The sequence below is a fragment of the Spea bombifrons genome, chromosome 5 (assembly GCF_027358695.1).
Source record: "Spea bombifrons isolate aSpeBom1 chromosome 5, aSpeBom1.2.pri, whole genome shotgun sequence".
Taxonomy (NCBI): Eukaryota; Metazoa; Chordata; class Amphibia; order Anura; family Pelobatidae; genus Spea; species Spea bombifrons.
The window spans coordinates 11,752,751-11,896,929 of record NC_071091.1 but is presented as its reverse complement, the minus strand read 5'-3'; the positions used below and the strand labels follow the sequence as shown (position 1 = coordinate 11,896,929).

The window sequence follows — 144,179 nt, the reverse complement described above, 5'->3', positions numbered from 1 at the left end:
TGCAGCAGAAATACGGAACATGAATAAAGCAATCATCAACAATAATGATATGCAATCACTTGCGTTAAATGCCAGAACGGTTAAACTATTTCATGAATAATGTAGATACTTTCATGGCTTCAGTAAGCAGGAAAAAATATCAATTTTAAGCATCCATCATAAAAATCTTGTCATCTATTTCTTTCTGTTGGACAGCTAATCCCTTCATATACAAGGCTCCAATTTCCATAACTGATGAGAATATATAATTACAGGAACCCGTTCGAGAGTCTCTGGCGACGAGTAGGTCAACGAGAAATTCAGACTGTGAAATGACGACAAAGGATTCGCATGACTCCATCATTTTAGACATTTAAAAAAAATATTTCTATGACAATAAGAAATTATTTTATTTAAAGACACAGCCTTTCTTAATCCACCTCTGACAATATAGGCATTCCTTAACTCACCATATTGATCCAATTCATAAAATGTGACTCCATTTTAGCACTGATCTCAAGTGACATCATGCAGACTCGGACCATAATATTGCCTTCTTCATACTGGGAATTCTTTTTTTTTTGTTTGTTTCTTTCAATTTAAACAATATCTCCATAGCGAACTACCATGCCAATGTTGCTGCTAATTGCTGATTGCTAATAGTTGCAGCAACATAGATAGGGTATATGTGCGGTCATTTCTACGGTTAGGAACGTAATCTCATCTCAGTTGTTTGTATAGGGAAAAAATAACAGACGTTTACATGTATCAAGTCAAATTAGAGTGCCTTTTCCTGGAATTTATCCTAATGGAAGTATGAAGACAGCCTGTATTCTGTAAATAGTGGTGGAATTCTGCCACAGTGGAACGGCTGTGCGTATAAATTCAAGCGACTATTTGGAGCAAACATTGGATGTGGTCCTTCCTTTAAACGGTAAAAATTTGGTGTGTAAATTAAACTACAACTAAATTAACAACAATTACTTGAAGAATGAAACACACAGAACTTTCAACAGAACCAGGATATTTTGGTCTAATTTGTTCCAGAGTGAGAAGGAGTGTACTGGCTTCTTTCTTTCTGCTGACTACTCAGTCCGTCAAATATTATAAAAAAAAGACATGAAAAAATACAAACAGATATGTTATAGGTTCCAGGATTTGTGTCTGTAGAATAAAACTCAACAAATATCTTTTTATAATAAATTTACATTTGTATACATTATATGTGTATTGGAAAGTGAGATACGGCATAAGATAGGAAATGTAGCAGAATGATTACTTTTTAAGGTAGTCTAAATATATATATGTATCAAACAAGCAAAATTAAGAATACAAGAGAGATGTGACCAGGGGAAGAATGGAGTGTTGTACAATGTATATTTTTACTATGGTGAGATAAGGCTCCCATTTTGGAGCCAATATCGTGGTTTGACCAGAGTCTCTGGGTGAACATCTGCTTCCATGGATCTCCAAGTCAGAAGCGTGGCATTTGACCATCCTCCCTGCCTACTCCTCACCATGTCCTCTCTCACACCTCACTCTTTAAAGGCTGTCTGGGGCTAGCCTCATCCCTATATGTGGCTAGCTCACCCCTTTACGAAGCCACTCCACTGGAAGTGAGGACTGTCTGGGTATCCTATCCTGGGAAGTTTCCAGATATGCCAATATCAGCTTAGGGTGAAGGCCATTATCCCATCATGCCCCAATTTATCAATCTACCAAGGTAAACAGCATGACCACCCCCTCTTCCTACAGTGGCCACCATGATAAAGAAGTACAGTAAACCACCACCAGCTCCACATTACAAGTTTTTACCTTGAAATCAATGCATCAGTTATCAAGGTAGGAACGCGAGGGGATACACCGGTGTGGGACCCCAGACCCAGTGTAGCAGATGGGCCCCTAACAGCTGTACCCAGGGTGGGCTAGCAAAGGGCGGTAATTGCCTTGTGTGCTGCTCTGATGTAAAGATTTTGGGGCATTGTCTTAAGTATTATAGTACGCTTAACTACATACAACCAACAGAGTAACAAAAGCCTTAAGAAGAATTTACTACTTTACTGAATCCGTTCTATGCTTCCTGCACGTGTGTTTCTATACATTCCCTTGCTGTTAATGCGTTATAGATATAAGTAGGCACGCGCTCTTAGCGGCTTTATTACTGGAACACCTGGTTGGAATATCCCAGAAGACTGAATGCCACCAGCCCTTTCCTGGCTGTACCCAAAATCACATTATACATAATCCCAATGTGTCTGTGTTTAGTCGCTGATTTTCTGGTTATGAGAGTAAATTACACAGCTCACCACGTAGCACGGAACTGAATGAGTCCAGTGTGATATTGTGTTCTGGCTCTACGCAAGGTATAAATATTACTGGGAAAAATAAATACAGCTTGTAGCTTTCCTATGGTCTGCCTTATAAACATTGTTCATGTTGACTGCTTCTTCTAGATCTATTTGCTAGATCATGACTATTGAGCAAATATGTACGAGATGACATCATCAACTCCCCTGACTAGCGAAAGTCTATGGTTGTTCCAACACAAATGTTTCTTACGAGTCGCCCTGTATTGGTGTACAGCACCTTGCATTGTGGTGTTAACTTTATTTTACTTTTTCGTATTGGTGCAGCTGTTGCAAAGCTGTCTTTTTCAGGAAGTAATCACGACAAATATTTGTGTAGACCGTAATTGCGTTGCGTATGCACAACTTTTATGAAAAATATTTATACACCGCCTGCCCCGCTGTGGATACTTATGTTTACTTTAAAAATAAACATAACTTCAGATGTTCTATTGGACCAGGTATATGGCGCTGCTCTGGTCGGTTGCATGTCAACGAGATACATTTTCTTTACTAATGTTTTAGGTTGAATGACGAAAAACAACATATTTAATGAAATCCAAGTATCATTAAGGTTATTTCTTGATTTGAGGTCTGATTAAAGGAGTTGTGTTTTAGGAGTTTAACTGATTCCTTGCTGATTTGGTCCTTTGGTTGCGCATTTGATGACATTTCTGGGCAATCATCCAAAACTTTGAAGAGTTTCCACATCCAACCAAAGGAGTCTAAACCCAATGCCACCAAGTTCCAGACAGAGCTGCAGCGCAATGCCTCCTCCGTGGTCGGCCATTCAAAGTCCTGGGAGTGCTTTCTTCATGGCTCTTGGGGTCTTGATAGATACATTGCTCTTTCTGCCAAGCCCATCTCATACATAGCTCTGGTTGGGAAAAGGCGTTGATGCACATGGAATGATTCTGCCGTATTTGTATTGAAGTGGATTTGATGGCTGGAGTGTCCCTTTAATATCCCTTTCCAAAAGTATGTCAATAAATCATATTTGTTCTGGTTCCATGAAAAGGGGGCTCTTACGACAACATTTCCTGAAAGGGTAAAGAAAAAAATAATGAATGCCTACCCAAATTAGCCCCATTTGAATGGATCCAAAGTAATTGTGGTTGCCACCTCTTATTGTATTCCAAAAGTTTCGTGCCAGAGATCAAAGATCTCCCTTGTAACCAGTCCATCACGCAGTGCGACACTAGGGAGCCTGCTACCCCCTCTGGACCTGCGCCCTAGGCCTTTTTGGCCTAAGCCAGTATACATCAATGGCTGTGGTGGTCCAACAAAGGGTAGAGTCTTGAGAGTTGAAGGTGTTACCTTTTATTAGACAAACATAGAAAAATATTCTAGTGTCACTGTAAGCTTTAGGGACCCCAGAGGTATCTTACTTTTATTAAATTTTGTATCTGAAGAAGAGACCTCTGAGTTTTCATAATGTTTGACAACATCTTTCTCTCTGTTCGAGCCACAAAAAGTAGCACTTTCCATTGGAGCACACAATGAGATTTTACCCTAATTACAAAAGGTCAGCTTTCTAATATAGAGAGATATCTAACGTTTCACATGCTGCATTTTAAGCACAATTTAAACATCTGGATTAGGAAATGCTTTTTGAGTCTTTAATCATAACGCCATCAGTTTCATTATCTTGTAAATTAGTTGGCGGCGTATACTAGGGTTGCATGTAATTCCTCAAGAGAATCACGCAGCAAAACACAATGGAAGAAATCCGTTAAATCTTCTTTCATTAATTCCTCTGTAGAACCAATTTGCAGGCCTTTTTTCTGTTTTTGTTACCAAATACACAAGCTTGCGTACCCATATGATACAAATCCATCTAGTTCTGAATCACGCTAATCATCTTCCGCATAATACATCAAAAAGCCTATTATCAAATTGAAGAAACTATTCTTCTTTGCCAACTCTAAAACTCTTTTCATCATCTGCCAAAAGGAAAAGCTTCTCAAGTTTCAATGTTTTTTCTACAATTCCCCATAAATGTGTTTAAATTGATGCCATGGGGCATGTTTCGTGTTTGCCCACATTTTACTTGGACGGTTTTTCTTTTTGTGTTTCAGAGACTTGTCAATAACAAAACTGTGCTTTTTTTTAAGCAAATGGATTTCTGGTATCCCTGTATAGGACTGTCTTAATAGCCACTCCTGATTTCCTTCAGCACTATATTGAGTGGGAGATCCAAGCCAATTATAGCTGGGTGAGGTGGCTTAGTCTAAGTAGGAGTGGGCGAAACTGTCAATATTCTAAAAACAAGTGGAAAAAAGGTTTCTTAACCAAGTCTCTATGGTCATTTACGTTATAGCGTTTATGTCATATTTCAGGTCTACGTTGACCTTAGTCCTGGCTCAGCTCATGGTGGTCTAGGATCTACCTCTAATGTCAATTGAGCACAAATATGTTTTAATCATCAAACCAATATTGAAGCTTAATTTTGCTTTTTTTCTTGCCTTTTTTCTGTTCTTTTTGCACACAGAGCTATAACTAACCATAAAGAAATGGTAGGACAACCATGGCAGCTTTACATTCCTTAACATAATATTAAGGGCACGCCATCTATAATAAAAGCCATTAACAGCATAATTATACATAAACTAGGAAATACTCAACTTTAAAAAAATTAAAATTCTACCTTGCAGGACGTACCTTCAAGGAAATGTGTCTCTTATCCCACCCACATCCTGCAAAGGAGCCACATAAACCAACAAAGGCCCTAGGCAGACACTTTACTGTCTACTGAGATGAGAACGTATCAGAATGCAGAAGACAGATTTTTTAACCCCTTAATGGCAAAGCCCGTACATGTACGGGCTCAAAATGCATTGTTTTCAATGGGTGTAGGGACCGCCCATTGTCCTTAAGGGGTTAAGAATTAGACTGAAAGGGGCATTAAAGCAATCTCTGTGGGTGCCCACGGGCACTGGAGGTGCATATTCGCACTCTCCTAACACACCTCCCCAAAAAGATAGATTGATCCCTACTGTGACTTATATGATTAGGATCCTAGAACACAAAACAAAAATTCCCATAAAGTTTGGCTTTAAAAAAATGTAAGTTTATAAATTCTTTAACACTATCGTTTACTGTTTTAGATTATGAAATGGAATTTCAAATACAAAAAAGGGAAGCAAAAAGTCAATCAACCTTGACCCTGAGGAGCTTATAAAAACTTAAAGGAGAAGGCAAATGGAGTATTTTACTGTAAATCAAATCGTTCCAAGGCCTTTGATGTTTCAGGCCATGATTTTTTTTCCATAAATTGAAATTTAGGAAAATGATACACTAACTTCAAACACTTGAGACAGGCAACAAGGAAAAACAACCGGAACTTTCCTCATGAACATACTGTGCCGTTGAAGCGTTAATGATTTTAGAATGAACGTTCAAAACATTCCTGTTCATTTTAATTAATTGTATATGTGAAATGCGGCTCTCAGCTAAATGCCAATGTAAACACATACAATATATTGCCAAATAATGGTCTATACATGATAAATATTGAAATCTTTTTCTTTTGGCTCTTTGAAATGTACATTATGATGACAGATGGGAACCAGTTGGTTCATCAAGCATGACAATTTTCCAATCTTCCAACACCTTATGCTATACTGTTTTTCAGTGTTTTGCTTAAAAAAAGGCTTTGCCGGCATAAGAAGGAAGCCATATTGCTTTACACAATGCCAAGCTTTGGCTGGGGAGATGTAAAGCATGCCGCCATTGGACTGGATAAATGGAAATGTGTCCTCTGTAGTGATGAATCTGTCGGGGTCCACAGCATGCTGTCACTGGACTGGATCAATAGAAGTGTGTCCTCTTTAGTGATTTATCTGTCGGGGTCACTCACTGGAGTACCCGTTAAACACCATCCCTGAGTGGAGACGGCGGGGAATGCGAGCCAATGATGTCACGCACGGGGGCGGGGCTTCCTCTGGCGGCAGTTTTAAAAATCGCACTGAGTATCACTCAGTGCTCAGCTATTGTGCCTGTTAAGAGCTCTTCTCTGCATTTAAGATTGATTCCTGTTACAGACCCTTGGCTATTGATTATTGGATCCTGATCTTGGCAATCGTTTACCGGACTTCCCTATTTCCCGTGACCCTACCTGTGGCTACGTTTCTAGACATCGCTGCGTTTAGCGAGTCTGACCCTGCCTTCTCTACCTGAACTTGGAGTATCCTGCATACCAGGCTCCTCATCACCTATCCTTACAGAATCACACTTCACTTTCTGGAAGTTGGATGTACAAATCTGGGTTTGACGGATGCCAGGAAAACTCTACCTACATGAATGCATAGTGCCTACTGTAATGTTTAATAATGGTCTGCAACTGTTTTCAGGGTTCGGGATCGGCCCCCTTAGTTCCAGTGAAGGATAATGCTAATCCTATAGCATGCAAAGACATTTTATAGGACACCTGTCCTAGCATGCCCCTGTGCACAAAACAATATCCAAAATGACATGGTTTGATGAGCTTAGTGTGAAGGGATATTGTATGGCATACATAGATTCTTGCCCTTAACCCCAATTCACCTTTTAATCTCCTCAACTTCACTATACACAACAATGGGCAAAGCCCAATGAACTTCTGCTTTTATGGGGTGAGTTTTTGAAGTCACTTCATACAGGCTTCCCTTCAGTTGAAGCTCATTGTGATTGCCCCTTTATACTAAGAAGTAGCACAAAAAGACGAATGTAGCTCAAGTGAAAATGAAAAGGTCCAATACAGAATCCCTCGTCAAAAATAATATGCAACTGAAAGAACAAACCACATGAGCATCCATAACAAGAATAAAAAAGAAGAAATTAATACAGTAAAAAATGCTCATCCATAATCATGGAGCATACACATGAGAACACTGGCCCCAAAGATTTGGAGGGAAAAGTCATATAATCCACTTTGGAATCTCACCACAAATAAAAAAAACATGTCAAAGTCGGAGTTCTTGGTCACATTGTGTGGGGTTTAAAGTACTGTCCCATCAAATAGACACAAAATGAAATCATTATAGAATTACATCACACCCTAAACAGAATCAGACAAAAAAAGCAGAATTAAATCACAGAAAATAACAAACATTTTATTAATATTAGTAATTTCTTCGACATCAAAATAAAGTTCCCCTGCAGCCCTGTGTCGATGATGCCATTACTGGGGGGGGGATTCAAGTGTGCACCCAATTTGAGACTTTCAATTTGGCCTCTATGGGATTAACCAAGTACAAACCTTTCATGGGAGATGTGTATTTGGTTTGAAAAGCAGCTTTGCTGGGCCTTAATACCCATGTAATGTTCTTTACAGATTGATAAAATGCAGATTAATATTATTATTAGTATTAGAAATCCACTTTATGTGTGTACTGGGCTGAAACAAATGATGGTCCTAAACCCTGTTCAATCCCAGGCTGGCTTGTTGAGTGTGTTGGAATGTAAGGTCTACTTAAGCCGAATAACATTTCCACTTCACTTGAGTGTTTTGGTCCTCATAAGTGTTTGTTATGATGTGTGAGTGTAATGTGTAAGTACTTTCCTTATGGTGCTAGTGAGTCCAGCTTGGCTCAACGAATTGCAGGGCCGGCCCTACCATGGAGCAGAGTGGGGCAATTGCTCCAGGTGGCACTTTTGAAGAGGCCTTTTTTTTTGAAGCGGAAGAGAGAGAGGGGCGCCGAGTGGTTTTCGCTTACCAAGTTGTCAGTACCCGCTCGGCGTTCCTCTGTCTCCTCTGCGAGCCCTCTAGCTCGGTCTTGTTGCCGGCTTGTAATGCTGAGCGCCGGAAGATGACGTCATTTCCGGCGCTCAGCAGTAAAGCAGCACGCACCACGGCAGAGCAGGGAGACTCACCGCAGGACTGCTGCAAGGTAAGTGACATACAAAGGGGGGATAGGGTAGATAATAGGGAGGGAGAAGAAGGGTAGGTAATGACCCCTGGTGGCGGCATTTTAAACTTCGCCCCAGGCGGCATTATGTCTTGGGCCGGCCCTGATGAGCTGAGCCAAAAGTCTGGCTCTTTTTTTGCCACACCGCTGGCCAGTTTGCCCACCTCTAGTTCCTCTATGATCATTTCTTCCCACTATGTATCTCTCTCTTAATATTCCCATTTATTTGAAGTTTTGTAAATTCTGTAAACGTTTAGTGATCATAATGTATAATTATAATTTTAAACCACATATCTCTTCAAGATTTGCTCACTTTTCCAGATTTTCAGTCACACATATTTAACCGCAAGATGTACCCCACAGCAACACATCTACTTTTATTGCAAATATTTAAAAAGAAAAAAACACGGATATCAATTTGATTAAACCTAGAGCAGCAGTGCAACACCTGGTAATTGGTCGGGGCTAATTTAACAAATGACATAACGGCAAAAATATGTAACAAGAATACACTGTTTTTCTTCTGCCGGTGTGCGGATAGACCATTGACATGCAGGAATGTAGTGCCCCTTGGTGCTTTAACAATAATATACCTGCAGTTATCGAATTTGCTCATCTGTTTCGCGTTCTGAGTTCAGGAGCCCCAAGTATGTTCTCTAGTGTTAACAGATTGCAGATGGCTGTATGCAAAGTGTTATTGTTAAAATGGTTAATCTTCCTTTGTGTTTGTTGATGGAAAATTCCACCAGCCTGATGGAACACGTTGTGGATAGTATATATATTGCCGGCATTGTAGGAGGAAAAATAAATGATATGATACAGCTTATATGATACATACTATGTATTGATGTTACATAGGAGTGCTCTACATTCTGTTAGAGACTCTGTGCAGAGTGAAGGGTGGAGAATGGGTTTATTTAGAGCTTTTATGGCTTATTTTAACCAAATCTGGCATGTTACTCTACTGGGCAATAAAATAGCAACGTATGAATCCGTGTTTGGTGAATGATACTGTGGAAAGGGATTCTAGAGATTTGACTTGGTGGGGTAGTGTGAATGGCCTGGTGCTTGATTGTATTCAACGATTCCTAACTCTAGTGGTATTTTCTACTCATATTATTAAATACGTTCAATAGAAGGAACGTCACAAGAGGTAGTATGTTCAGGAGCTATTACTTACTAATAATAATGTAATATTGAATGATGTTGCAGACTAGGACAAAGGGATCTGTAAAATATGATAATGAGATCTGTAATATCTCTGTTCCATTCATTTTGACCATCAGATGGTAGGGATTCAGGGAACCCAGATCTGATGAGAACCTTAGAACCAAGTGCCTTTATACAGCTACACTAGGACTGTGCTCTAGTTTACGAGGTCATTCTGGCCATACATTCTTTATTACCAGACAACGTTTGTGTATCTGAATAACTAATCCTCCTTAATGATTCTGCTGATCATACTGATTTTTACCACCTCTTCATTTGTGTGACTATTATGTCAATGACTTTGGCATGTTACATCTTAACTGAGGTCATTCTTACTAAAGCTTTACCTGCGACCAATATTTTACTTCCTTTAACTGATAAATCTAGTTCAAACATTAACCCGACTCTCATGCAGTCCGCCACGTTAACTGGATCGTTTAGGAATAGTTACTATGAGCCAGTTCATTTTGATAGCTAAATAACAATCACATATATGCCAGCTATATCACTGTTATACTGTGATACTGACTCTCTCCTAGTTGTTATAGTCAGCCCTGTGCAGTATCTTGTTTCTTTCTTACCAAATGCATTGAAGTAAATGTTTATCGTTCATCTGTTGTACATGATGGGGGGAATAACAATGTCTGTTTTAGGCAGAGAAAATGTTGCAAATGCTTAGATCTTACGTTTTCACCCTGCCTGGGAATAATCTCCTTAAACATAAAGTATCCACTCAAGAATACAAGCCTTATCGACATGGACAAGAATAACACCATAAACGACATATCCTGCGCATGTCTGTTTCTCCATGATTGCCTTCGAATAGCCAAGCTTCTTTATTTCAACACAAAGAATAAGATCAGCATCTAGAGTCTAAGGAAACAGCACACCTAGAATGCTTCTAGCTGTTGGCAAGAAAGGTTAGAAAGCTGTTGGTTAGAAAATATCATAAATGTACCCAGTGTTTAGACTGAGAGATGTTGGTAGTTGGAGGATCTAAGAATAAGATATAGGTGGTAGGGTATTTTAAAGTTGAAAACATAGAATGCGAAGTACGAAACCCCCGGTAGGAGAAGACGGGAAAGGCATAAAGTGTTATCATCAGTGGCATCACTTTAGTCTACATCTTCTCTCTTTCTCTCGTTTGTCTTTGTAAGTCTTATAAAAACGGATGGAAGTACAAATTCCACCAAACCTCACAATATTTCACATGTTTGTACAGCCATATGACTGATCTTGATCAGAAACAGAAGGGTTTGCAGATATAAATCCACATACCTGACCTATGTACAAACCTCAAGTGAAATCCATCTGAATCGCCATATGTTGATATCTCTGCACCTGGATACGTTTCTATAATATTGTATTACTAATGCAGTGTGTTCATATTTCATTGGGGTATACTGTTTCACAAGCTGCCCAGACATTGTTAACTCTGAGACATAACAGAATAGGGTGCCCTGGCTTCTAGCTTAGTTAATTAGGCTCAATATCCATTATTTTCCAGTGTAAATCAAGGACCAATACCAGATCTCATAACTCATTGATTTTTGTATTTGAAATATCAAGGTCAGGCCATCATTTCCAACTGATCCCACCTACAAGGGAAGTCCAGAATTGATAGGGAAGATCCCATGGGGGAATATTTTTTTTTTTTACTAGGTCCAGTATCATGGACATAGTGGACGGGATGATAATTCTTACATATTGCAAATCTCGTTGTAAACAAAATGTGGGGTATAATCCGAGAGGCCAAATCAACATGGTATCCACGCTACTGTAAACAACAGTGTCGCCGGCCACACCAGTTTATGGAAAAGATAGTAGTCTTGGATGACGGCAGGACTCAGATGTTGGAATATTGGGAAACCAAATACAGACAATTTGTGTAAATCCTGGAAGTAACATGTTTATTTATGATGGCTTTCATTTATTTTTATATATTAACAAAATGATAATACATAGTGTTATTTATGCCATTTTTCTTTGTAAACAAGTTTAATTTTGGTGCATTCCCTCGATATGTTCTTTTCTGTTCTATTCCTGCACTGCAATCTGAAAAACAAAAAAAAATGGAAGTAAATAAAATAAAATATGTTGAAAATAAATTGATGGGAGTCCTCTTTTAAGGCACAAGGTTTGCTGTTCAATTACACGGTATAAAAACCCGGAGGTAACTACCAGTAAGCCTTAACTTAAGCCAGTGAAACTATCCTTTATTATCCATCGACTCCATTTTCTTTTATATATTTTTTTTGTATTTGGTTACATTTGCGCTGCATTAAAAAAAATGCCTGCGAGAGATATTTAGAGTAAAAAAGAGTCATGTTTGTTTTAGTTGGCTCCATCTGCACAACAGATTTACATGAAGCAAATAGTCTGCTAAGGATTAGGAAACAGATCTAGTCAAAAGTCTTGGATGATGCATATGGATCGTGTGCTCTCTACCACGAATCGGGTTATCTGTCACAACAACACATCAGGGTCCTTGGGATTGAGATTCAATTTAGACAATCGACGATTATAGTTTATGGAAAGTTAGCCCCAAATATGACAAAATCCTTGATAAATGTATCACTGTCTTTTCTAACTTGTCTATTTGGATATATTGGTTATTTGATTAAAAATGTTTTTTTTTTTTTTTTAACAAGATCACGTCATATTATGAACAGATGTAACATAGGAACCATGGAATAAAGGATGATAAATAACCTTATAGCTCATTTGGGGCTAACTTTCCATAAACCATAATCGTCGATTAAAAATATCCACTATATATGATTATGTCGGTGAACGTACTACATGTTCACATGCCAGGGGCTATATTTTATGGAACGGAAATTTGAAACTCCATGCATGCCGCATTCCTCCAAAAATTAATTTTGTTTGATGTTTCTAGCAATTTAGATCATCTAACAAAATCAAGAAAATAGTCAAGGCGAGTACTGTAACTGTATATACTGGCTCTTCTTGGAAATGAGCATTAGAATTAAAGAACAAATACTTTTAGAACTTTTGGTCTTGATCCCCTAAAAAATTATTCTTGATATTATTTTTTAAAGAGACGGTCTGGAGACCCAATGCTCGAGACAATTCATGTGTCCCTCTGTGAATGCCCTTCCATACCTCAATATTTTGATAACCTGGAAAGAGAGAAGGTTGTTAAAGCTTAACCCTTACAGAGTGTTGGTTTTACTACACATAGGCCGGACTAGAGGTGACCATACCTGGGAACTTCTCGGCTCCGGCTACCCGGAGCCTTCCCTTGCGGGACGCGGCCAGGACTGCCCACTGACATCAGCGGGCGGTCCCCCTTGACGCCGGCAGGTGGTCCCGCTGACAGCAGCTGGAAAAATGTCAAGACCCCGCTCCTGCGACCCAGAGGATTCGGGTCTTGACCTGGAACACCGGTGGAGCAGCGCTCACCCGGCAATCACCAGGTCAAACCCGGAGAGTTCCCAGGTATGGAGGTGACGGGTTGGCCCTAGCCTCTTTAGGCCGGCGGCCAACTGATGACATTAGTATGGCTAATGACTGGATATGTGCTGCTGCATGCTACATTTTTATGTTCACATAGCCTGCAGCTGGACATATCCAGTCGCTGGACAAATGCTGTGGCAACATCCAGGGCCGGCTACTTGGAGGGGGCGCCGGCAGCCGCGCAGCCTGCAGCCGTGAGCCGCCGGCCGCGGTCATTCATTAGAAGCACGGCCGCGGCTTGTGGTCACTGTGGGGAGGAGTGGGTGTGGGTGTGGCAAAAGGGGAGTGGTTTGTGGGGGTGGAGCCAGGGGCGGCAAAATTGTGTTTGCCTAAGGTGGCAAAAATCCCTGACAACATTGGGTGAATGTGTGGTGTGTCTGAAAGAGTCTGAGCCTAGTAACTGCCAATTGAATTGAAATAGAAACTGCTCTTTAGACTTCTCTGAGAAAGCTGGCTAGACTGCTCCTACTACCTGCTATTGAGATTGCCGTTGAGACTTATCCTGGTAACTGCTGGATACACCTACTGGTAAAATTGCTGGTGGTTACTAGTTACTGACAGACCGCTCTTAGTGTCCGCGGAGGTTTCTGGGGCATTTATTAAAAATTACATACATGGTTCTGATCACAACTAGCAAACTAGTTCTCATGCTTTTAAATGTAAACCTATTGAGGGATTTCAAATAAACATGTGTGGATAACTAATTCTGCCTTACATGGAATACAGAGTTCAATACTTTCGTTGTTTTCATTCCCTTAATATACATTTGAAATGTTAGCAGGTAAGCCAAAATTACTAATATTGATTAGTGTGTTTTATGACATATTACAACCCCCTTTAATTATTTTTTCCCACAAGGTTTGAGGTTAGATAGAATTTTCCCCTTACTGTAATTACTTTTATGTCCTGTCCTTTAGGTCCTTAGGGTACATGCGGATCCTGACCTTTGCTGTTTGTTGTTGCTTGCGACACAAACACTCCAGCCTTTGATGTCATTGATTATAGGCCAGCGGTGATAAGTCTGGGAACACAGATCCAAGCCTCCAGCATGTGAATTACAGCTGATATTGGTCATTCCGCCTTTGTCCTTTTGGAAAAAGAAATTCTCTCCAGCATTTCTTTATTGATGCTGAGCTCAGGATACATTGTGATGCCCTGGACATAGACCTATTTAATTCATGTATAACAGATTTGAATTAAAAAAAATATTATAACATTACCTTGTGAAAAGTGATCCAGAAATTCTTAGTCTAATAGTATACACATAAATGCTAATAATCATGGCGGTAATGCTAAGCGGTGCATATTTATTGAAAATTAACAATATGTATAGTTATTATTACAATTTCCCCAAAAATATATTTTAGACATAAAACTCTCTATATATCTTTGAAACTCGTTACCTCTTGTTTCTCTAAGTCAGCTTGTTATGTTACGCATGTTCTGTGTACATTGCTGCAGAATATGATGGTGGTATTTAAAACAATAAATAATAATTACAATAATAATATTAATAAGGGAACCATCAGAAGCCTGCCCAATATTTTTTCGTAATTCATTAAAAGTAAGTAATGCATACTTAATTTCTTATCTTACATTCCCATAGCTATTTGATTTTTCTTACATTAATGTTTCATGTGAGTACTAAACCTACCCATGATCCCATGACATTCTCCAACTTTGCCCTCATTGCCTGTAAGCCTCCTAGAGATCGGAACACAGCAGCAATTACTTTACAAGCCATATAGCTTGCATCATAGTTGCATATATATATATATATATATATATATATATATATATATATATATATATATATACACAAAGCCTCGTAGTGCTGAAAAGGCTACAAAATGTGGCTTTATTTTTGAAAATACGCAACTTCATGTATGGGACCATTGATGTCAGTAGAGGACAGTACTGCCCCATTTAGTCCGAAGTATGCCTTGGATAGGCAGTACTGAAGAGCTGTGAAGAATTAAGTTACTGGGCACAGAGGGCACCCATGAAAAACGTACCTACCAATAAAGCACACATTACCATGTACCACCAAAAAAAGGCGTGAGTTCTCCTATAAAATACCATTGAAACCTAAAACTGCTATAACATGGGAAAAAAATAGGGTATTTCACCCACCCTCTTTGTATGGTCTGCCTGTTCATTCTTTAAAGCTGTGTCTCTCTCTGTTTTTATTCTTTATTTTGCTTACATGTGGTTTAAATAGATTTGTTTTGTGATGTTTGACTCAAAAACATTTGTTATGCTTTACTGATCATATCGGCTTTAAATCTGTTAATTCTCCCTGGAGATTTCCATATTCTGGATAAGCATATGCAGAAAAATATCAAATTCACATGAAATGCCCACCAGTCTCTCTCACTCAACAGGTTACATTTGCACTGACGCAGTTAGCTTTTACCCTCAATAAATCATGTCGAGTCTGTACCTTGTTTTAATTGGTGTTTGTTAAAAAAAAAAAAATAATCATTCTGACCAAAACACTTGTGATAGGATACCCCGAAGCACTGAAATGCAGACCAGATGTAACAATAGTTATTACCGTCTCAACGTTATACTGATGATTACTCAAAAAATATTTACAAAAGAAAATCTAAATGTTAGACATATAGTTATAAAAAAGGGTACACGTTACACAACATTCCATTAAAGATTTATCGCTGTCTATGGCTATGTACTTCTACGTTTAATATATGTGTTTATATTGTTAACGTTCTTCAGCAGATTGTTAATTAATACCCTTTAGAAGAGTATTGTTCAAATAGAGAGAGGGTAATACTTGTCCACTCTGATGCTATTGCCCATGTTTGTTAGAGTTCCATTCCCTTTGTAAATCACTTTGTTAGAAATGATGGACTGGCACGTTCTTGCTTCCAAGAGCCAATAAAACAACATTATTGGGCAATAACTTGGTTACTTACTCCCAATTACCGAAAAAAAGTATATTTTTTATCTGTGATAGATTTTTGATTGGGAGAGTGGAGGGGAAGAATAAGAGAGGAACTGGTGCCTTTGGCCACCCATGGAATATGTGGGCTGTTTTGTGTTTTCAAGTATATTCTAAATATCTTGCTGACACATATACCGGGGCCCTCCTATTGAGGTTAAACAGGGGCTCAATTTACATTACAAAAGGAGGAACATGTTGGTTGTATGTTCATCTCTCAGTATAAAGCGGAAACAAGGAAAGCAGGAGAAACACTTATCTCAGCCAGGGCTGGTCCTTGGACATGTTCCCCGAGGCAAGAAGCTTCCCACACATGCCCTTATTACTCATTTTAGAATGCAAGTGAAGGCATATGTCTCTTGTACATGTCCCACACAACTTGTGGAGGCTTCTGTTGCACTCCTGTCAATTACCAGAACATCTTCTACAAATTAGGGGCATTTGAGAGACTGCCGTTTCCCTCCTGTTCACCTACCTTATTCCTGGCAATTCAATGTCTTATTGGTAGGTCACACAGCCAACTGCGCATTCAGCATGTAAGGTATAAGGGGACTCTAATTCAGTAGCCTATGGAGAACCCTATGGTTTGGACTTGATTTGATATTCCCAGATTTTTCCCCCTTCTGGCATATATACATCCTAAATTCATAAATACTACACGTTGTTGCAGGATATCCTAAAAATAGAAAAACATTTGATTCTTAGAGTATATGGATCAATTGATCTATTTTCTTAAATGTACAAAATTAGTGCACCAAAATGCACACTTCCCACACATTAAGATCCAACATGAATGCATGCGCTGATTTGCATGCAGTGGAATGTATTGCCTTCCATGTAAAATAGACTTCGATAAAATGAAAACCTTAAAACATTATAAACAAATGGCAAAATACCAAAATAAAGCTTTTCTTGTGTTTTCCTTTGTTATTTTCTTTCCAAAGTAAATAGTTCTGCACACCACAAAAATAAACAAAAAGTAAAAACACATGTCCAGCACGAACCTGGCATACAGTTGAAAATAATTCTACATACAGCTTAAGTAACATTCAGAACAATAAATGTTTTTTGTTTTTTTTTCTCAGTTTTGCCAAAAATATATTACCGGTAATTTTGATTTCAGTAAGATTATTTTTTCTCATTTTGATTTACCTTCTTATATAGAAGGGAAAATGTAGTAGAGTCCCGCCATGCTGGATGTCACCCACAGGTCCTAAGCTAGGGACGGCACAAAACCGAAATATATCAAGGCGCGTAATGCCCTCGAGACTGCCTGACATGTGGCGTGGGTGAAGTGTGACGTTACAGGACTCTGCTGCCTTGTAAAGTTGGCAAAGCTCATCTCAAGATGCCAAAATTCCTCCGCAATATGAATCCAGCGACAAATGCTGTCCAACGGCACAGGAAAAAATGTCAGCAACCAAAAAGCAACTTTTATAACCAAAATGGCATGAGTTAAGAATTTTAGTATAAGAAAGTGAGATGTGCTCTTTTTCGTAAATTTCTAGATTTTTTATTTTTTTATTGAAAGAATATATTAAACAAATAAAAAAAACAATAATATAAAACAGACTCATATTTGACATTTTAATTCCAGATCATTGCAATCTTACATATTGTTTTTATGGATTTTTTCTGTAGGATCACTTCTTTATTCACAGTAAAGATAGAAATAGTCATTTATATATATAACAAAAACAAACATTTCGTTTCAATTTACTATTTGAATTTGGTTATTGTTAGCTTATTAAAATATTATTTAAACAATATGCATGCTCCCCAGACGTATAATTTAAGTAAAAAAAAGTGTTTTTTATGTGTGTCATAAGGTGTATTTTCCTAATTGCTCATTTATGAAGGATATTTATACACTCTAATTGGTTTTAAACTAGGAACAACCATAATTGGCCAACAAAACAGGCCTGATTTGCCCCTATTTACTTCCTCTCACAAAAGTTGCATGAATAACTTGACCTCAACGATGACTTTGTATTCATTTATTTTTCAGCGAGCATTTTCTGAAAAACCTAAGGCATTTTTATATGATTGGTTGACTCTGGACAGAATCATGAGACAGGGTGGTTCATTTGAACTTTTTTTTAGAGGAAAAATGATAAATTTGTGGTCATGTTGTAGATTCCATAAATGCTTAAATCTTAGGCAACTGGCATGACAAAGTTATCATTCTAAGAATGTAAACCATTCATCTTACCATTAAAACAATGCTTCTATCATAGAACAGTAGAATATCATTGCACTTTATCCAATAAAACCTTACATTTATGAGAACTCTATGAAGAAACCCACAGAATAGATAAGTTGGTCCCCTGATCATGAGCGATCTGGTTGATCCTTCCACGCACGCAGTCCAGGGAAATTGATATCTTTGTCTCGTTCTGAACATCAAAGGAAGAGCGAAGGGTAACACTTGTCCATAGGCTCCCTTCAGGCATCTGACCACCAATTTGTTGGGAAATTATTCCTGGTGGGCCTTGCTCGTTTTCCCATTTATTCAGAGTAATCTTAATGACATTGCATGAATGGATTAACTTCAAATTAAAAGAAACACTAGCTGCGCCCCTTTCAGTAAACATGAATGCTTTATGAGCAAGCTGACCAGAGGTAACAAGCTGGATCAATTTATCACTGGATGAATCCTGGCGAAAGTTTAAAACCTTGTTTCTTACCGCGCCTGTAGGTAAACCCGCACTCGATACAGAAGCTGTGATAGCGGTGGAAATGGTGGAAGGGATCCAGATTAGACTCAAGGTGCTCATGCCAGAATTTTCTCCAAAATATCGTACGTTGCACTGTGCTGGAGACTGAATCTCAAAACTTATGACATCCCCGGCACTTACTTTCGCCGCACCCGATGCCGATATGGACGTGTCTCGGTAGTTGACCCCTGATTTAAAGTTCTGTAAAAGTTCCGAGTTTGTGCCATTGCGATTTATATAGGAAACCAGCGAGAAGCCCTCGCGGACACACGTAGGACCCATCGAGTAGAGAGCTTGATGGAACACAAATTTGACAACACCCATTTCCGTGAACTTAATGCTTCTTCCATCATGAGACAAACTTATCATGTATGGATCAGATACAGATATGATTTTAAAAGAAGGTCTATAATTAGTCTGGTAATGCAGTGCAGTTGACATCTGGGCACTCATGGCCACTGCACCCGTGTCATGAGATAACCAAAACAAGCTAAATGGAGTGTTCAAGTCATAAATGTGAAGGTCTTTACTTTGGTTGCAGAACTGGTTGGGGCTCTTTAGAAACACAGATAATGTTTGGCTTGGCTCTACCTCCGCCGCACAGCTGATACTCACACTTTGAAAATATTTTCCTTCTGGCTGTTCGATCCGAGAACCACTGAGCTCGTATCCTTCTTCACTGTTATTTAATTTTAGGGACAGCTGTAGAAAATTCCTGCAGTTGTGCTTTACTGCAAAATTAAGGTCTGCCCACAATAAACCATGCTGCTTGAATATTATTTTGTTCTCTTCTGGTGACAAAACTTCGCACTGTAACTTCTCTTTGATCTTTAAACTTAACCCAGGATACACTTGTGAGTTCGCCATCTTCGGGGAGGGCAGGGAAAGGCTAGCGGACCATGATTCCGTTAGCTTAGTTTCGCTGGCTGTCGTGCATACAGTGTCACTATCCGCAGTGCACTCAAAAGCAACAACTCCTTCTTCGCACTCAGAGCAAGCTTGGCATTCCTGTAGCTCCTTATTGAAAAAATACTGAGCGCCACAAAGCCCCAGTGCTGCATCCTTCTCAGCAACTCCGAGACATCTAAATCCGCCTGGTGAAAAAAAGAAACAGCTTAATACTCAATAGACAATAATTACATAATTAAAGAATGTTTTGCATTGTCCGTGATTGGGTAAACTATGCAAAATCCACTTTACTGAACGTATAGACCCCTGGCAAAGCCACTGAATGCAGTTGATGGGTCTAAAACATCTATGGTCAGATGTCCAAATGCATCTATATACTTGTGTCAAGCACATAATAACTGGATTTCATTAAATTTGGGCTCATATGTTTTTTTTTGTTTTCTTGGACAATCACCTGCTACCCAACAAGGTCTACAATATACTAAGTTGAACTAACCTACCTATATAACATTTTGGAATAGCAATTACGTCGAATTGTTTATAGAACGTTCTGATTGACTTTTCAAAGTTGACTTCACTCACACAATTCCAACGAACTTCTAAATGAATTTAGAACATGTACATTTTCCTTTTTTGTTTTTGAAGGGCTAGATACTCCCTGTACATTTATCAAAAGTTATTATACCCAATAATATACAACTGTAGTAAAAAAAATAATTTCTGACTAATTACAAAAGAGAAATTCTGAAAACCAATTAAAACACAAAATAGGGTGACTTATTTAAATTTAATTTAGTTTTAAATGAACCTAAGTAATGTACATTTTATAAACTATCTGAGCTCTAAAATTATTTTAAATGTTCATCAACTAAGTACACATTGGTGCATATCCAGTATCCACATATAGTAGAAATCATACCTGGAGTATTTAAACACTTGATCCTCTCACCACAAATACTGGGCGAATCCATACATTCATCACGATCCTTTAAAAAGAGCACATTGATCCATTTAAAGTGATTGTTCCATTCATATAAAAAGTGCAAGCCTTTTTCTCGGCTGTATTCCTGTCCAGGTTCTGAAAAGTTACCACAATTTAAGAAAGGCTCTAATTGCCTCAGGGCCCCAGCATTCTGACTGGTCAAGGAAAAAGGTACTCGGCTTTCCCCCTCATATCACGCATTATGTTTTATACAGCGTGCAGCCACAGGTATCCAGCTAGCGGCCGCACACACGGCAAGACCCAATCTCTCTCTAGAGTGGCCCTATTGGTAATCATGCAGCCCTATCAGCCGCTGGCCCAGCATGAATTTGCCCCGTGTGCCAGATGGCCAACCTGAGCCTCTCGGTGGTATGTTTTAAATTTCACCTCTGCTCTAAGATATTTGTGAAACTAAGAAACGGTGCTGTTGTAAATAAACACTAGTGAAAGTCTTTGCAAGGAGTGTCTAGGAAATGTTCTACAACGTCCTACATAATAAGACAGGGAGAGATGTAATCAAAGAAAATGTGCATGGTTGTTGTGGCAATCCTTTACTGTGCGGCAGAGCTGGACAATATAAATCACAACAATATATAATAAATAATGCATAAACTAACAATAATAATAATACTAGTGACAGGTAAGAGTTTACTTCAAAGGAGAAATGTTAGAACAAGCGGTCATAGCCTAAAACAAGAGGGCCAGGAGCAAACTCAATAGGTAATGTAAGGAAAGTAGAACAGCCTTCTGCAAGATCTGGTAGAGACTAAAGCAATGAAGGAACAGGCATGGGATAGGCATGGAGCTATCCTGAATCTTAGAAGAGACCAAGGCCTTTACATCAGGAAAAAACTAAAAGACTAGATGGCCAAATGGTTCTTATCTGCCATCAAATTCTTATAAAAATGGAGTTAGAAAATGAGGCTTTCTTCCCCACCTGGTTACTTCTACTGAAAGTAGCAAGTGTACTAAAACAGACAATGGGAGGAGCAACAGCCAATCACAGTTCTCCATACAATAAGCTGCCATTATTTACAATGCTTACCAGGCTTAATAAAATACCATCAAATATTCGACCTACCTGGCAAATCCGGTCAACATTTTCAGAGCAGTCAGACAGCTGAAAAAACCCAGGAGGACATAGAGTGCATTTTTCACACTGAGGAGGTGTCTTCTGAAAACTACAAAATTCATCACTTTCACAGTGACCACAATCCAGGACAGGTCCTCCCACATCGATCACTTTTGTATCCACATCCACTTTGTGCACAGAATAGGTTTTCTGGAGATGATTCCTAACTTGGTTCTGCATTCCTTGAAGATGGGCTTCAAAATAGTGCTGAATGTCTTCCTGTAGACTCTGGAAAGACATCTGTTTCACCGTATCGAACAGGATGCTGTATTGGACTTTAATCATATCCATTTGCTCGTACATTTTCCGCTGCTGCTCGATAATTTCTCTCTGTTGACTAACGAGTAGGTTTTGTTGCTCAGACAGTTTTTGTTGCAGTTCCGTGATTGTCTTCTGTTGATTTTTTAGTGATTCCACAAATTTCTCTTGGCCTTTTGCAAGTTGCAGTTGAAGAATCAGTGCGTCTTCTGACGGGACTTCATTTTCTCCTAAAATACAGATGGAAATAGTGTGAGGACAGTACGAGAATCATTGGGTTTTAATAACATAACTTTTCTTTTGTCTGATTGTGTCATTACAGCTCAATGGCTTAAAAAGTCAAATCAAACGTGTCCTCATTCATTAAATGTTTTGCTTCTACTTCACGACTTGTCAATGCCCACCCTTAACTATAATTCAATGAAGACTTTCAGGATTTCCACATATAAACACAGGTGGTTAATTCATTAGCTCCAGACTCAACATTAGAATTGGGAAAATATCCAAGTTGCTATTGAGCCTCCTGATTAACATTCATGGATCTTTATTACCAAAAGCAGAATCCCACCCAATGAGGTTTCAATAATCTACCTGTATATTAATGTATTGGAATGGAAAAGGATGAAATCAACATGTTTGCATGTGAAAAGTATAGCTGTTTAGAAACCAAATAAAAACCCAAGATATAGCAGTACTTTTTTAGTACTGCCAAAAAAAACCCAAATATTTACAATAAATAACTGAAAATGCTGTTGACTACATCACAGCGAAGGGCCTAATACACCATTAACATTTTTGGTCTATTTAGTAAAGAAGCTGTTTTGACACAAAAAAATGGTTCACTGATTGATTTGCCAAGAGGATGTCTATTAGTTTAAAGTTTAAATGTCAAAACTAAGTCGGATCCTTACAACAAAAACATTTCATATCCCGGAATATAATATATAGATGGTGAATGACGCGTTTATTCCTGTCTGTTGTCATATCAGGGCAAAAGGGAATAATTAAACAAGCAGTCACTTAATACTTCACATTTTGTAAACCCTCAGGGGAAGCATCTTGATACATTGAAAAATAACCTTTGAACTCATGTTGCTTTCTCTGACTGATCACGATAATGTATACCGAAGCAGAAAGCAGCCACTCAAAAACAAAAAAAAACACTCCACAACAAAAAATGAGCTCAAATAAAAAGAAGCCCACTAAAAGGTACTTATTTGAATACTCGATCAAACGTTAATTGAAACTGACATTTTATTTAAAATACCCAAGGCTGAATTCTAAGACGGTCAGATCAAGTTAGGAGTGGATTAGACCCAAGCCTACGAGCTCATTTAACCTATAGAAACAATGACGAAAAATCAGTAAATTTAAAAATCTTTACATTACATAGTTACATAGTTATATAGACTGAAAAAAGACTTGCGTCCATCAAGTTCAGCCTTTCCTATATCTGTTAATTTGTTGCTGTTGATCCAAAAGAAGGCAAAAAACCCCATGCTGAAAGGCCGGTCTTTGACCAGATGGCACCATTTTTAAAAATATTCTTAAACGCCCCATATATTTTCCATCCTAAATAGCATTTCTACTATGTCTATAGACATCTGTACACAATTACTGTGTGCTGACTTAATTTAATTCATTAACCTCAATTTGTTCTTTCCCTTGGCGTTTTTTCTAACTATTAAACTTGTGCACATGGACCAAAAAACAACTAGTTTTTGGGCCATACTTTTCTGGACAACAAATTTTCTTTCCTTCCTTATCAGCTCGGACGAAATCCAGAGGGCTTTTCCATTTAGAAAGAAGACAGAAGAGGAGCTGCAGAGAAGGCGACGGGGAGATGGAAGTGATTGGCGGAGAAGGCAGGGAGATGTTAAGAGAGAGCAGGAGAGAGTGTGAGAGTTTGAGTGAGAGAATGAGAACAAAAAAAAACAATGAAATGCAAACAAAAATGCGGGGCACTCTGCTACTTTTTCGTTTGGTTGGTTGGGGGTCCCTCCTCCTTTACGAATTAACGTAATTGGCAAATTTTAGTAAAATTTAAATTCATAATGCACAAGTCTACTTACCATAATTGTGACATTAAGGGCTGTGGAACCTTGGGATACACTCATACTCAGCAAACATTCTGAGCTCTTAGAAGGGGCAGCAAGGGAAGTAAGAGAGGGGCAGGGAGATTCCAGAAAGGTAGATCTGCCCTTAATAAAGTGTCCTAAGTCCTGCCATTAAGACCTGTCTCTCTTAGAAGAACAAGCACCTGACTGCGCCTCCCCAAATTCAGGCACCCCGCGCAGCTGCCTGGTGCTAAGAGTACTTTAGATTGATATAAACAATATATCCTCATAAATAATGGACTACAATAAGTTATACTTTCTCTGTGGGTTTCCTTTGAGTTTATTTTTGTTTCCCCATCTCTGTCATTGCTCACGCATTTAAAATTACTTCTTTCACGTCTTCTGTTAATATAACGAGGATTATTTTTTTAAATATCTCACCATTTCTCCCTCTAAACAATGGAATGATTAGTTGACATCTATGGAAAATTCCAACTGGGCGTGCTGTACGTGTTCATGATTCATGGCTTTACAGAACGTCATTGATGCCAGTTCCTAGAAAGCATTATATCACTTAACTGCTTCAAGAGGTTGACTTCCTGCATGGGTGGCCTGAGAAAAAGGCTCCCATGATTCTACAAGCTGGATTAAGTTAAGATATGTTGTCAAAAATTAGTTCAGAGCTGTAGTTCAACAACACCTTTGGCTTCCATCCCTAGCTTCCTCCACGCCACTGCTCTCTCTGCCGAGCGCCTGGGTATGATGTCATATCCCAGCGCAACACATATATCACATGGTAGAGGCTAATACAATGAGAGAATGTCAACATGCATTGGATAGGCGTATGGCTATTCTAAATGAAAGACAAGTAAATGAGTCAGTTACAAGGGAGATCTCTAATCGCCCATTTATTAAGCGATGCACTGCGGAGCCTGATTGTCAACTAGGTTCAGACCTATTTTTAAAAGGACACCCCAGCCACATATCCTTTTACTGCAGAGTGTTTTTTTAATGAAGATGTTTTTCCCCCTTGCATTTGCATGGAGGGATTTGTCAGAAGATGTAGGAGTTGAAAGCGGTGTGAGTTGTAGATTCCTGAAAGTACCTTCAATTAGTATTATTTTAAAGTAAATAATGCATTCCTCATTAGTGGCCTGTAAGGCACAGTGGAGTGTCCCATTAATTCTAATATTGAATTTTTCTATAACAAAGTATAGTGTCTAGCAGGGTAATATGTCACTGGCTCACACAGGGTGCTACTGGGTTCATTCACGGTCACAATTTATTGGCGGCACTCCTGATTGCCCCTACACACACAGTATTAACCCTATGCCTATAGACACACTATATGCAGCTGAGCATTTTATATATATATTTATATATATATTTGTTAACTAGTTAGTTCCCACCATGATACAATAAACTTAATTATACAGAAAGCAAGAAATGCAACATATGTTCAGTGGGTTACTTTCTTTTAAACGCGCTGTTTCACATATTCGGCAAAATGTTGCTTGTTTCTTGTTTTACTACATGCTGCAAACATTCCAAATCTATCACAGAATTTTTTTTTTTATCATTTTGTTTGGCTCACATTTTTTGCTGGGAATGCTTAACTGCCATGTGACACAAAGGTAGTCACTGATAGGTTGTTGCCATAGAAAACATCTTAACTTCTAGGTGTTTTGTGTGATTAAACCTTTAGAGGAAATAATAAAATGACATATGCTAATGGTTTATTTCTTAGCATTCTGCAAGATGCAATCAGTGTTTTGTCTTAGCGGCATAGCATCTTTAAATACAGTAAAGCTCTGTATGAGAGGCACTTTAAAACATCAGCATAGCTGTTTAAACATCTTATATAATAACACCACCTATGACAAGTAGTAGCAGCTAATACAAAGGCTAAAATAACCTTAATACATAAATATCTCATTCTATGTATCTGCGCCTCCCCTGGTAAACAGATTGTAAGCCATTCATGCGGGTCTGAGATAGATGTAATCAATAAATGAAATATTTCTTTGCCATATGATCAATAACCATTTAGCTACATGAAATGCGTTGGATATGCCAACACTATGCAAAGAAGATACCGTATTTGCTCGATTATAAGACGACCCTGATTATAAGACTACCCCCCAAAATCTGAATATTAACTTAGGAAAAAAAGAAAAAGCCTGAATATAAGACGACCCCAAAGGAAAAAAGTTTTACCAGTAAATGTTAATTCATGTAAACTATTTTTTTTAATAAAAGCTATGATTGAGAAAAAGATTTTTTTTGTTTTTATTTCTTGTATTTTCCAACCTGTCCCCCAGTTACGCACATCTGCCCCCAGGCTTGCCACTCCAATATGGCACTGTGGCCCATGATATGCCTTTTAACCCTCTATATGCCACTGTGCCCCATGGTATGCCTTTTGACCCCCTATGTGCCACTCTGCCTCCAGAAATGCCTTATACCCCTATATCCCATTCTGGCATTTAGGGGGTTAAAATGCATATTATGGGGCAGAGTGGCATATAGGGAGGTATAAGGCATTTCAGGAGGCAGAGTGACATTATGGGAGTTAAAAGGCATTATATAGAGCACTCTGCCTCCAGAAATGCCTTATACCCCTATATGCCACTCTGCCATTTAGGGGGTTAAAAGGCATATTATGGGGCAGAGTGGCATATAGGGAGGTATAAGGCATTTCAGGAGGCAGAGTGCGCTATTAAATCCCCCCTTAACGCCACTCCAGAAATGCCCTATGCCCCCATTTAACACACACACACACCCTATACCCCCATTTAACTAACTAACACACACACACACACACACACTCTCTCTCTCTCTCTCCCCCCCTCTCTCACCCCCCTTCCCCCGCTTTCCCCCCTCTCTTACCGGTGCTTCCAGCCGGGGCAGCGGGTTGACGTCGCCTTCTGCTGCAGCCGGAAGGATGTGTGGCTAGCAGCGGGGGTTTGTATGCGTCCGTCGCGTATACTTTCCCCGGCTGTCAGAGATCAAAGGAACTCTAATCTCTGACAGTCGGGGAAGGTCTATGCGACGGACGCAGACAACCCCCGCTGCTAGCCACACCTCCTTCCGGCTGCAGCGGACGTTGTCTACGCGGATCGCGTAGACGTCAACCCGCTGCCCCGGCAACGCAGTAGGAAGCAAGGAAGCACCGGTAAGTGTGTGTATGATGGGGGGGGGGTGAGACAGGAGGATCCAGGTCCCCTGCAGCAGTGCGGGGGATCTGGATCTTAGTCTCCTAATCAGACCTCTATTTGAGGTCTGATTAGAAGACGACCCCGATTAGAAGACGAGGGGTATTTTTCAGAGCATTTGCTCTGAAAAAAACCTCGTCTTATAATCGAGCAAATACGGTATATCCAAGACACACAGTGTCATCTGCTTACCTGGCTTGATATCACATGTGAGTTGGACCCCCAGTGGGGCACCTCCTAGTTCAGAGGTTGAGTATTGAAGGTCAGGAGCTTCTCCAATGAACTGAGCTGCCCTGTCTGTTAAACGCACTAAACCTTGGTTGTCTTTTTGTCCCTCCACTAGGGGGCAGCCTTCCCCAGTGCATGGTACCCGGGACCTAGACTTGAGACGGATCCTCAAGGGCAGTTTGCACTCTATTCCTTTGCATTCTTTGGTGCTGTTGCTGCTCATTTGTTGCTGGGCCAACCCCCATGTTTCAGTTACCCCAGCATGGTCTTCAGTGGTGGAGGCAATAGGTTGCTGTGGACCTCTTCCAGGCTGCAGGTTTCCACCACTGCTGGGCATCTGAGGCTGAGACCTAGAAGCCCTGTTTGTTTTGGCTGAACACCTGGTCCCCACACATGCTCTCTGCTGTTCCCCCTCTGGCAGGGTAGTAATACATGAAGGACCCCCTAGGCATCTCTCTGCAGGAATCTTGCTGCAAAGTATCAGGAAAAGAAGACCTCTAAGCCATGCACAGGATTCACATCTTAGCAAAACCATCTGCAAAACAGAAATAGCCAGACATAATAAGTAATGGTCTACGGGGTGGTACACCTTCACCTGCCTACGCCATACATAAACAATGAACAAATAATAAAAAGAACTGTAGTATAAACAATTAAGTCAGACATTAGTAACATAGTATTCCTCTAATCACAGCTCTGTATTATATGTTTTTTTCACATTGTACACAATACAAACAAAGTACAATCTTACTAACAAATGAAATAAAACACAAAAAGTATTTATAAAGCTAAACCCAATGACCCTTTTTCCTTAAGAATAAAAAAATATTGCAAGAAGTGCTATTGTTGGGAGTACCTTAAAGACGTGCTGAGTCAAGTCGCCTGTGCTGTTACCTATCCTTAATGACTAGTCTTCAGTTCAGGGCTCTCAGGCTATCCCAAGAAACTGACCTCCACAGAAAAGCTGAAAGCCGGAGAATGTAGAGTATAACATTCCACAGACTTCATTAGCTTCGAATTTCTTAGACCACCCCTTAACCCCCTGCTCGCCAGCTAACTTACCTTACAACATAAGATTTAAGGTTTTCTTAGAAATCCCGATCAAGAACAGAAGAAGGCACGTTGCTCGCATTTATAACTTTATTATATACTTAATGTTTGCAGTCTGAAGTTTGCGAGTGTGTGAGAATTAAGCTAAAGGTTGAATGCAGTGTGCGAAAGAGATGCCCCATGCTGTCTGCGAGTGAATGGCGGAGAATAAGGCTGAATGTTAGTGGCTAGCTAATCCAAATCCCAGTTTTAGACTAATTATCGTAGCCAAGAGGAATGCTTTTAACTTATTGTGTTGTCTGTTCTTCTATGTCTTCAGACCGTCTGTCCGAACCTCACTGAAGTTGGAAGAAACTTTTTTTTTTTTTGATAGTCCTAATGTTTAAGAGCTATAGGATTTCACGACCATTTCCTGCATTTTCATGGCGATAGGTAATTCACTTACCAAAACAAAAACAGAAGCCGCGAGTTGGTATATCTTAAAACCTCCACGTTTACGTATGTATAAATGAAAACAGGTTTATACGTAAGAGTAAAGCATTCCAGCATTTTTCGGTGTCAGCAGACAACGCCGGGAATTTCTTCTTTGTTTACCTGCGTCTGAACAAAAAAGATTCTCAAACGTTTCCAAATAAATAAAAAAAAAAAGATTTGTGTTGTAGAAATCCTACAACACTAACATTTATCAAACAAAGTCCACTTCTCAGCGTGGGGTTTCACAAACATATCGTCTTGTAGATTCCAGTCTGATGGTTTTTCCGTCTCCCGGTGTGGAAGGAAAGTACCCCTTTGATTAACAATTCCAAAGTTAGAAGATACGTGAGTAGTCTAGGGAAGGAGGTTATCCATTTGTAAGCGGTATTTGTATAAGGCTCTCTGCTCCTCTGTTTTCCTTCCTTTTCACAGATATGTGTGTCTAAGGACTTTGCGATGTCTCTTTGCCAGTCTCCTGGTGATGGGTGACTACTGCCTCTTTCTCTAGCATGGGCATGACAAAAATCTGAAGCGCTTTGCCAGGTACCTAAGGAGACCGGTAAGCATTGTTAGTATGTATCTCGAAGGCAATGCAGAAGTCTTCTTCACGGGGCTTACTTGGCTGCCATTCAAAGAGGAATGTTTTCCACTGGGAAACCAAGTCAGTCTTTGACCCACAGAGGCAAATTGTTGTGCCAACTGTCTAGTAATGCAAATCTCGTATACCCATGCATATTAAAAAAAAAAAACACTTTGGTATATAGTAGTTTCAATTATAATTTGCTCTATAGACACCCAATCTGCTGCTCCAGCCGTCAACCTTGCTTATGTCTTTATAGACAGCCCAAGGTGTGGGGACCTAAGCTATTAAGGACACTTATAATTTATAGGTTATATTTTAGCTAATACCTTGCATTACCCAGCACACCCAACCAGATTTCATAAAGACCGTAGACAGTAAAGCTGTGGGAGAGAGTATGTCGAAATCATGTAAAAGGGTGTTTTTTTTATTTAAAAACAGGTAAATGATACTTAAACACATTTATACATGGGTCACATTAGACACAAGCGAATTCACAAAACTTCAAGTTATCAGAAGCAAAATTCAGACATAGCTCATGAGCAGCGATGTGTTAAAATGGGCACGTGCTCCAGCGCCCCCAGGTTAGACGTGACTCTCGCTTTGTCATTTAAATACTTGGCAGGGACACGGTGCTTGTTGTGCTCGTAGATGGGGGTGTATGGGGTTCCATTTGTAGTCACGTGAGGTCGGTAAGGGTGGAAGCTGCATGAGTCTTTGCTTGGAAAGGCAAGGCTCAGAGTTTCTGCGTCAGGATCCCAATCCAGCAGCCTGCAGTCACAGGAGCAGAGACACTCTGTACAGGTAGGATCATGGAAGTCAGTGTGTCTGTACTTATGTTGGGATGTCTCTGTTTGAAGTAGAATGGCTGTACCTCGTAAGTGCCTGCATATCTGTTTTATATTTATGTCTATGCATATATATGCATTATGTCTTTGTGTGTCAGTGTAAATTCGTATAGCGCTATGTCTGCTTCTATGACTATAGGTAAGTATTTGTTTTATACTCAGGTGTTTGGGTACTCGATTATGTGTCATCATTTAGTTAGCTGTTGTAACCCGGTACACCTGGGAACTCTTGAGGTGTATGTGTACATTGTGTAGTCATTTGGTGGGTGGCCCCGTATAACAGTGTTGCCCAGGGACCCCCTCGATCTCAATCCACCTCTGCTTGTGATTTTCTCCCACACTCTCCAAAACACCTTAAGTTCATAAAGAAACCTATGGTGGCTGAGATGCTCGTTTTTTGAACCTTGGCCACTTGCGTTTGTTCTGCTCAATTTACTCGTCATTCTGTGATCAGGTCAATTTGTCATTTCTTTTTTATCAAGCCTTCGTTTACTCACCTCTCTTTGATTTACTGGCAATTATTAAAGCTTTCATCGCAAATGGGATGCTTGGCATATTCATTTCAAGTGCATTGTGTACACAGGTGACCCTTTCAAAGTAAAGTTAGCCACCGGCTCCGAAGAATTTCCTATTCTCAGGGGGTTTACAACAATGTTGTCTCCATTTACATATTAAAGTAACCAAAAGTTGAGGATGTTTTTAGAATATAGAAGTATACAACACTTATAATTATTATAATGACTTAGATATTTCCTCATATTTGAGGGGATGATGAAGTGGCCCGGGAACTAAGGCCAGTGGCTGTCTGATGGTAAAATTGCTACTGTCATCTGGTAATCAAGCCCAACAAAAGACCAAGAAATATGTCAGCACTAAACAAATTTGACAGAAAGCACATTATCCAGTTCAATGCGATACACTCAACAAAAGGATCTACTTAATAAACCTATGAAGGAGTTCAGAAAGAACCCAGTCACAGTGTAAGTGGTGTCTAACATCCTAATTTTGCATGATACCCCAGTGGCTGTGGAATCGAAGCTTTTGATGGCCAGGTCTTCAGATCTGACCAGCCCAACTCTGGAAGTAGGTGTGCAGAATATCCAGGGATTTCTTTTCTCAGGGAATGTAATTCATGCCGATGGAAACCTATATAAGAAATCCCACTGTGCGGACCCCCAAGTCTCAACTCACACAGCCTGATGATTTAAAGCATTTACTATATTTCCATATGAAATGGGATCTGAGCTAAAAGGGTAATTTAATAACACATGTAATAAATAGGTGTTGAGAACATTCTCCCAACTCTAGTGTTCTTGTTATATCAGTTCCAATGGGGGGTTGGACGTTTGAAAGGTGCGATGACATACACTGTGATGTGGGGGCATGGACAATGTATAAACAATAAAAAACTTGAAATGTTATTAGATTAGTAATAATTAAACTTATTTATACAACACGGACATGTCAAAATGGCAAAGAGAGGCTTAAAGACAAGGTTGTGGAGGGCAGGTGGTGGCAGAACTTGATTCCAAGTTTATTTCAATAAACCAACATTTTTGAGCAATCATCAATTCTCTCTTATCTTCTCTGTCTTTCATTCATTGTGACAACTAAAGCACCAGAAATCTAGCGTTCCACCTTCCGGGGTATTCATCACTGGCAAGTCCTATCCACATCGCACCTCATCACAAACCATAAATGTATTGTTTAAATATAGTTCTCCTGAGATGAACTTGATCACGTGCCCCTTGGCGTCTACAGTCATTACATGTATACTCTATACCGTAATCCCCAAGAAAAAGAGACAAATGTACTTTTAGATGGGTATTAAAAAATATTTTATGGGTTAATTAAGGGGGGCTTACAGAGTTAAGCCGAGGATGCCAGGGAAGTAAAACCAGCCTTAGTTTTGTTCTAATGCGAGTGATTGAAACCATGCTAAGATCAGCACGGTGCGTGTTTTTAATAATAAATATTGTGAAATCAGATCAGATTGGTTACAATTATAACTTCAAACGGGACTCTTTTTCTCTCTGATAAATAAGTCAACGTTTATGACACGAATGTTTATGAAGCGAATCCCTTGGCTCGGGCTGTGGGAACAGCAGTTACCGTTTGTGGAGAGGTTTTTTTTCTCCGTAGCTGGTAAAAGGTGGCTACACCAGATGCAGTCATTTAACGGGGTAATGGGCTGCATCTGTATTACAGCTGGTATTTGCCTGAAACCTAGCATTTTCATGCAGGAGTATCTTTTGGAGTTAAGATATCACATTTTAGTAGGGTTGTTCACGCAACAATGAGGGTCAGAGGTCAATTGGAGAGGATTTCAATTTTATTATATAGCTGTTTTTGTGACAACCTGGCAACATATAGATTAAGAGAAAACAAGAGTCAAAAACATGCCATGTGCTGTTGCCATAACAGCAGAAAAGGCCTCTACATAATTTCAAGTCTTTTTAAACTAAGAATTTTGCTTAGTGCAGAGTTTTCTCTTTTTCTCCTTCTCTTGCTCTCTTTATCTCTCTCCCTCTAGCTCTTTTTCTCCCTCCTCTGTCTTTCTCTCACTCGCTCTCATTATATCTATCTATTTATCTATCCATCTATCTATCTATCTATCCATCCATCTATCTATCTATCTATCTATCTATCTATCTATCTATCTATCTATCAATCTATCAATCTATCTATCTATCTATCTATGCATCTATCTATCTATCTATCTATCTATCTATCTATCCATCTATCTATCTATCTATCTATCTATCTATCTATCTATCCATCTATCTATCTATCTATCTATCTATCTATCTATCTATCTATCTATCCATCTATGCATCTATCTATCTATCTATCCATCTGTCTATCTATCTATCTATCTATCTATCTATCTATCTATCTATCTATCCATCTATCTATCTATCTATCTATCTATCTATCTATCTATCTATCTATCTATCCATCTATGCATCTATCTATGCATCTATCTATCTATCTATCTATCTATCTATCTATCTATCTATCTATCCATCTATCAATCAATCTATCTACCTATATACACACCTGGGAGAAGCTATCCTAACATCCTAAACTTTTTCTCAGGATCCGCATTAGTATTAGCACCTTCATAGAAGAAAAAGCAATGGTTTCCACAATCACGAGGGAATTTAAAGGAATATTATTTCCATCCATTCTCACTTTCAGTACTTAGAAGATACGAGAGCTACGGTAATCAGATGAAGTCTCAAAATGTACCGAGCAGCATTAGAAAAAAAAAAAGGTTTCCTATAGACTAAACTTTCTAGACCTCCCAGGAGGTAAATGAACTCTTCTGTACCTGGCTAAATAAACAATATGTACAGTGAGTTGATGGACATTGTTTCGAGTGTTTAAATAACTCCTAGCATCTGAATAAAGGATACACAGAAGTATTAGAAAGGATTACTTTATATTTCATTATAATTGTACACCTCCTGAAATTACTACAGGAAACCATATATCTTCTTAAGGAGAACTAAATTTGTTTATTAAAACTAACTAAAGTTTAAACTTTTTGCTTTTCAATCAATGTAATGTTTTTAAAATCCTTGGTTTAAAAGGGTATTTTAAGTCTGGGAAGTTACGATCTCTACAGAGCCTATGGTACAGAAGACTGATATTCCATTTGAGATCGATGGAACACATATGTTGTTACTGTATGATGTGATCAAATTTCAATAAATAGTTTTGGGGGGAAAACTAGATTCTCTTGGTATATTCTCACATGGGAGTGGAGGGCTTGCAGCTTTTAACCCCGGGACAAAACCTGGTCAAATGACTCCATATTCTAGCAGTCACTAATACATTTGGCTAACAAAGTTTCCAATGCAAATTTTTAGTTATGAGTTATCAGGCATATATTGTCTAAGGCTCTTGTTATTCTCAGCACCTCAATGCCCGTTTAGAAAATAATAAACATCCCCAAAAAAAGAAAGGTCTTGTAGACCACTGCCCCCCAATCATCAAGTAAAGAACATATTAATTGGAATACATGGCAGAGCCCCAGCCATTCACTTTTTCCCTCAGCGTGCCGAGATATGACATCATATTCTGTCAGCTGTATTCATGACATGGAATAAGGTCACTATGAAGAATGTGTTGTTAAGTACAGTTCTCCATGGAGTATTTGGGCTTCTTACAAAGGTCTGATCTACCCAACCGCCCCATAGAGTAGCAGATTTCCTTTACTACTGGGCATCTAGATATGACATCATATTCTAGCTCTCCACTTTTTAAGGATGCACAGTATCAGGCAGAAGAAAAAAATGGTGGCTGTGTCAACTTGGCATAATCCCCCATAGTGTTAATGGGTCTGTTGGGGAGAATTGTGATCTCTCCTTTAACCGACCATTCAGTGGAGATGCTACTGGAAGCCTGATCATCCAACAGGGGAATAGGCTCCTAGTTATGCAGTTATAGAGGGTCTGCTGCCCATACGGACCTACCTAGGACACCTTCCCTGGAATTTGCCACTGGGTTGATGGAAAATGAGACAGTCATCAGTAAAATGTGCATTCTTTCAGAGCATGATGTCTTGACTATGAAAACTGAGCTTGCAACCAATCTCTAAATACACCCTACTCCCAAGAACAATATTACAGCTCTTTATGGTTTTGATATTTTTTTATATAAGGTTTAGATAATTCCGTGTTTTCTGTTCTTAGAAAGAGACGCCACATGTTACATTGAAACAGTAGTATCCATTCCAGTAATACATTTGTTCTTAGCACAGTGGGTCTTAATCTTATAGCGACACTGCAACAGAAGCTAAACCTGTAATTAGCCATAGCTTTGAAGTGTATTATGCCTGTATACATTGTGCATAACTCATGCTGGTTCTTTTATAACGTCACTGACTGCGATGTTGCCCAAACATGTTTTATTTGACATTTCCACGTTTTTTTTTAAGTTAGCTGAAGTAGTAGCTCTGCAATGTTTCTGCAAACATAATTACATAGAATCACGGGTCTTGTTATGTTGTATTTCCTGCTACTTTCACTTAAAGTGACCATTACCACATACTCTCCTACTGGCATCTCAACACTTTGATTACGCTGTTGAGTAAAAATGTATCTGCCTTTTGACAATTGTCAGCTTGTTGCTTTCGGGTTGCCGGGTTATTACTTTAATGCCTAGGTGAGCAGTCCTTTTAAATTTCATGTGGTCCCTTTTCAAATGCATTGGGGGATTCTGCAGAAAAATTTTATTTATTTAAACTTATTACATTTTTTTATGAGTTAATAATTTATTTTTCCAGATTCCAATTTTTTTTTCCAGTTGACAGATAAAAAATTGTGAAATACATATTCTGGCCAACATTCATTTTTTGCGGGTGTGTGTGGGGGTGCCACATAAAGGATGCACCCCGGGTGCCAAATACTTTAGGTACACCACTGTGTAAGCTGACACACTACTACCACCGGACCACGTAACATGGATGCCACCTGGGCCGACCGGTACACTTTAATGGGTGTATTCACTAAAGGGACAGTTGACCGGAGAGCTGCGGGTTAAACTTCCCTATACATTATGAATACATTATGAATGTCTAACCCGAGGAAACTTCTCACGCAGGAAGGCCTTGGCTGGCCCTGTATAATATTTAGTTAAACCAGTGAGATTTCTTCGGTCTCTGCACCCATTAACAGCTCTTCTGTTGGAGAAACCTGCCAGTGTTGCCCCTTTAATGAATAGGGAGGTCAAAGCGCTAAAAACCACAACTTTCTTGGAAGGAACCTGTTTGCTCTTTCTTTTGTAACTAGACCAGGAATCTCTGGTTTTGCTTTAACAAATGAGTCCAAATATGTTCTTTTAGATTGTGTACCTGTTACATGCACATAGTCCACAAGAGGGCGCTCCTAAGCATGACCATAGTTCACATTTCCGAAGGTGACCTGTTTTTTTCTTAAAGACAACAGAAGTCACCTCTGAGTGTGAACTTTCCACGTTTGTCTGCTAGAAATATGTTCTTCAGTAGGTACCTTTTTTCTGAACAAATAAAACAGTGTTATGCAGCAGCTATACTCAGAATGTCATTGCCTGCCTCGTCGCCTTCTGTGTTATCATTGGCAGCAGATCATGTACTTTTCACTGAGTCCCTACAAGAAAAGAATATCAATGGCATGGAAATGATGTCTGCAACTGAAATGCCAATCGTTACTTAATGGCTTTTGGCCATTTTGGATATTTTCCAGAAACAGAATGGTTCACATTTTTCCGTGTTGTGCATTCGAAGATGTCTTTATTTCAGTAAATTGAAAAATATGTATTCATTTTATTTAGCTTTTTTTTTTTCAAAATCAAAACAATCTGTTTATCACTAACGCATTATTAAAATGAAAGATGGATACAAAGACCATTATAATCCAAGTATTAATGTTTTAGGTTTTTTAAAAAAAATTGAGCATAAAAAAATCTTAAAAAGGGTGCATTTCTGAGGGACGTCTATCCACACACACCTTCAGGGGACAGTTGAGGGGTGGCAAGCATCAATTGCCCCTAGGGGTCATGTGATCTTAAGCCTTTAAATCACTACTTTTTTTGCTGTATTTAAATTTTCTGCTCCTTTTATGAGTTTTTATTCATTCCCTTTGTTAAAATGTGTTTTTACAGCAGTAGGTATTTTGCATGTCAGCATTCTAAATTAGAATGCATTGCAATAATGAATGAGTAATGTTCATTAGAAATAGTTTTAACATAAACACTTAAATACTGAACATAATTACTTAGGAACTACGCAAAAAATTATATTACTGTCTTTTTATGTCATCAACCCTGCTTTTACATCAGAACAAGTTGTAACACACAACAATATTGTCAACAAAAAGGTATACAAACAGGGCCGGCCTTAGGGGTGTGCGACCTGTGCGACCGCACAGGGCGCCATGGTTGCAGGGGCGCCTGACCGGGACTTAGATTAAAGCATCGTTTTTTTTTTTGGTTTTTTTTTTAAACTTTATTTAACATCATTGATGTTAAATAAAGTTTAAAAAAAAAAACGATGCTTTAATCTAAGTCCCGGTCAGGGGCGCCGAGCGGTTGAGACATTTAAATGAGACATTTAATTAGCAAATTTGTCAATGTTAAGAAAACAATCAATTTTCATTAATGTTTTGCATTAACACATTAGTTATCCAGCATCAGGAATAAACTATTTCTTTGTTGAATAGTCATCCTCTTTTTAGCATAGATTCGGGGGCTGAAGCCCAAGTGTTTGGGTGGAAACCCCTGAATGGAGACTCTAGGAGCTGTCCACAGGAGGAATGTGAACATTTTTTTTTGCATGGAATACATGGACCTAACCGTTTTCAAAGTGTCCATACAACTTTCCCAGTCACATGTTACATTGGTGTTTGTTAATCAGAACATTATAGTTTACAATAAAAAGTACAACTTTCCATTTTCCCAGTTTCCCATTCAACTTGCCTAGTCTGCTTGTTTTTTCTGGTGTAACGACTCAAACCTTCTTAGTTTCAGGACCCATAAGCCTATCCCATGCATGCTTAAATTCCCTCACTGTATTAACCTCTACCACTTCTGTCAGTAGGCTGTTCCACTTTTTTACCACCCACTCAATAAATTTCATCAAGAGCATAACCAGAAACCACTTGTCCCCAGTGCAAAAATTGCCCCAGGCAATTTCACCAAGCAACATGTCCCACACTGTCACCTTTGTCCCCCAAACAGCTTGTGAGTACCTTCTTTTCCCCCAAACAGCATGTGAGTGCCATCTCTGACCCAAGCAGCTTATAAGTGCCCCCAAATAGCTTATCTGTGCCATCTTTGCCCCAAACAACTTGTCTGTGCCCCCAACATGCACTATGGCACACATACACCGATCTATATTTCTATCACATCTCCTCTCTTCTCTCCTTCAAAGATTCCTTAGTCTTTCCTGATAATCTTTATCCTGCAAAACATTCACCATTTTAAGAAGCCCTCCTCTGAACTTTCTCTAGAATGTCAATATCCCTTTTGGAGATGGGGTCTCCAATACTGTACACAACACCCTAGATGAGGTCTGATCATGGATCTATAAAGTGGCAGAACCATAAACACAAGGCTGCCATGCATGGTAAAGACAGCACTGTGGGGGTTCGGCTGCCATACCTAGTGGGTCCCTGTAGTTTGTTCACTGCCCACGTACAACATGAAACACATAGCATCATACCTAAGAAACTGAACAAACCACTTCCTTCCTTCCACAGCGGGAGAATGTATATGAATTCATGGGGAAGTTGCAAATGTTCAGTAAGCACTCAGAGCCTCATGGTCTCGGATTTGCAGAACCTTTAATTCACATCAGCTTCAAGAAAGAGCCAACAAACCTCAGAGGTAATAACTAATATGTTTGTCAATATATAAAATGAGGTGGTATTGCTATATTTAAGCATTAAAGCAGGTCTCTCACAAATCGTTTGGTTATCAGATTTGCTTGTGGTAAGTTGTGTTTTTATTTAACTGAAAGGGTAGTAGATAAATGGATCAGCCTACCAGCAGAAAGGCTAGAGGATAATGCAGTGATGTAATTTAAAGATTCACGCAAGAGGCTTAAAGCTATCCTGAATCGAAGACAAGGAACTGATTAAGTTCTGTGTCTTTACATCAGAAAAACGTGGCAGACTAGATGGGCCAAATGGTTCTTATCTGCCATCAGATTCTATGTTTCTGTGTTATTATGCATCGGTGGAGCACTTTATGCTTTTTTGTTGAATGTATATTCTACAAGCTTTCTTTTTCGCTATGATATTATGTTGGACGCAGCCAGTGCTATATCTGCTTTATAGAAAGTTCAGGTGTTCTACCACAGCAGTGAAAATATTACAGATATGGAATATTTCTACTTTTTAACATAAAACGTTTATAATGCATAATAGTGGCAAACTACCCTATATTGGGTATGAATAGTAAAAAAAAATGAACTTCAGATTACCCTTTTTGCACATACTCGTTCTTAAGGATCACCCCGCATATAATATCGCCCCTAGAAGCCAACAATATAGCTGTGAATCAAACAGAATAATGTTCTAATATTACGTTTTAACTGCTGATCGAATTATAATCAGACCCCAGCAATTATACAGTACACACATTTGGATAATTGTTAACAGATGATGAAATAACACAACAAGCGTAGAAGCTGATTTGCAGCATTCGGAACGAGAAGTATCTGCCTGCATACGTGAACACAGGAAGTAAATGTATTAAGATTTTTGAAAGATAATATCATTTGGGTCCGTTGTGGTTTTTATGAGCGTTAACACTTTTCTAAATAATGCCCACATTTATAGACCACATCTTGTTGTGCAGCGCTGGTGGTGCGTTTTTTTTCTTAGACAATCCAAACCTTTCCAAAAAAATGAATTCTGATTACTTTTAAAAAGAAGTAGTTCTATCTTGAAAACACAGTATGCAGAGGTGGGAAAAACATAGATTTGCAAGTTTTTCATATCTATTGCCTCAATAATTCCCGCAAAAGTGCTGACGGGCATAAAAGCGGATTAAAATAGGCCGTGTCTGCCCACTGACATCAGATGTTTCCAAAAATCTCAAGACTTTACAAGTAGACACATGACATATAGTTGATACACCCATTATGACATATCCATTAGACACAAGAGAGAGATTCCAGATTCTGTTGCCATGTTTTGGTGAACCTTACTCCAAAATAATATCAAATGTCTAATTTTGGTTAATGAAAATAAAGCAGTGTAAAGCAAAAATGAATCATAAAAATAAAGTTACATACTAAAGTTGAAAAAGGTAACTAAAGTTCAATCTACCCAAAATATCCTATAGTGAGTCGGGTGAAGACACGAAAAGGGCCAATTTACATAGAAGAGGGGGACTTTCAAAATAATCCCTGGCAAGAACTATCAAAAGCCAACATGGATTTGGGTAGAACGCAATGAGCTCCTTTCTGTTGTCTCTTTTGGTGTCCATGTCTCCATTAATCAGTGCTAAATAAACCAGGTTTTCAGGATAATATTGAAAATATTAGTCAGTGACATAATAACAAAAGTTGAAAAAAATATATATACATAATATACATAAATATATATATATATAAAATCTCCAGTCACATAGAATGTCTCAAAAAAAATAAAACTGACACATTCTATGAGACTTAAATATATTTATCTAAATGTCATGATATAAAGCCTTTAATATTCTCTATGAGACTTGCCCCCAAAATGTTTTTCCATTTTTTTATTCAAACAGCATCAAATACTATATTTTAATCATCAATACAAATTTTATATGATGTTACGATCACGATGAACAGCCACCTTTATCATAAGGATGTCCCAGACTGACACCACTAATAACACCATAAAAACATCAGCAACGTTGTTTAGAATATCGGGGTTTTAGTCATAAGGAAAATGTTTCTTTCTCAGCCTCTCCTTCCTGTGTGAAACCGAGGAAATAATTTGTAGGGTGAAAAAAGATATGATCATTTTTATTTTGTTAAGTAATCCTCATAATTCAACCCTTTCTAAGTTCTTAAGGAGGAAATGTATACCAATCTACCATTTTTCACTTATTTAACTAAATAAACCCCGATAAAGGCATATAACGTATTAATTTTGTTGTTTTTATTATTCAATATGTATATACCAAGGGAGACATCATTTTAACTTTCTATCCCTAGCATGTAATTGATTATCCCTCTCCATCGAGTTATCTCTCCCCGATTGTATAGCTGCTGCTTGTTCTTGATTGGTTCAGGCATCCTTCGTAAGCATAGAGTGAAGAAAATGGAGATAACTTAAGGACAGGATATTTATTAGATATTGGAAGGCGAACACTTAAATTAAAACCGTGAAAACATTTAGGCTGGGGTTTACTGAATTTTTCAAGCCAGACGCACCTTGATTGGTGAATTGGCCGGAGATTTGAACATGTTAACGTCCTGCAGTCATTATGTATTATGAAAGCCCAGCCCAGTGAGCTTCCCCTGCAAGAAGGGCTGGGCTGATCCGTCATAATGCATCAGGAAGTTGAAACTTCAGCTCTTCTGCAAATTCATTTAAAAAGGTCCTTCACCGAGTGTCAGCATTGCAAGAATTGGCATAGAGACTACTGCGCGGGACATAAATATCACAAAATGCCTCAGGCGTTCAAATTGGGAGACCTGTGTTATGGACAAGAGGCAGGAAGGGGCGGGGTTGTGACCCAGAAGTGGTCATAGCCACCAGCCGCCATACCTGAACAGCCACCGTGTAACCTTGGTCACCTGGGAGATCGCAAGATATCCTCAACCGGGCCATGATCCCCCTTGCCTGCAAATGTGGGGCAGTGGCCCAGCTACCCGCACAGGGGGATACTGCCTAAAAATCACGACCGTCCTGGGAACTGTTGGGAGGTGTGCAAAATATTTGCCGAAAGTCTGAGGGATGAGACGGAAAATATTAGACCACATGTTAGATAAATGGGCAGTGTTTTGCTTTAAACATCTCCTCCGGCATGAAAAATATGAAATAATATTGCCTAGGTGTGTCATGTAATATAGAATTCATATGATAAACACCTCTTGAAGGCTGATATGTAAACTATTAGGGCTCGGAACCAATGATCTAAGCAGTGATATCGCAGATTTCAGTATTAGCAGAAAACGAATGGCCTTGCAATGGTATTTTTGTAAGATATGAGTTGATTGGTATCTGTAGCGGAGTAGATAAATGCTTAAGATATATCTGCTTTACATGGAATATTTCACATACAGAAGACGCTGCAACTCTCATATCCCCTTCCGGGTTGCCAACTTCCTCTTTTCAGCAGTTAGCGACAAGTTGAGCAATGTCACCAAGTTGTCTATAACCCTGACACCACTTGGCATCGTATTCATTGTGGCAGTGACAGTGATAAAACACAAGCACATTTAACCCTTATTAAACCATAGAGAAGATAACTTAATCTTTATTTGCTAAAAACTTTACAATCTGCCCCCAAAATCGTACAAATTAAACACAATTGTGGGAGTGTCATTTTTTTTTTAATTTATTTACCAAGTGTTTTACACAGGGTATACAGTTCTTAATTAAAAATAAGGGACAACAGCAATAGGCGTGTACAGTGTAATAGGAGTTTGTCATCAACAGGTACATTCTGCTTTTTAGATGTTGGGAGACTCTCATTTTGAGGGAATTTAGGTCATTGGATGATTTGACGGGGTCTAGGAGGTTATTCCACCTGTGAGGAGGTCTGGAAGAGAACGCGCCTCGACCTGCTTCCTTTTAGAATTGAGGGGCAGCTAATAGGGGGCTGGTGAGCGAGGCTCACAGGTAGTAGGGGAGCCTTCCAGAGAAGGGGTTAACCAGCAGTCCTGAGTGTAGCTTTTTGTGTATTTTGTGTATCTTTTAACGTTTTAATGTTTTATACATATATGTGTGCATACCTATTTTATTATTATTATTATTTATTTTACAAACTGATATAGTGTTATACAAACAAATTATATTATCACGTTGTCTCTATTATTATCATTATTACTATTAATTCATTTATATAACACCCTCATATTTTGTAGCATTGTACAATATGTAAACAGAATGTAACAAGTTGTGCTTTATGATCTTGTTATCCTTGTAGCGGATTCTCCTAAGCTTACAAGATAGCTTCATCAACCAGGTTGTTTTTCCTTCTCTAATTTCCCAGAATCCACCTTATCTACACTTCCTCATTGTATCTACCAGTTGTGTAAAATGTTTGCAATATCCTGTTTATCTGAGTAAAATAGTTCACCCCGTGCACTAGACATATTATTCCTGCTACACGGTATCTCTATTAGCTAACGGTACATGTCTTTAATAGTAAGGTTGTGTGATTCAAGGGTTAAATTTGATGAGAGATTTGGGTCACCATATATGGCCTTATTATTAACCCTTTGTTAAAGATGGTTGTCTTACCTCTTTTTACATTTAAAGAGGCAGTTGAAAAGGTAAATACCAACATTTGGCCAAAAAAAAAGAAACAATGTCCCCAAAATACATATTTGTTACATATACAGGAAAACATACAAAATTAATCAAAACATGAATTAATAAACTAGCTTGATCTGGCAAAGTAGTCCAAATGTAGTTGAACACCTTTTGAATCCTGCAGGAGCCTGGTTTCAGAAAGCGGCTCGCACATAGCTTTAGTCATTAGTTGAAAAACGGTGACAATATTGAGGTCCAAACTGTATCTTTTGTTGCAAAGGTACAAAACAGTATATCACATTTTTTATTATTTTTCCAACTTTTTTTGCGGTGCTCTTTATCAGAGAGCGGAATATCATTACTAGAGACTTTTGTAGGCCCCAGGAATCTCTTTGGTAACTAAGTGTTTACTCTTGATGACATCATGATCATCAGACTTTTCATGACATTTCTTGAAATTATAATTTCTTTTTTTAATCTTTTGAAGGAGACTTTGTTTTCCTTTTTTTCTTTCCGTGACCTCCTTGCTTCCTTATCACGCAGCCAAAAGGAAGCAGGGCTCTGTAGCCATGATTCCGTGAGCATAGATAGTATAATCAACTGCAGTGGGCTCATCACAGAAGGGTCTGTAAAAATTAGATAGGGTCTTTATCACTATAACGGATCCATTCTGCTGTTGGGGCATTAAAACCCCTCTCACTGATCCTTGGTGCTATAATCAGCTTGGAGGCAGCATTACTGACACCCACTGACAAAGGGAAGATCAGGCTGTCATCAATATGTCACCACACCTTCACACCTTGTGCCACTAAAGGGAAAACATCTTTTTGGTGCAAATATTTGTGCCAATAGATTCTCTTCAATGTTAAAACGTAGAGGGGATACATAAGCGAAATGCCCAGGGTGCTAAAGTCAATTCTGGGAGGTATGCAAATGTTCTTCGTTTTGGTTATCAAGGTATTAAAGAGCCCCATTTACAATCTTATAAGATTATAGATTATAAAGCTGTAGACAGTTAATTTACTTGATGTTACTTATGGTGTGGGAGTTCAGAAAGGGCTGTCAAAGGGTCAGTGGGTCAATTACGCCCTGTGTTGCTTTGATTGGAAGAGCTACATAAAAAAAATTTTTCGCTTTCAGATGCATTTTACTATTATTTCTTCATATAGCCATTGAGGTATTGAGTGACAAGCAATTTAGGCTACATAACATGATCTTAGTTTGACAATAGACTAATAGACAATCTTAAGTGGGCAGGGAGTAAGAGGAAAAGTGGCAGAGAGCTTGAGTGGCCAAACTCCACTCCCCTGCCCAAAGAAAGAAGAAAGTGAGCCGGAGGAAACGTGTTTAGTATGCCTTCAGCCGGAGACACTCGGTCAAACCCGGAGAGTTCGCAGGCATGCGTTTGCAAACGGGTCCATGTCACTATAAAGGAACAGAATTATACCCTATCAGCACTTCTAGAGTAAGCATTGAGTATAATGCTGCCGTTTTGTACTAACATAAAAAGGTTTGCATAAAGGGAGGATATACATGGTAGGGGTGCAAAGTGTTATATATTTTTTAAGGCGTTAGGCGTTCCTTTTTGGTTTAAACAGCACCTAACAAACAGAAACCATACTTACCACCAATTTTACAGCATTGAGTTATTGCTTACAAGTCACTTTGACGATCTCCTTGCTTCATAATGTAGCTAACTCTCCGAGTGATATGCAATTATAAGTGGTTCAATATATGTTCTACATTGATTGTTATAGCTTCTTTTTCCTGCTCCGTGTATTTTAAAATACACTTCTATTCAATCAGTAAAAAAAAAAAAAATCCCCGACCGTTAAGCCCTATAAATAACATGACCATTTAAATCTTGCTTGGTTTCCTGCAGGTGGTAAACCATATGCCATGGTTTTCAGATGTTGTTAGCGCACCATCGACTTTTCACAGCGTTCCCCGATAAATATCTTCACGAGGTGTAAACTAAATCGTAAATTACAAAGTCAAATGTGTTTCCAGATTAGAACGCACATGCGGGCATCCTTCGTTACTGACGTACATCGCTTGATTTTCAACTGTTTGTTACAAGAAACTATGTTGCCACATTTATCTTTCCCCTTTGCGATCGATATTCATTTTCTCACCTGCAAAGCATCACAACGGCATATCTGATTTGCATTTGACCCTTATAGTAGAATAAGCTGGAAGCCGTGCGACCTCCCTCATAAATAGGCTGATGTTATACAGGCCCTAGGTTTTGACGAATGATCACCAAAATATTTGTCATGATTTTCTGACAGCTGAAATTACAGAATCTATACACAAGAAAGAAGTACATTCCACAAATTGTGCATTCATCATCCATGCACAAGCAATGCTCAAACACACCAAGCTGTTTGTCTAAAGGTATATAACCGTGATGTTTCCACTAAAAAAAAAAAAACATACCTCAAAACACCAAAGAAGTCCAAATTTAGACACGTTTGCTTTATGGTGAGTGGCTAGAGGTATGGGCAAAGCTTTACAAAGATTTTCAAGTTTCATTGTACCCTATTGATGGATATTTTTATCAAAGCCTTAAGTTTAATGCTCCAATTTCCAAAGAAAACATAAGACATGACGTCCAAGTGACACAAACAAATGGCGAGCCACAATGGACTAAGCCCTAGTCTCCTTCCCTGTCCAACTCCAGCTAACATTCCCACAAGAAGGGATCAAGAAGGTCTCCAATTCTCCTAACAGCGCCTGGGGAGCCCAAAACATTCCCACTCCTTCCCAGTCAGAAGGCCAGTGGAAGGCTTGGGTCTTCCCTGCATGGCGCCCTGCATGAAATCCAAGGCATTACTGGCTTTCCTCCAAGGAGGGACAGGCCCACAACCATTGGGAAGTGGTGGTAGTCAACCCAAAAATACCATTCCCACCAAAAGCCGTCTTTGTCTTCAGACAAACTACCCTGGGAATCAGACCCACTGGGGGTATTTCCACTCTTAATATCTGTTAAAAAAAGGGGATGTCAGGGGAGAATAGAGAAGCGAAGGGCTCCGTGTGAACCGGAACACTTAGGAGATTTGCATAAAAGATACTATATATATACTGCTCATATATATATATTTATATAATATTTGCATATTATTATGGTAAGTCACTAGACTAAATTGATTGATGTATTAAAACCAGCATGTTATTTCTAACTTTAATTATGTGTTTCAGTGCTAAGAAGCTATTACAGGATATGAGTATAAAAATGTGTTCCACTAATGGCAAATTAGATAGTAAAAGTAACTAAAATTATTTTCTTAAAAGCCCCAACTCCCTTCATAAATTGTACATGTACAAAAATTGAAGTTAAAAATAAATGCTTATAAGTATGCAAATTTGTTGCACCTTTTTTTTTACTGGCTTTAGAGGACTACAACTACCATCACCCATATTACCATGTGTACTGAGTGTAATGGGAGTTATGGTCAACAAAAACATATCAACCTTTTTTAATATAAAAACACAAAAAATAAACATATTTAAATAAATGGATGTATATATATATATATATATATATAGTGGGTAGAGGTACTTGCCACTGAAAGGCTCAAAGGTGATATTCAATAAAATAAATGAGTGGATATTTTTTTAATTACATTGGTTTTACCAATGGCTGTATTTAAACTATTTTTTAAAAAAACTCGCTATTTTGAAATATAATTTGCCTTTTAGTTTAGTGAATAAAAAATCCTTAAAAATTGCATTTCTTTCTGTAATCGGAGAAGCAAACTATGTGTGTGATCCACTTAAAAAATATTAATTTGGGTCCCCCAAAGCACATTGTAATTTACCCATTGAAATATAAGACGAAGAAAACAGTATTCTTATTTAAAATTTAGAATTATGCAGTAGCAAGTCTAAAAGAAGCCTAATTATAAATAATAAGCAGTGTGTGAGTTTTCCGTTCACATAAAACCCACATATATAATTGCAAGCAACCTGACACAACTGCAAATTAACTTTTGAATATACATATTCAGTTAATAAATATGTAGTTTTTGAAATTTCAGTCTCAGCTTACACCAGGACCCAAACCTGGTCATTATAGTAGTTGTGGGGGGCAATCCTAACCTCCCCCTTACATCTTGTTCATACGCCGGAGGTTTGTGGCACATAATGTTCAATAATATTCAGTTTAATTTACAACTGAAAACCTTCTCATGATAAATTCACAAGTGGCGGACAAAATCTCTGATATCTAATCAGTTCTTTAACCGTTATAATCAACTTGTGATCCAATAATTAGGGCAATTATGACAAATGTTATATGGGAAAGCCAGCGTGTCAGTCGCCCTAAAAATGGACATCCTAGTGCCTTCTGTGCAACCCTAGGAACAAAAAATAATAATAAGGTACTTTCTAATATGCATTAATTTGCTGAAAGAAATAAATAAACTTCCTTTAGGAGAAGCTGCAGTTCTAGAGCCATACTACACTGCCGTAGTCCAGTATTCACGCCTGTTTTAGGTTTTTAAAGTAGCCAATCACGGCCAGGAAAGCACTCCTATTAAAAAGAATGGAAGTTCTTTATTTTTGTATAGTAGGGATTCTGCTGAATTCCTCCATGCATTTACAAAGGGTGAAGCGTGTTCATTTAAAGGGGACGCCGTATATGATGGCTGGAGTGTCCATTTATGGACTCTACTTTACTTTACTGAACTGATTCATATATGTCTTACAGGGAGTTGAACCCCATGTGCTCTGTTTTCTAGAACACATACAGTAGTGTCGCTAGGGGGGTTACTGGGGCTGAAGACCAGAATCTCAACTCGCTAGTCCCGAATCTAGAGACCTGCACGTGGTTACCTGTCTGGTGACAGGTAACCACGTGACAGGTAACCTAAACGGACAAGCATGCATTCTTTTCGTGTGTGTGTAATATATAAGTGCTGGTAGCTGGGATGCCTTAAAGGCCTCCAGAATTAAGTTGTGTTTTGAGATTCGTTTGTCTTTTTAAGTTTCAAACTTTATTCAGCATTTCAGCAATTCAGAGGGATTCCATAAAATGCTCTAAAAAATGGAATCTATATTTAACTAAAACAGGTGAACTGAGAGCGGCAGTTTATAAAAATCAGAACTTACAATGAGTTGCCTCACTATGAGTAGGGGAATGGGTATATGAAGTAATGGAGCTAAGGAGGGTATGGTCAGTACCCATTCCTTCTACCCTTTTCCTATCACCCATACTATGTCCAGAATTGGGCTAGAGGGTACTTCTCCAGTACTCCAGTAGCCACAACCCTGGGTAAGATGGTGTCCAGTTCCTTGGCCTCTCAAGCAATGGGCTACATGGTTCCTAATCCCTTACATTTTGAGGTGTCCTAATCCCCAGTGCATGTTCAGTTCTTCTACATCATGAAAATCCCTCCATTCAGGGACTAAGTGATGCATGGACTGTTTGTAAATTCCACTACTGAGAAAGAAGGCTTTTTTATTTTAGTTTAGTTTTTAATTTGTTTCTTTTGTTTTTTTTTAGCAATTAAACAGTTTGTGAAAGGCAGAACTTGTTCTGATGTATTACATTGTCTAAATCGAGACTTAATATTGTAAAATCATTTTACTTCTCCCTCTATGTACAAGTCAATAAGTAAAGAGTGTATCCCATCGCCCTCTCTTAAAACAAGAACCATATGCAACACATACAGTGTTACCAGCCTTTTGCCATATGGGTAGGATAAAGAACCATTTTAAGTGAGCTTTCATTATGTTCAATTAACAAAAGGCCAGCTGTTAGAATTCACATTTTACTGGCAGAAATATTGTCTCTTATTGTATTTTATACAGTGAAATACTGAAATGATTTACTGAATTGTAACATCTTTAATATCTACACAATGAGACAATGTAGGACATACATTACTTTAAATTCGCTTAGCAACAAACTACAGAGACCATTCAGTGTTCTAGTTATTCTTAACTGCAACACTAAATTGATTAGCAGGGGCGTAACTAGAAGGCTCAGGGCCCCGGTGTGAGAATCTGTTAAGGCCCCCCCTCCAAAAAAAAAAAACATGATTTTTACACAACAATTTTTTGGGGGGTTAGCTATAAATAACACATAATTCATCCACATATTAATTCATTCAGACCTTATGGATGGTGGAGTCACATTTCATTCTCTGACATCAAGATATCTCATTTTGCTGATTAATCAGCTACTTTTTAACCTGCTGTTACCTGCTATTATGTAAAGCCAAATATAAATTATAATGCACTAACATTATTAATAGGTAATTGTATTGTACTTCATCTAGTTGGTATTAATTCACATTGTAGTAGAAGCTAATTGTTCATGCTTTTGTGTCTACTGTGTATCACAGCCCCCAGGTCATTATTACCCTAACATGTGTCCACCATGCTGTTTAGTTCTTCACTGTGCTATAAGTTATTCTACCATTCCAAGCTGATGTGAATATCTACAGCATGATGTACCCCCACTTTAAGTGATTTACTACTTTTTTTGTTAAATATGATTAGGGAGCTGAGTTTTTGCCACCAAACTTTTAAGCCTGAAAACATACACAAGATATAGGTAGCTTCAAAGTGGCCATAATGCTCCTGATTTTGTTATCTGGTATGAGTGAGACAATGTTTTGTTAGATTTTAGTATGTTTGTTACCAAACATGTGCACAATGCCCAGTAGAATAAATATATACATAGGAAATAAGGAAAAAGAGGTTATATTAGACCAGAAAGGCAGTCCCACTAAATTCCTAACAAAAACATGTACATGTGCAATTTATCTTTATTATTCATAGAGCCAAGAGAGTTTTAGATAACTTTTGACAAAGGCAATATTACTTAATATGCCCTAAGAACTTGGACATATCAGTTTGGCGGGGGGGGTCATGTCGCCCTCTTGGGCGATTAAGCTCCCGATGCCCCGCTGCACAATAGGCCAATTAAAAGGGAGAACTTTGATCTCCAAACAGGCCTATTAATGCTATGAAGGCAGTGCCAGCGCAGCACAGCCTCCATTGACTGGATTAACAGGCACTTTGCGCCTTTAAGATATGGCACGACGTGGTATGACATCATATCCTGGTGCACGGTGTCTTAACGGCAAGTAGAGCCTTTTTTAGTGTTAAAGATGGCGAGTGAGGTTGGGCCTAGGGTAGCCCCAATGGTAAATATGGTTAAATTGTTGCCCATTCTTGCACCTGGAACACCTTTATAAATCATACCTTTCTGGGGTGATACTAGAAATATGAAGGCAATCAAATAAATACAGAAGAACTTGGTTTCTCTGCCGTGCCTTTGTCAAAACTGCTTCAGGATTAAAGTTAGATATTAAAATAAATATATTTTATCACAGCCCTTCTTTGTTTGACATATGGATATTTTCAACTGGTTGCCAATCTAACCTTATAAATTAAAGTTATTATTTCTGTTGTGATCTCAGCTTGCGGCCATGCCAGGCTGTCTGAAAACTGAGATACTTTTCAAGACTAAACGTTTCCTATCTGCTGCCTTTTATACAAGAATTTGTTAGCTCGGAGTGACCTGAATTTGATTACTTCCATATTAGTTTTGTTCTCTGCTTGAAAGATATCTAAGAGTGTTCTCCATTATCATGCCCAAATAAATCTTCTGACTACTGTCCAGTTACCATAAACTAAGGCAACTGTAAATTTACCACTTTCCATAGGTATGCATGCACTCAGACCCCTGGTAAAGAATGCTACATTTACCCTTTAAGAGTACTTTGAACCAAAATAACATAATTACAAAAAACTCAAGTATCCTCTCCTCTCATTATTTGCTATTTTGCCCACCATTCATCAGGTCTTGTGCACAAATGGTCTACTCTATCCAAGTATTCTCAGAGACCCGCCATTGCCATGATTGGATTTCTAATAAAACAGCCTGGGCATTTGCCTGTTGCCTAAACACTATACCCAATCTACATAAAATTAAGAATTTTTGTTTAGGGTGTTGAAGGGCAGCACTCTTTATGTCTTGGGAAATCTATGACCTAGATTTAGTCTAGAACTCAACATTCAACCCTGATGTGCTTTCTCTTTATGGGTTTTAACACAAACGACTGAAAGATTGTGGCAGTGTAGCCTTAATAATACCTGGGAACTTTCTAAATAAGCTGATACTCGGACTCTCAAAATATTAACCCTTTAATAGCCCATTGAAATGTGTACACCAAAAGGCTGTAAGACCTGTCCTCGTGTAAACCCAGACTTGTCATTATTTAAAAAATGATTTAATTAATATTATTATTTATTAACACTTAATTAAATCCCCCGCATTCCAGCAGGGATATCGACCATAGCATACTGATAGCAAAAGTGCCGATTGGGATGTTTATATATGATCACAGCAGCGTAGGATAGGAAGGAGTGACCTCCAGACAGAGTGACCCCGAGAATCTGCCTCTTCACCCTGAGGCAGAAACCCTGAGAGTTCCTAGAAATGGTTACTATCTGCCCGGACCACTTTACCGTATAATGAGTATAGTATATTAATACATGTAACGATTCACTGATTTTTGGAAAATAATGTTATTTTTATGTTACTCTGAATAATTGTATGACATGATTTTTAAATGCATCTATTCAAGTGTGCTTTAACCACTTTTAATGTTTATCTACTCCACAAATGTTAGTTTTAAGAACGAACACACACAAACATAAGGCCACAGACAGAGATGGCTAGGAAAGCCCCTTATTAAAACCATAGACTACTTTCATCTTTATTTGCATTTGCTCAGGAGTTAATTCTAGACCTTAGCCATCTTACTCAGATCAGACTTCAGCCATATATCCTTCATAGCCTGACAGCCTGGCATTGAGATATATGTAGGTGGTAATTATAACCATACTTGGCATTTTTATATATGAATTGACCCTGAGATTCTGTGAAGATTAACCCTTCAATAGTCTACTACAATAGTCTATTACAAAGATTCCATTGTAGTGGCAACTAAACCTAATAATGAGCCTTTTGAAAACCCTGACTTGCCAGGAGGTAAGGATATTCTGAATATCCAACTGTATTCAAGCTGTGATTTCAGCTTTCATTTCATTAAATAAAAGTACAATATGTAGGAGTCAGTTCTAGATATTTTGTGCATTTAAACAGCAGACCCTGCGATTACCATAGAAAAACACTAAAAATGTCTTAGGTCTAATTGTAACTCTGTAACTTATAGTTTGTAGTTAAATGGTTCAGATGCTTGTAATGTCCATGGTTTTGGAATGGGATGTCCACCAAGCTTATATAAGTGTGATGGTCAGGTGTCCTTATCCATGTGGTCAGTCGCTGTATTACATGAATCATGCGCAATGTGTTCATCCTAGTGACCCTTACACCCATACCTTAATCACTACATTAATGAGTCACTTTGTGTAAGGGTCACTAGGATGAACACATTGCGCGTGATTAATGTAATACAGTGACTGACCACAAGGTCCACAAGAGCTTGGTGGACATCCCATTCCAAAACCATGGACTTTAATATGGAGTTGGAGCTGGGAAGGCCACCATTGTTCTGGGAAGGCTTTCCACAAGATTCTGGAGTGTCTTTGTTTGTATTTGTGCCCATTTGGATTCACAGGGCTTTTGATGTAACATTTACAATAAAATATTTTAATTTTTTTGTAGATGGAGCAGACGTGTGACGAGATAGAAGAAATGTTTGCCAATTTGCTGGGGGAGATGGACCTCCTAACCCAGGTGAGAATTTTCAAAGTTCATATTTTTAGTAACCCAAAAAAATATTCTCCAACAGTATTTAGTTTTACATTCAGGATTGCAACATGGATCCCCATAGAGACTTTCCAGACTGTATAAATATTGACAAAGAGGAATTTCAAAGGGCGAAATTGGTTCGGTCTGTTTGAGATCCTTTCCAGGCTGTCTGAGGAAACAGTCAGTGTGACATCATACCAGCTAACAGTATGGGACAGCTGCATTTCTATATAACAAAGACGTTTACTCTAAACTTTGTCCAATATCTTTAAAAGCTTATCCAAGAATGTCAACACATATTGTTCTTTTTTTGTGAACAGGGAATAAGCTTGGAAACAGATTCCGAGGAGCAGGGTCTTGTGTTCTTGGCAATGTTTGTTTCAGCACATGCTTATCAAAGGCATTTCTGCAAACTCACAACCCTTTATAGTTAGTCGGTGACTTTGTTCAGTAAAACTAATGTATCATTATGAAGCAGGTGTTGATTGTTTCCATGTTACTCTTCCAAAGGGAAAATTGGGGCACAAAAATTAAATAATAAGTTCGATTTGAGGTGTGAGGGCACATTAAGTGGCCACCAGGGCAGTTTCTTATTCTATGAGTGGGAGAACTAGGTTGGCCAGACAATTCTTGAAGGATGACCATTTCAGATTTCCTTTCAAAACCAAATGAAATATGTGAGTTATTTAACTAGCAGAGAACTCACCCCAACTCAGGTGCCTTAAAGTTCCCACAACTTGTGTGAGGCAACGTGTGTATACATCAGAAGTAAAAAGTTACATACTTAAATACAGATTTAGATGTTATCAATAATGATAATTGCAAGATTTTTCATCACAAAAATAGTCTTTCTCCAGTCTGGTAGAAACTACATTTTATTCTCCACGAACCTAAGGATTTGCTGAAAGATAATAGAAGACCATGACAGCACAATCTTACAAGAAAAGGTGTCTTGAAAAGATACAATGTTCTGTTAGATGTAAATAACATTTATTTAACAGTAATTAAGCATCTGATAGTACCTGTCAGCAGACTCACATTTATTTTCCAAGTTGAATTGGATATCCATACATAGGAATGCTTCTAAAAGAACAATTGGGTCCTCCAGTAGATCTCTCCAGATATATTTCTGCATATAATCTCAAATGTCACAACATATATCACATAACAGACCCCACAGGAATCATTGCAAGATAAAGCATCTTTAAACGTATGTTTTAATTGTTTTCACAATGGAGATCTAGCAGTGTCTCTAGAAAGATGCTCCCAAATAAGAGTTGCTTTTGCTTGGCTACCATTTTGCTTTTCGTTTGCATATTGGGTCACGGTTAAATACTATAGGCTACAGTAACCACTTATATTGTATGTTCAATTTTGGCACCTTATATATGTTCTGTACATACCATAACTACAAAGCTTGTTTTTAATATTATGTTTCTTATATTTTCCAATCAGAGTTTAGGGATTGAAACCATTCCACCACCAGCCCACAACCAGACAACAGAGATGAACTTCTCCTTTGGTTTTAAAGATTTGAATGGTAAGATTTGAATTTATCAGTTTACGAGACGCACAAGGCTGCAAAGGTTTTATTCATGCAATACCACTTATTGCCACAAGGGGATTCTGTATTAGTGTTATCCAGAGGGACCAGCTTTGTTATATGATAAAAAAAAACTTTTCAGTAGATGTATATAACAGTGCTGTATTTATTTGTTTTTCTAGAATCACTAAATGCCCTTGAAGACAATGACTTTGATGCGTTGATGGCCGATCTGGTGGCTGATATAGGTGAAGCTGAAGAAAAAGTCACTTTTAAGACCCAGGAGAGCTCATCAGATGCCACCTGCTTCTTAGATCATCAGCCATATTTTCCTGCCAATGTGCCTGTTGGATCCACAGAAGACAATTTACCTCCCCCGCCATCCCTTTTTCCACCTCCACCACCTCCTCCAGAATTTGAGGTGGGCCTACCGCCTCCCCCACCTGATCCTACAGAGCCAACAAAGCAGGTGTTGTTCAATGTATAAGCTAAATTAGCAACAGGCTTGTTTTATTACAAAAGCATGTATTTCCTGAAAATATTTTTATTTTTTCTTTTGTTTAACATTTCATTCTCTGTGTTATTCTTTCTTTCATGATCACATATGTGTTCCAAAATAAACCAAAACTAATGATTTTGGAAAGCGCAAAATTAACAAGAAAGTTTTCTTTTCAAAATCTTTCACAAATGTCTGTATTATTTATGATACACATCTGCCTTTTTCATTTTAAATGTTTATTTTTCCTTTATCGGAATACATCGGATAATATTTTATTGTTGTTTAATTATAGCTGATTTCAGGAAAAGAACATTACGTGTTGACTTGGATTTTCTGTGTTTGCAAATATTTGTTTCAGGAAATTCAAGAGTCAAAAGAAAAAGCTGATAAAATTAAACTTGCTTTGGGCAAGATGAAGGAAGCCAAAGTTAAAAAGGTGAGCAAGTTTAAATAAACTGCTTTAGCTAAAGTTTCGCTTTTGAATACAGTATGATCTTGCTATCGAGATTGAGAAAAGGATCTTTTGCATTTTATTATCATAATGCATTTAGAAAATTGCATAATGATAATATTATCATTTACATTCTGGTTGAAAGAAAAGAAGCATCCAATATAATATCTCTGATGCATATTCTACAGTAAGGAAAATATTTGTTTTACATCTAAAAGCTGTCCCTATATGAAAATATTCATGATAGGCAAGTTGAAGCAATGGGTGTAGTAAGAGAAAAGATGGAGATGGGGGTCCTGGGGGCCTTAGGGCCGGTATAGTAGAAGAAAAAGATAATTATTCCTCCACTCCGCACCTCCCCTATAGATACCTGTGACATAGATAATGAACGCCATACTATCTTAATTCTATAACATACATAACATATGCACTGTAAGCAATAGTAAGGATATAAAAATATAGAATTTTGATAAACTGTTTAGTATGGAAAGAGGTCGCCATGATTTGCAGTAAGACCTGGTGTGGAGTCAGGAAAGGTTTTATTTCCCTTTCAAGGCAACTTGAGAAGGAATCAGCTTATGCATCGACAAATTAAATCACTTGGTCCTCTGGCCTTAAGGAGCGAAGAACTTACGAACCCCAGGCAGGTCCAACCTGGGAGCATTGCATGTTTTTGAATTGGTCAAGGGTACATCATTTCAGTAGAAGTGAATGTTGCTGGCAAGAGCACTCATTACCTTGGAGCTTAACCCACACTTGATTCTTTTTCCCTGGCCCTGGCCTTTTGGCTATAGCAGAAGGTGAATTATTATAATGCCCACCAAAAGCCAAATCTATAGGCACCATATGCAGTATATGTATCCTTCAACTAAAAAACACGCAAGGTCTAACAAACCTAACCAGGAAGAACTGCAAAACCAAAATGAAGTAGCCCAGTGGCACCAGCACACATACTGGTATTAGTCCAAAGCAACTTGTGATCTTGGTGTTGCATTACGTCAGAATCTAAAATGCAGAAGTTAAAGTAAAGAACTAAAAATACATATAGTGCTTAAAATGGTTTATTAATAATGTGGAATATTCCTATGACAGATTATAAAAAAAAGGGGAAGTCCCATAGATATACTTTCCTTCTTGGGAATAAAATTCAGTGCCGTATACAGTAATGTAGGTTAGCAAAGATACAAACCTGGTTTTATCTTTTTCTTCCAATAAACATCCTTTATCTGCAGACATGGAGGCCGCCATTGTTGCCAACCAAGTGATATTTTGCGTGACTTTCTCTGCTCAAACACCACACTGAGCTGATTCTTCAAGACAATGCTGAGGACGTTCGTTCCTCCATAGACTTTCATTAGTCACAGTGTCCGGCTAGGCAATTAAGACTGAGCCATTCTATTGATAAGCATGAGTCAGGGTGTCTGTCTACTAGATTGGGCTAAAATAACAAACTTGGTAATATAGAGCTAAAATGATATTATACAAAATCAAGAACTGTTTTTAAAAATATATATTTTTAAAAACAGATTTTAAATCTGAATAATAAGGAGTTCCCTTTTAAAGATATATGATAAATTCAACATGGAAAATAATAAATACACTTAATAATATACAATAATAATACACTTTGTATAGTCTGTACCGTCTGCCTTAATTGTTGTAGAGACATGAGATTTACTTATGATAACAAAATATCAATAAATATTCCATTTTTTGCATGCACAGCTTATTATTAAGGTCCACATGAATGACAACAGCACTAAGACATTGATGGTGGACGAACGGCAGACAGTGAGAGATATCTTGGACAATCTCTTTGAGAAGACTCATTGCGACTGCACCGTCGAGTGGTGTTTGTATGAAATTATCTCGGAACTCCAAATGGGTTCGTATAAATTCTCACCACCAGAAAACCACAGTAAAGCCAAAAAAACACTAAACTATAAAGGAGAGAATCGGGAAATATGGAACAATTTATAATCAATACCATCCAACTTTTTATTTTGCCTAAAGGTTTCTTAAAATTGGGAAGGTAGCCAAAAAATAATTAACATTCTGACTCCATTTTGGGCAATAAGGCATAATGACCTAATATTTTAGTAGGGGATGACTTATTAGGGTTTTATTGTGTTCGAACAGAAAGATTCTTCGAAGACCATGAAAATATTGTGGACATTTTGTCGGATTGGACGAGAGACACTGAAAACAAGATTCACTTTCTGCAAAAAAATGAAAAGTACGCAGTTTTTAAAAACCCGCAGGTAATAACAAACCTCAGAATTTAATTTTAAAGCCCGATCAACGCAAGAGATGTATGTTTAAGACAAGTTAACTAAATATGTTTGTATTGGTGGGGAAATAAATTACTTTCAGAATACCAAGAATCTATATGATTCAGAATCAGTGATGCCTGATGAATCTATACTGATCACACCTGTATTACATTTTTCTGAGTGTATTTTTATATCAATATTTTTAATTTACGCTATTGAATGGATTTAAATGTAAATGCAATGTCTCGAGTGCTTTTGTTTATGTATGGTATTCATTTAAATATCAATTTGTTGTCAGACGGGTGAACAACCTAATGATTTGCACATTTATCTAGCTATTAAATGAAACTGTGTTATTGAAATACACTTTTCCAATAGCTCTGAATGTGCGGTCCGTAAAACTGCTACCAGGATCCGCTGGGATTTTTCATTTGGCAGGAAATAGGTTATTCTAAATCTAACCGCGGTTAAAACACCAGACCATCCTGCAAGCTTTCCGGTTACTGATTATGACAGACGTATCGGTGAAAGACTATGATCAAACATGGGTTCAGATGTGGATTTGCTTGGGTAGGCATCTAAATGCTCCTTTCAACAGCTGTAAGCGATTCATCATCATGGAAAACACAGTTATGACACCAAAGAAAAAAGGGGTAGAGAGACAGCTAAGGTTAGGAATGAAATGTAACCTCCTTTCCTGTATCAGAGGGCTGCCTTCATATAGCTACCAAGAATCAACATTTTCTGTTTCAAAATCATTTTTTTCTTGCATATTAAGCCAATTTTATGTTGTAGTTTTTTTTTTTTTTTAAGGAGAACAAGGACATGTATTAATCAGCAATTATTCCGCAGACAGTTTAATGTTCTGGGGGCTATTCCAAAGAATAAAAAGTTTTTGTTTTTGTTTTTATTTTTAATTGCTTACCTTAGGGAGAAGCAGCAGCTTATAGAGCTGCAGTTACTCAATTCCTCTGTAGTCCGACAGTTCTAAACGCTCTATGGAGACTGGCCATCCTCGGATGCAGGGGAGGGTTGGCACCTTCTGGCCCAGAGGGCAAGTACGGCTGTGTAGCCCACTGGCCCCTTAACACCACTCCCGGTAACTTGTGTACACCCATACATACATTAACAAAAATGTATATACATACACCCTAAACACAGACACTGAAATACACACTCCATCACACCTCACTCCTCTATCACACCTCACTCCTCTATCACACCTCACACATCACACCCTTGCCTTGCCTGACGCGTTCCTTAAGACTGCTCACTGTGCGAATGGCTGTGCTTTTATCGTGGGGTCACATAACTTCTCCTGATAACATTTATTTATGTCGCGCCAGCAGATTCCATAGCGCTTTTACAATCAGAGGCAGTAAAATAATTTAACTCACACTCAATAACAAACGGGTACAACAGGAAATGACGGCCCATCTAGTCAGTGGTTGATGGGGAAGTGGATAGGGATGAGTTAATCGAGTCAAGATAATCTGTAGAGGTTGTTGGTTGGATGGTTTCATTATGATGACGGAGAGTGTTCGGTTAAAGATTGTACACTTCTCAAAAAATGTGGGTTTTCGGGGGGAGTTTTTGACATTTGTGTGCTTGGGAGAAAGTCTGAAGGAATGAGGTAGGAAATTCCAGCGTGGTACAGCACTGGGTGAAATCCTGAAAATAGGGGTATGAAAAAGTAATGACGGTAGGAGAGAGACGCATGTCATGAGAGGAACGAAGAGGGTGGTCAGGGGTGTACTTGAATAGGAAGGTAGAGACGGTGAACTTGGTCTGTTGGTAGTATATTGGAGGTGTCAGGAATTGTGGACAGAGCGGATGGCGGGTTTACCATAAGCCCAGTCTTAGAACCTTGCGCCTCAAGTAATGGAACGCCATCCATAATGCAATTCCAGAAAGACAGTCGGTGAGGAGAGTTAGAAGGGGGGGGTTGTGATCGATTGTCTCAAAGGCTACAGAGAGGTCCAAGAAGTAGTGCTAAGTGACCTTTTGTTTTAGCAAGGAGGAGATCATTAGTAATTTTAGTAAGTGCGGTCTTGATGGAATGCCATGGATGGAAACCAGATTGTAGAGGGTGAAGCAGAGAGTTTGTAGAGAGAAAATTAGTCAGTTAATTATAAGTTAATTGTTCCAGCAGTTTGGATGCCAAGGACAGAAGGCAAACTGGATGGTAGTTTGATGGGGATTTGGATCAATGGAAGGTTTATTTAGGATGGGCAAGACGATGACATGTTTAAGTAAAACCACCTCTCCAGTAAATAAACTTCTAATGTAAATTAACCAGCAGAAGGTTTAAAATTACTTAAACCAATTGCTTAAACATGTATTTTACAAAAGTGCTTTTGTTCTGTCCAAGGTGAAAACAGATGATAACACTCATAATAACGGTAATTATTTTTTTGGAACCTCTTGGTACTCTCATCCAGTAATCAGATTTCCCTTAAAATCCATTAAGATGTCATTACTTCCTAGAAGGCATTTTAGTGATGTCGGAAGCTAACTTCTGGAAACTTTTCCATTGTGCGTGAGATACGAAGTAACTGAGCCCACGTTATGACAGCTGTGAATAACCTTGAAGCATTTCCGTGAACATGAATAAATCATAGTTGTTAATGTATCAAGTGATTCTCAAAATAATGAAACTGAATTCAGATTCAAATGAAGGATTCCTGTATGAAATAGCTATAATTTCACAGTTCATTTGTATTTTTAATTGATGTAATATGACTATATATTATATATATTATATATAATAGAAGCATTCAGTGGAAATGGAATCTGTATTCACAGTGGAGTGTTTTCACTGCAAACTTGGTTCTAGTCAATTTCACATCATAGATCCAGCATCTAATGCTTTGAACACTAGATCATAGATTGGCCTTTGAGAAAAATCAACCATTATTCTCTGCTCCAAATATTTATCATCTCGCCATGTGGGGCATGTATAACATTATGGTCTTGTAGCCAATGCTGAACCTTTCGCATGGATGTTCTGCAATGAGTGGTGAAGACTCCACTGGTATTTTGTATAATCTCATACTTACAAGTGTCCCTTTTCAGATGCTACAGTCCATCTTTTGGACCTAATTCCATCTGTCCCTCTATCCTCCCCGGTGTAACTTTTGTTTCCTAGAAGGCCAGATGTTTTTGGTGAACAGAAGCCTATCATAGTGTTTTACAGCCCTAAAACTCAAGATAATATGTATATAAACAACAAAAAACATGCCTATATAATAAATCACCAATGTATTATTATCTATTGTTTTATATAGCACCATCAAATTCCCTAGCGCTGTACAATGGCTAGACAGGACACAACAAGTAGTATGTAACATAACAATTTGATTTAGAGACAACAGGTGAGCTTACAATCTAGAGCCGGGATGTCCAACCTGCGGCCCTCCAGCTGCTGCAGGACTACATCCTCCTCAGCCAGCCCCATAGCTGAAAGAGCATTATGCGAGATGTAGTCCTGCGGCAGCTGGAGGGCCGTAGCTTGGACACCCCTAATCTAGAGGATAAAATTGACTCTTCTGTAGAAATTCCAGGGGATTTAAAAGTCTTAAAAAGTCTTGATAATGCTCTGCACCCATTGTCACGTAACTCAAAAGCAAGCACTTAGAAAGCATCTTAAAATTATCGGTTTTGGTTTTATGGGCTCGAGGTTTCAGAGAAAATAATTAAATGACAGATCTGCGAAGGTTTGTTTGCTTGTTAGAAAAGCACAATGTTTTGTCTAAGTGGGACAGCACCTTAAAAAGAGTTTGTTGAGCGCAGAATTCCCTCTAAAATGAGCGAGGCGGCATGCAAATCATCAAGGTTTCTTTTATTAAAAATGCCCCCTGCGGTTTGCTTTAAAATAAATTGCTGAATGCAAGCAGCCAAGCACAACGTACTATATTCAATGATGAGTTTGTCCTGTTCTATTTTCACGCTGGACTCCTCACCTTGGAAGGAGCACGGCAGGTGGAGTACACTTGGTAACGGTAGAGCAGAACATCAATAGATAATTAGTTAGATCTGTTCTTTGCGAGGCCGGACTGGAGATGACTAAGTGGCCTCCAAGTGGTGCGCGCATGGCCACAGTGTGGCCAAAGGTATCCAGCCGCACATCCTATGGGTAAGAATGTGGCCCTATTGGCCACCAGACCCCCGGGCATTTGCCCAGTGGGCCCGATGGCCAGTCCTGCCCAGGGTATTTCAAAATAAAGTCTGTTGCACAATGGTATTTAGTGAAAAATCCCACCAGTGTTTATTGTATTTTGGGAATAGCCCCTGTTATCCAGTTATCGTTTCTAAAAAAGAAAAACAGAAATTCCTTTAATAGTAAATCAGTCCTATTTAATTTTAATGTGTTTTTTTTTGCCCACAGAATTTCTTTCTAGCACGGAAAGGAAGCAGTGACATGAAAGATATGAATGAAAAAAGTAAGCTATCTCTACTGGAGGTGAGCGTCACCTATGTGTTTCCTACTATTATAGCGCTGGATATTTACTGCGTTGGAACTGCTAATCACTGGAAATGTTGGGAAATCTCTAGGAAATGTTGGGAAATGTCTAGGAAATGTTGTCCAAAACTCACTGGCGGTGGTGCGTTGGAAAAAAAACAGCCCTGGAAATAAATGAAGCCAGCTGTATGTAACAAAGAACCATCAAATCCTAATCCATCTGACATATGAAGGGTTAATACATAGGTGCTAAAGGTTTCATTTATATGTGCTACATCTAAAAAGTATTCCATCTGCCATTATATTAAAAAAAATCAATGGGATCAGCTGCCCGATTCCACATACAAACCATCTGTTTAAATGTTTTAGATCCAGCAGATTATTTCTCATAAACCTTTTTTTCCCAAAAAATTTTAAGGTTCTAAAGTCTTGGATTTGTTAAGCGATGTATGGGTTACAGACCAGGGTTAAATGTTTATCGGTAAGGATCCAGCAAACAACCCATGTGATTTTCCATATTTATCTTCTCCCGTCAAAGGTTTTTCCATATGAGTAAGCCCCGTTGTTTCTTTTGTAGTAAACAGTAACCCTACCTTACTACTTTCTGTCTTAATGAGAAATTGTCTTTACTTGTTGCTTTCGTGAGTACATAAAAAACATGACCACCATTTATTATCTGCATCGTCAGTATACATAAGAGAATCAGGACATCTCCTTTTTTTTTAACTGAAAACAATCCAATTCCTTTGAAAAGTTCTACACATGCCTTGTTTGTTAAATTAGGTTTTTGATCTCCTCTGTTCTTGTTCCAAGTCTTCTGTTTCTGATATAACACAAAAGCCCAGACTACACCAAGCGCTAGTCTAATCAAAGCCTTCTAACATTAGCTGGGACTCATCATTTTTCTGTTATAAAAGCAGATCCTGCTTGGTGTGAGCCTTGTCTCTTCTGGGAGTCATTTCTGAGCAGACTTTCTGTCAAGTTCCATTAATTTTTTTATCATTCTTAGGTTCTTTCAACTGGGTTTATTATTTAATAATCAGGTCTTTAAAGTCACCACTGTCATATACTGTCCACATCAGCACAGAAGTGTGGCTGTATGTGTGATTGTGATAAAAATATTAATTAAATATATATATATGCAACTGCACCTCATTGGTTGATGGCAGAGGAGCCCCCTGACAGCTACCAATAGAGTCGCTCATATGGACCTTTAACTCCTGGAACAAGTAGACCAGTGGTCTCCCCAGGCCGAGTTTCGACACCAGGACTTTAAAAGTCTGTGCGACTGACTCTATTGGTTGCCAGCAGGGGGTTTGTCTGCCTTCAACCAATGAAGAGCAGGTGCACTTCGATGGTTGATGGCAGAGGAGGCCCCTGCCGGCGACCAATAGAGTTGCTCGTACGGACTGTTAAAATCCTGGCGCCAAAGCTGCTGCGTAGTGCGTACCGGGTTAACCCCGTATTAAGCCCTTCTTTTAAAAAATGGCAGAAAACAGGAACGGGCAAATATTCGTGGAATACGAAGATTTTTTCCCCCCACGAAGACAAACACAAAGAGTTGGCCAGCGCCCAAGTCTACTTTTAAGATATAGGGACATAGAAATCTAGAATTGTCACAATACTATGCAATACAACCACTTCTGATTTGTTATATAGCAGTAAGTACTGTCTTATAACTAATACATCATGTGATATATGACATTTTTATGCATTTATGATAATAATACAATAGATTATGTGATATGATCGGGATTTTCATCTCTGTTTTTAGAAAAACAAGTTAGCACCACATTGCTCAAGTACAGTTGAAAGTACAGAAACGCACAAATTGTCCTCATACTGATTCGATTTAGCTCTCTGTTCTGGCTCATTTACTCGTAACTTCAAACATGCTCTGGGTGCGCTACTTGTGAAGTAATGTAGCCGTCTGCACTTCAACATACTTACCCAGCAGCCAGCGCTGACATTATTCCTGAGATCCTCTCAAATGTTTTTAGGGCACTTAGAGAACCGCGATCATCAATCGAACAAAACTCACAACGCTAGGAAATGGATGAAAACAGGATTCGGCTTCATTCAAAACATACTTGATTGAATATTTACTAACATGAGTGATTGTTTAGCACTGGACATGTTGGAAGTATTTCAGATTTGTTATAATCTTGTTTTACATCATGTCCTCTGCAAGTAGTTGGTCTCTGTTTAAATAATTGCAGGAGAACTTCATGGTTAATCAGAGATTTCAGCAATTTCAATGTAGTGGCTGTGAGCACGAGGTTATGGGGGGCTTTAGCGGGAATAAAGATGGATATTAATTATTAACCCAGTTCTTTAACTTTGAAGTAGTGCAGGCTGTTGTTCAAAAAAAGAAAGTTTAGAAACATTGATTAAATGAAATGCTACACTAATCTTCGCACGCGTCAAATATTTCAACAATGTTTTCCAATGCTGACCTTCTGCCGGATCGTGCCGGTATGAAAACTTAGTTCCAATTAGGCACAAACTGGAAAAGGTGCACTTTAAAGAGACACTCCAGCCATGACATGCACTTTAATGCAGGGCTCGACAAATCCCAGGCGCCAGGTCGCCATGGCGACAGAGAATTTTGTCCTGGCGCCTAGGTTTTGTCAGCCTCTTACATCCAGAACAAATTGTGGATGTAAGAGGCTGAGTCACCACACGGGGGCGCTGCTGCTGCTGTCGGCCCAGGAGTCTGGGCAGACAGCACAGCCACTCAGAGCCCGCCCCCGAGCCTGAGATCACTCCCACGGAGTGATCCTGTAGGCTGAAAACGCGGTTGCTGCAAAACCAGCAATCGTGTTTTCAGCTGCCACAGGCAGCTTCAGGGAAGGGGGTTGTGTGTTGATTGGGTCCCCACACAAGTGTGGGGACCTGACCCAACAACCCACAGCTGCCTGATCGCTCCATGAGAGCGACAGTGCAGCGTTAACCCCTTCAATGCCGCGATCGCGGCATTTAGGGGTAATTCCCATTTTGTATGGGGCTCTGCTGCTGGTGGTCTGCCTGGAAGCCCAGGCAGACCAGCAACAGCAAAAACGAGCCCCCACAAGCCCTTTGATGATTCCTGTAGGGATGGAAGCCTACAGCAGTCATCAAAGACTCCCCCCTGCAATGGCTGGTCTATAGACCAGCAATTGAGTCCCAGCTGCCAGAGGCAGCTTCAGGGACAGGGGAGAGGGATCTTTGGTCTCCACATGAGTGAGGAGACCAGCCCCAACACCCCCCTGCTGTCTGATCGCTCCCTGAGAGCGACAGTGCAGCGTTAACCCCTTCAATGCCACAATTGTGTATGACACATTCGTGGCATTGCAGGGGTTAACATTTGTCCACAAGCTTGTGGGGACTAAATATCAGTCAATGCTGTGCTCCAATGGAACATCAGCATCGAAAGAGTTAAAAATAATAATAATAATAATAAAAAAAAAAACAGCACTGACCTGAAAGTCCAGGGTGCTTCCAGGTCAAATGCTGTGAGTTTAGTAAGTGGGCTGATGATGATCAGATCACTCCTGACCAACTGTTAGTTTAAAACAATACTGGCTCCTAACTTTTTTACCTGGTGCCTAGATTCACAACAAATTTGTCAAGCCCTGATTTAATGTATCTGATAGCTGTGTTCCGTTCAAATTAACATCTTTGCCCTTGGAAATGCATGGAGGGCTTTATCAGAACCCCCTATACTTGCCTGCCCCCCGGTTCCCTGGTTTGCGGGAGATGTGTTCAGGTTACCAGTCAGTGGTATACTAGCGCCGGCTCACGTGAGATTTTCAGTGGGTCTAATAAATCTGATGAATCCCTCCATGCAGGGCTGGTGCAAGAATTTTTGGCAACTTAGGCAAAACCTAGCTTTCTTCTTTCTCTTTATATCTTTTTTCTCTTTAGTTCCCCCACTTTTTTGGATCCACCTTCTTATTATCTCTCCTTTCTATCATTCCCCTTTCTTTTCATCTTTCTTTATTCTATTTATCTCCTCGCTCTTTTTTCTCCTCCCCTCTCTCCCTTTTCTGTCCTTTCTATTTATCTCTCCTGCTTTTTACCCTTGCTCTGCTTTCTCTTTATCTCACCTCCTCCTTACCATACGCTTTTTTCTCTGTCGCTCCCCATTTATCCCTGCTCCTCTTTCTCTGTCTCTTTTCTCCCCACCTCACCTCTTTCTCTTTTATCTGTCCCACTCTTCTGTGACCCCTCTTTCTCATTTCACATTATCTGTCCTCATAATATCACAGTATGTCTCCTATTTTACTTTATATCTCCATTTCTCTCTACCTCTTCCCTTGCTTTTTATTTCATCTCTCCTATCTTTAGCTCTCCTTTTTCTCCCTATCTCTCCCTTTTCTCATTATCTACCCTTCTCGTTCTCTCCTCTTATTATGTCTGGCCTTTCTCTTTATCTATCTTCTTTTATCTATCTCTCTCTTTTTTATGTCTCCCTCTCTTCTTTCTCTTTATCTCTCCCCATTGGTCAATATTTCTCCCCTTTCTCTCTGTCTTTCCTTCGATTTATGATATCTCTCCTTTTTTCAGAGAGCCCAGTATGCCACAGAAGAGGTTCCCCCAACTGATCTATGCCCTAGGCCGGCGCCTACCTTGCCCATAGGTAGCACTAGCTCTGAGTATAAGAGTTACACAGTTGGTTGGGTGGGAAATTACGGTATCTTTGCCCACAAGTATTACTTTCTAAATGAAAACACAATGATTACTACCTTGTTTTTTCACTCAAATTTGGTGACCTCAACATTGTTGACCAACCTAGTGCTTGAACTTCTGAAATTCCTCGATCTCTACCTTCAGCTCTAGAGCTGCGGCATAATGCAAGAAATGATGGACTGCTCATAGATTGGTTGCGCCAAATTATTAGTCACTCTGATGTTTACTACTTTGCACAGTAGATAGGCGACCAGGGGCTCTCGAATTGTTGTTGAGCATGTCCATTATTCTGTGTTTTTCATCTATATCCACAACTCCCTTGTGATACATCAATAGCTGGAACTGTAATACATCAATAGCTGAAGAGCTCTCTTGACATAGGTCACTAATGGCATACCTGTAGGTAAGCCAGACCAGTGCAGATGAAAACACACTTGATATAAAGCAGGATTTAACCCCATAATGACAAAGCCCGTACATGTACGGGCTCAAAATGTATTGTTTTCAATGGGTTTAGGGACCGCCCATTGTCCTTAAGGGGTTAAATGAATACTGTTGTTTTTAAGATTCTATTAAGTTGGCATCTGATGTAACGTTGACAGACAATTACATTGTAACACAGTATAACGCAGTCATTCCAATAAAAAAAAAACATTATAATGGTTATTTCTGGGCTTAATTTGTAGGCAGATGTCACTGCATTGTCTTATATTATAAAATTATATATTTGATTTATTCTGAGAAATCATCAAATATGTATTCCTTTTTTTTGGCATGTAGCAAAGTTTCTGTGGATCATCTGTCATTGTACCAGAGCTTGAAGGAGCTCTTTATTTAAAGGAAGACGGCAAGAAATCTTGGAAAAAACGATACTTTCTCCTGCGAGCTTCTGGGATTTATTACGTACCCAAAGGAAAAACCAAGGTCAGTGAAGAATAGGAAAGCATTCATGAATCAATTTTTTAAACCAGAATGAAAAGAACTCCCAAAGTGGACGTCGCTTGGCACGTCATGAGTACCTGAGGCTTTCTCCCCTGATTCTGCCACTTGTGTAAATATTAAGATTTAGGATTTCAAATATCTTTCAATTCTTTGTGTTTTGTTTGCGTACATAAGAGTATTACGTTTATTTCAACAAAAACACTTTAAAATGGAAGTGTTTTTCCATGAATGAATGATGAATGATACAGCTCTTATTAACTGTTTATAGCAATGAACACACTGGGTTTGATGCAGCATGGAAACATATAGCTTATACATTAAACAGCGATACAGTGAAAACTCAGCCCAGTAATTGGCATCGAGAAGGCCAAATCCGCCAATATTCAGCTGCAAGATTGGACTTTATATAATGCATCTTTACTAGGTGAGATTAAATTAATTATCTCACCACAATTCAGTGTTTAGTGAATAAACTCCAGTGGAAAAAAGACAATATGACTGCTAACATTTAAATGCTCATAGCTATTATAACGTAGTTATTGTCAGGGTAGGCGTGACAAGTGCGGGGAGGGCAGTTCGTCTCGGAGCTGCTGAGAATTTAGTATTTTGTACTATTGCTTAATACCTATTCCATGTGTATTAAGTGCAGTTCCACACACTGCCACCGGGGCATCCTCAGTTACAATAGGAACTTTACACTGTAACTGGGTCATTAATGGGCTCCTTTTATAGAGTTACTTCTCAGTTTGTTTTGGTGGATTTGTGTAGAGTAGTGCCCACTGAGCATATTGTCCACCAAATCTTGATTGGGATACTGTAGTATTGATCTACTTGGCTGTTAGGCTGAATGGTTCCAGTCTACCCCTGTTATTGTTATGATTATTAATTATGATTATTAATTAAGCTAGTGCAAGTCATTTATGCAGCACCTATATACTATATCCAACAAAGAAATAAAGTGCTGCGCAAAATTTACAAACAACACCACAATATGTGCGGAAATTAAATTATACTTAAATTCATTAAAGTGGATTCTTCAGTAGGTTCCTCTGTTGGGAAGCCCATAGAGCCCCTTCTAGGGAATGGAGTTTCTTCTTTGTACCGGTGTAACAGAAAAGACCGGAGGAGAAAGAGTTAAAAAAAAGTAGTAGCTTTCATATTATATACTGCCTGGGGTGTGACAAACGCAAACCAAAACAGACAAACCCAAGTAATAAGGTAAAGAGGAAACTGTTGCAATCTAAGCATAGGCTGGAAACAAAATAATGTTTAATGTCCATATTACATTTGCCGCCGCAATGCTGATTGATGAATAGAGGAGTACGTGTTATCTTGAGAAGCCATTTCTCTGTATACATTAAATATGTTAAACATTGGCAAGCTATGCGGTGTAAAAAAAGCTGCATCATAACAGCTCTTAGGTACCCGTTATCTCGAGTTTCCATAGCAACCCTCCTAGAACAAAAAAAAGAACAGCTTTGGAGAGAAAAAAAAAACACACCTTATCGACAAAAAAAGGTGGAACATAATAGACAATCTAACCTTGCCTAGTAATTTTAAACAGAAAAGAAATCAATTTCTCCGACAAAACACATTCAGCTGTATTCGGAGAAAGTCAATTTTGAAGACTATAGGGGGAAAAAAAGCAATAGGAAGATCTGGTTTTCTTGAAATTGCTGTAATTTTACATTGAAATAGCGAGCAGCAGCATGAATTCCAATGAGCCCTGCCGGGTGGTCGCCTCGTACAGGATTCTTATAACAGAGAGCGCATTTTAAGGTAAGTTAGAAGGAACCGCATGATATATCGCAAACATAACAACAAAGCAGAACAATAGGGAATGTAATTTATTATCTGAGATATAGCCTGGGGCACACTGGTACCTGCCCCTACCCATTCATCTCTTTTGTTCTGTTATTTAATACAAAGCAGCCGGTTTGAAAGCAACCATTTAATCCATGAGTTAAAAAAACGAAATAGAGGGAGGGCTCAGGAGAAAATTCTAAATAATGCTCAGTATTTCCGTGACCTATTGATGAATTATATGTATCGACAGATCGGGTTGAGAAAACACATCACTATTCGTCATATGTAGAAGCATGCTTGTTTTTAGGGAAACACTAATTTATTTTGTAATAATATATATGTATTTTTTCCCCCCCAGACATCTCGTGATTTGGCGTGCTTCATCCAGTTTGCAAACGTGAATATTTATTATGGTATTCAGTATAAAGCGAAGTATAAGGCTCCCACTGATCACTGCTTTGTCCTGAAGGTATGCTTTGAAAAAGGGAAAATATACAGAATTCAGTGATTGAATGATTTTTGGGGGGCGTTTTAATGATTCAATTAATTCTGGTCATTTTGTTGCCGAGGTTGTTTTAGCTGCTATGTTTAGCCGTTAGTGGTTGGGAGGGTTTTATGTAAGAAGCAATTTAGGTTTAAAGTGGAGCAATCTGCAGAAATGTACTATTGGTTGCTATGGTGATTACACCATTTTTAGCAATTTGAAATAAAATGTTATTACTAAATAATCAATATGGTTTTAGCATTTAATTATACCAGTATTGCTAATAAGTAAAAAAAAAAAAAAACATGTAAAAAACAGTGTGTTGAAAATTTGATGTCTTTTATACTAACAAACAGATGGACTATGTCACAAAACTTTGCCCGGCTTGACCCTTGTTATAGGGGAGATTCACTGAGGTTGGCTCAAATACATTCTCACTGTTTACTCAATTAATGTGTTATTCAATCTCTAGATTAGAAGAAAGTATAGTATAAAAGCTTCTAGATTAGAAGAAAGTATAGTATAAGAGCTTCTAGATTAGAAGAAAGTATAGTATTATAGCTACACAGATATCCAAGGTGGGTCATCAAAAAATGATCTCCATTTTCCCCCCAATGTTTTGTGATTATGATTATTTTAAGGTAGTTTATTGTTATCATGTGGTGTAGAATTTATCAGATAAGATGGACGTTCTGCCCCGTGGAAGCAAATGGTCCAGTGGAAATTCATTCACACTAGAATTATCACTTTTCATAACCAAAGTCTAAATTCATTGAATAAATGTCTCTAAAATGGAGATATACTGTATAGTAACGAAAGCAATCAGTGTTCCACTGTCAGGATAATTGCAGGCAGGACTCCTCTGTTAAGTACAGAGGGGTCTTCACTAGAGGTTACCAAGGTAACAGCAAGGTGGTAAAAAGTGGGCTACATTCCAATGTTAATGGGGCTCTGTTTGTGCATACAGGGTTTCCTCTGTTATTGGACATTGCTGTAGCACAACTAGAAACAATTGTGTAGTGCCTACAAAAAAGATGACTGGATCTGTCCCTTGTTTGTTAAAACACCATCTGGAGCCATATGCAGATTACAGAGGTCCAAGTCTCCCGGATCTATTGGCACAATATTTAGATCACTGTTTGTGCTGTTCATTCCTGGAATTGTGTACAAAGATATAGTCGCTGGTGTTTTCTGAAGGAAAAGCTGCAATCGGCCTACAGGGTTAGACTGAGATTAACCATTAAGAATTAGCCATTAAGGCACTAGGCCATAGGCCTTTCTATGCCATAATGGGTCTGGCCTGTCTTGGTCTAGGGCACCTATTAGACGATGTACACATGATGGGTGTCTCCAAGCCAGTGCTTCAAACTGCTGAACTCTTAGCAAATTGAATGAAATACTGAAATTTGACTCATGTGTTACTATGGCAACGTATAATATGAGAACAGAGTGGGTAGTAACAGAAATAGAAAAAAGGTGGCTATGCGGAAAAGGAGGAAAACAGCACCAAGGGGACGCAGACACAGGTATATTTTATCTTTTTTCCACATTTTGCAGATACATGTCTAATGTTTTTAGATTTTAATCTAACAAATAGTATAATCCACATTATTGTTTATCACTAGACTAACATTATGATTTCTGGGCAAGCTATTGTTCTCTTATTTACCATCGAACAATGAAACATTATCAATCACTTGCCTATTTAATTTGGCTTAGTATTTTCACGCATGCCTGAATGTTGGGATGTTTAGGGGCATGAAATCCCTAACGATACGACATTCCGGTCACACTTTGTGTTTCTGGGTAGCTGGGACTGAATAACGGAGCATTTTTTTTGGAGCTTCAGACCCATTGAGCTGTGAGTGTCAGGGATCTGGTGACTAGGGGCAGCAAAGATGGAAGGAGTCACACGAGATTTTAGAAATTAGTGGGGGGCACTGAAGAACCAGCAACTTCACCTCTTCATAGTGATGATCAGGCGATGATAAGATATTAGATAGGTCCTTGACTACCGCCTATTGTCCCCTGTACATTGCCACATATATCTGGCTCTTTTAGTATGAGATTCAGATTTAAAGGTATGATCACAAACCACAATTATTTTGCTTTTTCACTTGTGGACAAACACTGCTGTCCTCAGTAACGTTACTGCGGAGGATACTTCCACGGTCCTAAATTCTACACCTAAAACAGATGCTATAAAATATAATATTCGATTGGATCACATTATGTACTAATTCTATTTCTCGAGGGGCTCAAACACGACAGATTTTTTATCTATTATAGAATCGGTAATCAGTGAGATTTATTCTCTGTAGAGCGGTTGAGCTGAAACATTGAATTACACCAACAGCAACGGACTTTATAAGGGTCAACCCAGGAGAGTTCTCTGCTGTGACATGGACCAAGATGACCTGCATAATACATACTTACTGCTATTTACTGTGTAGAAATGTTAGTGATGCAGAATGTTCTTCTTTTTATTTAAATAAAATATCGATTGTTTAGGATGTAACAAGAGACCATAGAATGCTACACGGTATTTGTTATTGGCAGTTAGAGCACTGTATTTACTGGAAAATTGTGTACCATTTTACATGCAGTGAAATATAATCTTTAGGGATTGATTAGATAAATGGAATTGTTGGAGAAAGTAACTTGCCTAAAGAAACCTAGAGGAAGAGAGATTGGAAGGTTTTAAAACTCAAGTGAAAGGCCTCCAATCTTTCACAAATTCCTATTTTTCCTTTATAATAAAAAAAAATTTTTTTTCTTCACATGAAGATATATTGGCATTCATGATGAATCGTGATTTTTTTTTTGTAGCATCCGCAAATTCAGAAGGAATCCCAGTATATTAAATATTTATGCTGCGATGACCCATGGATACTGCACCAGTGGGTTACTGGTATTAGAATAGCCAAGGTGAGCAAACATTTTCATCAATTTCTTTCTGTTGGTTGAACTACTATAACTTTTAACATTTTATTTTACTTATTAAACTTATGCTTTATTTTCTTCCACCAGAGAATGGGTTGTTTCATCGCCCAATGGCCATTCTGGCTTTTGGAGTGTTAGCTAGAAAACACAAATATAATCTTATTCTTTTAATCTGTATTTATTTTTTACTGAGCTTCTATTTCATATGCAGATTGTGAAACATTCAAATTATTTTACCCGATTTATGGTTCAATTATTTGAGGCTCACATATAACAAAAATATCTTCATTTTGTAGCAATGAGCACAGTGTCAAAGAAAGCAGCACTGTTTCGCTTTGATTATATCAGAGTTTTTTAATCAATCAGGATGTACTCATATTTCTGTACATTTTTGGAATGACTTCTCTGTTTAATTTAACAGTATGGAAAGGTTTTGTATGACAACTATAAAACCGCTGTGCAGAGGGCAGGTCTAGCATCCCATTGGTCAGCTCTGTGCAGTTCATCTGCTCCAAACACAACAGGTAAAATAATGCATATTATCATATATATATATATATATATATATATGTATATTAGAAAAAACTGAATTTAACTTTTTTTTACAATCATTTCTGCTATTGATATTTTAAGAATGTATTTTAAATTCATATTGCTTTTTAGCAGATTCTTCCCAAGGAAGTAGTCAGACCTGCCAGACTGCAACCACTGTCAGTTCCAGTTTCTCTGATGCCTGGAAACGAGCTGAGTCTGCCCAGGTATGCTTGTCAGGGGTGACTGAATTAAAAGTACGGTGACTTGACATCGGCCTGTGATATCCCTATCCCACAAAAAAATAATTTCATTGAAAATAATTGCAAATATTTCTCTATATTGACCAATCTGATTTGCTCACAGTGAAACCAAGCAATTAACTGCCCTTCAATGTGATATTATTAGAATGTTGACGTGCTTATGTTTAAATCTAGCCAATAATCACCAAGAAGCAACAACATCCTACCTGTAATAAATAATGGGTTAAAAATAAATAGCATACACATGTATTATTCTCTTTATTTTGACTATAATAAAATCCGTTGTTTGGGTAAGAAATGGGCCCTCTAAATATTTTCACTTAGAGCCCCTAAATCTATATAACAGTGTATTTTAATAGCTCTACTTAAATGTTTTTTTGTTCGCATGCAGGATAACAGGCCAACTGAGACAAAAAGGAGTGAACCCAAAATATCACCTCCTAAACCCAAACAGCCTCCACCCCCACCTATAAGAGGGCAACCCAATACTCATATAGCAACAACACCTCCTCTTCCCATTAAAATGAACTCTACCATACCACCACCACCACAGTTTCAAGCACCAGAACCTCTTAAAATGGAAGAGGATTTTCTACCTCCTCCACCTCCGGAATTCCTTGACTCCCCTCCTGACTTCTTACCTCCGCCTCCCCCAGCCTTTTCTGGCCAAGCTGAGTTTCCTCCTCCTCCGCAGTTTTCAGAGCCCCCGAGTACCAATTTTGTTATTCTACCTCCTCCTCCACCTACTCCTACAACCATCAAACCCCAGCTTCCAGCGAAAAAGCAGCCCCCCAATCCTCCAAAACGACAAACCAACCCAGGAATTCCAGCGGCTGCCTCGCACCAGAATGGGGCTGCGGATGGGGAGGGAGATTTCATGTCCGATTTGATGAAAGCGTTGCAGAAGAAGAAAGGAAATGTATCCTAGGTTCTTTAAGTGCCATGAATCAGGAACAAACCTGGGTGCATCAAATAGTGTAACCTTTTAAAGCCTTTTGGCACATAAAAGGTTTAAATGATTATTGTCTCTTCCTAATGTTGTGCATGAACACAGCACTCTGCTATGTGGTCTTCAACCGCAAAATAGAGGCTCTGGTGGTCAGTACTGCAGACTGGTGAAGATTCTGTCGCTCATTTGCATTAAATATATAGTGCAGTACCAGTATACCACTGCAGTCATGTCATATTTTCTTTTTGATACAGGCATCTAACACAACGTGTGCACTTAGTACATTCCATTTTACGTTTTTAAATCATATATATATATTACTTATTAACTTACCGTCACTATTTAGATTAGCCGGTTAAATTTTTTTTTTTAAATCATTCATTCATTCATTCATTCATTCACAAACAGAAGGATTTGTAAAGATACCAGCCTGCATGCCAGGTGCAAAGCCTACTATTGCCTTTAATGGTAGGTATGAACAGAATTACCAGTTTTTATGAATAGTTCTGTTGTTGATGTAATATTGCGGACACAGGGAGCTTGTTAGAACTCGCTGTCTGTACACTCAGTAGGACTGCAATGAAATATTCACAGAGATCTCGGGAAACGGGACCATGACTTTGGTGGACTTCAAAGCAGATAACAGAAATCTGAAAAATTTGGAAACTGAAAATACAATAATGATAACACAAGTGACTGAACATTTTTAATGCTGAATTCTTTTATGGTTTGATCTCAAATCTGACTGGTCCCTCTGACTGTAATATTGCAGGGGAAGGATGAATGAAAAAATGGTGCCAGCAATACCTATGGCTGCCACCTGCTACACATTAAACAGATCAACTCGGACAGCTGTGGGTTGGCAATGTAATTGATTAGAATAATTACGGAGGGCTTTCTATTGGGATGAGTGACACGAAACAGGTCTGCCCAAGGGCATTCTGGGAATTAAGTCACCGGTTATATTTTGCATACTTAGTTACGGAATGAGTTGACAGAATTTATTAATAAAATCTTTTCTTGAACAACACAAACACATGTAAATATATACATTACATCCACTTACAACATAACAGAATCATATACTGGTAACATGCCAAGAGAAGCTAGGGCACATGCACATGTCTTGTTCTTTGAAAAATATATAAACCTGCAGACACACGTTATACACTAGAGAATGAACAGCAAAATACCATTTTATTTTGCTATATAAGTACATTTGACATATTACAGAAAACGATACGTTTTACGATTTTAATGAAATTATTTACATTACAAACTTTATTCTTGTATTTACTTTCTTCAAATGTCTCAAGCACCAGAGAATGACTTGTGTGAAATGCATTGGATTAGGTTTTTTTGTTATTATTATTATTAAAATTTAATGTGTGCAGATTGAAATTGTAATAAATGGGAAAAAAACACTTTATTGTGAACAAAATGTCCAAAAATAGTACAAAAACTGTACATAGATAAAAAAAAAGTCGAAAATTTGAATGGAAAAAATACATTGTTTAAGATTAAAGATAAATGTGATGGCTCTGTTTTTCTCTGTGTTATGGTATTACATCAATCTCTGAGTCTGTTCCTCTGGTCAGTCTTAAGTTGGGTAGGGACTTTGAATGAATTTGCTTTATGATGAACAACTGACTTTTAAATGTTTGGCCCATGCTGGGGTCTGTTGGGAATACCCGGCCATCTCTGCTATTTTCTGCTTACGGAAGGGCTGACGCAGTATCTTCTGCAGCGTGCGGACCTGTGTGCAAAACGTGAGCACTGTCATAGGAACGCAACTCTCTTCCCCTACAGGTTTTGTTGGGGATGCGGTCACTGAAATTCAGTTTCTGATTCTCTAATGTACATGAAATCCCTTTTTTTGGTCTAAAACACATTCATACAACAAAATTAATATGCCAGAGCTCCAGAAAAAATAATAAAATTACAACGCAATCAATTACGTTTTGCTTGACTTTGTTCAAAACAAAAACTTTGTGACCAAGAGCAGTTGCTGCAATGTCATCAACCGTATCGGAACACCACTTATAAAGGAGTCCATTCCAATCATGGTCTAGAATTTTTAAGTGTGATGTCATTGCGTTATGATACAAATTACGTCGTGCTATATAAATGTGGATGGTACAGAAAAGCTGCTGACAAATCTTCTCAATGGGTTTCCTCAGAACTTTGGACAATCTACCATTCTAGACTAGGGTACAGTTTACTCCATTGATCTAAACTATCGTCGGCGAGCTTTATTTAAAGCATCTGCACATACATTTCAAACTTAAAGGGAATTTTAGAAGCACCTCACCTCTGAAAAGTTATTCATTTCAGCTTTGCGAATAGCAGACTCTGCCATCCAGTTCCTAAGCACGTATCTAGGATTGGTCGCTGTAGAAAACATAAACACGTATTTTTTCCATATTATATTCTTTCTTCCATTTTATTTTTATTATATGTTTTTTCTACATGCGCTGCCTTTATATGTTTGCATTAGTAAAATCTTACACGCCATTCTTTGTCTTCTTTTATAATCCGTATCATCAGGGTTTCTAAACATGAAATATTAAAACAAAATTTGGTATGAAATACATCCAAAAACAAAAAAACAAAACAAGTATGCAAGCTAAATATCCACAGAATATAAATGCTGTGCCTATAAATCTTTCTCAAACATCTTAACAATGCATTAATTACTAACCAAATCTGCAAATTTGTAAAGAGCACTGTATTGGTGTGTTTTGTTCATTTTGTTACATTTTTAGCTTAATTAGTTACCGTTTCACATCTAAATAGTGCTTATACGTCAAAAGAAAAGTTTTTTTGGTACATTTTCTTCCTTAAACGACAACATATTAAAAGTGTGAATTTTCCATTCCCGCATGCTGGCCAAGCAAGTGCCCAAATTACCAGTTAATGCAAGAAAAAAGCAAAGTCCTGCGTCACACTGATAAACTATAAGAGGAAAATGATGCATCTACACTGGCTTCATCGTTAGTTTTCTGTAGCTGTTGCAGTATGTGGTCCGACCGACACATTCGACTTTGTGATTAATGACGTACATAACTCTTGCAGTTCTTTGAGCTTGAAAGGGCTTCAGTTATAGGAATCACAACAGTCATTATGTGAAAGATCACAGAATGTTGTGATGCTCCGGGAGACATGCCAAAGTTCTCGAATCTGTTTTAGGACTATAGAACGCATCATACTTGTTTTAATCTGTGCCTATTGAACCAGGACAACAGCCGACTGCCCCAAGAAAAGCTACAGAGCTTGGGAGCAAATGGGATGTTTCCGAGTTAACCCTTAAATGCATGGATATGAAAACAAATTCCTGATGTGGTTTATCTTGTATTATGTCTTTTAAATAGTTGTAAATAAGCCATCAATGAATGTAGTGAATTTACTAAGAAGAAAACACAAAAAAGTTTTTTTTTTTATATATAAATTGCTTCCTTTGTACAGAATTAAATGGTAAAGTGGTTTATGTAAAATGCTTTAAAACCACTCTGATTTGGCCCAGTCTGCAATGAAATCGTTAATACCGTATAATACAGATGGGGAAAAAAGGTATCCAAGGCGACAAAGATCTTAATGATCTTTGCTAGTTGGAACAGTAATACCTATGCATGTCTTTCCATTAGACAGAATCGTTTTAAGGCAGAATACCTAAAGCGTGGGAAGGTGTGATAAAGGTAGCAGCTAGTGATTGTTGATGTACTACGCCGATTTGCATTTGACAGATTGTGCATTTAAAAGCTGATGCAAGCTGCCGGAGAGTCTCAGCCATAACCTGGCAGAACGGTTCCGAGGGCAAGTACGGCCCTCTGAGAAACTTCTAATAGGGATACACTGGGTAACCTTCATACCCACAGACATAAATGCTCAGCTGTCTCTAACACTTAATACGCAGTAATATTACAGACATGAGGCTTTTCCATGGTCCAGAGCACACGCACTCCATATAACAACGCTGTATTCTAACTTGTGTTCAGTAGTTCTAATGCTATACCTAGACACGTGAGATCAGGGGTGGCCAAAGGGAACTATCCCAGCGACCACTAGGACTACAACCTCCATGATGTACAGCTAAAGAATAGGCTCGTGGCTTGTATTTCCAGAACTGCTGGAAAGCTAGCACTAGACAGGAGAGGGAAGAAGCAAAACAGACACACAATATATATCATTATTGTTCATTACTTCATTGGCTGATTGTTAATTAGTATGGATACGAAGTACATACACAAATCAGACAAGAGATTTAATGAGAATCGTTTGTAGAAGTAATATTCAAGGAAATGGAATAAATATCATCCACTGGAACAGAGTACAGCTGGTAGTACATGCCTCTAGCATCACGTACCGTTACATTTAATAACTATCCTACGGATGCTACTCAACACACTTTTTATTTTTTTTAAGAATTATGATTAATCAATGTATGCACCCTTTCTTACCCCTCGTCTCCCCACTGCTTACTTCTTGAGGGTTTTTTTACTACTTCTTCCTACAGGTTATTGCTTTACCCTTTGTGTAGGTCTTAAAATGTAAGGGAATCCCCCCAATTGATGTGTATATGCAGAACAACTAATACTCATTTGGTGACAATGATAATAATGAATATGTTTGCATAACAAACCGATAACCGTCTATTTATCAGGCTTCAAGTTGAAGGGGAACTTGCAGCTACACCATGTTTAGAACAAATGCAGTAAAAACAACTTACTGTGATCTCTGTATGGGTCAAAAAGTACACGATGCAATATTCGGTCTACAGTAAGAGTTTTTTTACCTTTTTAATCTCTGAAGGTATGTATTAACCCATTCTGGGAAGTCCCTGTGATGGCTAATTGCATGAAGGGCCCAGTGTTCCTAAAAAAAAGAAAAAAAATTCCGGATAAAATGGATGTAATTTGAAAAAAAGAACGTTAACGGTCACTGCTGCCCAATTCGATGTCAACTAGTCCTATAGGTAGTGATGGGTTTTCTAAATAAATATACATAACTGAGTGGGATAACTGCGTCAGCTCCCACAGTGTGCTGGCTATAGGTGCTGTGTTTGTGGCTGAGTCCGTACCGAGCAACAAGAGGCAACCGTGTGTTACTGTAGCGTGATGTGCATTTGTTAACTATAGAGGGGGAAAATCGCAGGTGGCCGTGTGCTTCTAAGAGCCTCAACATTATAAAACTATATTATGTTGATATGGTATATGTACTGAGAAATACAGAAGAGAGAAGAAGAGGAAAAAGAGAGAGCGGGGAGGGAGAGAAGAGATAGAGCGGAGAGTGAGAGAAGAGATAGAGGGGGAGAGAGAGAGAAGAGATAGAGGGGGGAGAGAGAGAAGAGAGGAGGGAGAATTACTGTAGGTTATTATACTGACGTTTGGGGCTTTCTTACAGATTAATCTTTAGGGGACAGACAAGGACTCGGACTCAGTTATATTTATACCGGCTGTAATACCACAAACCTTACCAGGTCGTTGGATAGCCTTATATTGATCCTATGCCTCTTTAGGTGCCTTTGCTGTATGACTCTCTATCACTTCATTCTGCTGGAATTTTCCTGCTCTACCTATTGATTAATATATCGCTGTTGGCTTCTGGAAGGCGGTATAAATTCACTCGCAAGCAAATATTTGTGAACCTGAGGAATGAGTAGACTCTGTAGCTCTTCTTCTGTGATTTCGCCGAGCTGACGGAAGGCCATTGTAAAGTCAGTCTTGGAGTCTTCAAGCAGCTAGAATATTAAAACAAGCAGTCATGGCTGGTTCCTGATCCCAGGAATTCTATACGGTGTCCAGAAGGAGAATATAACATACACTGAGAAAGGACGCAATTATGATCAGGTCCTGTTCAGTTTCACCGAGAAACCCCAATTTGGCACTAAACAGCTCTTTAAATCTGCAAGGAACCACACAGGGGAGACATAAACACAATGTAATTATGTAAGGGGAGGAAAAAGTGCCCTTGCTTGTAGTTAACGTATGTAACATACCTTTGGTAATATAAATCAGGGAAGCTTTCAAGTACTTGTAACGCCCTAAAAGATATACACAAAGTACATGTATTGATATGAAATAATATATATATATTTAAACATTTTACTTCTAAAACAAGCTATTTATTTGTGCATTTTAGCAGTCACTTGTAATAGTACCAAACAATTCAGTCTGCACTTGTGCTAGGGCAGCATGATTTGTTTTAAAGAGTACATTAGTAATGTCAAAACTTAAAAAACAATTTAAATAAGGGTCACAAACATATTACATAAAATGCCAGGAACCTTAAATATATGTACCCAAGAAGACAAGATGTAAATGGACTAAATAAAGTTCAGTAAAGAAGTTTTATATTATTATTATTATTGTTAAAAAGATGGCTGTTAAAACTAGGGGCCACAATCTCAAGTTGGAAGGCAGAGAGGTAAGTTGGGAAAATTGCATTTTACAGAGAGGCTAGTAGATACATGAAATAGACTTCCAGTGGAAGCAGTACGGCAAACACAGTAAAATTCTCAAACGTCTCAAGAAAAATTTGATTAATCTTAGGATAAAAAAAGACTAGAATATATAACCACTGGCTACACTGTATATTGGAAGTACAGGACAGGAGAAATGCGGACTGATCTGGACAAATATGCTTAACAAGTAAAAGGCAGACAGAAAAGAGTCTGTGTCATTAAAGGGACAGAGGGTGTATCCACAGGGGTGAGAGAGAACAAAAATGGAGCTTCTGGCTGTAAAATTTTAAAACCCAAATATATACTGTATATATATATATATATATATATGTGTGTGTGTGTGTGTATACTGTATGTATACAGTATATATACTTTCTATAAACACATTTCTAGTGTCCTTGACTGTGCAGACTGTCCCCAGAATAAGCCCAGACTTTGCATCGTATAGTCTAATCCGTCCTGACAATGACCCTTTGGCTGTCCGACTGCTCTGATTCCCCTGCGCTCTTCATATATCTTGTGTTCTTAACCTCTGCCAAATCTCAGCAAAACATGAGCTCCATACCTTAAATATTTTATAATTACATTAAGTATTTAAGAGCCACAATCATTACATAGACGTTTCAGGATCTCCCCTGTCAATTTGCCATCTTCCTCCACTTCATTGGCGTCCATCCATTACATTGGCCTTAGATGTAAGCTCTTCACCCCAGACAGGTGCCTGACTTACTGTTCCAACCTCGGCTTCACTGATACATTCTCGGCATTTTATCACAAAAGGAGCGTCTTAAAAAAGTGTTCTAAGACGAAACCAACGACTGGTTAAGATCTGTCTTACATCATGAAAAACCCAAATTCAGTTTCTATGTTCAGGCTAGACGTGAGAATCTCTCAGTAAAATACAAATTCTTTGTCTACGACTGTACATTTCAACTTTTCATCTTTCCCCGATGACAAAACCAAATCAGGTTATTTACTAAATCGTGAATTGCAGAGGAAAGCTTTTGACTCACTGATTTAACTAAGCACTAGAAGAGCTGTCAGCCCGACATAAGTTCAAAGAAATTCCACTGTTTTATATGAAATTCCACATTTTGCGGGGCCAAGTCTGTTCTTCACATGTTGGAACTCACCAGCTTTATCTCTTTATGAAATAGGTGAGTTGAAGTATTTAAAAGTATTCTAGTTTTGAAACACAGCATTCTAAATGAGCAGTCTTGTGGCAAAAACAATTGCTAACCAGCAGGTAATCCCCCTGCCATCTAATAATATGACCACGGAGCGGGAAAAGTGAACCTAAATGGGGTTTAGTAATAGAGTTCCCAGGCACAGGTTCCCAGGTTTGCTTTGACTGCTTATCCCTGATAAAACATTATTAATCGTTGTAAATATAAAGTATTTGTTGTATATATAAATATATATATATATATATATATAGATATATAATACATGTACACACACCAAAGCAATAAATCAGCGCACATCCAGTAAATACTATTTAAAAGCATCTATCTGAGACATTGTTATTGGGGATTACGTTCCATTATACGGCCATATATCGCTTAGCCCACCACTACGTCAAAGTACCCCAAGGTCGGTGAGTCCGATCTAATTTCACATGACTATATTGCTTACCAAGGAGCTGAATCAGTGGGACTGCGCTGCATTTAACCTACTGAGACCCTTAATCAGTGTAAAGCCTTCTCTGGACACCATCATCGAAGCATCTGTGTGACAGGAGGGGCTGCTCAATCCTAAGGCTTGGACAGAAGCTGCAAATATGCATAAAAAATATACAGAAGGGGGGAGCACAACCTAAAAGGCATTCACTTTCAGATTTCGTAATGTAATGGAGCAAGTCCCTCGGTGTTATCACCTCTTTAGCATGAGTTATGCCACATTCAGGTGTCTCAGGTAAGCCTACACTGATCCGGAACTATATGTTGTTTTGAAATGGACCATAATTCCTGGCTTTGTTATATGTGTTCTATTATCACGTAGCTCATTCCTATAATCTTTAGAGTGTCTGCTTTCAGGAAATATGTATTTTCTGGGATTACGTTAAATACATGTAATTATAGGGCTCTTGCATGCCAGCTTTTTCTAACTTTGAAATTGGGATCCAGTTAATAACTGCCAGTAATTTGGGGCCTCTGTGCTTCTGTGAGCCTGTACATAATTATCATTAATCTAGTTAAAGCTTACGAGGCATGCATAATTGGACAGATTTGTTGGGGTGAGTCTAGAAGAATATTCGTCTACAGCCGAGACGATGTTCTGATGCTCAACCAAATGTGCGTAAGCCACTAGCTAGCTGACCATCATAGGAGATGTATGTCCAAAGCTTATGGAAAGCTTCATGTTGACTATTCCTGGACACGCACATTGCTTCCTTGGTCCCATATCCTACGCAGATTCACATGCATTTGAACCGTTTCCCTGCCCCTCAATGGGAGTTGCATTCAATGTTATAATCGCTCTAGAACTCACTCAAGTGAGATTCCATGGGGGGTCTAATGAGACCCCTCCGTGTGCAGACAGAAAATGCTCCCACTGATTTCAGTTGGAGCAGTTTCCTGACGGTGATTGGCTGCTTCAAGCATTCTTTGTTGTATGTTTGGGACTGTATGGACTTTTTTGGGGACTGTATGGGGCATTGGAGGGAGTACTTGAACAAAACCAAACTTTACAACTTTACTTTACAGACAATTACATCATCGATGGGATAGAATTACTGTTTATGATGGGATGATCACTGTCTCTTTTTATGTATATGGACGGGTTACTCACATTCTGCATCACAAGCGCTGCGTAAATTGTTGGCGTTATATAAATAAAAGGTTATAATAATCACAATATCACTGGGGCTATGGGGCATTGATGAGTCTGTTGTAAATCTTGGCCAAGTAAATTGTTGCACAGTCAATGACTTTAAGTACTTTGCAACCCCAAGTAATTTTGAATTTTGGTTTTAATATGAACTCTAGAGTGTAAGCTTCTGGGCAAGGCCCTCTTTCACTCTTGCCTCTTGTATTTTACCTTTGCAACACCTTTTGAATATATGTATTGTAAAAAGTGCTGCGCACATTTTTGGCACTATATAAATAAAAGATACTAGTAACATATTACTATGTAATAAGTGAATATTATATAATGGATATATTTATTTCCCATTGTATTCATGTTACCTGACTCAGAGCTCCCTCTGCTGGAATGCATGAAATAAGTCATCTATAATGAAGGACAACATTTTCTACCGGGTGATCACCCAAATAAATAGCTGTGAGACGCAAAAAGAGGGTACTGGTTGAAGATTTTGTTGTCCTTGAAAAACAAAAGAAAGCTTACATTTTTTATGTAAGCTAACATTTGAAGGAAAAAATAAAACAACAGATCTGCTTTCGTTTCTTTGCCAAGATTGTAAGCTTGCGAGCCGGGCTCTCTCCACCTAATGTATCGGTTTGTCTTAGTCTGTCAATTCTCGTCTTGTCAGACTCCTTGAATATATGTATTGTATTAAGTGCTGCGTAGATTGTTGGCGCTATATAAATGAAATATAATAATAATAATATGTACTGCCCTGGTAAGGGTACTGTTACATTTAGTGGTCAGCTGACTGGTTATGGAGGTAGTTTTAATCCAAATGCCGCTGAAAAGCGCAAAAGTTGGCCAACTTTTCCTTATAAAATATATACGTTTAAAAAAAAAACTTTGTCTTAATTGGCCGCTGCTGAGCCAGCAATTGTAATGCAATTGGCTTTGATTTCACAGTTTAATAGGCGTCAGCCTTTGTGTGTAGAAAATAAACACCTCATTCCATCTGTCATGTAGTCTTTTAAACCAATACATTTTTCTTAACAACTATAATCCCCCCCATGGGATTTTCATAGCAAAATGTTCAAAGGTAGCCTATAGTAGAGCCTAAGAAAACATAGTTAGGAGCCCCCATCGCCAAAATGCCCCCTTTCGCCAGGGTCCAAGGGTATTTGGGTGGGATTACTTACAGCTGTTTCTGTCTGCCGTCCATAAGCGGGTTCAAAGCCAGGCGTAGCTTGTTCAGATTAAACATTCCAATGTTGGCTTGGTTGCCAATTTTATACCTTCCTTCATCATCAGATGTGTTTGGAACATAATCTTTGAAAGCAAACACGCCGTATATTATTGGCATACAAAAAAAAAGGCAATTCAAATAAATATAATATGTGACAATTTGAACAATACACGTTATTTTTACACTCGCTGACGTGGAAATTAAATCAAACACCTACTAGGATTGAGACCTTCAATTCACATGGTCTACGGGTAAGAAATCTATTTATTTGCTTAAGATTATCCTCGGCTTTAATGTTTGCTGTAGAGGAGACGGACATTCCTGGGTACGGATTTCCAGATGCTTTCCACCACCACCCTCCTGAAGGTCCTTAATTGTTAGGCAGCTAAATTCTGGCAGAATGTAAACTTTTTAACGTTGTTTTAACCTGTGTAATCTGTACCCAAATTGCGAGGGACGCAAAGCCCTCATCTATCATCTTAAAACATTTATTTTCTTTTTCAAATAGTTCTAATCCTTCCGCGCCAGGGGCAAGTATGTTGTCCTTCTACCTTTGAAAGAACATTAAATGGAAACAAAGGATTATTAATGTACATTCTGCTTTTCAGTTTGTCCAACAATCTGGTTTTTTATTAGTTCAACCTTTGTCTGCTCCGTAAAATCAGCTCCGCTGCACTTAGAATAACATTTTACTAACACGACGCTTTTTGACACTTGTTATATGACAACTTCTATGACAAGAAGCTATTATTAATTTACATTTCCCAAAATAATACCTTTGAAAAAGAGGGTAAAAATAATATCACACCAATCTTTTTTTTTCAGTTTTTCAACAAATGTAATAAGATAACATTGCTAATTTCCATGTCAAGGAAAATATTATCTTTATAGTTCTGGTATTTGCCAAAATAATTTTTTGATGCACCAAGGAGTAATATAGACCTGTTAAAATGTTAAAACAACAAAATATTTTCAACCCATCCAAAAATGTAATGGGAACATCACTTACCAATATCATAGTTTTCCATGAAGCCAAATGGGCCATAATCTATTGTGATGGACAACAAACTGAAATTGTCAGTGTTGCACACACCTGAATGGAAACACAAAACTCAATTGAAATGCTGTGGCGGACCTTAAGAGAGCTGTGCATAAACAAATGCCCGCAAAACCTCAACGAACTGAAGCGACGTTGTAAAGAAGAGTGGGCAAAAATCCCTCCACAACGATGTGAGAGACTGATAAAGTCATACAGAAAATTATTACTTCTAAATTTTAAATCATAAGGCATAATTCATTTTTCACACATGGCTTCTCCATGTTGGCTTTATTTTTGTCGAATACATCTTGACACGGTTCATCTAAGGTTGTATTTGCCTGATTTTTACACCTGCTAAGGAACATATGATTGTTATTATGTCCTAGTAGAATTCAAAGAGCAAGATGCTTGAAACATTTTACATCTTTCTAAATGACAGAGAGCCCTGGCTCTCAAAACCTTAAGAACACAAACAAAACAAGTCAGCCTACTTTAAAAGAGAGCAGTTATTAAAAAAAAATGATTTTCTGTTGTCTCTTGGATGTGACCGGCATACTCTGAGGATAAGCTCTCTGATATACAGCTTATATTTTTTTTTCTTTCAAGAATGTTTCATTTTTCAGCTGGAGGGTGTTTGTTTTGTATTTTGAGCTGTTTGTCACAAGCGAACCTGCGGTTTATTGCTCTGTGATACATGGCAGGGTTTCCAGCCCACTTCTTCAGTAGAACATTAGCATTTCTGTCTCCGCAGGGAACTCTCTGCGTTAATCTACTGCTTTAATACGTGAGGGGCTTGCTTGATTCAGGTGCACAGATCATGTGTCTGGGGCAGAAACAAGGCAGTTTAAGAACGTGATATGCACACAGAAAAACACGTGTGTGATTGCTATGTTGTATGTTAAGGCTTGATCTCATTTTATTTGTGACATGGCATTTTTATGATTAAGCGTAATGTTTTCAATCAAGTTTACTAGCTTTTCCATGAGAGGCTTTTTTCCAAGAGGTATATAATGCCCACTACATACATCGAACACAGAAAGATATCGGTTGCAGATGCGGCTTTCCATTTATTCACACAAGTATGAATTTACAGGAGAGTTGCCGTTCCAAAACACCAACTTGACTACACATTAAGACAATCCAACCCCTTTGAGCTTCTCCTGTGTTTACTTCATAAACAGTAAGATTTGAAAGTCAATCTACCACTTGAACTATGAACTATGCAGGGCCAGCTCATCCCTTCCTGTATGTAGAAGTTGGTGACTTGAAACTGCAGCCCTCCTGCAGTCGAATACTTTAATGAATAAATGCCATAAACAGCAGACTTATCCATGTTTTCAGATTTGTCCGTAACTAGGAAATGTTCTGTGGATGTCTGTGCACGCGATCCATCTTTTTTCTGGCCAGTTCACCAACATAGGTGTAAAAGGTAAAAGGCAGCAGTGCTGCTATGGTTCAGAAGCATTACATAGGTTGTCCTTCTACCCTTCAACAAAGAGTTAAGGCGCAACTGCATGCATGTTTCAATAGACAAAAAATGATCCTGTCATTCCTCCAACTCTCTGTCAGTGGCAGCCCAGAGGTGATTTCACACCCAGCTTCTCCTTCTCTAATTTAACTAAACAATTAAATGTTTACTGTAAGACACATAGGAATCCTATCAGCCTCTACACTAAACGGCAGTAAAATACACAAGTGGGAGAATACATTGCATATGCAGCCATGTACTGTATGTATTTGTACAATTAAAAGCAATTTCAAAGATGAAACAAGGGTGTGGGTTAAAACAAATTAATCTAAAAAGCTATTGTTTTGTAAATGTTTGTGTAGGAGATAACAAGGCAGGTGTTCCTGGGGAAATATGAGATTGTTTCTAACTGTGTACATGTTACCCAGAAGTCTGTGGGTATCAGCTAAGGACATCTCCTAGGCTGTCCGATGTTAAAATGGAAATGCAGCATACCTTCAATCTCAGAAGGATAAGTATGATCACTCTTCTTCAAATGCCTTTATTAAATGGGTCCCTATCAATCTGCCCCGCTTTCTATTTTTTTTTAAACGAAGGAGATTAAGGGATACGTATAAAGGAGTTCCTGGGATGTCTCATACAGTAAGAGAGGTGTTAAAAGCGATGACCAGTGCTTATCCTACAGCCATTACAGAAGAAGAGATAGCGTTGCCATATAAATCAAGTTAAAAAGGTGAAAATAGGATGTTATATCAGTTGCTAAATAATCAATTATATGTTATTAACATATAGGTCACACAATAAACTTACCATGTGCAAAGCCTACTGACATCCATAAGGCAATTAAATTTGCAGTTTGGAATACCACTTGGGTGAAAAATTCCTGAAAATAATATATTAATATAATAATTGTGTTAGAATGGATCAAATACAAAGGTAGATAGATAGATAGATAGATAATAGATCTATCCGTAGTCTATCCATCATCTATTGTATAATGCCCTTTACTAGTGCTTATCGACTGCCTTTTCTGTTTGTAAGCTGTAAATGAAACTAGAAACGTCATAACTTATTTAACCCTGTAAGGACACAGCTGTTTTTTATATTTATTTAGTGTACCCACACCAATTATATTTTTTTTTTTAGGAGACGAAGGGCTTTCTTTATATACCATATCATTTTATTTACTATAAAAATAAATATGGTGAACATTTTATGACTTTAATTTGAAAAAAAAATCTACAAATGCTGATGAAAACACTGCTTAATATATTCTTTTTATCCTGAGTCTAGAAATACCCAATGGTTTTTTTATAGGCCAAAAAATAGCATATTGCTATTTCAAACCCATTTTTCCAAATCTGGTCAACATGCCCCCATGTCCTATTTGGGACATCTTTGAAGTTGGCTAATTCAATTTACCTCCATCAAGCTATATATTTTTGAAAACTAGACAACCCATGGTATTTCAAATGGCGTTATTTTAATTATCAATCAATTATTAATGAGTGCAATTTGCAGAATTGTATCTTACCAGGACTCTATTGGGGTCTGTTGCATTGATTGTTGGAAAATGTTCCCTGATGATAAAGTCTACAAGCCTCCTGTAAACCAGAACCACCATGTTAAAGGAAAATGTCCCCAAGTATGACATTAAAAATGAGTTTTCATAAATATTGTGCTGTTTTTGTTTTAAAAAACAGTTCTAGTTTTTGCATAGTGTAACGTTTTCATGCAGCTGCATATTAGCCAATTGTATGTGTACAATAATGTCTTCTGTTTCATAATGATATCTAATTGAGTTATAGCTAAAAGACTTAGGGAAAGAGCACATTTTTTTCACTTGCAACTTAACAAACTGCAGAGTAAACCCATAACATGTGTAATGATTTGGAAACAAGGCACATTTGCAAAAAAGTCAGGCTCCACTGAAACCAACAGCAGTTACTGTACAAAAATAAAGTCAGTTTGTAACCTGTTTACTGAAATAAACCCTGTCTGACTTTACTCCAGCTAAATTCAAGGGCTTGATACTGCAATCTTTCCATTTTAACCGCTATTTGAAAGGGTTAAATAGGCATATTTGGTTCAATTAGTTAAAAATATAAAGACATTTTAGGGAAGTAGACTGAAAATAAAATAAATTCTTATTTTTAGGCCCCATTTGTGGTTGCTGCACAATATGCCCCCCCAGTGTGCTGAAAATATTGAGGTTCCTTGTCATATGCTTGGCTGGGAAAAGCTTATACTTTGCTCCCAAGTCTCAAAGCGCTAATTCTTTTATTTGTAGCTTTGTTTTGCTTTAATAAGCCAACAAACAGATGGTCGACTGGGAATGTGCTAATAGCAGCAAGCACAGCCTTTGCACAACAGATGATGGCAGGCACTCATTCACATCCATTTTGTTACAAGTGCCTTCAATAAAAATACTAGTATGCCTCTCTGGCTTTTCGAGGGTGGCAGTATTGCTCCAATCAGAAGCCTGAGCCATGCCACCCTTCGTTTCTCCTTTCCTGTGGCCCTAAATGCAACACCACACACACAGGGGCAACTTAGGTACCATTCATCTGGCCCCATGCGTTCCTCTAGGGACCCAAGTGTGTCCAACAGCCACTGCATTTTGATTTACTCTCCAAGGAGGACCCTACCTCTGAGAAAAGACAGGCTAAGATGTTGGGACCGGCATTTATAAAGCCTATGGGGGGGGTCAGGGTTTGCTCAGTCTCCAATTAATAATACAGATAGCCCGGATCATGCATGAATGTTTCAATCAAAAATGTGCATGAGGGACATGCGAAGCTGGTTGTCAAGCTGCGTGTCAGAGCTGTGACACGCAGATAAATTGTAATAGCTGGTACGGCGGAGGTGAATCCAGTTCATCACAATTTTAAATAAGACAATGGGTAAAAAATTTACTTTCTTACCGAAGCAACTCAAACTCTCCAGAGTGAGTCAAAATTTCAAGCGAGCCAATGCGAAACCATGACTTAGCAACACGTAACACAACTGCTCCTGAATATAAAAGAAATGCCCATTAATGCATGAAGACACAGACTAAGCCTGTGAGCCTTGCGAGTCGAGACCCCTTTAACTAATGTAACACTTTGTCTTAGTATGTCAGTTCTAGTTTTGTCATCCGCTTTTAATTTATGTTCTGTGTTCTGTGTACGTTTTTGGTGCTATGTAAATCTAAAAGATTATAAATAGTAATGGCTGTTGCTTAAAGGAATTGTCTAAATAATAAAGCCAAACTCCAGCTTGATCTTGAGTGTTGGCATTAGTGTTTATACCCTTTGCTCTGGTAACAAATAATTAATGTCAGCAAGAAATAATTCACACTTACCCTTTTCTTTTCTAAGACTTCCATTGTAGAACTGATCCCTCCAGACAGGGTCATCACTTGCAACAAGGCTAATTTGCAAAAGAAAAATATGATTTCAAAAACTTGATCCGTATAGCTTGATTGAAAGCTGGAGTATATGCATTGTTGGTATATAAAGCTCTCCAAAAACAAGAACTGGAAGTTTCAGTACCTGGCAGCCCTTGATGTGGGAATTCCAAGATAATGCATAGCCTCACTACATAGGAACTCTCGGATGGAGGAACGGAGTACGGCTCGCCCGTCGCCATCTCTAACAACCAAGATTCAAACTAAAAACTTTAGTAAAGGTACTTTAAGCACCTATATTCACATACCATGTCAACCATAATCAGTGCTAATTGAGGAACAGCAGTTAATAGCCATCAGCTATGCAGTCCCACAAATAAAAGAATAAAATAATGGCAACTTATCCCTTCTTGAGGAGAAACCCACTGGGATCTCACTGGGATCTTGAATCCTAGTCATATGAGGCTTCACTTAGAGCTCATGAAATTTGAGCTACTCAGGTATTACACAAAAAAAGAAATACATAAAATTGTACTGCTTACATACATCACAGTAATTTATGTAGAGCTTTATGCCATTTTATTTTTTGCCTTAAGTAAGCATATAGGGAATGTAAATTCCTGCTGGCATTGGTACAGGGTTTAATTACTTAGTGCTTGCATTAAATTGTACGGCTATTTCGAGCATAGAATAATGTAATTAGACCTGCCTATTATTACCGGTCGAGATGAATCAGATTTACCTTGGTATAAATTAGAAGGAAATAAGCTAAAAATTGTGATTAAATAGGGGGGCATAAGGCATTTCTGGAGGCAGAGTGCTCTGTGAACCCCCTTAATGCCACTCTGCCTCCAGAAATGCCTTTTTAACCCTCTATACGCCACTCTGCCTCCTGAATGCCTTAAACCTCCCTATATGCCACTCTTCCCCATAATATGCCTTTTAACCCTCTAAATGCCAGAGTGGCATTTAGGGGTATAAGGCATTTCTGGAGGCAGAGTGGCACATAGGGGGTCAAAAGGCATATCATGGGGCACAGTGGCATATAGAGTTAAAAGGCATATCATGGGACACAGTGGCATTTAGAGGGTTAAAAGGCATATCATGGGGCACAGTGGCATATAGGGGGTATAAGGCATTTCTGGGGCAGATGTGCATAACTGGGGGGCAGGTTGGAAAATAGAAGGAAATAAAACCAAACTATTTTTCTCAATCATAGCTTTTATCAAAAAAAATACTTTAGATGAATTAACATTTACTGGTAAAACTTTTTTCCTATAGGGTCGTCTTATATTCAGGCTTTTTCTTTTTTTCCTAAATTAATATTCAGATTTGGGGGGTCGTCTTATAATCAGGGTCGTCTTATAATCGAGCAAATATGGTATTACCTGGAATATGGGGTTTTTCCTGATCCTTTTAATTGAAGCTCCCATCTCTCCCCAAACCTAGTAACGTAAATGAGAAGAAGAAATAAACATGCTTCCTACAAAATACCTCGGGGAAGTAAATTATACTGTTAACTACAAAGATTTGTAGCCTGTTTACAATCATCCATGATGATCCAGCTGATCACTAAACCATAAACAATGCAATGCTTTGTAAGAGGCAGATCCAGGCTGTGACATATGCAATGTATTTATGAGAAGACAAACCTGTTGATATAAGTGCCAACCAAGTGAGCTCTGCCGTCACCCAACTGGCCAGCCCAGACACCAAACTATAGAAAAGAAATGGAGTCTATTAAGAAGCAAATTCTTTATTGTCTATATACAGTATAATTATATATATATATATATATATATATATATATACACTATAAGAAGCAGGATTTTGCTGGATTTTTGCCTAAATTTGTGTGTCCAAGAAAGAATTTTGTCCCCTCTTCTGGGAAATATAGGCTCTAATATCTAATATAATATGCACACATCTAGCACAATTATAAGCACCAAACCGGTGATGATAACAAAAAAGTTTCCCAACCCTGTTTATATGCCAACAACTGGTGCTGTGTATAAAGGGTAATTCTAGTAATCACAGACCATTGGTTTGGTCTTTGCTCGTAAAAACACCTTTAAACTCCATTTGCCATTTAAATCTTCTTGACTTCTTTGGGGTTACCTTTACATAATTTTACATAAAAACTATATTTACCTGATGTCCTCCGTATCTGTGTGCAAGAGGAACAGATCCTAGAATAGTTTTCCTACCGCTTACAAACTGCAGAAAGTCGTCTTCTTTAACGGCAGAGATGTCAAGATCGAGCACATTTTCTAGTACATCCTGTAATATTTAAATCAGAATTACAGCACAGAGGCACTTAGCTTAGCCTAGAATTATGGAAAGTGGGGGGTTGGTGTATATTCATGGCTGGCAATGCTGTTTGGAGCAATGGAGTGTCCCTTTAATTAATTTGCTTATACAGAACTGACCATGCCTGTTATTGTATCACAGAAGAACACTGGGGTTCATATTTTGGAGTGATTTTCCAGCAGCTCCTTCAAACTTAAAATCCAGTCAACCATCACATGGCAGCCCAAGTTCACCTTGGTACCAGCTGTGTAGAGGACAGTCAGGAACCCTGGCTTATGTAGCCGTCCTCTGTATATGTTCTGTGCCACATGTAGCCATGTTCTCTAGAGTTTCAGATTCTCTCTATAAATATATAGTCATTTAATTCGGAACAGGCTCTGGGTACAGGAACGGTCTGCTCAATAAACATGTCACAGGTCTCACTGCCATTGTAATATAAGACATATTACTGGTCACGGGGAGATGTCAGCCAAATGAAATCTTAGAAATGCTGCTTAGTATCTTGGATAAAACAAATGATGAGATGAACACAGGACCAACAAACTGAGCCCTGCAAACAAAAGGGCAAGTGCACTGAAAGCATACGGGTAACCTAAAGGACAAAATCCCAAAGAAAAAGAATCCAGTTTGCTTTTTTTCTACAAAATAAGAAAAAGCTCTAAGAAAAATCAAGCGATTAGCTTTCAAACAGCACGACGGTAGATTAGTCACAACACTGATGACTAATTCATGCAGAGGAAGCAGGTAAAGCATCGCACGAAAAGCAGAAACTGTAACCAGATGAACACGACTTAACGTTTCTGTAGGCGGCAGTTATCTACGGGTGTACAGCAATCCATCAGTTATGTTGTCAATCAATCATTTTTTTTTGACAGAACAAAAATACCCCCCACATATTTCTGCTTTAATCCCCCCACCCCAGGAATCTGTTTCATTAATTTATGGGTAGCCTCCGCTCTAAGAAGTTCTAAGCGGTTCTAAGTAAAACAAAATATATAGATCTCGGCGCGGGGGGGGGTTCAAGAGGCATTATTGTCCCTTTCCAATTGCGCCTAATAAATGACACAAAATGTTCTAGCAGTTACCAGAAGTGGTTTTATCTGTAGGCACTGATTTGCATGTAGAAGTGGTTTTCTCCTGAGATCCACGGGGCCAAGTCCATTATATCTTACCTCAGAAATGGATACTAGTTGGATGTTTGACGTCAAGGGGGTCGGATAAGCGACAGAAAAAATGCAATTTTTCACTCTTCTCACATAATTTGCTCTTATTGGATCAACTGGCAAATCATCTGGAATAAAAGAGTAAAACGTACAAGTTTAATATAGCAATCACAGAGATGATGAACATACCTAAAATATCACCAAAGAAAACATCTTTTGGTAATGTGCATGATGTCATTTCTAGTACATCCATCAAATGACTCAGTGAGATGGATGGCTGTCCCTCTCTATGTTTCTCTGAGATGTTCAAAGTGGAATTCCTGTTATTTAAATGTTGTTACCACGGCACAGTAATTTGCTTCTTCTGCATGGACTGGATCGAAACCACACATAAAAATGAAGAAAAGCAACCCAAAAAAATCCTTTAAAGTATGGCAGCGTAACATCAATAGTTTAGACCCTGAGATTTGACAGCTGGTCGCACAGATGTTTCAACATACATCGTGGTTCTGTTGTCAACTTCTTCAGGGTAAAAATCCCACTGAATTGCCCTCTTGATGGGGGTTCCATGTGTGGGGGGGCTGATAGGGGTGACATTGGACTGAGGGGATTGGGTTAATAATCATTATGTCATCTCATTATAATGGGTTCTTGATTAATGGGTTGACCACAAGACACCTATTTTTCTGTTTTATCAGTTACTTCATTTTTTTAAAATCTAATTTATAGATATAGGGGTCTCTATCTGGGGAACGATTAGCTAATCTATGCAGAAAGATACATCATAAACGGAAATATCATCAGGCATAATGTAACTGTGGGGTCTAACATTCTGCCATTAACGAGACGGACTCATAAATTATTATAAACCCCAAACATTTGGAGATCTCATGGTTAGGCCGTATTAACGTTATTCTATGTTCTTCCGAAATAGAATAAACATTTGAGGAGGTTAACGTAACTCCTCGCAAAGTATACACATAAGACGATCTTCTAAAAGCATACATGGGCACAAATGATAGATACATCCACAATACTGATATTAATGTCCAGTCCTCTTCTTTATTGCAAACAGCTATCTGATTGTTGTACTTCTTGTCATTCGTAAAACCATTTATTCTTTTAAAAGAGGACCGAAACACTTATATGATAAATGCCACCATACCTAGCACGTCTTCCGCAGCCATGCTCCATAAATCCATAGATGTTACTTTAGTTTTTCTTTCACAGAAGCCGCTGTGGTTAGATCTGCTCTTTAAGACGATCGAGTCATAGCTCTCTGTATCAAACAGAACATCTGACTTCCATCCGAGGCAAAAGCTGCATATTGATGCCCAAAAGCTTAGAACTGCCGGCATGGCGTTCCATATCATGATGATATTTTTCTTCTGTTTAGCCGGTGTCAGTCTTATTGATGAAACCCTCGCTGATATCGAATCAACCCATTAATCACAGCAGAAAGAAACCGCGAGCAGCCCTGTATCTTCGGAAACCTTATTCCACCTGGCGTGGGAGATAAGTGAAAACATATCAGTGTAAACCACCAATATATTGCACGTAGAATGCAGATCATGCATAGAGCATAAGGACGTCTACCGGTTAATTAGCAAAGATGCTCAGATGGATCCTTATCAACCAGATGTGGCCCCTCCACCATCATGTACAGGGCACGCTCTCCCCAATTTTACCTATGCCTCACCTAGAAAAATATGGATAAGATAGATATTTGTGGCTAGGGGCTCTAGAATGTAAATATTGCCCACCCCATGACCAACGTGTATCTGAAGTTACAAATAAAATATATAATTGTTGAGCAATCACTAGAGGGTGGTATAGAACAGTATTACATACTGGCTAATGTAGTGTTATAGAAAAAAATGTTTATTGTTTCTTATAGTTGTCGTAAATGGAACCAGGTCGTCACATTGGGGTCTATTTACGAAAGAGGGTGTCCAACCTGATTGAGCTTCTGCACATTGATTATATTTGTCTACCCACCCATGCACCTGCACCAGTCACATGTTACACGTGTGTTACGAGCATAGGGTGATCATGCCAAGCCAGTCAGCCATGTTATCCAGGGCACATATCATTTTAACCAAGTAACCGGGTCCCTTTATAAATTAAACATACTGCAGGGCAGCTGGTCAGCGATATATAAATATGAGTCTTGGAAAACATGGCTGATGTGGGCACCTTATCAGAGCACAAGCCGTTCGAGAGGAGCTGGTTATTCTTAACGTACTGTCTTATCTACTCGTCACCCAACAAATAATGACGTCACTGCCGCTGCTTCTCTAGCTGTTACTCGTACAGCTCGGCCCGCGTACATCCGCCCGTAAACAATATGGTCGCCGCACCTCCAGCAGTTCCGTTTCCTGGCAGCAGCATCCGCTTCCGGGTTAGGGGGGGGTGAGTGGCTGCTTTTGCCGGTTCTCGGGCGCCGGGCGGTGGTGCAGGAGGAGATGGCTTTGGGCTGGGGCTGGATGTTGCGATGCTGTGGGCACCGAGTTCCTGGTCACGCGTGGACGTTGGGGCTTCATACTGGACTGGGACCATGGGAGAGCGCGGCCAGAGCCGGGAAGGTGAGGGCCGGGAGGGAAGGTCACAGTGTCACCCAGGTCGCATTGACAGATCCATGGTGTAATTCTCAGAGCATAATGTCACACAAGTCGCCATGACATTAATGGCCAGGTGGTTGCATTCCTGGTATTTGAAACCTCACAACATTTAAAATAAATTATCTCTAATCACTCTCAGCCAGGACTAAAGGGACGATTGGTGGCATAATGTATACGCGTGCTTATCCCTGGTAGACATTAACGTCAGTGGGAGACCTTTCTCTTCTCTGTTGTAGCCTGTGTGAGTGTGTCCATAATGAATGAGCACAGGGGGTGCAGGACATGGATGCTGATCACCCCCTCCTTTTATACAGGAGGTGCAGGACATGGGTGCTGATCACCCCCTCCTTTTATACAGGAGGTGCAGGACATGGGTGCTGATCACCCTCTCCTTTTATACAGGGGGTGCAGGACATGGGTGCTGATCACTCTCTCCTTTTATACAGGGGGTGCTGATCCCCCCTCCTTTTATACAGGGGGTGCAGGACACATGTGCTGATCACCCTCTCCTTTTATACAGGAGGTGCAGGGCATGGGTGCTGATCACCCTCTCCTTTTATACAGGAGGTGCAGGACATGGGTGCTGATCACCCTCTCCTTTTATACAGGGGGTGCAGGGCATGGGTGCTGATCACCCCCTCCTTTTATACAGGGGGTGCAGGGCATGGGTGCTGATCACCCTCTCCTTATATACAGGAGGTGCAGGACATGGGTGCTGATCACCCTCTCCTTTTATACAGGGGGTGCAGGGCATGGGTGCTGATCACCCTCTCCTTTTATACAGGGGGTGCAGGGCATGGGTGCTGATCACCCTCTCCTTATATACAGGAGGTGCAGGACATGCTGCATAACAGACCAACAGTTTAATTTTCTTTCCAAGTATGCTGCATCTGGTTGATGGTTTATATCAGTGGTGCCAAATTCACCTGAACCTTAAGCAATCTTCTGAATAATGGCGAATTCAACTTTCAGCTATTTATCATTATATTTATAGTGCCAGCAGTTTCTGCAGCGCTTCTTACAGTCCCATTAGATAAAGAGAGACCGGATCGAAATATGTTATGTGTTTAGAAAAGTTAGGCTGCAATATCTTAATGATTCTAGTACCATTCAAAAGCAGGGAAACAAACACGTGTTTTTTTTTACCTTGATGACCCTCTCTTCTAGTAAATACATCAATGAAACAGTATAAATAGGCCCTTAAAATCATGCTAAATACCCCCAGCCAGGTCCATACTTTTCGAAACAATAGCCCCTCTATGGCCATTTGAAGCGCTGGGAGGCGTTTGATAATAACCTGCAGCGAATGTTACCCTTTATCCAGAAGCCACTATAAAGATTAAGACCAAACACAACACTTTGCGATGAGAGGTTGTTATAGAGATGATTTACTAAAGGATTCCTGATAGTGTTTATGGCAGACTCACTCGCTTCACAGTCTATCTACAGTGTGAATTTTGGTAAAAAAAAATCCAAATATTAAAGAGATAACGAATGCCTATAAAAGTACTTATTATCCGATTTATGAAGCCTACGAAAACTAAAAATCAATTGCTTGCCTTCAGAGGAAGCTGCAGCGCACTGCATCCTCTGTGGTCTGATTGTGTAGCCAAGTGTTCCCCTTTAAAATCAGTGCTTTCGGGTGTGCAGAGGGGGGTCTTGATAGACCCCAAATGCATGGGAGGATTGTACTGGGAGGAGCAGTGCCATGAACCACACAGCGATCATAAGTGCATATAATGTGTCTTCAAGATTAAAAAAAAAAAAAAAAGCTGTCATGTGACTTATTGTCTGATTATATATTCTGATCTCGGCTCTCTTTAAATGTATACATTGTTGTTTTTGTTTGCAGATCTTGTGTACGCCAGTGAGCTCAGCACAGTTCCTTCAGCCTCCGAGCGACCTTTGGAGGCAAGTTTCCGACTAGTTTGATTTGGTTACTTTAGCTATTTTAAGGTTCCCACAATTCTATCAGTTGCTTCATAGTCCTTGCGTTCTCCCCTCTCCTTATTTCTTCATCTTGTGGTATTTGTTGCATATTTTAACATTTGCCTCAAAACCATATGTAGAAAATGCTATGTAGAAATAAACTACGTTACTTACACACAATTGATGTCGGTACCTGAACGAAGTATATTTTATCAGATGTGAGGTAATTCCCATTTTGGGGTCATAGATATAAAAATGATTCTGGTGCCACTTTTCAAATATGGCCTCATCACCATAGCAATCAAATTGGTTATTTTTGAACAGATATGTGTTTATATTGAAAGTGCTAATAAGAAATATTCAAGATACTGCAGTTTTAATTAAGATAAATGAATATTTTGAGTTATTGTTGCAGATTTTTTAATTGGATAGGTTGGGGATACTTTATAACCGGATGCATATTTCAGCAGCTACAATAATAACGAAACATTTAACTATTTGTAGGATCGTCTACCCTGAAGAGGGAACAAAATGATGTTTTTTGTGCGGGATTAGTATTTAACATTTTTTTAAACCAGTTTTTCTGTTACGATATCGCCTCTTTTTCAGTATTCGGTTAGTTACAGTAACGTGGATAAAATACCCACAATTTACCCCCTTTTTTCAGCGGTGCTGGAAGGGGGAGCATTATACCTGTAAAGATTATAATTCTTATGTTTTCTGGAGAATACCTGGCCCAGAATAAAACCCAGCGTTCGGTTTAATTATTCTTCCGATGTCTTAATCAGGTCACCATCCAGACTTCTCCATTCGACGCGTGCCACATGCTGCTGCAGTAAGACCAACAGTGAAGCCAAATACAAAGACCCGTTCAAACTTGGCAGGAGTGACTTGAAAAACCTCTATGATGATATCAAGAAGGTGATCGGTTAGATGAGGATTTACTGCCCCGTAGTTTAGAATCGCCCATATTGTGGCAGCACCTCCTCTTGACTTTTTTCTCTGTCTACCTGACACCTTTGTTCTCTTTGCTTGTTCTAGGAGCTGTTTATAACAACCAAGGATCTCAGGGAGATGTGTGAATATTATTTTGATGGAAAAGGCAAAGCCTTCAGACCCATGCTGGTCGTTTTAATGGCCCGGGCTTGCAATAGTCATTACAATAACAGTAGGTAAGCAGTTATTAACAATCACTTTTGCACCATGTTATCTTGTATACGTTTCTTATATGTATCTTCTGCTATCCTCACTATTCAGATGCCAGAGTTGTAATATCATGCATCGCACTTATGCACTGTGCCAGTTAGATTTCACAATTACATCAGTTATTGGAGTTAGAAAATTATGCCTATTTAACTCCTCCCCGGGAGCCTCTACTGAAAGCAGAGAGCATTCCTCAGTACACTTCCTGCACATGCGCAGCAGAACCCGCATTCTAGCCAACGGGAGCAGCAGCAAGATGCAGGGGCTTCACTGCGAGGGGGCTCTGTGAGCTCAATTACGAGCCGCAGCAGAACGTAAAACCCCAAATATCTTCTGACAAGGCACTCTCCATAGGGATATGTCCTGTCCTCCTTCCCTACCCCGCAAAAGCCCTAGAGGAGGGCCGGATCTTCTTGGTCTCCCTCCCAATACAAGGAGGCATCCAAAGTACTGGTTAGAGCTAAAAAAAAAAAAAAAAAAAAAAAAAAGGACTTCTATTTGCCTGCAACAAAATTGGAAGTCCAAATGTACTTTTAAAAAGTACAAGTTTTGGATGTATATCTCTTCTATGCATCCGTTCTTTGGGACGGGATGTTCTGGTGCTTATCTTTTAGAATAGAAACCCTGGGTTATGTATAAGGAGCATCCCATTGGTTGCTTTAGGTTTAACTATTGTTCCACTTCTGCTTTGGACCACGATTGCTTGTAATGCGTAACCTCCTTTCCATAATTGATGTATGCCATCAAATTATCCCATTTATTTGCAGATCCCTGCCCCCCTTTACCCTGCTTGTACATTGTGTGTCTTTAAAGCTGTCCATGCCATGGTTTATGTCTACGACATGCGGTTTACCTGTTAGAGGTAACGTGTATATGTGTGTTTTATATGTCTTGGCAGAGAGGTGCATCCGTCCCAACGCTCGGTCGCTGTGATCACTGAGATGATCCACACAGCAAGTTTAGTTCACGATGATGTTATTGATGGATCGGACTCTCGGCGGGGGAAGAAAACTGTTAATCAGATCTGGGGGGAGAGAAAGGTGGGTTACAGAGGAGTTCGGAACAGTTATATTAAATATATAGTTATCTGTGTTACTGTTATGTTGTGCACTTTCCATTATTCTGTTATTTGCTAAAATTGTGTTGATTCCTTATAATTTTAACACTATGGAATATATATATATATTATTGATTATTGATGAAAGTCTAATAAACAGACTGAAACGTTGATTAGAAAACTGCAGTTTCTCGCGTGATTATTTAAAGAAGTCCCAGGAGTGCCGGTAACTATTTTTGGATGATGTATATGTGTGTATATATATATGTATGTGTATATATGTATGTATGTATATATATATATATATATATATATATATGTGTGTGTGTGTATATATATATATATATATATGTGTACCGTATATTCCGGCGTATAAGACGACTTTTTAACCCCAAAAAATCTTCTTAAAAGTGGGGGGTCGTCTTATACGCCGGGTACTTACCAAGCCGGAGGTTCCCACGAAGCCACCAATCTCTCTAATCACTACGCGCCGGCTATTGATGCCGAGCGCAGGGATGCCGTCATGTCCCGGCGCCCGGCATCAATTGCCGGCGCGTAGTGATGAGGGAGCTGGAAGCCCGAGGTCTGGCACTTGAGACCTCGGCTTCCCTGCTCTCTAATCACTAGGCGCCGGCTATTGATGCCGAGCGCAGGGATGACGTCATGTCCCGGCGCCCGGCATCAATAGCCGGCGCGTAGTGATTAGAGAGCAGGGAAGCTGAGGTCTGAAGTGCCAGACCTCGGGCTCCCACAACTGCATGGAAGAAAAAAGACAGAAGATAAGGTAAGAGATGGGGAGAAAGGCACAAAGGGGGGAGAAATATATATATATATATATATATATATATATATATACATATATATATATACACACATACTGGTGTGTGTGTATATATATATATATATATATATATATATATATATATACTGGTGTGTGTATATATATATATATATATACATATACATATACATGTGTGTGTAAAGGCAGGGGTGTGTGGTGAGGGCAGTGTATAAATGTGTATGTATGGACAGGCATATGTGTAGATATATATATATATATATATATATATGTGTGTGTGTGTGTGTGTGTAAGGGCAGTGCATGTATGTATATGTCAGCAAATCAACCAGCAAATCACCGGTAAGGTACATCGCTTGCCGTGATTGGCTGGTTGTTGTACGCTGGGTAGAGGGGTAGTCTTATACGGCGAGTATAGTCCAAACTCTATATTTGGACTGTAAAAGTTGGGGGTCGTCTTATACGCCCAGTCGTCTTATACGCCGGAATATACGGTATATGTATGTATATTATAGTTTTGTCTGTCGCTTTAAACATTGTCTACCTCTTTAACCCCTGTATATGTTTCTTTCTTTCAGGCTGTTCTTGCTGGGGATTTCATTCTGTCTGCGGCCTCCGTGGCGTTGGCTAGAATTGGAAACACGACCGTGATCTCGGTGCTGTCCCAGGTCATTGAAGATTTGGTGCGTGGTAAGGATATGTATTTTTGCACATATCGTGTGATTTTGAATTTCATCTCTATGAACGTCTCAAGAAATGTCAATGGAAAATCTGCAAACAATACCTAGATGTTTACTGTAAAAACTATATTTAATGACTCTCAAACACTCCCGTCATCGTATTACCTGTGTATGCTCGGTCTATGATAAGACTTCCAGCTCTGATCTTACTTCACGGCTCTGCTCGTGCTTCTAGTTGTTGGGTTGAGAATGGACCGAATGTGTCGATGTAATTAATTGGACACAATCTCTGACTAGGAGCTATGCTGGTGTGATCTGTTTTCTTTTTACCAATTCTCACATTTGCCGCTGTCCAGGTGAATTCCTCCAACTGGGATCCAAAGAAAATGAAAACGAAAGATTTGCACACTACCTAGAAAAGACTTTCAAGAAGACGGCGAGTCTGATAGCCAACAGCTGTAAAGCAGTATGTACGTTCCGTGTTTTATATAGTTAAGGGCCATATGGTGACTATCCCCTTTTTATACATGTATTTATTACATTATGTATATTCTCATCCCATCACTGCTCATTTCTGTTAATCTATATACAGCATTGTACAGCACCGTATGATGGCAGTATATAGATCAATAACCCATTGTACACAGCTGTAGAGTTTGATGGCGATATATAAAACTAATTTCTGAGCAGTGAGTGGGTAACGTGTAATTATGAGTTTGGCCGCTGGGTGGCAGAGGTATAGCTCTTGGTGACAGGAGTTAAATGTTAATTAGGTATTTTAAACGCCTGTCCTCGGGGGTTCACAGACGTGATCAGAACAAACAGCCTGCTGTGTGCTTTTGATTTAACCTGAGATTATTCTTTCCATTAAAGCTCCACCGCACTGCTCTACAATTCAATGTCTTGTCTTGTTTGTAGGTTTCAATCTTGGCGTGTCCAGACCCAACGGTCCATGAAATTGCGTATCTGTACGGGAAGAACATAGGCATAGCTTTTCAGGTACATATTTCGTAATGTCATTCACTAACTCGCTGCACGGGGTGGCAGAAGCCTCTCTGGTGGCAGATCGTAACCATGTTCTCTACGTGTTCTTCCAGCTAATAGATGACGTGTTAGACTTTACATCTTGTGCTGATCAGCTGGGGAAACCAGCAGCTGCAGACCTCAGACTGGGATTGGCAACGGGTCCAGTTTTATTTGCTTGCCAACAGGTAATTCCCTTTTGTATAAGCATAATAAGCATACAATTTCATGTAGAACCATCTAGTCTGCCCATTTTTCGGCTGTAAAGGTTTAAACCTCGACCGGTTCTTGGTCTTGTGTTAGATTCAAGATAGCTTTATGGCTCTCTCATGCAAGTTTTCATTTCCCTTACTGTATTAGCCCATACCGCTTCTGCTGGGAGGCTGTTCCATTTATCATCCACCCTATCAGTAAAGTAAAACTCACATACATTACATCTAAATATATAAATATCAATATTGTCTTGTAGCCATATCAGCTTACGTTTTAACCAGTTGTAATGTATATGGCCTCTTCTGCCGTTTGGCTCCTATATTATTCAGACTGTGTTTCCATCGTGTTTTTATTTTTTGCCCCACGGAGTTGCACGCTTTTGGGACCTCAGAAAGTTTTGATCTGAAGAAGAGACCACTGAGGTCCCAAAAGTCATGGAGGCTTATGTGACTTTTTCTGTTTTGGCCTAATAAAAGTTATTGCATTCGACTTATCTTTTCTTGGACCAGTATGGTTATCTCCGTTTTACTGACTGTGTTTTCTGAAACCCGAGAGAAATAAATTACAGGAGGGAAACCGTTTGAGGGGATTTATATGTAGATGTTCCAACGTTTTCTTGTGTGCAGTTTCCTGAACTGAATGCCATGATCATGAGAAGATTCGGTTTACCCGGCGATGTGGAACGAGCATGGCAGTATGTTACTCAGGTGAGGATCCTTTGGCATGTAGCGTGCAGCGCCTTCGAACATCAGCAAAGGCTTCTTATTCCTTTTAGCTCCTTCACGACCAAAGACTCAACAGTACATCCAAAAAAGTCCAGAGGGCGTACTATTACGTTCTGGGCTGTGAGGCAGGAAGTTTCCCCGGACTATCCATACGAGATCGCACGAAAGTCCAGGCATTTCTTTTGAGGCATCAGCTCTGATAGAGCCCTGTTTTCTGATTGCTTTGCGAACAGCAGGCATGGACATCAAAGTAAGATAAAAGGGGAAACAAAATGTATCCTTATTCAGGAAAAAAGAAAAACCAAATTATAAAAAGTTGAGGAAACAAGCCCAAATAAATGGATGTCCTAATTACCAGGCGAGTTACAAGACAGCATTTGTTTTTTTTTGTTTTTTTGTTTTTTTTTATTATAAATCACAAAAGTTTAAGGATTCTTGGGCTTTACTCCCAATAGATTGCATTAGAAAAAATAACAAACAAAAATGAGGCATATCTTCTAATAACCTGTAAATACCAAGAACAGTCTAAAATCTCAGCCATTTTTTTCTTTTCAGTACAAGTGCATTTATATATTATATAGATCTATTATATAGATATGTTTCTCAATCACACACACGTATACTGTCTGTCTGTCACTTGTGTCCAATTTATAACGTTTAAAAATGTGAAAAAAGTTTTGAGTCTGTATAGAAAACCCACCTGTCCTGAAACTATAATTTGTTAGGAGATGAGGGGGTAACCCCCCGAAAAACACAGGAACTGTGAATACTTGCAATTTTAATATCAATGAATGCAGTTTCTGGTCCTAAAGTAGCAAAATGGCTTTTATAAATATATTTCTCTCCCCCAGAGTGACGGCGTTGGCCAAACAACCTACCTCGCCCAGCGCTACTGTAGCGAAGCAATCCGGGAAATCAGCAAGTTGCAGCCGTCTCCAGAGAGAGACGCACTTATCCAGTTGACCGAAACTGTGCTCACGAGAGACAAATGACACGCGTGGTCTCACACTTTCTGGCAGCTACCACCAAAACGTGCCTCATACAACACTTAAACACAGCCGAGGGACTAAAAGGACCGTTTCAAAGATCCGAAACTCCTTTCTGCATTAAAGTACTGTATTTTTTTTAATGCTTGATTTTTAATCAAAGGAAGCCATACCAGGTAGAAAACTAAGCAGTAGTGAAGAGAAGGGTAGCTAATATCACATATTATTAGAAATGGTTTTAATTAGTTTGAAAGACTTCCCATCCCAGGATCTATCCACACACACATGCTATTTCTGACTCTCACCTCTGCACAAAGATGGCCATTGATTTAGGACAGTTGTATTTTCTCCAAATTGGGGTATTGCAAAGAAATTTACCAAGAACTCTCCCAGAAGCAAAACTTGTGTCCACACAGTGTTTGGATTTGTAGAGCCTACAGGCTGTATTTGTTTGAAGGTTGAACTTGATACCCTTTGTCAGACTAACACAGAAAAAGATAGAATCCCATCTGCAGAAGAGATCTGAGGTCCATAAACCCTATGTGACGATCATTTTTCCATGTTGATAAATTATCAATTTCAACTACTGACTCCATCTTCTCTTGGACCAATATAGCTATATACCATTCTCTATGAAGGTTGGTAAAACTAGGGGAGATGAGTGAATTCATACACTTGCAATACACCCAACAGCATTGACATACCTGGATTTTAACCCTTGGTAACCTCAGATTTTTTTTAGTATAAACTTGCCACCCTGATCCTGTTAGGTTGCCTGGGAATCCCATATTTTCCCCCATCGAAGCAGGAACCTTGCAGTGGGTCTGACAAGTGGACTGTGGTATGAATGTTCTTCTATAATTTATAGGTCTACGTTTCAACCCCGCATTTCCTCTTTGCTTAGGATTGAGGAATGATTACACGGAGCTTATTAGACATGGTTTGTTTTACCCTTCTCTTTACTACTGTCCTTTTATGCAACGTGCCAGAGCTGTCTGTGTTGTATTTGGCTGGCCAAAAAAAGCCTTGTTTACATTGGTGTTTTAATTGTACAAATGCTACCAAGAAGAATAAATCGAATGAATGAATGTATCTAGTAGTGTGTAAAGACATGTGCATGTTATCACCAATTAAAAATCCATAAAACCTGTTTATATGAACCACCTTTTCCCACTGTTTGTGATCTAAAAACCACTGCCACCTTGTGTTACTTAGAATGGTTTATTATAAAAAGACTGTACATAAGATTTTAACAGGTTATATACAAATGAAAAGAATGTCCAATTTGAAAATAAACATTTTAAAAGGTCCAGAATGTTTCAGTAAACTTAAGCAATAAAAGCATGATAGGATGTTTTAAAACAAGATTTCACAGCAAAGCTCTGCATTAAGACAAGATACCCAATAACTGCCGCCATATTAAATAGAATCCCTTCAATTTCTATGGGATGGTTCCACAATTATCAAATATTGGCGGTTCTGGTATCTAAGTCATGTTAAAAATTTATTCTGCAAAAAAAAAACCGCAAAAGCATTTCTTTAATAAAATCCCTACTTTGACCTGAATAACTCCTAATGGTTCACGCGTTACACAGTATCTACCTACATTGGTGTGCGCGGTGTGTAACTCTCCAGTGCAACCTCCACGTCACCGACCACAGCGTATCCACAACAGTCTTTAAATAAAATTACAAAGGCCGACTTCAGCAAGTGCCCTAAATAAGAGATATAAAAAAAAAAAAAAGTACTCTCCGTTGGCCAAAGTACAATTTTTAAATGTTTCTGGACTACTGCGGACATCTCTGTTCGACTGTCCTTCTAAAAGTTTCCGGGCGCTTTTGGCCCTTTTGATTCCAGGCTGGAAGTCTTGGCACATTAACAGTTTGGTTCTGTATTCTGTGCTGGTTTGTTGCTCGGTCTTAAAACATCAAGGAATGTTTTCACATACATCAGTTTTACGCAGAAAGTGGCTGCTGAATGCGAAACGGCAGGGCTTTGTGCTTGTAAACAAACCAATTTTGTTTACGAGAATAAAGCCGAAGAAGGGAACAATTGTAAGAAGCGATAATGGCTGCTTACCGCGCGTTCCCACACTATACGTCGTATAGACGAGCTTCTGCTTTACAGATGGAGCAGGAGCCGGTATCCTTTAGGGTGGGGGCTTTACAAATCACTTAACCTGTAGCTATAATCAAACATAAAAATATATATTGATCAGTGATCCTTACCAACAAAGCTAAAGGAAGCCTCCTCTATTCGTAGCAACACAAGTCAGTTCAAGGGTTCCGTTATTGTAGCTGCAAAACCTCAGTATGTTTCTGACTTTTTAACGATGTCAGGTAATGGCAGGCGGAGGTTCGGACTGAATTACATGCCAAGAGTAAGTAATTTGTGCGGCTCTCTGATCATGAGCGTGAGGCTAGAAATGATGTCGATAATACTGTATCCTATTCAGGTTCACGTGCGAACTAACACGTTTACACGGCTTTTTGGTTCTGATCAGGTCTCCTATATAATGTAGCGCCCATCAGGTGGAAAACACACTGCCAATGCCCCCCCCTTGTGGCTTTAAATTTTATTTGCCAACATAATTTACATCATTATCTTACACCCCATGTTTTTGTATTTAAAAAAGAAAAAAGGTGCCATTGCTTCCTTTTAATAATTATTTCAAAATGAACCTCTAACCCAACACCTTATGTAATCTTTGGGTTTTAATTACCAGGGAGATGGGGGTCTGCAGTGTGAAAGATGCACTTCCCTAGAGCAAAAAGCTAACATTCATTTTTCTGCGGTTTGATATACTGTATTTAAACCCAGAAAAGTACAGTACTTTTTATATCAGGTAAAGAGGAACTCAAAATGGCTCTACGCAAAATAAGTACAAAATTACATCATACAACCATTGTTTTGATTCACTAAAATGGACACAAGATACATGACGCAATCCTTAAACGCGTGAGTGCTCGTAAATGTTACAATAAATTGGAAGCATTGTGGATTTAAAGAAAAAAATATATTTCAGCACATAAGTTCCGAATGCATGCTTTAAACAAAGTTTAATATTAAAAATGAGTGATTATTTAAAAAGGTGATTCGACCAGCAGTAAAAGCAGTAAACTAGAGTCCAAATGTTAGCCAAACTTAGTGTTAGTTTGCATGCGGCACCAAAAAGAACGAAACATAATGGCACAAAGATGAGTTGTGAAATTGTTATTTAAATACTACACCCTATGCCCCAATTGAGTATTTCGACTGGTCATCAAAATCAACAATGCAGAAGTGAATACAGAAGCGGCAACACCTGGCGTCGCCTATCGGAAGGTCCGCAATTGGTCTTTTGAGGCTCATGAGAAGACATTCCACCATAGCACAGATGCATCAGAGGTCTTTGGTGCCGGAGCATACCTCTAACACCAAAACAGGTTTAAAAATTAAACAAGCCACAGTATTATATGTACGAAGACGTTACTTCTTACAATTAATTTTAAAATCAGATTAGACTTTTTTGTACGTGAACTGTACGTTCTCCTTAAAAATATTAAAAATCAGGGGCGCAGAGATCTTTAATCCGCATAGTGCATGATGCTTTCGACGTAATTTCCAGGGAAAAGCCCGGTTACACCGTTGGAAACTCCCTCATACCAGCCGTCGTCGTTCTTCTTAATGACGTAAATGATCGACCCCTCCATGAAAGACAGCTCATCATCTTTGTCCTTTGCATAATCGTAAATGGCAACAACTAAAAGATTCAAGAAGAGAATATGGTTAGGTTCACGGCAGTTTGAACACGTGTTGAACATTTAAACCAATGTACAACCAACCAACACAGACTAGCGATAAACGTCATTCGGGGACCCCGTGTTCTTAATATTGCAGGGGTGCTGCCCCTCACCAGCCATTTTTTTTCTTGTAGGTGTCCCAGGTGGTCCAGCACAGTCATTGGTAGCAATATGTTCAAAGATGGGTGCTCTCCTGTAGCCAGATGGCAGGCACCAGTTTATGACATAATCACTTAGTGCTCAATGTAATCTCCGCATGCGTAGCCCACAGGCCAATGCAACATGCCTATTTGTTTCCCTGAAAGACCACCAGCTATGGAGCTCTCGGCACCGAGTGCAGCCATACCCATGTAAATACAGCACTGATTTGGTAACGAGAATAAGACCGCGTGTAACCACTCACCTTTCTCAATGTAGGAGGTGGGTGCCCACACCGGATCCCCATCTGCATAGGGGTCACTGTACTGCACCACAGCAGCCTCCTCTTCCTCATAGTCAACTGGGGGTGGAGGTGGAGGAGGAGGTGAATCGTCAAACATTGGTATCTCATCAGGTGGTGGTGGTGGAGGGGGTGTTGGACTATCAGCAACTTAAAGGAAAAGAAAAATAAAAAGTGGATGGAAACTGTGTCACTGTGCCAACAACAAAGTATTTTAGCCCTTCCACATCTGAAGCCTTGGATTCCGCTTGATACCAGAAAACACCGGGAAGGTATTGCCACAGGTATCAAGTCTTGCAAGAAATCCAGAGGCGACAACAGACTTTTAGCGCCTGGTGTCTAGGAAAGGCCTCAGGAGTGAAGGGGTTAAAGAGTGGCAACAAAATATCAAAACATAAACATGCGTTAAGAGAAAACATGCATCGGCTGCTGCAGACAAGCAACCTCTCATGCCCTAAAGCCTGCGTATGCAATAAAAAAAAAATGGCAGCCATCTTATCTGTCCTCTTAACGGGGGATCTGTCACTTTTCCCAAATTTTACACGTTAAATAAAAGATAATCCTGTGTACCCATGCTGACAGATTAAAATATACAATATATACACATTAAAACCCCACTTTATGCGATCATAAAAGACCAGGATTCACGTGATTGCCCCCCCAATTCAGTAATCCCTCATCTATTAAGTTGCTGATTGTTATTCACTGGCTAATGCTAGTTTTGCAGCTTCTATAAGGTTCATTAGTCTTAAAATAACAAAATTAAGCTCAAGCTGTAGGTATTTTTTCATAAAAGGATTTTTTATTTTATCTGTTAAAAGGCGTGATGGCTCCCCTAATAATTCAATGCTACTTCTCTAAAATCCCAAATGCATAAGCATTTGCTTTAAACTTTGCACAAAACACAAGTGCCATGCGCTTGCATCACCCGTTCCTGCCCCCAGTAAACATAAATAATAGTTCCACGGCAAGCTGAAACAAGCCTGAAAGTAAGAGCCCACTTGGCAGCCATTTTGTCAGCCATGCATATAGAGTGAGGCGTGGTGCTCCCTCCAGCGGTGAGTAGAAGAACTTACTGTTTTCCTGCACCCTGGCCACGAAGCCTGTGAGAGGTATCTGTGGAGTCAATTGAGGCATTGGGGGAGGGGGAGAAGCGATAGAAACTGGAAGCGGCACGTTGGAGAGGGAAATGGTGAAGAGAAAAGACAACAAGCAGCGGTCAGTTTACAAGGACCAGAAGCAGTTACAACGAGATTGTCAATAAAAAAAACGCACAAATATGGCAAGAAAGTCCTCAAGCACCCCTCACGCACTCTAATTTTCAGTTCCGATTCTCTTACAGGGTTTGTACCCATTGCATTAGCTGCATTTCAGATATTTCTAGGGTTGATCAACATCTGGAGGAAGAACGCGGCCCGTGTATCGCATATTAAACTTTACTACAGAAGGACGGTCAAAGACACTCCATTAATTCCCTCTCATGGAACTTCTACAGCTTACAAGACGTTGCACCTCGTACGACGGGACTCAACCTGACCCTTGGCTCTCTATGAAGGCCAAGAAAACAAGATGGAAGAAACCTTTGAGGTCCTAAAAGCTTATGCGATTGTATAGGTTTTTCTGTGTTGGTCCGATAATAGGCCTCAACTTCAACTAAAGACTTGGACCGATAGGACGCTAGCCATTTTCCCCATTAAGTTTTTAAAAACTGCTTTGGAACCAGAGGTTTATATGTCAGGGTCCTCCAAGTTGAGTTCCTGTGATTTTTCTATCCAACGCCTGCTCTAGAAGTAAGAGATACGAGACTGCAAAGGATTTCTGAGGGCTTCTTGCATAATTATGTGCTGAGGATTATTAATAAATTATTCATTTAAAAAAATGGTAAAAGAAAAAACACCACATCAACAAATAAAACGTTTTGGCCGACACAACACACAGACAAACATTGCAAAGGATTTGTAATCACGGGGTAACAAAGTGGTCAGAGAATAAAATAAAAAATACGCAAAGATCGGAAAGCAATCGTACATTTTTAAAGTGTACATTTTAGTAAGGGGAGGCTTTCACACAAATTAAATATTTGTACACGCTGGATTTATTTAAATGCCATAAATTGGCTTGTACTGAGATAAAGTAGTGGCCATTATACCCAGCATCAACATCTTCTACATGGCTGAGGTAACAGGAAACAAATTCAAGACATTAGAAGCAGATTATATTTATTAACCCTTTCGGCTAATAGTTGTCACAACTAGTAGACATGAGTTTTAAATATGGAACGTCTTAATTTCTCGGGGGGGGGGTCGGTGGAGGTAAAAGCAAAAGATGGGGTTTGGGACGGGGAAGACATTTAAAAGCAATGCCGTCGTGAGAATAGGCAAAATCTTACTTGAGTTTTGGGAGTAAAGCGGCCCGCCGTTGATATGTGGCTGGCCGGAGAACTGAGAGGTCACAGAGGGGGTCCGCCTGTATCCGCCAGAAGAAGTTGTGGAAGTGGTAGAGTTGTGCCGAGAGATCTGTCTGGTCATTGACCCAAACTGGGATCCAGGAACAGACCCACCGCCCCCTGGAAGCAAGCAGCCAAAGGGGAAGGGTACAGTGCAATTAATTATAGGCTTTCCGGAGACACAAAGCAGGGGGTGAGAATGGAACCAATGAATACTATCAACTACGCCTAGTAACATCTACGGAGACCAAGTACAAGCAGCAGAGTCATGGTACGTTTCCCAGTAGAACAGAAGCTTAGTTCTTGGACGATCGTGCAGGTCATATAACCTGCGGGATTTTTGTGGTCTGATAATGCACAATTAGAGCATCAGAATTAGAGCTGCAACAACTAATCGATAAAATCGATAATAATCGATAATGAAATTCGTTGGCAACGAATTTCATTATCGATTAGTTGAATCGATTATTATCGATTATAAAATGAGGGTTTTTTCAGAGCAAACGCTCTGAAAAATCCCCCTCATTATATAATCCGTTTAGTCTGACTCACCGTCTCACAGCAGCAGCTCCTACTTACTCCCCCTCCCTGTAATCACTGTGACAACTGGCCCCGCCCCTTCCTTCTCCAGGCCAGAACCACATGGCTGTGACACTCATCTAACTGTAAGTATATGTACATATATATATATATATATATATATATATATATATATATATATATATATATATATATATATATATATATATGTATATATATATATATATGTATATATATATATATATGTATATATATATATATATATATATATATATATATATATATATGTGTGTGTGTGTGTGTGTGTATATATGTACCGTATGTAATATATATATATATATATATATATATATATATATATATTTGGGCTACTGAAAGTTAGGGGAGGTGGGGGTTAATTTAGGGGCAGTTATGGTTAGTGGGGTGTTTAGGGTTAATTTAGGGGCAGTTATGGTTAATTGAGTGTTTAGGGTTAATTTAGGGGCAGTTATGTTAATAGGGTGTTTAGGGTTAATTTAGGAGCAGCTGTTGTTAATGGGGTGTTTGGGGTTAATTTGAGGCAGTTGTGGTTAATGGTGTGTTTAGGGTTAATTTAGGGGATGCTGTGGTTGATGGGGTCTTTAGGGTTAATTTAGGGGATGCTTTGGTTAAGGGGGTGTTAAGGGTTAATTTAGGGGCAGTTATGGTTAATGGGGAGTTTAGGGTTAATTTAGGGGAATCTAAATCCTGGGGGCAGTGAAGTGACATATCTGGGGGTATAAGGCATATACAGTATATAAGGCATATGTGGGGAGGGCAGTGTGGCATGTCTGGGGACGGAGTGGTGTATCAGGGTGTATAAGGCATATCTGCGGGTAGAGAAGTGGCATGTCTGGGAGGCAGGGTGGCATGTCTTGGGAGGATGGAGTGGGGTATCAGGGGATATAAGGCGATACGCTGCCTCCCTGCTGCCTCCCTGCTGATACAGGCACAGTGGCAGATGTGGGAGGCAGCGTGGAGTGGCAGATGTGGGAGGCAGCGTGGCATATGTGGGAGGCATTGTGGAGTGGCAGATGTGGGAGGCAGCATGGCGTGGCATATGTGGGGAGGGCAGTGTGGCATGTCTGGGGAGGACGGAGTGGTGTATCAGGATGTATAAGGCATATCTGGGGGTAGAGTGGCATATCTGGGGGTAGAGAAGTGGCATGTCTGGGAGGCAGGGTGGCATGTCTGGGGAGGATGGAGTGGGGTATCAGGGGATATAAGGCGTATCAGGCACAGTGGCAGATGTGGGAGGCAGCGTGGAGTGGCAGATGTGGGAGGCAGCGTGGCATATGTGGGAGGCATTGTGGAGTGGCAGATGTGGGAGGCAGCATGGCGTGGCATATGTGGGGAGGGCAGGGTGGCATGTCTGGGGAGGATGGAGTGGTGTTTCAGGGGGTATAAGGCGTATCAGGCACAGTGGCATGTGGGGGGGTAGAGTGGCGTGGCAGATGTGGGAGGCAGCGTGGAGTGGCAGATGTGGGAGGCAGCGTGGCATATGTGGGAGGCATTGTGGAGTGGCAGATGTGGGAGGCAGCGTGGCGTGGCAGATGTGGGAGGCAGCGTGGTGTGGTATATGTGGGAGGCAGCGTGGAGTGCTGTGGTAGGCAGCGTGGCATATGTGGGGGGGCAGCATGGCATGTCTGGGAGGCAGCGTAGCAAGCCTGGGCTCAAATGTGCATATATTGGGGGGGCTGGTTGGGAAATAAAGACAAGAAATTTATTATGAAAGTTTTTTTATTCTGCTGTTTGTATTTAACATCATTTGTTTAGTAAATTATTTTAAATAAATGAAAAATTTACATTTTCATTTTTTATCCGATTAATCGATTAATCGAAAAAATAATCGGCCAACTAATCGATTATTAAAATAATCGTTAGTTGCAGCCCTAATCAGAATGGTATAATAAATAAATCCAAGGACTTCAGAACACAACAATAATTTGTAATCCTTGGGTTGTCCTATGTGATCTAATTCCCCAGCTCAGTTGCGTTAATTGTCCATCACGACCACTCTGGTTAGTGGCATTTCTACAAAATTGTTGTTTCTTGTACAAATAAAAAAAATTATACAAACCAATAACCATCACCAGTTCATTAGGAAAGTTAGGGGTTAACATTATCTTTCAGATTCATGTTCATTAATGACATCATTTAATGTGTGATCTCGCATTCTTCCCATCAGCCATGTTTGTGTTGAAATGTCTGATGTAGTAATAATAATAATATATATATATACATACACATAATATAGCTGCTTCATAGCAAGAAAATTATTCTGTAAAACAACTGACCCGATACGATGCAACCATCGCAGAGAAATGCATGAATTTAGCATACCACATGAAACTTGTGATAAATATTGTAACAATTCATCATAAATTAATGATGTGAGATCTACAAACATGGATAGCTGGGAAAGTCTGCAAGACATGGCAAAGCCTTTTAAGTGAAGCGAACACGCAAAAAAATTATTAACAGTTTCCTTTGTTGGCTGGAGTTCCTAATCTTCTCGGCAGAAGCAAAAATGCTTTAAGAGGCTGAATAATTTAACAATTTGACAATTTGATGGAATGTGCAGAATGCCTGCGCCAAGCCCTATGGCAAAGAACAGCAATTACAGATTAGACTGAAATATAAGGAAGCCTTTCCATGGACCCGACTAAGTGATAAGGAAAGACACAAAAAGGGAACATTGGGCCCTTAAAAGCTCTAAAAGCCAATTATTTTTTGAGTGTTCACTTGAAAAAGACTTTTACACAATCTGAGAGTAGCGAACTGGAAGCTTTGCTGAATCTTCAACTATTCTCAAGGTCTAGAACCAAACGCTGAGGATCATTAGAGCTTTAGTTCAGAAACAGCGGAAGAAGCTATCCAATGGCTACCTCTACACTTCACAAATTGACTGATTAGAAGAAAAAAAAGGATTAGATGAGAGTAAAACTTATTGATCCAGAACACCAGGAAAGTGTATCTAAAATGATTTGTGCCCTTTTAAAGCCCAAAAAATGAATGCAGGAAGATATCCGTAGTCTACGTTACTGAAGTCTCACCTGGAAGCGGAGGTGGTGGCGGAGGTGGGGGACCACCAGGGAAACCTGGAGGATTTTTAGTAGTAAAATAATGTATACGGTCAGGCAGCGTACGAATAAAACGGAACACACATTATTACATCCAATACATTAGGGTCTTTAAGACATATAAATGGATGTAATTAGTTTAGTCGCAAGTCTGAATAAAACATTATCAAGTTTCTTTTCTTGAGAGCTGTCAAAAGCTCTTTGTGGTCGTGTGCATACTCTATGATCACTTAGCCCGTCTAATTCATACACATATATTTTATACCCTACACACACCCTACCAACCAACATTAGACGCATCCTTATTTGACCCCCCCTCCCCCCCGGGACACTGAAACTGGTATTCAAGTATGTAAGGATAAACAACAAATGGGATGATTGAATAAGTCAGGCAAAGGCTGCTACCCTGCTGTTTTATATTCTCTGTATATATGAAACTGTCCAACACCAAGACAAGGAAAGAACTACCCAAAGTTTCATATAATCCACAAATTTCATGGAAATAATAGCACCTGGTTGATTGCATTCCTTGGTTAAGAAACCTGGTGTGCGTCTAGAACGAGCTTTACAAAAAAAAGCTTACACAATATATGAAAAAGAAAAGAAAAATGAAAGCCGAAACACAAAGACGCACCTTGGCCAATAGTTGGTGGAGAAGGGGTTGGAACAGCTATGGGAATGCCAATGCTGCTGCTTCCGCTATTTTCCCGACTACCGCTGCCGCCACTGCTGCCACTGCCAGAAAGAACCAGAGAAATGAGATATTTGTAGGGCCTGAACTGTAATGTGGCGAGGTATACATGTATTAGCGTCGCTAACCTGTGCGTTCTTGGTCTCTGAGTCAGCGACGCTGTTCTTCCAGGACTGTGCTGGCTTCCGAGTCGGGCAGGACTGGTCATATAATCGTTCGGAACAGTGGGGGGCTTCACAGGCTCCAGGGTTTTGTATGGCGTGTTTCGCCTAAAAAAAAAAAAAATAAAAAAAAATAAAATAAAAAAAAGAACAAAACAAAAAGGCTCAATAAGACCAAATACGTGTGCACAGAAACTTGCTAGGAGTGTACCCCTTTCTCCCAGCACACGGTATGCTACTATGCATGGTGTTAACACCACATCGCTTCTTACCCCAGAGTTCCCCGGCCAGGCATAGGCGGACTTGGCGGCTTTTGTGTCGGTGGATTTGTCCTGGTCAATGTACCAGTTCTTGCAGCTTGATTCCCTCCATGCTGAAGAAACAGAGATAAAATTAATATAAGCGCCACACTATTCTCTCTTGCAACATTCAATATTAATGGATGAGAACTAAAATACTATAAAATGTCAGGATTCCCAGACACGGCATGAGGAGCAGATCACAGTGGAAGACATCCGTCTGCCAATATGGTCTTTGTTTTCACGATCAAGAGACACGCCATATATTCAAGACTTTACCTGATCATCTCAGAGCCCTCAAAGGTTCAAATAAATAAAAAGGTATGTCCAAGTCTTGGATCAAGGCCAGAAAAAAAAGGATAATTTTAAGAACTCACAAGGGTCTATTTAGTATGTGATAAAAATATCTACAATGAAGCTCCAGGGGTCACGTTGCTTCAACTTTGGAACCGAGTTTTAGTTGTGGTTCTGAATTGTGCTTGGAAGATAAGCAAAGCTCATTGGCATCTTGCCTATCAATACAAAAAATATCCGCATTTGCAGCCTATAACATATTAAAGAATTTAGCTTATAGGATAAAAAAAAGTTATCAGTTGAAGAAAAGATATTGTTAGAGACAGACATAGATAAATGGATCCAACAGGCCCAGGGAGATTTCTGTATAGTTCATATGAGCGAAGCGTGGACAAAAATGGTGACTAATCTACTAAATAGAGTTTATAGTGAAAATAGAAATATTTGTGAACCCAATGCAATTTTACTCCAATGGGCTTCATAAGATGAACACAAAACTTTACATGGAGGTGTCCGAGAACACCCTTTTTCAATCTAAACCATCCAACTTGTCTGGGAAGCCTTCCATAAAAAAGCCTCGATAAATAAGGAAAGCACTACAGGTATGTTAGACAAAGGAATGGTTTGGTTATCATGATGCCAATACATTGATAATATACCGACACATCACAATGGACTAAACTACTGAACAAAGAAACATAGCTTTATGTATCCAGAAAGAAAGAAGACAGGAGGAAAGAGGCGTAAGATTTAACAGGTCGGTTAACTCTGCAGCCTGGGTTAAAATAACATTAGGGATCAAATGTGAAATATAACTTCTCTTACCTTGGCTTTTAGCCACTTAATGATGGCAATAAGGAAAAACAAAAACAGGTAAAAATTAATCGATCGTCACAACATATACGAGAGATCAAACACTGAAACACAGATGGTATTGTCTTCCTATAGCGAACCCCGTGAATATTACAAGATAAAAGAGAACAGCCATGTACTTACACATTACATGCAACACGGTAAACCGCTTACATATCGGACAATGATGAAAGCATCTGCATAAAGATCTGATGATGGCCCACCCTTAAGTTCTTTAAGAGTATTTAAGTTTCAACAAAGACTTTAAGATTCTAATACAGAAACCCGACACAATCTGGGCCTTCTAGGTGCCCCAAAAAAAATCAGAGACTTGGCCTTTACACATGTCAGCTTGGCCCTCTTTTTTTCCCAGGTCATGAGGTTTTTAAAACCTTGTCTTTTTGTAACAGGTTTTTAGAATGCTGCCTTTGCTGTCCTGGAACCAATTGCCCTCATGGCAGCCACTATATTTTGAAACCATTGGGGCAATAACAACAGAAAAGTTTACACGCCATTAATGTTTTTAAAAAGAAATCTAAAGTGTTCACGTAGCTTGGATAAAACAGTTTGATTATTTGATTCTCTCCTTATACCTGAAGGGCTGTCTGATGTACTGCTGTCGATGGACCAAGAGGTCAACCGTCATGACAAAGATCATGCATGTTTTAAGCCGCCGGCAACAAACCAAGACATGTTAAGAACAGCCAACAGCACATTCTCTCAACACCTCACTATTACTCGGTCTCTATGCCCTTTGTAAACGTCATAACACATGATGGAACATTATCACCTCAAGCAAACATAGGAGAGCAGAGGAGCCCAATGATCAAAAAATGGAAAAGTAAAGCTTATGAAGGCCAATATCAAGTACATCTCCTTGACCAAATGGATGGTTGAGGGTGCAAAACAGATTGCTTAGCCATTAAGCATGTAGAAATTATGGCAAACTCACTCCATTCCAACAAACGTGAAATAGGTAAATCGCCCCTCATTTTCTCAACACTGTGCTCAGACCAAAGGATTAGTGTTACTTTGTACAATTCTACTCTTTCCGTGCCGTAACTTTTAGGAACTGCCTTTGCACAGTTTCTTGTGCTTCCATTGCAACTTAAAAGAAGAGGGACGGTGTATTTTGCAATGCGACCTACTGGGAACACAGTCTTTTTGGGACAACAGAGCCATCGCTGTGTATTTTAAAAGAGATCTGTGATTCGGCCATCACTGTTGAGAATGATGAGAAAAACACCACTGACCAGAAGGTCATCTCTATCATGGGAATGAGAGCTCACTCAGTAAATGCCATCTGTCTTCTAGTTAGAGGAATTTTGACACAAAACAGATGTTCATCGGCATTACTGTTAAGTTATGTGAAAATGTCAGCTGGCCAGTTATTTGCTCCCTATTCTTGGTAGGGAACAAAGTCAAAGTTTACGGCGTTGGGAATAAAATCCATCAAGAGGAGGAAGGGAATATTGTCAATCGATGGCAGAAAAGCAGGGTATTTATTAACTAGTCAATGAATAAAGATAAATATATAAAAAGTGACTGCTAAAGGACATCGGAGAAGAGGAGAAAAATACCAATAAAAGGAGGGGATTAAAAAGGGCCTGAGAAGTAAGAATAGGTCATCCAGCTATCAGGTAGGTAGGGGGTGGTTGGTACTTGTAAGAACATGGGGACAACATGATTTCCCTTGAGTTATCGACATACAAGATAACATGAAAATCAGAATATGACACTAAAAAAATCAGGCATGATTAAATATAAAATTAATCAGTTCTGTCTTTTTTACAGCTGTCGGAGTTAACATTACCTTTTTGGGGTTCTTTTTTTACATTTGAAAGTTTTCCCTTTTTTTGGCCAAATTGAGGGTTGTTTTATTTTATTTTTTTGAGCAGTCCAGTGGCTTACCAAAGCCTCCTTAGGTATTTTTAAAACTACTAATAAAATTTGGGGGTCGTGGGGTGAATAGGTTTGGTGTTAAGTTGTAGTTGCTCCGGGGGCTGCAGGGAGAGAGGCGAATAAGCCTACGGGCTGTTTTCCCCCCTATTAACCTTTTCTCGCCCACGTGCCCCCTTAACACCACGTCGAGGGCCGGCAGGTAATAGTTCTTGCTGCGTTTGTGGGGCGCCTGTGACATCAACGCTACCTAATTTCTCCAGCAAGAAAACCATAGCTGACCCTGCATGATGTATAACTCAAGGTATCTCATTAATATAACTAAATATTATAAAAGGGACAGCCAAGCTCTTCCCGTAGCAGAAGCTCACCAGGGTTCGCGCTCTTTAATGTTTAGTGGCGACAAGGAACAGAAACCACAACTTCAGCAAACTGTCCTGTCAAATCAAACTTTAACGAAAAGAAAATAGAAAAGCCTAATTATTCCCTTTTCAAGACCTATTTTGTAATCTTTCTCAATACTAGAATAAAGGAAACTCCGAGAACCTAAAGTGGAAATGTCTAAGTCCCCCGGGGTGTTTTTACAGTTTTTCTAACTAGAGTCTAAAAAGAGGAACATGACAAAATTATCTCTTGTGTAGCACACAGCTACTTTCCACAAAAACCACCTTCTAATAACGCACATTTTGAAACACGTTAAAAATCAATCTACGTGCATATTTCTGTTTAGCTCAAAAAAACACACTATATGTATAAAGGTGGGTTTAAAAATAAAGTACCTTTTGTCCAAAAGCTCATTTACTGTATATATACTAAATGTGATATTTTTATGACATTCACAGCATTGTCTAAAAGTGCTGTTCTTCCGTTTAGATTTATGATGTCATAATATAACATTATGGCATTTAAAGAGGCATCGAAGCAAGGAGTTTCCAGAGGAAAGTGAAAATATAATATAAAGTATAAGTATAGTCTTGAAAATATGTATTCTTCCCACAGTAAGCTCCTGCTTGAGAGTCTCATCATTTTGCTCTTGGGCCAAACGGTCAGACTACGCCAACCGGAAAATGTCCTTTTATCAATGGAACCAACCATTCTACATGTATGTTTTGGCCTCCATGGGCTTTGACGTTGAGGTATGTCTAGACGAGACCCTCCAGGCAAAAGAAGAGACTTCATCTCTGTAGCGGCAGAAGTAGGCAAAAAGTTTATTGGCTCCCAAAAGGGCTTGAAGCCTGGGCCAAACTATTTAGGATTATCTGCTCTCGGCTGAGCTAGTCTCATTTTCATCTGAATTTCTTTAATACATTAATGAAAAGTAAACAAGTATTGTACTATACTGGACCTTTCAAACAAGCCTCGACTTTAAATCCAGGGGAGAATATTTATTTTATGAGATAGCATATTTCTGAACATTCTGGATTACAGTTTTATGAACATGCTACTTGCGCGAGAGACAGATTTTTCAACCAGAAATTCTTAAAAAACATTACAGCCTTGAAAAAAATAAATTTTGGTGGCTTGTTCTTACTAGATGTCATATAAAACAGTCCAGGACATGGCTGTGGTGGGTTGTCAAAGAAAATATTTGGAACCTTTAGGTGGCATGGGGTAAATAATACCCACCTTTTTCAATGTCTTGGAAAAAAAATGGGGGTAGGGGTTCAAATAACTTCTCCATCCATTATAATAATTTTTCTGTAGATTGAGTAAGGAATGAGGGGGATTATTTGCATTTAAATGGGGAGAGGAGAGAAGAATGATTGAGGCTCTTCTATGATTCTACCAAAATAATCCATGTAGGAGTGAAGCGTAGGAGAAAGGAGAAGGTAAAGCCCATTAACTTCCCCACATTCGCGGAACCAAGATGCCACAAAGAAAATACCTTGACATGTAAAAACGTAGCACGGAGTTGAGGGTTGCTAGGAGATATTGTTTTATTTAGTGTAGGTGGACCTTCTCTACAAAAGCTTTTCTTAGAACTAATGGATCGAACGCGGGGAATGACTCATTTCTATTCACCAGAAGACAACATACAAACAGCATTAATTGGGACACGGGGTCCATGCGTTCAAACACGCCATGCGCAGCTCTTACATGTAGCTGCACCTTTACAAATGGAAACGTGTTTAGTTAGACATGTTTACTGGCACATGCTTGTTAGGAAGCCAAGCTTTATTTTTCAGAGGGGTGGAAATGGGCAATAAAGATTCTTGATTATATTGCAAGTCACTGACTGGAAGTATATAGGAGAGAACATCTTTAATACAGAAACGCCGATCTTTTTTAAATGGCCAGAGGAACGCTTTTAAAGGCGGATAAAGTCCATTAAAGTAACATGAATTAATGGAATCCAGCGTAGACGGGGTTAATGTTGTCAATGACTACTGTAGCTGGAAATGGTCGATTTTTAATAGAATATCTTCAGAGGCGTACAGAGGCCCTTTATCACTCCCATCACTCCTGTGTTCCAATGATCCAAGTTTAAGTTTAAAAGGCTAATTGATCGTTAGAAAAAACTTTTGCAATTCTGTTACAGCCAGAAACGTCCTCGTTTTCCATGAAAACAGCTAAGTGACCCCAAACTTTTGAGACGTAGTGCGTGTGTGTATATTATATATATTTCAGGAATGTTTGTAGGTGTGAAACATTGACGCTTATCACTCAATGCCCAGTGCCACAGCAGGGAACCAGATCAACAAGCACTTTAAGTCAAATCAGACCAGAACTTAATTAATTGTGACTGGCTTGAACTGCATTTCCATCTTATTTGTGTTAATCTTCCTTGAAAATCACATGTCAAGAATATAACATGCAGCAGGGGTTTAAGATCGTGAGCTAAACAAGAGGAATACGTCAAGCCGTAGAGTCCGCAAACATTTTAACTCTGATTAAGAAAGATCACCCATCACGGACCTAATTTAACATAAGAAGATAAATCACATTATCCCCGGAGATCTCTGGATAGAACATAAGCGTATCCTCATGAGCGTCGGAGAATCAGCAGCCTGATAGAGCTGAGGCACTGTGTGCTGCGATGCTACCAGTGATCCAGTACATGCCATTATCTGGGGATAGAATTCTTCTAAGCCGCGTAAATTATCCATTTGGATAAAAGGATTAAAAGGGACACACCAGTGCTGCCGCACTAACGGAGAATGCATATGCAAGTACTTTCCTACGCATAGCTTTGATGAAAGAAGAGAAGAAACACGCTTACCTTTACAAGCCGTATAACCAGAAATTAAAATTTACGCGCATGTGTGCTGGAGGTGGGGGGTCTCAGATCCCCTGGAACTATCATGCAGGGGGGGCGCAATCTTCTGACACCTTCCAGGCATTAGGAGGGGAGGGGGTTTACGCCGCTATCATGAAAGTGCATATGATGGCATGAGAGCTTTTTTTTAATAGGAAGCAGCCATATCTCCTTCCTGTAACCTCCTTGTTACGCTCCTGCATGTCGGGAATGATGTAGAAGCCAGCATGCGCTTACTGGTATAAGGTCACATTTATGAGTTTAGTGCCCGGTTCCAGCGAAATGCAGCCCCGAGGACAAAGCTGGTGATTCCAGACTCATGCATGAGAAGGTAAGAACTTGTAGTTCCACCAGGACTGGCTGAAACTGCATTTTTAACTTATTTTTGTTAAATATGCCCTAAAAATCATATGTCAAGAATACAACACGCAGGGGTTTAAGATCATGAGCCATGTCAGAGAATTTTCACACACAGTCCTTACCTTAACCCCGTGTCCTACATCATCCAGCACCGTGTAGTCGATGGGTTTCCGTATGTAGCGGACAGGACGCTCCATGTTCGCAGGAGCAATAATTTTGTGACTTCGTGCTGTGTTTTTGTTTGTCGTCAAGACGCCAATCTCTCTGCGAGCAACTTTTTCTTTATGGATGTCCACAGTCTGCAGTAAAATAAATCAATCAATAAATTGTGCCCATTTTTCTCCCATACTCTAATGTTTTCAGGCAGCTGCATATTAACCATGTGTACATGTTGTAGGTCTGTTATTTTAGCCCAATCTACTAGCACCCTGACTCCTTATCAGACTGCCTGTATGATAAGGACTTCATTAGCATTGCCATAAAGCATCGGCTCAGTGTGGTGTTTGAGAAGGAAAGTCATCAAAAATATCACACGGTTGACAATAATGGCGGCCTCCAGGTCTGCAGATAGAGTTTATTGGAACAAAATTATATGATACCAGGTTTACGCAAATAATAAACTACATTAATGTATATAGCATTGGGGTTAATGCTCATGGAGAAGAGTACTTTTGCCACGAGACTTCCCCTTTAATGCTGTAAACTTCTCTGGGGTATCTTAAAAAAGAGGTTTCCTATTTGATACTTGAAAAGTGCTTTCATTTTATTATATCTGCTTTTTGCAAGAATACATATTAAAGTACTCAGAGTAATGCGATGTGCATTATTTTATAGCGTGGGTGTCAGGGACACTAAACTGTATTTAATGACTCCAATCCACTCAACTAGCCATATTGATGTCATTAGTTAGTTCCGCCTCACTGGCCCATGACACCATAATTATGTTTTAAGCTGTTTAATTGACTTGTCTTCCAATGCAAACTAGCAACCGGAATTTCCTCTTGCTTTCATTTCTTGGCACATACGCAACTTTTCACTTCTGTTAATTGATTTTAACCATTACTTTAATAGAGAAGGAAAGTAACGTTTCCGGCAGTCCAAGCTCCATTATGTAGGCGACCAACACCGAGAAAACGGGAGAAAAATTCAACTGCTTATTAGTTTATATTCCCACAATCAATCTTACGCATAGACCAGAGTCAGTTAGCCAATAAAGGTACCACCTTCACCAAATGTACCTTCTCTCTTCCTATGGCTAACTTGGTACTACTCTATAGTTACAGAAGCGACAAACCAAACAAGGAACCCCGATGGAAGCCTCATGGCACCCGCTAAAGCACAGCCCTGCAGGAAAGGGTTCACGATGGTAGCCCTGCTGTCAATATTCTGGCCCAAAAAGTTTAACACTCAAGAGGCTTAGAAGTCAAGTATTTATATCACTGACAACTTCCATACATTAGGTATAGGCCTCTGACCCATTGGTTCTAGATTACGGCCACTTGTTCTAACATTTTGACGTATCATTTTCCATCTTATAGGCATCTATGTGTTTTGATCGTATAGCCCCTCTCCTCGAGACATTCTATAGCCTCTTTATAAATGGAAGCTACAAAAATGGTGAAAGGTTTACACCTTGCAGTGCTTGCAAACTGAAAACGCAGATAAAACAATGTACTGATTATTAAAACGAGATGGGAGCTGAAAGAAGCTAAAAATGGGAATCTATTTCAGGAAGGCGGCTTCTGCTCACCGCGCCAGCCCATTCACAATAGAAATCCTGTGAGAATAAACATATTTCCCTTGCAGCTGCCATGTTAGATTTTGGTTTTCCAAGCGTAGCTCTAACCAAAGAACTACAACTCCCACGATGCTTGTTCGTTCTTTTTTAGGACACTCGCCTAGAATCATCAGAACTGTAGATGACTACGAGCTCTGTCAGCAGGGTCATGTCAGGCCAACAGCCATGTTCATTTTAGGAACAACCTGACCGGGACTGCAGTAGAATGACATGGTCCTCTATGAAACCTACCTAAAAACTCAGACGAGCTCCTCAGAATGAACAAGAAGAATGTAATAAGTATGGGGGAGTCTGTGTGTAGAAAACATAAGTCTGAGAAATGGTGGCTGATGGGCCAATATCGGGTGATTTCACAAATATGCTCAATAAAACTCAAAGCAGTATATAGCAACTATGTCCAGGAGGGCAAAAATAGGACTGAAAACACAGCAGCCACACACTGCATCGTCACCATGAACAAAGACTTTGTCTAACTACTGATGGAACACAACCAACGTGAGATGGTTCTGTGATCAGAATGCAGACCTGAGCAAAAGAGAAGAGATCAACTGGTGACAGCTAAAATTTGATTTACACGACACGACAGAAAAATCTTTAATTAAAAGGCTCTTTGTCAGTGGTGTACCCACGTTCGTTGAACTAGTATAAGGCTCTTTCAAAGCAGGTTTGTACGGCACGTCAAACAAACTTATCAGATGCAACAACCCACACCTAGCGTCAGCTCCAAAACAGGAATGGTAATCAGGACATGCCTGTCGGAACACATGTTTGACGACTAACATGAAGTATGAAATATGTACTTGTGAGAGCAGATCACTGCTGTCAACATTCAGACCTGATTTTTGTTAACTGAAGTGGGTTGTTAAATGACTTCATGCTAACGCAACACTGTACAGCTTTCCAGATGTTATGTGTATGTGACGGTGTGCATATGTAAATCTGTGTGTGTGTGTGTGTGTGTGTGTGTGTGTAAATCTCATCTGCTTCATAGTGTGTCCCTGAATGGCAGAAAAAAAAAAACCGTGGTCACCTTAACACACACACACACACACGTGATAAGTTCACTTACTGGGATGGTTCAAAATTAACTTTTAAAGGGACAAACATCACATGAACCATCACAGATCTGGGGCATCTTGAGACAGTCACCGGGTAATAGCCGACTGCTGCTTATGCACCTCCGCGTTAGTCAGCGACACATTAGGTTTTTGCACTTTAACACTCAATAGCCTGCTGCCGAGGGCCGTCCTGGACGTTAGCCAGTGAAATCTGGAGGACTTCCAGTGCATAGATTTCTACAAGCGCCCCGTGCTCTGTAAAGGGTTGGAGTTTACATATACATATATGGTTGGTTAGGTGAAGGAATGTAGAGTCTCAGGAAGAATAAGCAAACTGGTAAGGGGGGGGGCATATTTCAGAATAAAGAGACCATGCTTCATGCGTATATCATTTATAATTTATGTATTTTTAACTCTTACTCAGACACTGTAGAGAAGATTCAGTAACCTGCACTTTGCAAAAAGTGTTAGAGGCATGGAATTGATTCACTTCCACTGTGTTCTTATGTCAAGGCTTGCAGGAAGTGATGTCATACCGCTAGAAGGAAGCAACTTTACAAAGCATGTTTAATGTAGAGTGGATAAGATTTCAGCAATGTGTGAATATACTTCACCCCCCATTTTAGGACCATTATACCCCACCAACAAGCCCAAGTATCCACTTACCTCGGAGATGTGGTTGATGGAGGACTCCATTCTCCGCAGCTGGGAGGCTTGGATATCCAGCAGTTGCAATACATTATTGGCCAATGCATTGATCTGGTAAGCAACGCTAGCCAAGGACTGGGTGGTATACGCCTTGGTCTCCTCTAACGCTTTCCTCTTGTCAGGTGCCTAGAAGATAAAAACAAAAGATTAAGCAAACCTGTATGTACGATTGAGGAATGCGTACACATGCCCTAGCGCACAGCCCTGACCTTGCAAGCTGCATTCTTCACATGCGTGTGCGTGCATCTGCCCGAGGGAGACCCGAGATATTTTACAGAGAGGTTTATCGGCAGTAAAACAAACAGGAGAGAAGGTGCTTACAGGACTACTTCACAATCTTAACTTATCGGTGCCACTGTAACAGTACAGCGGCCATTCTGCAAAGCCTTTAGCCAAACTCTATCTGTATATTTGAGGACTGTTTGTACGCTGAATAATTCCACTACTGCCATAAAAATTATGTTCTTTGCATAAACACCTGGTTGTTGAAAGGAAGCATTTTACTAAATATTCATTAGAAATGGCTGATTATAGGAAGAATAATAGCAAAAAATGCAAATATGCACAAAAACAACAACCAACAGCCTCCTACACACATCTCTGAACCAAACGGGACCTATATTCAAAGTACGGGCCCCCTAACCGAATGGACTATCTAATGTGTTGCGTGGACGGCATGCAATGCACAAGCCAGAGGCTAGCAGGTCTCACTCAATGAAAGAAATGACGAAACACCCCAAAAAATATATGTAAAAACACATTCATTCTTTAATGCAGCCCAAATGCCGTCTCAAGTACAATAGTGGCACTTATTCCTTAATCAGTTCCTTGTCTCATCTTAGATCCACAGCCATATGCCTATCCCCAACCCTTAATGGATTAACCGCTACCACTTCTGCTTGTAGGCTGTTCAACTTTTCTACCACCCCTTCAGCAATACATCTAAACCTCCAACCCTGTGGTTTTAGATGATCTCTTAATCTAAACATTTCTCCTCCTCGGAAATAAACTTCCCTTCTGTACTTTGTTCAGTCCCTTTATGTATTAAAAGCTGTCTATCACATCTCTCCCCTCTCTCTTCTCTGAGCTCTAGTCTTTCCTGATAATTTTGATCTGGCAATCCGCACTTTAGAACATGGCATATTAACACATTTTCCTTGTATATTTACGGCAAGATGTATCATTATAACTTGGCAGTTCGCGGTCTGCACATTAGGCTGTCATAGAAGGGTTAACTGGAAGGTTGTGAAAGAGTTAATGTTTGTGTCGCTTATTATTCTTCCTTCTTTTAGAAGCGGTCTTCCCATTTGTATGCAGAACGCACAATATTTCACATACTGCTCTGTTTGGAGCGGAGGATACTGGCCTAATCTGGAGTTTATTTATTGCTTTGAACAAATCCCCATTTTCTCGGGAGCGGAAACCATGGCCACGGGGCCGGGATAGTAAATCACGGCGGTCTCGCATCTCCTGGCTGCAGACAGCTCAGACGCTCTCATTACCCTGAGAACTCCCAGGAACGTCCCATACATCATATCAAAACTACCCGCTCTAATGCCCTTTTCATTTGTTTAAAAGCACTATAAGCATTTCCAGCATTACAATGAGTATGAAAATAAATACATGGGGGGAGGGGGATCACCTGACCTTTGACCTGCGTCTGGATGAAGAATGAAGAGTCACAGCTGTTCGGGACAATAGAAGGAGATGGTATTTTTCCTCAATGGAGGTCAGAGGATTCTTGCCGGATCAGATAAGATTATCCGGAGGCCTTAAATACCATTTTAGTCCTAGGAGGTTTATCCAATAAACTTCCTTTATCTGCAGACCTGGTGGCTGCCATTTTTGGTTTTCCCTTCAAACACCCTTTCCTCCATAGAGTTTCGTTAGCCAGAGTGTCAGGCTGGGTGATTGAAACTATGCCATTCTATTGTTCCTCACAAGCAACATAATAATGCACACAATGTATATATTTCTATATGTCTTGTGATCGCAAGCTTGTAAGCCGAGCTCTCTCCACCTAATGTATCAGTTTGTCGGTCTGTCAGTTCTAGTCTTGTCATAGCCCTCAAAGATATGTATCGTATTAAGCGCTGCGTAAATTGTTGGCGCTATATAAATAGAATAATAATAATAATAATAAACAATAATCGTTATTGTCGATGGTTTAACACAAATATCTACCCCAGACTGGCCCCTCCCTAGGCCTCATCCTTCTACCTGGGGGTATGTAAAACGGCGTGTTAAACATCACTGTAACAGTGTGAAGTTGACACAATCACAAGACACCAACTTTACACAATAAACAGGCCTGGGATTGGCTGCTGAATATACTGGGCACGTTAGTAACACCCAACAAACTAGTGACAATACCAGGTTTCAGGGCCTTCTCCTGCCAGTCAAGGGCTCCCTGACTGCTCCTGAAACTGCCGGTACCCCCAACTCCCTGGGAAACTCCATAGACATTAGTAGATGTGTTACTGTCCCAGTTGACCTAAGCTTATACCAAAAAAAGCAAGTATTTCACCTGTATACATGTAAACAATCTGAAATTATATATATGGTTCTTCAGCTTGAGGTAGGGATTTGATAATAAATGGAACTTGAGTAAAGAAAATACAGATTTGGATCCTTATAAAATGTATTAGAGAACAGAACACAGTGGCCAAAGTGTTACAAAAAGTAAACTTCTCCGAACCCCGGTTACACTTCCATTATTCAAACAATTTCTGTATTGATTGATGAGTCTCTCCGTATGGAGGAGAAAACCCAGCCTGCTCCTCCATGCAGATCTGCTTTCATTTAAGGTTTTTCCTGCCTTATCAATCATGAAATGCTCATTTCGGGTCCTGCCACAAGATCTCAATGGGGCTTAGGTCTGGACCTTGAGTAGGTGATTGCCTTTTTCTTAACCATTTGGATGCTGACCTGCTTGTAAAATGTATCTCAGATAAAGAATTCATGGTCCCTCTAATGATAGAAATGCACCCCCATGCCAATACCACTGCCACACCATTGGTTTAAGGCCCTTAATGTACACACCATATTTTATCTGCCACACATCCAGGTGCTTCTCTGCCAAGTCTAGATACCCATTCATGTTATTCTTAGACAGCAGTGGGTTTGGTCTTGTTATTCTGACATGAATCCATGTTTCCATGCAAGAAATTCTGACATGAATCCATGCAAGAAAAGCCTACTCATACCAGTATGGTGTTGGAGAGTTTGGTGGGGCAGCCTCTTGTGTCTGTGCGTCTGATGTGGCTTTGGAACCTTCAGAGTTCATCTTCATAAAGCTCCTCATGATGAATCAATCAATAGAGAGATACATTTGCTACAATCATTTTCTGGTATGGAGTCTGCTTTCACAATGCAGATGTTGTATGGAAAGTCCATCCAATGCCAATTAGGTTCTCGACAAGTCAAATAAGATAAATGTAGGAGCCGGTAAGGATAAAGTGCCCTTCCTGCACTTCATGGAAGGCCAGAACCCTTTGTGGTGTCCACCACAGCCATAATCCCTTAAAAGATTTCTCAAACTTCTCCAATCAACTAACTTCAAGCTTCTCAAATTAACAAAGTGCAACACTCTTCGTTTCCAAACCCTATTCCATGTTCATATGCCAACATCTAATGATGTGGCCTCAACCTAAATCATTAGTACAAGTAAAAGGTAATAAAAAAATAAAGTATGTTAAGAAGGACTCATAATGGGCAGTTACAGTATCTGAGCATCATTAACAAACGATGTCATTTCCCTTGTACAAAAAGAAAAGAGGAAGTTGCTATTGTTGCAACTCAGTAACGTCAACCAAGGTCTCATTATCTTAATTCCGCTGCCAGTTTTATCACTAATCAATATTATTAACAGGAAAACAATACCTGGGAGAGAGTCACATAAATTGAGTGTCTTGGAGTCTTTAATTCTTCTTATGCATGGATTTCTCAAAATTGTTTACAGCCCTCAAAGCCCCTGGAATAATCCCTGAGTTGGGCTTCGAGCCAATGACCTCTCTACTCTAGCCAAAATAAGGCTGACCAATAGAAACACAAGTTACTGAAGTCCTCTGTGTAGGAGATGCAAGGTCTCCAGGAGGAAGCCACCGCGTGAAGACATCTAAATGAAACCACTGAATTTCCAGTTTAAAAAAAGCAGATTCCGGTCTTGGCTCAGAAAGGTCAAATTTGTTACATGTCAGGAACCATAGATGAGGAACGCATTGCTGCAATTTAAGTTTTACTGTAATCTCTTCACATCCCCCCCGCTAATCACAGTAAACAAAATTACAAAATTAAAGGAGGAAGCATCAGCGACGCACAAAAGGTGACAACGGCACCCATGTAACCATGGACAGTTATAGAGCATTAAACAGACCACCGACATATTATTTGTACGATGTTAGGACTCTGGACGCCGTGTTACTAAACCAGTTTGTAAAACAGGTATTACAAGTCACAGTCCCAGCAGGAAGGAAGCCACAGCCTTTACCCCAAAGCAGTGGTTCAATAAACCAGCACAAATCATACTCCCTTTTCCTCTCACCCACCCCCTCCGTCAACAGCTGAGCCAACAAGTACTTAGAACGTACAGTTTATATACGCTCACTCGACACTTCCAGGTCCCTCTGGAAGCCACTGATAAAGAAAACACAAAACCACTACAATCGTCCACATTCTAAATAAAGAAAGACACCAGTAAAATTGTAAAGATAATTCAAAACTGGAATCCAATTCCCTGTTCTTTGAATTCAGCATGAAGGCTGAAAAAAAGTGTTTATATATGTGTGTGTGTGTGTGTGTGTGTGTGTGTGTGTGTGTGTGTGTGTGTGTGAAAAATTAAAAAAAAGGGAGGCTTAACTGTAGTTCCATTAGTAAAAAAAAATATTAGTTACTTTTCCTGTCCTGACCTCGCCTGCTGGAACCCGTTACCATCAGAAGGGGGTAACTCAGTAGGAATTCACTGTATGGAACGGCAAAATATAGGATTAAGCCGTCACATACTCCATAACAATAAATAAAGTCTATCAACTCCTCTTACAATTCACCATGATTCTAATTATGAATTAAACAAGGGAACGCAGCCAAAAAAAAAAAAAATCTGTATTTTTATTTTGGCCATTTCCATCATGCTGGATTTTCTAGTAAGAATTTCCATTTTTAGTAATAATAATAATAAAGCGGGAAGGATGTAAAAATATACAAAAATCCTTAGCTTCTTCCAGCCAGGGAGCATAATATGCGGTAATACAGTTTCTAAAAATATAAATAAAATGTTGAAATGCTTTCTAAAGTGGATAGAAGCCATAGAAGATGAAATATTACCAGTTCAGCAGACACACCATGCATTATACTCATCTCCATGAAGTCTGATAATATGATATTCTCAGACTTCATGTCATGTCATAATATTTACCAGCATGTTAGAGGTTTTTAAAGGGACACTCTTGCCATTATCCACACTTTAATGCCATGAAAGACAGGGGTCCCTTTAAATTTTCAAGGTGTCTAAAGCTAAAGCATGGATGAAATCCGCAGGGTCTCCTCCATATGCATTTACACGGGAGGGCTCCTGGACGTTCCCGGGTACGCTGCCCAGACCTTATTCAGCGTCTCATCTTAGCTTCAGGATAGCTTTAGGTCTATCCCACGTTTAAATTCCTTCACTATATTTGCATTACCATTGATGGGAGGCCGTTCCATTTATCTACCATCCTCTAGGTAAATTAAAACTTCTTTACATCACATATAATGTAAAAAAAAAAAAATGGCTTTGAAATATTGTAAATGTTCAAGAACGTCCGTTAGACGGTGCTCTCTGTTTGACGAGCCATCCAAGAATGTCAGTGACTTGTTCTTTAATCAGCATTCAATAAGAGGTCGCTTGTCTCAAATATATCTGATTTACAATTCCCCTTTGCTGCCCACCATCAATATAAAGAATCGCAACCCCACTTCTTACTTTCCTTTGTGCGTTCGGAGGTACTGGGTACATAAAGTTGCACGTAATGCAGGTTAATTTTGAACAAAAAGCTTGTAACTCAACTATGGCATTTAGACGGACATTTATTACCGGCACAAAAAGAAGAAATATTTACAGCAAGTTGTACAATTCAACCTTTTAAAGCTCAAACGCAGCCTCCTATTCTTTGAATTTAGCATAAAAATATTTAAGAAAATATTATAATCATAATAATAAATAATCAGCAAACACAAGGCTAGAAAAAAAAGCATTACATTGAACAGAAGTGAAATAGTTAATGAAATCCAAGCTAGAAACGTAACTTGTTCCATCAATACCATGGCACTGAAAGCCTCAGATCAATATCATTTTCATATCCACCTCCGCGGAGTGTTAATGCTTCATTGTGGAGAAGGACAAGGTATTAATTGATGCGGGGAAGCAGGAAGACCGCCAGGGTCTCTATAAAGGGCAATGATTCCTCATATTATATTAGAACACCAAAAAAAAGTTCTGCACCAGATTTTTTGGTTATTCCTTGAAATATTCCTCAAATCTCCCGGAGCTAAAGTGTTTTTATACATGGTGGAAACACAACCACTACGGAAACATAGAATTTCATGGCAGATAAGAACCATTCGGACCATCTAGTCGGCCCATCTTCCCTGATGTAAGCACTCAAACCCCAATCGGTACTTGGTCTTGTCCCAGAGTTGGGATAACTAAACACGCATGTTTAAATTCTCTATATTAGCCACCACCACATCTGCTGGGAGACTTTTCCATTTAGCTACCACCCTCTTTGTAAAAGCAGAACTTCCTTACATTACATCTTAGCCTCTGATCTTATAGCGTTAGATTATGACCTCTTGTTCTAGCATTTCTCCTCCTTTGAAATAAGCTTTCCTCCTGTACTTTGTAGTTAAATGTTTCTACCGCATCCGTCTGTCTTCTCTCCTCCACCCTACACACATAACGATCCTTTAGTATTACCTGATAAGTTGTATCCTGCAACCCATTTCCCATCTTTGCAGCCCCCAACTCTCTCCAACATGTCAATTTCCTTCTGGAGATAAGATGGCAGACATTTCTACAAAGTGGGGTCCAAAAGTAACTATCCCGCAATCCCAAAAATTCTTCTGAAAAGGACAGTCGGTCCATAACACCTGGAACACCAATAATATCTTGGATGTCATCCCCAACTTTAGAAAATACATTTATAAAACCATCATAACAGCTGTGTCCTTGTAACCGACACACCCCATGGCAGAGGTACAAGTCACAGCAGACCATCTCCAGCTTCCATGACGGTATTCTCCTGATTTAGTCCCAAGGAAGTAGGGTGTTCCAGCAAGAGCGACTGATGACCAGAACTGGACCATACCATAAAGTCACAAAGTAGGGCACCATCACGGAGTGCCAGCTAACTGTAAGACATTCTACACAAAACCTGATTGCTCATCAAAATCAACAAAGGTAGTAATGTTACAGATAAAAAAAAATTATATATATATATATATAGATAGATATATATATATATATACACACACACACACACTAGTGCAAAGCCTGCTGATTGGAACATGGCATTGGTTGCTATGGTGATATGACCATGCTTCCAGCTTTGCTGCAGAGTCTCTTTTTGTAGGTCTGATACTTCAGATCAGATTTTGGGTGCTAAAAAAAAAAAAAAAAAAAAAAAAAAAAAAAAAGTTAAAGGGGGCTCCAGATGTTTATTTTACTTGCAACCCACAGACACAAAAAGGGTTTCATATCCCCTTTCATCAAAGTAAGCTGCCCTGTCCCTATATTTGGTAGTCGTGAAAGGGTTAAATAGAGCCTGCAGTGTTTTGTATCGTGATCCCCTCCAAACGTGGGGCGTTTATCATAACCGCCTGTAACACGGGAGATTAAGCTGTCTGGGTTTGTGTTTGCTTTCCCGCAGACAGCATGAGAGAAGTCGCTACAAACCCAACTGGCAGCTAATATCACATCGATGGCATTCATACGCAGGGTCACACAAGGAAACGGACAGGAACACGCATCAAAGCCCTATCGGAACACTAGCTGCAAAGAAGTTGGACAGTCTAACAGTCTTTTGTTACCGTACATTAACAAAGAACCAACATATGCTTACTGAGAGGGTGGTGGATGTTGATTTGTAATGGAATCTCTTCATAGCCGTACAGAGGCCCTTTATCACTCCCATCACGCCTGTGTTCCAATGGCCCTTTATCACTCCCATCACTCCTGTGTTCCAATGGCCCTTTATCACTCCCATCATGCCTGTGTTCCAATGGCCCTTTATCACTCCCATCATGCCTGTGTTCCAATGGCCCTTTATCACTCCCATCACTCCTGTGTTCCATTGGCACGTTGCGTTCGATGAACCAAGTTTAAGTTTAAAACGCTAATTGATGGTTAGAAAACCCCTTTTGCAGTTATGTTACAGCTAGAAATGTCCTAATTTTCCATGAAAACCGATAAGTGACCCCAAACTTAATGGGTAGTGTATGTATATATGTATGTATATATTATACAATAGTTTATTATTAGTTTATTATTAATATTATACAATAGTCACCTTATCTACCATACATTTATGGACAGATCCCTTCAGCTGCCCAATCTACCCGATCCCATTGAGAAATACCGTATTTGCTCGATTATAAGACGAGGTTTTTTCCAGAGCAAATGCTCTGAAAAATACCCCTCGTCTTATAATCGGGGTCGTCTTCTAATCAGACCCCAAAAAAATGGCTGGGGCCATGCTGCTTACCGGTCGCGAGCAGCGTCTCTTCCGTTAGAAGCAGGAGGACAGGAAGCTTGTAGCTTCCTCACAGAACTCTATCTCCCCCTCCCTCCTCTGGGGGCGGGGCCAGAGAAGTTGCTGGTACAGCCAGTCCCCTGCAGAAGTCTTCGAGTGAGAGATCTGCAGTTCAGGTAAGGGGGTGGGGGAGGGTTTTTGGGTAAGTATGTGTGATTAATGTGTGAAGTATGTGTGATTAATGGAATGAATGAGTATTTAAATGTTTGTGAATGTGTGTTTGTGTGTGATAGCATGGATGTGTAAGGGGGGTGGGGGTTGTAGCATGGCATAGGGAGGCTGTAATCCCACTACTATCATCCCCAGGTTCCAGCATGTACTGGCTGCCTTGGCTTGATAGGAGTGTGATTGCTGTTAGCAGCAATCACACTCCTATCAAGCCAAGGCAGCCAGTACATGCTGGGTTAAAAGGCATATCATGGGGCTGAGTGGCATATAGGGGGTTAAAATGCATTTCTGGACCTCCAGAAATGCATTTTAACCCCCTATATGCCACTCAGCCCCATGATATGCATATATACCTCCAGAAATGCATTTTAACCCCCTATATGCCACTCAGCCCCATGATATGCCTTTTAACCCCCTATATGCCAGAGTGGCATATAGGGGTATAAGGCATATCATGGGGCAGAGTGGCAAATAGGGGGGGTATAAAGTATTTCTGGGGGCAGAGTGGCATAACTGGGGGGGGGGCAGGTTGGCAAATAAAAGGAAATTTAAAAAATATATTTACATGAATTAATATTTACTGGTAAAACTTTTTTTCCTATAGGGTCGTCTTATATTCAGGCTTTTTGTTTTTTTCCTAAATTAATATTTTGATTTTGGGGAGTCGTCTTATAATCGGGGTCGTCTTATAATCGAGCAAATACGGTAATAAACAGTTGTATAGATAATGTCATTGTGCCGAGATGTAGCGCCCTATGTGAAGACCCCGATAGAAGGGCTCGACTAAATAAGGGTGGATTAATAAGAACAGGATGCAGTTGGGTGCCTGCATCTGTTATCACGGCACCGGCAGCCGGCGCGGGACTTTCAAGAGCTCCTTCCTGTTTTTCTGCCAACACATTGCTTACATTAACACAGTTTACATTACAGCGTCACGGAGAAACGGAAACGGTCATAAAGTGCTTCTGAAGATGCGGTTCTACCCATCCCGCTGCACAACAACATCATTTACGATTAAGATTGTCAGGAGGTAAATAAAAAGGTTATTTATACACTACTACAATGGCTTCAAGTTCACTTCCAGAACACGCACCCATGCGGCCATGTTTTCTATATGTGCATCTCCTCCATGCTGAAAGGAGAACGAGACCACGGGTTTAAACATGATTTGTGATATCCGTATGACCCAGCTATGGTTGTTTCAGGAATTGGTGGCAGAATTTAGGCGTACCGGTCATTAAGACCATCAATTCCGAAACAAAACTCATGCCTACACTACAATACCATTGTTATCTATTTATATAGCGCCAACAATGTACATGGCGCTTCTTACAGTCCCTACATTTACAAGGTCTGACCAAACTAAAACAGGCAGATTAAGACAAATCGATTAGGTAGAGAGAGCCCGGGTTGCAAGTTGGCGATCCAGAAAAGAAACCGGAGAGCACGAGGTCCAGAACAAAAACCATCAGAACCAAAAGCTCCCAGTAAAACATGTACCAGCTGCATTCACGGGGCGGAAAAATATCCAGAATGAAGGAATTATGTAGTGGAGACGGTTTCCCTACAATCCACCCAAATCGTGAAAGAGGTCCGGACATGCTGATAGCTGCAGGGCTTGAGTCATGAAGGACTCCAGATATGACTAACTCAGGCCAGCTAGAATGTGGGGCAGATGGACCCCCTACCAACCAAAACAAGGAGAAGTTATTCTGCAAAGTTTCTCGTATGACAAAGAAGAACAACACAGGACATGAAAGTGGAGCATGTTAGAGATCAAAGGGGGATAAACAGACGCGCTAAGTGGAGAAAAGCAAAATTCTATTTAAACCACATGTTATGAATGACAAAGGGCGTATCGCTCAAGGGAAGGTAGACGGGCTCCTCAACAAACACCGAACACAGTAATGTTACACAAACAGCCATGTGTAGACGAGTTGTGGTTTAATTAAAGAGTTCACTGAAAATAATGAAAAGTCAAGATTATCCTGAAGAGCCAAGATGGCCGTACAACACAAAAAGTTAAATGTTGGCATTCAAACTGAAGGAACCATGCATCGTGCAGGGCCAACGTAGTCCTTCTTGCAGGAGAACATTGCCACTGTAAGTCCTTCATAACCTATAGTTTACTGAGCAGAATGATAAAATGTATAACGCCTCGGTTAAACAGTTTAGTGAATAAACCCCCTGGAATCTTAGAGGTGGAACACTGAACAGCACAGTTTATAAGATGGGAAGGTGTAAGGTGGTCTCCAGGTGCCGTGCAAGCCCAAACCCACCCCTGGAGACCTTCTTCAGAATGGCTGATTTCATAAGTTGCGGATAATGTGGGCACAGTATTAATATTCTTCATCAAACATTAAGCAGAAAATAATTGGTTATTGAGGGATATCAACAAAAAACACAGACGAAGCCCAGAAGATTCTGAGGACATCCAGACGATATCCAGCATGCAGTAGGCTGAGGTGTCCCAAGGCTGTTTAGGAGGATATACCGCCATGTTTATAAAATATAATAATATTACAAAGCAGAAATAATATCCTGATTCCAATGATTTTACATCAAAGGAGACTTATGTTCTGCTGATAAACCATTCCTCTGAAGGCCAGCGAGTTGTGGGAAATATATTTATTAGATTTTTATTTTTGTAGACTGGAGGTTGGCCGAGTATTACTAATGACCCCCAAAACACACAACGTTCTTTCTTCTCAGTCTTGGACTCGTGAGGTCACATATTACAGGGACCCATGAGTCACATTACACGCTCTGTACAGATTACACGCCAAAGATTGTGATCTCACTCCGTATGGCGCTCTACGAAAGGAACCACCAATGGGTGGGACACGCTGAGGTTTTCAAGCTCGCACTAGATCCTCTCATATGTGGTTTAACAGACAGGGCTCTTTTGGGGGTAAACGCTGGTAATGTGTACATTGCATCAGAATATATAAACGGGGTTTATAGACCTGCTTGAAGGAGCAAATCAGTGGAAGTAAAGACCTCCTATCGGAATCAACGGGTGGACTTTCCACGCATGCATACGGGGCTCTGAACAGCACGGGGGGGAACCGCAGAATCCCCCCATGCATTTTCAAGGGGGACACCGAAACTGTAGTGCATATGATGGCTACAGCAGCTCTTTAAACAGGAAAGCAGCTACTAGGTAGGACTGTGGTCACTCTTTAGTAACCACAAGGGTGCGGAATGAACACAATCATTTAAAGAAGGGAAAGAAACTATTTTATAAAAGGGCAGTACTGCCAACACACGCTAGATATTTCTGCACTCGTGTTCCAGCAAAGTATCGGATAAACGCACCGCAACGGTGCAATGCAAAAAAATAAGTCACCATTAAACACGGGGAGAAAAAAAAAGCTTCCCAAAAATTATTTTAATGCATGTAATAACCGAGAATAACCTTTAAATTACGAGGTACCCCTTAAGCAAACACATGGGGGGGTGTAGCGGACATCCATGTGACATACTTCTTGCCGATGCGCTGGCAGGGGGTACGCACGCCCCGTAAGTGCTCCCTTTTATTTAAATTGGAGAGCTTTCCTGCCACCGATTGGCTGCTTTGATCTCTCATAGTATCTGACTATGTATTAGTCCTCAGTAGGGCTGTCAGGGAGAGCACGCTGTCCCTTTAAGCAGCAGGTACGGCAGAAGCGGCTAAACACTCATCAAATCGCCCTAAAGTGTAGCGACAAACCCTCTCTCACCAAGCTGACATCATGAGACTTTATTCACATTACAGAACATCACGGCCGAGTATTCTACAAGCAGAGGACGGCGCAGCGAGGACTGCCGGCTGCACAAAGACAAACCTACGTGGGTAAAGAGGACGTTATCGGCTAACTGAAGCATAATAGATTGCAAGCTTTGGAGGCTACCTGGGTCTCTTCTTCAGGTATCTTACCTTCTCCTTCAGATAACTTAGACAGAGACCTAGACAGACTCAAAGGCTTCCAATCTGTTATACGTCAGTTAACCAGTAAAGATACCATCCCGGAATCTTCTGTTATAACCCCTCACAGTCACCTAAATAATCAAAAGCAAAACACAAAATAACCTAATCAGGGGCTCCTCTCTGCTGTCTAGACAGCCATAGTCTGGGACACAAAGCACAGTAATAATCATGTCTGCTTTACATGATACAGTGTACACACATCACATCCACATGCATGCATGACACACATCACATCCCCCACATACATACATCACATCCATCACACTGACACCCAGGGGAATGAAGCACTTGCTAACATATAATCCATGCAGCGGCGGAGAGCCCCGGCCGCCCGGACAGGCAGGAGTTACGGCACTCTGGGGAGATTCGTGCGATATGACTCATAATTAAACAAAAAAGGACGCACCCTCTGGGCGGATCTGGGGAACACCCACCACCCTTCACTACGGAACGGCGAATAAAGGGTTAAGGGGAGCAATAAAACCCTTTAAGTGCCCCAGAAAAAAAATGATTTTTGGAGCGATCGCATAGACGTGAAATGAAGATAAGGGCAGAAGTCCAGAGGGCCGGCATCCCGGACTTCCTGTATGGTATGCGGACCTCCAATGCTCATAGCCATTACCCAGCACAGTGACAGAAAGCGGCAGTAAATGCTGTGGGGTCCCCGGGCCCCTCACCTGGACGTAGTTGCTCTCGCAGTATTCTGCCACCCGGGTGAGGTTCTGGTAGCTCTCGATCAGAGCTCGCTTGCCAGCGGGGATTTCCTCCTCTAGTAACATCTGCAGCTCTGCCATCTTGCACCCCTGTGCATCTCTTCCTCGTAAGCCTAGAACAGACAGCTGGCTCCGGACCCACCCCGCCCGACTGGAATTCTGGGATTCCCAGCCTCGCTTTCAGAGAAGCCCCACCCACTGATAGCTGTAACGGTAGGGGGCGGACGCGCAGAGCATGTCGGGGGTTGTAGTTTCAGCGCTGCATTGACTTTGCTGTTTCAAATAAAACTGACCGAGCTGTGTTTCTCGCGTCACTTCATGCATGAAATAAAACAGTTCTATATGTGCCTGCTTACATTATCCAATGTTCTCTTTTACTATTTCTTCTTTCTTTAAACTGATAATTAGCATATTGTTCGGACTACCAATACCTGAAAGGAACACCCCAGCGAGCATGTGTAATGCAGATACGATAGCTGTGTGGTCCCTTTAAATTTTAGTGGTGACCCCCCCCTTTGCAAATGCATGGATGCATTCTGCAGAGACCCCCATATGCATTTGCTCCTTTCTCTAACCCCAGCTGGTTACCATGCCAAACACAGCCAACTCCACTGAGCATGCGTGGAAAGATCTCCCATTGTTTCCAAAGGGAGAGCTTCCCTGCCATTGCCAATCAATGGAAGTAATCAGAGGCGGAGGGCAGCTGCAGGTTGCAGCTTATACCTCAGGTAAGCCCTTTACCTTCTGGCCCGAGGGACAGGTATAGCCGAGTGGCCCTGTGCCCCCACCCGGTAACCAACATATGCACTACCACACATACACACACTTACACTAGGCGAGCAGGGCTCTCTCCACCTAATCGGTTTGTCTTAGTCTGTCAATTCTTGTCTTGTCAGACCCCTTGAATATATGTATCGTATTAAGCGCTGCGTAAATTGTTGGTGCTATATAAATCAAAGATATTAATAATAATAACATACGCACTTACGCTCATACATACACTCTCCAAGACACACCTGCTCACCCCTAACTTCTTTAGTGGGGTGTCAGGGTCCTCAGTGACTGTAAACTGCTCTGTTTAAGAGATTCTACATTATTTGGATGGAAATGGACGGGTGGGTGGAAGTTAGGAGTGAAAAATATAGCGGGGGGTTCAAATTACCAACAATAAATATACAATATCGTAAGCAATTGAACGGCAATTCTCCCATATCAGGTTTCCATGGTGATTGGATCAAACTGTTCCCAGAACTAATCTTTATAGATAAGGCCTTAAGATCAGAAGTTTCATTTGGGCACACGCAGGGCCAGACTGGCGGTGGCCATCTGATGACGTCATTGCGGCCGGCAGCTGGATGTACAGCCGTACGTTACTCATGGAGTGTGTGGTCATGGCGCAGTGGTCTCTTGTGCGAGTTAGTGCTAGAAATGACAGCCAAGGAGTTGAGGTCAAGGAAAAAGACCAAATGTATGGGGGGGGCCTGCAAAATGTAAAGGTCACATTCAGTTACTAAATGCATTAAAGTGCTTTACGAGGGCTGGCGTATCCCTTTAACAAGATGTGCTTTTCCTGTCCGATTCTCTGCGTTATTCCCAACCTGATTATATTATCTAAAGATACAGCGTCTGTGAATTACTCGCCATCCCACAATCACATTAAATGATCGGGCGACCAGCGTGCATGAAGTCGCTGGCTTGTGTCATTGATCCACCCGATAATAATCAGCGGAAGAGGATAGAAGAGTCTCAAAAAACAGCAGCACCCTGTAAAATACATCTGGTGATGCAGTTATTTCATTTGTTAAGTCTAATGAGTCCATTATTTGGATGACTGCACCTCCATAATGGTGTAAAAGGTCTGGTGTTACTGTCATGGACAAGAAGTGCAATTAAATATACACGCTGAGCCGTGTTAAAATTATAATGTTTAGATCCTGGGATTCTTACTTTCATCAATTTATTATTTAAAGTAGAAACTTTCTCCTTGGATAATATCCCACCCGCCCCGCAGATCAGAGATCTCCCATGTAACTGACCCCCTGAGGATCAGCACACCTGGGGCCTGATCACCTAAGTGGGCTCCGGTTTAGCAGCAGGGGGACTGCCGCCTCGCAGGACCTGTGCCAGGATACTTCACTGCATGTAGATATAGATAGATACACGTAAAATGACAGAGCCTGTGGTGCCTGAATCTGAGGGTCCCAGGCATTCACTATGAAAACGGCTCCGAAGTGGTGGCCGCCTTTGGGACATTTTGCGAGGGTGAGATTGCCCTATTAGGATCATCCATCTCCAAATCCAGCTCAGAACGTTTGCTGGGTATGAGTTCGGCACAGAGTCTTACAGCCCTAAAAGTCACAATAAGTTAGAATAATGTGTATAGAAAGAGCAGGAAATGGCTTAAATAAAACTGGGGGAAAAAATGGGGGGGTGAGTATTCTTGCCGAGGTGCCGCTCGTTTATCTGCTTGCAGCAAACTGAAAACAAATCAGGATCACTGCCCCTTTAAACACAACAGCTGTGTAGTGATGTCATGCGAGCAGGGCTTACCTCACCTTTTGCTTCTTTTAGTCCATTATTATGTCATGCATTACTGTAAATTATTATTAATAAAATAATAATATTATGTAGATAGATACCAGATAACTCTCCAAATGTAATAGTCTCGGGATGAGGAGAAAACAATATGTAATCATTTAACAATGTGAGGCACGGCAGTCAGAGACAGAGATTAAACAGAGGTTTAGGAGAACACAAGCTGTGATAAAGATAACTAATTAGAGTGACGAGGATATCAGGTAATTGAATTAGAGTGCAAGCTTTCTAGAGCACTTATTGTATCTTTCTTCAAACATTGTATATAATTAATGTTGAGCATTATAATGCAATAGAGTATCATTCCTGTTTTGTCTCTTTAGTATA

The 144,179-nt window shown here is 39.5% G+C and overlaps 5 protein-coding genes across 12 annotated transcripts; 2 read left to right on the top strand and 3 right to left on the bottom strand.

Moving 5' to 3' along the window:
- Window positions 1-17,716: 17,716 nt before the first annotated feature.
- Window positions 17,717-28,326, bottom strand: LOC128497059 (uncharacterized). Its single transcript, XM_053466928.1, has 5 exons — window positions 28,218-28,326; window positions 27,326-27,896; window positions 21,553-22,091; window positions 20,409-20,475; window positions 17,717-19,674 (listed from the first exon to the last, which is right to left on the bottom strand). The coding sequence occupies exons 2-5, from the start codon at window positions 27,894-27,896 to the stop codon at window positions 18,155-18,157; spliced, it is 2,697 nt and encodes an 898-aa protein (XP_053322903.1). The 5' UTR covers window positions 28,218-28,326; the 3' UTR covers window positions 17,717-18,154.
- Window positions 28,327-52,918: 24,592 nt separating this feature from the next.
- On the top strand, window positions 52,919-76,313 carry APBB1IP (amyloid beta precursor protein binding family B member 1 interacting protein). Of its 2 annotated transcripts, none has more exons than XM_053466930.1 (13): window positions 52,919-52,990; window positions 54,461-54,545; window positions 54,731-55,017; window positions 55,406-55,483; window positions 57,224-57,383; window positions 57,638-57,759; window positions 62,159-62,233; window positions 67,685-67,828; window positions 70,011-70,121; window positions 72,966-73,064; window positions 73,501-73,603; window positions 73,746-73,837; window positions 74,265-76,313. In XM_053466930.1, the coding sequence occupies exons 1-13, from the start codon at window positions 52,919-52,921 to the stop codon at window positions 74,799-74,801; spliced, it is 1,965 nt and encodes a 654-aa protein (XP_053322905.1). In that variant the 3' UTR covers window positions 74,802-76,313. The 2 variants fall into 2 exon arrangements, with proteins under 2 accessions (XP_053322905.1, XP_053322904.1); XM_053466929.1 differs by having other exon boundaries at window positions 73,743-73,837.
- Window positions 76,314-76,411: 98 nt separating this feature from the next.
- LOC128497063 (protein adenylyltransferase SelO-like) lies at window positions 76,412-97,055 on the bottom strand. Its single transcript, XM_053466933.1, has 20 exons — window positions 96,947-97,055; window positions 95,867-96,204; window positions 94,711-94,829; window positions 93,380-93,508; window positions 92,881-92,945; window positions 92,617-92,673; window positions 91,374-91,472; window positions 91,184-91,251; window positions 90,765-90,852; window positions 89,375-89,444; window positions 88,651-88,723; window positions 86,343-86,426; window positions 85,287-85,416; window positions 80,818-80,862; window positions 80,642-80,723; window positions 80,467-80,559; window positions 79,615-79,694; window positions 77,331-77,374; window positions 77,134-77,213; window positions 76,412-76,578 (listed from the first exon to the last, which is right to left on the bottom strand). Exons 2-20 carry the CDS (start codon window positions 96,072-96,074, stop codon window positions 76,456-76,458), a joined length of 1,737 nt encoding a protein of 578 aa, XP_053322908.1. The 5' UTR covers window positions 96,075-96,204; window positions 96,947-97,055; the 3' UTR covers window positions 76,412-76,455.
- A 2,988-nt stretch (window positions 97,056-100,043) lies between these two features.
- On the top strand, window positions 100,044-106,079 carry PDSS1 (decaprenyl diphosphate synthase subunit 1). The gene is made up of 9 exons (XM_053466944.1): window positions 100,044-100,172; window positions 100,293-100,423; window positions 101,353-101,494; window positions 102,888-102,999; window positions 103,346-103,455; window positions 103,908-103,988; window positions 104,087-104,200; window positions 104,852-104,932; window positions 105,802-106,079. The coding sequence occupies exons 2-9, from the start codon at window positions 100,326-100,328 to the stop codon at window positions 105,940-105,942; spliced, it is 879 nt and encodes a 292-aa protein (XP_053322919.1). The 5' UTR covers window positions 100,044-100,172; window positions 100,293-100,325; the 3' UTR covers window positions 105,943-106,079.
- Window positions 106,080-108,969: 2,890 nt separating this feature from the next.
- On the bottom strand, window positions 108,970-141,405 carry ABI1 (abl interactor 1). 7 transcript variants are annotated; one of them, XM_053466934.1, is made up of 12 exons: window positions 141,222-141,405; window positions 127,579-127,746; window positions 124,179-124,355; window positions 118,515-118,529; window positions 117,369-117,469; window positions 117,064-117,204; window positions 116,879-116,979; window positions 116,218-116,262; window positions 112,547-112,723; window positions 111,234-111,320; window positions 110,122-110,307; window positions 108,970-109,678 (listed from the first exon to the last, which is right to left on the bottom strand). In XM_053466934.1, exons 1-12 carry the CDS (start codon window positions 141,336-141,338, stop codon window positions 109,503-109,505), a joined length of 1,491 nt encoding a protein of 496 aa, XP_053322909.1. In that variant the 5' UTR covers window positions 141,339-141,405; the 3' UTR covers window positions 108,970-109,502. The 7 variants fall into 7 exon arrangements, with proteins under 7 accessions (XP_053322909.1, XP_053322914.1, XP_053322912.1 ...); XM_053466939.1 differs by lacking the exon at window positions 111,234-111,320; XM_053466937.1 differs by lacking the exon at window positions 116,218-116,262.
- Between the last annotated feature and the right edge of the window lie 2,774 nt (window positions 141,406-144,179).

Excerpts from the sequence above, each read along its gene's own strand:
- PDSS1 (XM_053466944.1), top strand. The coding sequence starts at position 100,326 with ATGTGTGAATATTATTTTGATGGAAAAGGCAAAGCCTTCAGACCCATG. Across the intron at positions 100,424-101,352 it reads AGTCATTACAATAACAGTAG|AGAGGTGCATCCGTCCCAAC; the intron begins GTAAGCAGTTAT and ends ATGTCTTGGCAG. Across the intron at positions 104,933-105,801 it reads CATGGCAGTATGTTACTCAG|AGTGACGGCGTTGGCCAAAC; the intron begins GTGAGGATCCTT and ends TCTCTCCCCCAG.
- LOC128497063 (XM_053466933.1), bottom strand. The coding sequence starts at position 96,074 with ATGATATGGAACGCCATGCCGGCAGTTCTAAGCTTTTGGGCATCAATA. Across the intron at positions 91,473-92,616 it reads GGAAAAACCCCATATTCCAG|AGATGGCGACGGGCGAGCCG; the intron begins GTAATACCATAT and ends CTTGGTTGTTAG. Across the intron at positions 88,724-89,374 it reads CAGACCCCAATAGAGTCCTG|GAATTTTTCACCCAAGTGGT; the intron begins GTAAGATACAAT and ends TATTATTTTCAG.
- LOC128497059 (XM_053466928.1), bottom strand. The coding sequence starts at position 27,896 with ATGGTTTTGCTAAGATGTGAATCCTGTGCATGGCTTAGAGGTCTTCTT. Across the intron at positions 22,092-27,325 it reads CACATGTGATATCAAGCCAG|GAGAAAATGAAGTCCCGTCA; the intron begins GTAAGCAGATGA and ends TCTGTATTTTAG. Across the intron at positions 20,476-21,552 it reads ATGTTGACCGGATTTGCCAG|GATCGTGATGAATGTATGGA; the intron begins GTAGGTCGAATA and ends CTCTTTTTAAAG.
- APBB1IP (XM_053466929.1), top strand. The coding sequence starts at position 52,919 with ATGGAGCAGACGTGTGACGAGATAGAAGAAATGTTTGCCAATTTGCTG. Across the intron at positions 62,234-67,684 it reads GTAAGCTATCTCTACTGGAG|CAAAGTTTCTGTGGATCATC; the intron begins GTGAGCGTCACC and ends TTTGGCATGTAG. Across the intron at positions 73,838-74,264 it reads AACGAGCTGAGTCTGCCCAG|GATAACAGGCCAACTGAGAC; the intron begins GTATGCTTGTCA and ends GTTCGCATGCAG.
- ABI1 (XM_053466934.1), bottom strand. The coding sequence starts at position 141,338 with ATGGCAGAGCTGCAGATGTTACTAGAGGAGGAAATCCCCGCTGGCAAG. Across the intron at positions 116,980-117,063 it reads CAGAGACCAAGAACGCACAG|TGGCAGCAGTGGCGGCAGCG; the intron begins GTTAGCGACGCT and ends TCTTTCTGGCAG. Across the intron at positions 112,724-116,217 it reads GCCACCACCTCCGCTTCCAG|GGGGCGGTGGGTCTGTTCCT; the intron begins GTGAGACTTCAG and ends GCTTGCTTCCAG.